Source organism: Pelophylax lessonae (assembly GCF_965119305.1).
Source record: "Pelophylax lessonae genome assembly, chromosome: 1".
NCBI lineage: Eukaryota > Metazoa > Chordata > Amphibia > Anura > Ranidae > Pelophylax > Pelophylax lessonae.
In genome coordinates, this window is record NC_138768.1 from 34,673,010 (window position 1) to 34,781,120 (window position 108,111).

Below are 108,111 nucleotides of genomic sequence, written 5' to 3' on the forward strand. Positions count from 1 at the left end.
GAAATTTTCCAGTGTACTTCAACAAATTTTGTCACTGCACAATTGTACAGTCAGTGGGACAATTCCAGATCCCACATTATATCTTCCAGATTCTCCAGTAGATGTCTGACCACAACACAGTGTTTCTGTCAAACATTCAAGTGGAACTACAGGTACAACTGTCCCAGTCTCTTTTAAATGTTGCTGTAGGCAAATCACCAGGCCCATTCTCAGGCCCAGTCCCATCCTTCCAAGAGACATGTTGGTTCAGACTTTTCCAAAACTTTGTTCTCTTAATCACTTGCCGACCGCTCACTCGAGCTCTACTGCGGCAAAGTGGCTCGTTCCCGTCCAGCGACGTAAACCTACGTCGCTGGACTCCTCCCCTTGTGGGCGGCGCGCGCGCGCCGCCGGAGGCTCGCTCCCACTGTATTCAGTCACAGCGGGAGTCGGGCCAGGGGAGGAGCGGCGGTGATCACCGCCGCTCTTCCCCGATCGTCGGGGAATCGAGTTTGGAGATCCGCCCGCTTGTGTAAACAAAGCGGGCGGATCTCCTAAGTGACAGACAGTGACAGATTGCAGGGTTCAGCATAGCTGAACCTGCGATCTGTCCCTGTGTCACTCAGTCACCTCCCCCCACACACGTTAGTAAGCACCAGGCATACATTAACCCCTCCCTCTCCAATATAATTAACCCCTTCCCTGCCAGTGTCATTTTTACAGTAACAGTGCATATTTATAGCACTGATTACTGTAGTAATGTCACTGGTACCCCCAAAAGTGTCAAAAATGTCAGTCAAGGGTCCGATCTGTCCGCCGCAATGTCACAGTCCCACAAAAAAAATCGCAGATCGCCGCCATTACTCGTTAAAAAAAAAACACCAAAAATGACAGAAATCTTTCCCTTAGTTAGTAAACGCATTAACTTTTTGCGCAAACCAATCAAAATACGCTTATTGTGATTTTTTTTTTACCAAACATAGGTAGCAGAAAACAAATTGGCCAAAAATTTAAAAAAATTTTGATTTTTATATTTTTTTGGGGGAATTTCATATAAAAAAAAATGTGAAAAATATTGTTATTTTTTCAAAATTTACGCTCTTTTTTTGTTTATAGCTCAAAAAGTAAAAATCGCACAGGTGATCAAATACCACCAAAAGAAATCTCTGTTTGTGGGAAAAAAAGGACCTAAATATCGTTAGGGTACGGCGTCGCACGACCGCGCAATTGTCAGTTAAAGTCGCACAGTGCCGAATCGCAAAAAGTGGCCTGGACGTAAGACAGCAAAATCCTCCGGTGGTAAAGTGGTTTAAGTTATCCCCACCTATAAAGCACCATTATTAAATTCTGAGCCAACATGTCTCTTGGAAGGATGGGACTGGGCCTGATGATTTGCCTTCGCTATTTTCTCCTTTTCCACTTTCTTAGATGGGGTTTGCGGACCCAGGCAGGCACCTAGGATTTTTCTTTGGCAACTGAGGATCTCATAGGGAAGCCTCTGGAGCGGGCTCACCCCCTTTGCCTTTACCTTTAATTGTACCACTAAGGCACTTCAAATTGCAAAGACCTTTTTTAATGCGAAAGTGTTCATACATTTGTGTGGACAGATTTTGAAAAACATATACAGTACAGTATATCATTGTTTGAAGCCGTTGGATTTTTAAACAATTGTAAATAGATCTCAATGCACTCAATAAAAACCAGATTTAACATAATAAGGTTATTTGAAAAGTTGCTTTCAAACTTTTTAAATCTGCAGCTTCCATCAAAAGTATACCTGGAGATCCCGATTGAAGAGTAATAATCAGGGACTTTCTGTTATGGGGTAACAACTCTCTCCCAATTTTTGAGATCCAATTTTTGGATCTCTTTGCATCCAGTCTAAACAGAAAGCTTCCGGATTTCTTCTCACTAGAAAGGGAGGCAGAAGCTTTAGGGATGGATGCGCTGACTTACCCATGGAAGTTCAGTCTGGCATAGAACTTCCCACCCTTCCCTCTGTTACCTCTGGTGGTCCAGAAGATTGTCCAGAAACAAGCAGAGGTAATCCTGATTGCTCCTTGTTGGCCCGGTAGGAGTTGGTTTCCCTCTATGAAAATACTTTCAACAGCTCCATCCTGGTCCCTGCCGGATCGAAGAGACCTTCCCCGACAGGGGCCAGTTTTCCATCCAAACCCTCAGATTTACAGTTTGACGGCCTGGAGGCTGGGTGGCGCCTTTTGCAACTAAAGTGGTGTTCAGAAAGAGTTATTAGTACAATTCTGGACAGTCATAAATTGGTGATTAGACCTGATCCTTTGTACTTAACCAAGGTCTCTTTCGGTTTTCACAGATCCCAGGAGGTAGTTCTTCCTAGTTTTTGATCCTCCCCCAGGAATTCGGAGGAGGAGAAGTTTAGCTTTTTGGATGTGAGAAGATGTCTTCTGCATTATTTACAGGTTTCTAATAGTTTTAGGAAATCATCTCAGCTGTTGGTTTCCTTTAGTGGCCCCAAAAAAGGGACCAAGACCCTCAGAGGCTCAATCTCCAGATGGATCAGAGAAGCTATTTGCGAGGCTTACAGGTCTTCAGGTCAGGCCCCCCCCCCCCCTCTTACCAGGGTTTGGGCTCATTCTACAAGATCTTTGGTCACATCATGGGCAGAAAGAGCAGGAGCACCGTGGTAATAAACATCCAAGGCTTCTGTCTGGTCCTCCTCTCATGTGTTTATTAAGCATTACATAGTCTAGATGCTCTCCAGCCAGGACCTCTCCCTTCGAAGGAAAGTTTTACAGGCTGTCATCCCTCCCTAAGGTATCGAATCTCTACTCCAAGTAGCTGTCCTGGAAGATGAAGGTGGAAAACCCCTATTAGACTTACTGGTAATGGTATTACCATGAATCTTCGAGGACAGCGTCTAGATTCCCACCCTATTCTTTTATGCACTGCTCTCCTTATTTACCTTGGTGATGGTGATTTGAGAGTGGTTCTGTTATTCCTCTGCCTGGTACGCAATGGTGGAGGTTTACTTGATCTTCATAAAAACTAAGGGTCAGAGGAAAGGGAGGGCCTTTTAAATTATGTCTGATCTGTGTTTCCTGTAGAGGGCGGAGCCAATCATCTCTCCAAGTAGCCTTTCCTGGCAGATTCATGGAAATACAGTTTCCAGTAAGTCTAACGGAGGTTTTCTGCACTGAACACAGAAGGAAGAGTGTTATCAACAACATTCCATAGAGGGGATATGCTGGGGTGCAAATCCCTGATTCGATTACAAGCTGTCCCCTCTTCATTTTCAGTAGCCTTTGGAGCTCAAGATCCAACTTCTCCTTGTTTGTCATTAGTAGGGTGGGAAGAGGACTACCACTCCCATACCTCATCTACACAGGGACTCATCCTTCTTCCATGCGGAACCTGGGCTCCTGCTGCTTTCCAGATGGGGCCCGGGCACAGTAGGGGAGTACTACTTGAACCCTCCCATTAGTGTCCCATAAACAGACCCTAGCTACAACAACAGAGAGTGCAAGTGTTTAATCACTTAAGCCCCGGAAAATTTTACCCCCTTCCTGACCAGAGGGTATTTTGCGATTCGGCACTGCGTGACTTTAACGGACAATTGCGCGGTCGTGTGACGCTGTACCTAAAGTAATTTGACGTCCTTTTTTCCCACAAACTTTCTTTTGGTGGTATTTGATCACCTGTGCGATTTTTTGATCATGCGCTATAAACAAAAAAAGAGCGAAATTTTGCAAAAATAACAATATTTTTCACATTTTTTTATATGAAATTCCCCCCAAAAAATGTAAAAATCAACATTTTTTTACATTTTCGGCCAATTTTTTTATGCTACATATGTTTGGTAAGAAAAAAAAATCGCAAAAAGCGTATTTTGATTGTTAGTAAACGCGATAACTTTTGCGCAAACCAAAGGGAAAGATTTTTGTCATTTTTGTTGGGGCGGACAGATCGGACCCTTGACTGACATTTTTGACACTTTTGGGGGTACCAGTGACATTACTACAGTAATCAGTGCTATACATATGCTATACTTTTTTTTTGAGAGGGAGGGGTTAAGTGTGTCCCCAAGGGCATGATTCTAACTGTGATTGGCTGTGGCTTGAGCTGTAGGAACAGTGATCAACAGTCCTACATAGTAGAACCGTATGATCACTGTTCTTACACAGGGGAGAATGACAGGCGGCTTGTTTACATCAGCCGCCTGCCTTTCTCCCGTTGTCACGGACGATCGTGAGTGCCCGGCGGACATCGGGTCCGCCAGGCACACGCGCGGGGGGGGGGGGGGGGGGTCCGTGACAGAGCGGGAGCGCGCCTCCAGCGGCGCGCGCACGCTCGCTCCCCAGAGCCTCACAGTCTAGTGACGTACCCATACGTCACTTTGCCTGTGAGGGGCTGACCGCCGCAGTATATGTACTTGCGGCGGTCGGCAAGTGGTTAAACACAAATTACTAATAGCATTTATTAGACAACTGTTTGGACAGTCAGTTCAATTTTTATTTGTTTAATTCAGGAAACTGGCCTGCTTACCTGGAACTAGTAGTTTAGGGAACATGGAAGGTGCCAACTATAAGGCTACATTCACACCTGAGCGTAGCGTTTTTCGCGCGTTTTTTACCGCGATTTTACCGCGTTTTTTGCGGCGTTTTTTACCGCGATTTTACCGCGATTTTTACCGCGATTTTTGTGCAGGCGTTTTTAGATTGAATAGAGATCAATGGAAAACGCCTGTAATCTGCCCAAAAAGAAGCTCATGTACTTTTTTGAGCGTTGGGCGTTTTGTATACAGCGTCAAAACGCTCAGATGTGAACAGGGGCCATTGAAATGAATAGGATTTGTCTTGTTGGGCGTTTTGAGAGCTGATCCTAGAGCAGAAATACGCCCCAAAAACGCCCCAAAATGCCTAGATGTGAACGGAGCCTCAGGCTTTCATGCTGATCCAGGTAATGAATGAATGCTTTGGAACCATCATGCTTAAAAGGAATGCTATGATCACATTGACTAAAAAATGCTCATTGTTAGAGCTATTGTTATTAAATACCTTCAATGTATTCATACTGAGATGAATATAGACTGTCTGAAAATGTGACTATCAGATCCACTAAAGAAACAAAATATGGTTCTGTGAATTATTTTCAAAAATTGTATTCAATGTAAGGCTCTCTGAAATCCACTACTGTATGATGGCTTTATTCTACAACTAGACCATAACTTAACAATAAACCATTTATCGATACAGATATCATTGTGGATATATCTATTATTATTATTTTGGAATAAGCTGCTTTGATTGCATTTTGCCCAAGACACATTGGAGTCTTAAAGCCCAGCTCAGGGTTGGACCCCCTCCATCCTGGTCCTTTGCCCCCAAGTGTTTCCATGATGCCCTGGGCTTACAGGAAGTGTCTGAATGGGGCTGGGTAATAGGCCAAAATGGAGGGGGTTCAAGCTGGAATTAGATGTACTGAGTTCTCCCTGCTGAAGTCTCCTAAATACACCTTAAATTGTCAAAAGTATTGGGACGCCTGCCTTTACACGCACATGAACGTTAATGGCATCCCAGTCTTAGTCCGTAGGGTTCAATATTGAATTGGCCCACCCTTTGCAGCTTCAGCTCTTCTAGGGAGGCTGTCCACAAGGTTTAAGAGTGTGTCTATGGGAATGTTTGACCATTCTTCCAGAAGGTGTCCAGGAAGTGTCTGAATGGGGCTGGGTAATAGGCCAAAATGGAGGGGGTCCAAGCTGGAATTAGATGTACTGAGTTCTCCCTGCTGAAGTCTCCTAAATACACCTTAAATTGTCAAAAGTATTGGGACGCCTGCCTTTACACGCACATGAACGTTATTGGCATCCTCGTCTTAGTCCGTAGGGTTTAATATTGAATTGGCCCACCCTTTGCAGCTATAACAGCTTCAACTCTTCTAGGAAGGCTGTCCACAAGGTTTAGGAGTGTGTCTATGGGAATGTTTGACCATTCTTCCAGAAGCACATTTGTAAGGTCAAGCACTGATGTGGACGAGAAGGCCTGGCTCTCAGTCTCTGCTCCAATTCATCCCAAAGATGTTCTGTAGGGTTGAGGTCAGGACTCTGTGCAGGCCAGTAAAATTCCTCCACCCCAAACTCGCTCATCCAAGTCTTTATGGACCTTGCTTTGTGCACTGGTGGGCAGTCATGTTGGAACAGGAAGGAGCAATCCCCAAACTGTTCCCACACAGTTGGGAACATGAAATTGTCCAAAATGTCTTGGTAATCTGACGGCTTAAGAATTAAGAATTCTCTTCACTGGAATTGGAACAAGGAGCCAAACCCAACCCCTAAAAAAACACCCCACACCATAATCCCCCTCCACCAAATGATTTGGACCAGTGCACAAAGCAAGACTTGATGCTAGACTTCGTACAGGAGACGAGTCTGTACAACTGTGCAAGGCTGAAGGGAAGCCTGGAGGTCAGATTTAAATATTAATGAGAGGGTCATATAATCTCTTCCCTCAACATATACATTTTTATAAACAGTTGGGAATTGTCAGCAGACACTCACATATACTGTGGGACTTGGATCAATTTGCAACTGATCCAAACAAAAAATTCACCTGATTAATGCACTCTAATCTGATGTCAGTATACATCGTCAGATGTTACAATAATTTATAATTAATATTTTAGTTTAAAGGAAATAAAAATAAAAAAAGACATGACGGTTGAAGTTTCCATGCAGATGATAATTCCAGATAAAGAGACAGTTGTCCCTGGCTGGAGATCAGATGTCAGCAGACACAAGAGGATCAGTACAGGAGGATATGTCAGCCTGCTGGTGGGATGCGCTGCTCCATATGCCGGCATGATGGGACTAATTCCCCGATAACAGATGGTGCTCTACCACAATGGTGACACAAAGCATAGCTCTATAGCCACACAGAAACCAGACACCCATCAGACCAAGTAGAGGGTTGGCAAATGTGAAAAAATACCAAACCTTAGTGATCTCTGCGCTGATGCAAACAACAAAACATATTTACAGTGATATAAAAAGTCTACACACCCCTGCTAAATTGTCAGGATTCTGTGATTAAAAAAAATAAGACAAAGGTAAATCATTTCAGATTTATTTTCAACTTTTATTGTGACCTAAAAAATGCACAGCTCAATTTAAAAACAAACATAAATCTTTTGGGGGGGAAAGGGAGGGGGGTAAGAATAAAAAACGAAAACCGTGGTTGCAAAAGTGTGCACACCCTCTTATAACTGGGGATGTAGCTGTGTTCAGAATTAAGCATAATATAAATTAAGTGTAGCACTGTCCCCGTAGGGCCTGCTGAATAATGACTTGACGGGCTCCCCTAATTACCTTGAGATATAGTTGGTTAATCCCTCCTTGCTCCTGATGGCTCATCACACAATTAAACAGTCTAGGTGTGTGGGGTTTTTTTATGTTTATTTGGAACTTGGATAGGAGAAGAGAATAGTCAACTTCTTTTGCTGGCCCCCCAGTGCTCTTAACCCCCCTCAATACTCTTAACCCCCCCACCTCAGTGCTCTTAATCCCCCCCAGTGCTCTTACCCCCCAGTGCACTAGACCCCCCCCCCCCCTGGTGCTCTTTAGCTCCCCACAGAGCTTTTCATCTCTCTCCCCCCCCCAGTGCACTCCACCCCCCTGGTTTTCCCTGAACACCCGCCCGGTGTTCCCTGCCCCCCCCCAGTGCTCTCCACCCCCTGTGCTTTCAAAACCCCCTCTTAATTCTCTCCAGTCCCCCCCCATGCCCTTTAGCTCCTCCAGTGCTCTCTGCTTCCCCTGTAGTCTCCAGCCCCCCTACTGCTCTTCTATTTTCTATCATGTCTGCAGTATCTGACCATCTCTTGTATCGTGCTCTCAGTCTCTGACCATCTCCTGTATCATGTCCTCAGTCTCTGACCATCTCTTGTATCATGTCCTCAGTCTCTGACCATCTCCTGTATCATGTCCTCAGTCTCTGACCATCTCCTGTATCATGTCCTCAGTCTCTGACCATCTCCTGTATCAAGTCTGTAGTCTCTGACCATCTCTTGTATCATGTTTGCAGTCTCTGACCATCTCCTGTATCATGTCTGTAGTCTCTGTCCATCTCCTGTATCATGTCTGTAGTCTCTGACCTTCTCCTGTATTATGTCTGTAGTCTCTGACCATCTCCTGTATCATGTCCGCAGTCTCTGACCATCTCTTGTATCATGTCCGCAGTCTCTGACCATCTCTTGTATCATGTCTGCAGTCTCTGACCATCTCTTGTATCATGTCTGCAGTCTCTGACCATCTCCAGTACCATGTCTGCAGTCTCTGACCATCTCCTGTACTATGTCTGCAGTCTCGGACCATCTTTTGTATCATGTCTGCAGTCTCTGACCATCTCCTGTATCATATCTGCAGTCTCTGACCATCTCTTGTATAATGTCCACAGTCTCTGACCATCTCCTTTAGCAAGTCTCCAATCTCTTACTCAAACTTAAACACATTGCTAATAATATTAGCTATCTGTTTATGCTGAAGGTAGGACTGTGCAGGGGAGACAGAGAGTGCAAAATGGGGAACTGTGATTAGAGAGACGGAGGGAAGACTGCAAGGGGCACTGTGATGGGGGGCTGTGAAATGTGTGCAATAAATATTCTTGAAAACATTCCAAATTTTTGTGGGTGTTTTTACATTTTAAAGTTAGGGGGGCCAGATAAAGGATCCGCCCGGGTACCAAATGCTCTAGGTACGCCACTGGCCCTCACCTATAACTGACCTTCATAGCGAAGAGCATGTGGAAGGGCAACACATGTGAGACAAAAATCAGAAAAAAATTCCAAGCTCAATTCACCAACCAGTTTGCTAAACAACCAAATTAAACCCATCTAACAGTATGCGTCAAAAACGGGGGCTTAGTTAGCACACATTTGCAAACGCATGTGTAAGCTTCAGGGCCACTTCATGGCACCCTGTATTACCTACAGTTCAAGCTCCTGTAAATGTATGAGTCTCCACAGTGGAAGCACATGCACTCTAATGGATAGATAGGGGGCAGGTGAGCCTGGAGATAGCCAAACCCTCCTTAAAGGCACTTGGGGGCACAGTGGATGCCCAGCTCATGGCACAATGGCAGCAAAGGCATCCAGTGTGTCCACTCACCAGTATACCATCAACAAACAAGATGGCTTCTGCCCCCACCTATAACTGGCATTCATAGCAACGAGCACATGGAAAGGCAATGCATGCGAGACAAAAATTTTAGAAAAAATTCTCAATTCACCAACCAGGTTGCTAACCAACTGAATTAATCTAACAGTATACGTCAAAAACACATTTGCAAAAACATGCGTAAGCTTCAGGGCCACTTCACGGCACCCTGTATTACCTGCAGTCCTAGCTTCTGTTAAGCTGGCCATACACCTGCCGAAAAATCGTTCGAAAATCTGTCATTTGGTCCAATCGTCCGTTTTTCCTCCAGTTAATGGGCACAAATAGAAAATAGTTTTCAACTTTTCAGAGCCGAAAAATCGAAGGAACAGTTTTGAAAATCTGCCAGCCGATCGATAAATGAATGATAAATTGAAAGGTTAATGTGTTTCTCGGCCGACCTGTTTGCACTAGGCATATGTGACAAACTGAATTCATTTATGTCCATCGGTCATTACATGATGGCACGATCGTCTGCTCTCAGGGCCGATGTTTCATTTTTCAAAAAGGAGTTTGCCCGCTATTTCGGCAGGTGTATGGCCAGCTTTACTTTATGAGAGTCTCCACAGTGGAAGCACAAGCACTCTAATGGATAGATAGGGGGCAGGTGAGCCTGGAGGTAGCCGAACCCTCCTTAAAGGCACTTGGGGACACAGTGGACACCCAGCTCATGGCACAATAGCAATCAAGGCATCCAGTGTGTCCACTCACCAGTATACATCAACAACAAGGATGGCCCCTGCCCCCACCTATAACTGGCCTTCATAGCAAAGAGCACATGGAAGGGCAACACATGCGAGACAAAAATCAGAAAATATTCCCAGTTCAATGGGCTACCTCCAGGCTCACCTGTCCCCTATCTATCTGTTAGAGTGCATGTGCTTCCACTGTGGAGACTCTCATAAATTTACAAGAGTTAGGACTGCAGGTAATACAGGGTGCTGTGAAGTGGCCCTGCAGCTTACATATACGTTTGCAAATGTGTGCTAACTAAACCCCTGTTTTTGACGAATACTGTTAGATGGGTTAATTCGGTTGGTTAGCAAATTGGTTGGTGAATTAAGCTGGCATTCTTTTTCTGATTTTGTCATACTTAGTTCTTGCTATTACCATGCCTTGACCACCAAAGAACAGCCCAGAACAAATTATCATACTCCTGATGATCACAGTGATACCACATACAGTATGTGTGTGTTATTTGTTGTTTGTCATGGCAGTAAGGCTTAGAGACAATAGTGTGGATTTTCTTTTTTTATTTTACCTAAAATAAACTGACACAAAATCTAAAAAAAAAAAAAAAAAAAAAAGTTACATTGTATCTTTTTCTCCATTCAAGAGGAGAAAAAAAACAAAACAAAACAGGGAGGCAGGCTGCATAGTGACTGATCCTTGTGATAACCAATTACAAGCGATCACAGCGATCAGGTGACCGGGAACCAGTCCTCCCAGTTCCTAAATGTCAGTACAAGAAAAGTATGATTAAAATGAACAGCCCATTAAAAGATACAATACCAGCTTTTGCTGCAACATTTACCTTTAATCCAGAGATTTCTGGACATGATCTAGCTCTTTCCTCCCAAGCCTGACTGTCCCATGCCCATCCCTTTCATTCATTTGATTTTAATTCTTTTAATCATGGAGGCAGGGTGCTCTGATGTTTCTAAGAAGTTATGTACAGCACCCTGCCAAGCCCTCCCACCCGCTATAATCTGCCTGCATTGCCTAAAGAAGCAAAGAGACCTAGTGATGACACCCTGGGTCGAAAATAACATATTAAATTAAAATGGAAAGGCTTTTATTCATAATTTTCATTAGCATGTAATGGGGGGGGGGGGGGTAAGAAGGAACCAGGAAAGAAAAAATAAACTTCAGCTTTATTGATCCAGCCACTGCATATAAAGGGAACAGTTATTGGAGGCTGGCTCATTGTTTGGGGTCCCCCTGCAGGAACCGATAGGCATCGTTCAGTGTGTCCTGCATATCCTGGTACCCGGAGTATTCACAGGCCTCTCGTAATGGCAGCCAGCGGAAGGCTTGATGCTCGTTGGAGAGTTTCACCTGAGCGCTTGGGTCTCTTAGCTCCGCTAGCCAGTAAATTACAGTTTTTGCTTTGTTTTTTACGTTGTAATTTAATTCCTTCCGAAACCCGTCTACCACGCTGAACTGGCTGGCGTGTAGGCCCGCTTCTTCTTCAGTTTCCCGCAGAGCCGTAGTCATGTCATCCTCACCAGGGTCCACATGACCTGAAAAATAATGACAACACGATCAACATTAACCACCAGCCTACAACACCTGTACACATGCTGGATTCAAGATACAGAGCTGGCCACAAGAATGACTTGCATATCTCTGCCTCCTGACCATAGATGTGAAATAAAGTCCCAGTTACACCTCTCCAGTGCAATGGCAATGCGTATTAATGCACATTATGTGCAATAGCGCATTGCAATGCCAATTATTTTTAATGGCAACCCAACACACCTCCATTTCAGCAGACCATAACTCACAGTACAGCAATAAAAATGTCAGTGTGCCTCTTTTTTTAATATATTCTGGTTTGTTGGCAGCCTATTAATATGAACTGACAGCCTTAACCCTCACGCTGCAAGAGCCGTTGTTGCATTTTGTGCACACGTTAAAACGCACCTTCTAGGCCAGAAGATTAGGTACAACTCCCCCAAACATTATAGAGGACATTATCAATCTTGTCACAAAGCAAATTAATGCTAAACAGGTGCAGCAAGATAGGTTTATTACAAAGTTACAGCCAGAGTTATAAATTGCTCTTGGAGAACTTCTCTAAAGTTGCATTTGGGGCTAAATGAAAACTGACCCTGACCACTTCTTAATTCTACATCTCCAAAACAAAAGAACATGCAAAATGCATTGAATAGTGCAGCTAAAGCAATTGATGAACAATAATACAAAAACAGAGAATTGCATTTACTAGAGGTTACTTGGTTGAACTAGATGGTTTTGTGTCTATTTTCAGCCAGACTGACCATGTAACTATGTAGAATAATAATAGTGATGTCAGCGCCCAAATATTCAAATATCAGCAGCATTCAATATGTCCCAATATGCAAACACTAGTGTGAAAAATATACAAAGTTGCAGTGCTGTATATACAAACAAGAATATAACTGTGAAAAATATACGAAGAGTGATAAAATATCTCAAATCACAATAAAAATGTCCATAATTGAATCCAGGTGAAAAAGAAGGAAATGCAAAGTTGCAACTTTGTACTTCCTCTCTTTCACCTGGATTCAATTATGGACATTTTATTGTGATTTGAGATATTTTATCACTCGTCGTATATTTTTCACAGTTATATTCTTGTTTGCATATACAGTGCTGCAACTTTTTATGTAACTATGTAAAGCTTGAGCTAATATGTATATGTAGGCGCACCTGACCATGCAATTATAATTGTATTTTAAATGTTTCTTTTCTTTTTTTTTTTCTTTAATCAACTCAACTTTGTTGCTAATAGATATGTGGGTGACAAACCTCCTATGTGAGAGCACAAAGATAGTGACAAAAAAAAAAAGAGTCTATTAGACCCCTAATATCAACCCTGCATGCCACTCAACCTAAAGTGAATCTTGTAATGGTGTTGTGCGCTGGGACCCAATTTTGTCATCACGGGCATCCATGTTGTCCAGTGACACAGGCAACCTTTTCATTTTAAGCTGTAGCAAGCAGATGTGTACTCAGAAGAGATTTTCCTTCCCCCCCCTCTCTCTCCCTCGAGCTAAATTAGCCCCCACCTTACCCTAATTAGTATGCAAGCTTCAAAGAACTCTTATCTTAACAGCAGACAGACCTCCTAGCCGATATGTCTCTTCAGGGCCAGAGCTATGTTGTAATCTGAGCAAAGCCATATGGCTAATGGGTTGTATAACCGAGCATTCAAGAGCTCTGTTATTTGGACACAGTTACCCACAAATTCATAACTTTACACACAAACAAGATATGTCTCTATAAAATATATATATGAATGCCAAATAAAATACAGATCGCATTAAGTTCAAACATGATCACGTTCACTCCTAGGGAAGGGCAAGCTAGATGCCTTACGGGTCAGAGGTTATTACGAGATAACCTGTGTTTTGTGTCCATGGATGTGAAATTCAATGCCGTACAATAAAATATCAGTTTCAAGAATGTAACCATTACATCTTTCAAGATATGAATTCTGTTATAAAATCTGTCTAAGCGGGAGGTTCTTTGCCAGGGTCTGAGCCTAGGGCCACCCAGGGCCACTGTGTTTATTGGTCAAGGATCTCTGGTGACACCCCCTGCAGTCTCAGAGAAAAGGAAATAAGCAGATGGTTTTTTCATTTCTTAATTTTAACATCAAGCAGTAACATCGCACAAGGGAAGAACCGATCACACATGTTCAGCCTCTGAACTCTGAAACACCCAGGACTTTTGAATGCAAGTATTTAATTTCCAATTCTTTCTCAGATTTTTCTAAATTGCTGAACTGTGTCTCTATTTCTGTGTAACCCATTTTTCTGTAAATATTTTTATTTGCACCAATTTTTAACCTTTTTTATAATTAAACCTTATTTTGAAAAGTGTTAATTTTGTCTCTAAGCTCTTAACGCAAACTACCCCAAAGAACCTGTCTCCTGAAGAGCGCTACTGTATAGAATAAACCCTCTGAACGTTCCTGTCTGAGGTGACAGTGTGTGTTACAGATGATTATTCTAAAGTCATAATTGGTATTTCTAAAATTACGAGCGTCCGCTGGGCTCAAACATAGCGGTGGTGGCAGAGAAAGGGTTAATCGTTTAATTAACCCCGTGACAATCGTTCTCAGTCTGCTGGCATCTAGATTGTGGTCCCGCAAGCTGGAAGAATCTTTGTGCCGGGCGCAGCTGAGAGTGGCATTGTTACACAAGTGACGGCAGGGTGTGAGATTGCCTGGTCCTTGGTCACGAGTTGGATGAGAAGGCCAGGGGTCTCATACCCGCCTCCGTCACAAATCTTACCCCTTAAAACTTGTTTGCCCCTTCAAAGACTGCCACCCTCTGCAACACAAATATCCTTTTTTTTGTCTCTTTACTTTGTAATTTTGTCTCTTTACTTTTTAATTATTTAGCTTTCTGAACTCCCCCCACCCCTCCCTGATCACCTAGACAAATGATGTCAGTACCCCCAGTGCATCCTGGGATATGTGACGTGAACCAGCGGGAGCCCTAAAGTCATTCCATTCACTAAAGGAGGTGAAGTGCAGCCTAACAATGTATAATTTCATCCTCCCTCCCTATTTTTTCCCCCTGCCTACCTGATGCCGGGTTGTCCTCAGTTCAGATACTCACCCACCCAGCAGATCCAGAGCTGTCCTGTTAAAATCTTCTTCTCTGCAGCCGCCACTTGGGTTCCACGTCACCAAGTTCCCCTGTGGCGCCTGAACCCAGTAGAGCTGGCAGCCTCCCGATGACCCAGGGTGGCGGCTGCAGAGAAGAGGATCTCAAAACAATGCTGGATCTGCTGGTGGGTAAGAATCTGAATTGAGGACAACCCAACATCAGGTAAGCAGGGGGGAAAAAAAATGTATTGAGGGGGGTGAAGTTCCTCTTTTAGCACATATCATGCTTAATTAGCTTTTTCCCCAGCCATAGCAGATGGGTAATGAAACTATTTAAAGCAAAAGTGAGGAAATGCTCAATGTTTTCGGGTTCACTCACCACAGGGATGATCAGTGAATGTACATGGTGGAGGTAGTCAGGTGGGGGGCCAGCAGTTTCAGGTGCATGTGGAAGTGACCAGGCGGCTTTATAGACGCTCAAATCACTTCCAACAGACAGAGGACATTTGGATTAACATTCTGACTTCCTTTACTACATTCTTATTTCTAGGATGTAACATTAATAGACATCTCCATGCCGGATCTCTGCAGAGAAACCACTGCTTCCACACAGAGAGCAAGGGTTTTTCTCTGCTGCCAAGGGAAAGGCTTTTCTACTCAGGCTGTGGCTGCTTTCTCAGGACAACAAACTGTAAAGACATTGTACACCTTGTTTAACCTCTTCCTGCCTGCGCTATAGCTAAAAGATGGCTACAGCGCGGGCTTCCAGTTCTAGGAGGGCATCTATGCATCAAGAACCCTGCCATCCGTGTGCCCCCTGGGCATGCTCTGTGATCGCTGTGTTCTTTGGACACAGCTGATCAAAGATCGTGGTAAAGGGCCAATCACAGTGGCCCTTTACTATGTGTTTACCTATGTCAAATCACATATAAACAAACTTGCCGGTTATCGGCTGTCCTTTCCTCCCACACTGTGTCATTGTTTACACTGATAATCAGGGTACTGATCATCAGAGCCAATCAGTGAAGCTTATCAGTGCAACTTATCATTGCCGCCTATCAAGGCCACCTCCTCAGTGCAGCCTCATCAGTGCCAATCAGTGCAGATTACCAGTGCAGTCTCATCAGTGCCCATCCGCGCACATCAGTGAAGAAAAAAAATTACTTATTTGCAAAATTTTTAGAAACTAAGAAAAACTTTTTTTTTACCCACATTTTTGGTATTTTTTTTATTTTGTTTGGCAAAAAAAAAACTGTGGTGATTAAATACAACCAAAAAAAGCTTGATTTGTGTGAAAAAAAAAAAACTGATAAAAATGTGATATGGGTACAGTGTTGCATGACCGCCCAATTGTCATTCAAGGTGCGACAGCGCTGAAAGCTGAAAATTGGCCTGGGGAGAGAGGGGGTAAAAATGCCCAGTATTGAAGTGGACCTGAAAGGTATATAGTTAACTTAAAAACCCAAATCAAAAAAAGGTGGGACACTGTACAAATTGTAAGTAAAAAAGGAATGGACTAATTTACAAATCTCATAAACTTATATTTTTTTATTCACAATATAATATAGATAACATATCAAATGTTGAAATTGAGACATTTTGAAATGTCATGTCAACTATTGGCTCATTTTGGATTTCATGAGAGCTACACATTCCAAAAAAGTTGGGACAGGTAGCACTAAGAGGGCGGAAAAGTTAAATGTACATATATGGAACAGCTGGAGGACCAATTTGCAACTTATTAGGTCAATTGGCAACATGATTGGGTATAAAAAGAGTCTCTCAGAGTGGCAGTGTCTCTCCGAAGTCAAGATGGACAATTCCCCCAATGCTGCGGCGAAAAATAGTGGAGCAATATCAGAAAGGAGTTTCTCAGAGAAAAATTTGAAAGAGTTTGGAGTTCTCATCATCTACAGTACATAATATCATCCAAAGATTCAGAGAATCTGGAACAATCTCTGTGCGTAAGGGTCAAGGCCGGAAAACCATATTGGATGCCCCTGATCTTCGGGCCCTTAGATGGCACTGCATCACATACAGGAATGTTACTGTAATGGAAATCACAACATGGGCTCAGGAATACTTCCAGAAAACATTGTCGGGGAACACAATCAACCGTGCCATTCACCGTTGCCGTCTAAAACTCGATAGGCCAAAAAAGAAGCCAAATCTAAACATGATCCAGAAGCGCAGGCGTTTTCTCTGGGCCAAGGCTTATTTACAATGGACTGTGGCAAAGTGGAAAACTGTTCTGTGGTCAGACAAATCAAAATTTGAAGTTCTTTGTGGAAAACTGGGACGCCATGTCATCCGGACTAAAGAGGACAAGGACAACCCAAGTCGTTATCAGCGCTCAGTTCAGAAGCCTGCATCTCTGATGGTATGGGGGTTGCATGAGTGGCATGGGCAGCTTACACATCTGGAAAGGCACCATCAATGCTGAAATGTATATCCAAGTTCTAGAACAACATATGCTCCCATCCAGACGTTGTCTCTTTCAGGGAAGACCTTGCATTTTCCAACATGACAATGCCAGACCACATACTGCATCAATTACAACATCATGGCTGCGTAGAAGAAGGATCCGGGTACTGAAATGGCCAGCCTGCAGTCCAGATCTTTCACCCATAGTAAAATTTGGCACATCATAAAGAGGAAGATGCAACAAAGAAGACCTAAGACAGTTGAGCAACTGGAAGCCTGTATTAGAGAAGAATGGGACAACATTCCTATTCCTAAACTTGAGAAACTTGTCTCCTCAGTCCCCAGACGTTTGCAGACTGTTATAAAAAGAAGAGGGGATGCCACACAGTGGTAAACATGGCCTTGTCCCAACTTTTTTGAGATGTGTTGATGCCATGAAATTTAAAATCAACTTATTTTTCCCTTAAAATGATACATTTTCTCAGTTTAAACATGTGATATGTCATCTATGTTGTATTCTGAATAAAATATTGAAATTTGAAACTTCCACATCATTGCATTCTGTTTTAATTCACAATTTGTACAGCGTCCCAACTTTTTTGCAATCTGGTTTGTAAATTGAATGTGTCTCTACACCCCCCAAAAATGTAAGTTGCAGTTTACCAATCCTTAGACATGCATTATCTTTTTTTCAGCCTTTCTACCTGGTGATCCTGCCAGTATTGAACTTCCTGTTCTAGAAATGACAACGCTCACTCACTGTATTGTATCTAGCGTTTTCACCTTAGACTGTCCTCCTGATTCCAACATCAACCTTTCCACTACACGGGGGATGTATTTTACTTCACAGATTAAGTGCTGGTTCACATTTGTGCGATGCGGGAACGCTGCGAATATACAGCATGTTCCCGCATCGCATCCGCACCCCTGGCAGTTCACACTGCCATATGCGATACACTGCGGGTGTCAATTAACCACTTTACCGCTAAGTACTATAATAGTACTGCGGCAAAGTGGCTCGTTCCCGTCTGACGACGTAGACCTACGTCGTCAGACTCCTCCCCTGTAGGCGGCGCTCGCGCGCCGCCGGAGCCTCGCTCCCGCTGTTTTCATTGACAGCGGGAGTCGGGCCAGGGGAGGAGCAGCGTCGATCGCCGCTGCTCTGCCCCGATCGTCGGGGATCTAGTGTGGAGATCCGCCCGCCTGTGTAAACACAAGCGGGCGGATCTCCTCAGTGACAGGGAGTGACAGATCGGAGTGTTCAGCATAGCTGGACATCCGATCTGTCCCTGTCTCACAAAGTCACCTCCCCCCCCACACGTCAGTAAGCACCAGGCATACATTAACCCCTCCCTCTCCAATAAAGTTAACTCCTTCCCTGCCAGTGTCATTTTTACAGTAACAGTGCATATGTATAGCACTGATTACTGCAGTAATGTCACTGGTACCCCCAAAAGTGTCAAAAATGTCAGTCAAGGGTCCGATCTGTCCGCCGCAATGTCGCAGTCCCGCAAAAAAAAATTGCAGATCGCCGCCATTACGCGTTAAAAAAAAACACCAAAAATGACAAAAATCTTTCCCTTTGTTAGTAAACGCAATAACTTTTGCGCAAACCAATCAAAATACGCTTATTGCGATTTTTTTTACCAAACATAGGTAGCAGAAAACAAATTGGCCAAAAATTTTAAAAAAAATTGTTTTTTACATCTTTTTTGGGGGCAATTTCATATAAAAAAATGTGAAAAATATTGTTATTTTCTCAAAATAAACGCTCTTTTTTTGTTTATAGCGCAAAAAGTAAAAATCGCACAGGTGATCAAATACCACCAAAAGAAAGCTCTGTTTGTGGGAAAAAAAGGACGTAAATTTCGTTTGGGTACGGCGTCGCACGACCGCGCAATTGTCAGTTAAAGTCGCACAGCACCGTATCGCAAAAAGTGGCCCAGACGTAAGACAGCAAAATGCTCTAGTGGTAAAGTGGTTAAAAGTTAATGACACCCCCAGATCAGATCGAATATCGCAGTGCGATCTGCAAGTTCGCACAGAATCGGATCGCACTAGTGTGAACCATCATGCGATCCGATTTTTCCGCGGACCAAAAAAAGGGTCCTGTGCGAGTTAGGTGCTATTGCGGTGTGAATTAAGCCATACAAACTGTATGGCTGAATTTGCACCGCACAGAGATTGCATCGAATTTTAGGAGCAGTGCGCTCCGAATTACATGCGATCTCTGTGATTGCACAAATGTGAACCGGCACTTAAGCAGTGAAAGCTGATAACATTGTTTGAAATTTCAGTTCACTCCACAGGAAGTTAGAAGGACGCTGAATTTCTGGTAGGATCTACAGGTATTTTCTGTAGTTTTCAGAAAAAGAACTTAGTCTGAAAAATTAAAACGAATGACGCCACCGCATCTAAGGACTGGCGAGATGCAATATAATACATTTTTGTTCTTGGGTTTAGATACACTTTACTGTATGGGATTAACTGTCTGCATGGAGTCCCACTTGCTGCAAAGAGTTCCACTTGAACGCTGTCACTGCGAGCGATTCTCCGCTATGCCAGGAAAGTCTGCCTAAAAATAAATGAACAGATATGTAATAGAGATATAACACAGCAGCTGTAGCAGCCCACAGAGGGTACCTTTAGGTGGAGTCCAGTGATGTATCCCATAAGAAGTCTGCATTAAGAGGAATTCAATGTCGCTCGCCGGTGGAACTCTCCGGAAGATGATTAATCCACACGCCCTCAGTGTCATCTTCCCCACGACACGCTGAAACAAAGAAGATTACAACCCAGGAGGGTGATATAAATACACAGGCCATTTTTTATTACTGGATAACATTACAGCATGTGAAAAACCTATCTATTACAGTAAGGCTTCATGCACATGGCTGCCAGGTGGTGTACAGAGTAAAGCAGGCGTACAGGTTAATGGTGGTTTACAGGTTAAAGGGGGGTGTACAGGGTGAAAGAAGCATACAGGGTGAAAGAAGCGTACAGGGTGAAAGAAGCGTACAGGGTGAAAGAAGCGTACAGGGTGAAAGAAGCGTACAGGGTGAAAGAAGCGTACAGGGTAAAAGAAGCATACAGGGTGAAAGAAGCATACAGGGTGAAAGAAGCGTACAGAGCAAAGGGGGCGCACAGCGTAAAGAAGGGTGTACAGCGTAAAGGAGGTATAAAGGGTAAAAGGAGGGTGTACAGGGTAATGATTCATGTACACTTGAACTCCTTTGACCGCGGTCCTGGAAAAATGCAAAGTGTGGCAAAATTGCAGCAAAATCGAACTGCGATTTTACGTGTTTTGCGGCCGGCAGTCAAAATGTTCCTATCCTGAAAGCGATTCTTCCGCGTTCAGGAGAGAGAGGTTAGGAGAGGTTGAACCTCCTCTAACCTCAGCAGCTCCTGTAAGATCATAAAATCCTATGTGTACATGGACCATAGACTTATATGGAGTTTAGGAGCTTCGACAAAAAAAAAAAAAAAAAAGGCCAAAAGCTCCTAAACTCAGGTTTAAGAGATGCTAGTGTACATTGAGCCTAAAGGGGATGTACAGAGTACCAGAGGTTGTACAGAGTACAGGAGGGCGCGCAGAGTACAGGAGGGTGCGCAGAGTACAGGAGGGCGCGCAGAGTACAGGAGGGCGCGCAGAGTACAGGAGGCTCTGCAGAGTACAGGAGGCTGCGCAGAGTACAGGAGGCTCTGCAGAGTACAGGAAGCTCTGCAGAGTACAGGAAGCTCTGCAGAGTACAGGAGGCTGCGCAGAGTACAGGAGGCTGCGCAGAGTACAGGAGGCTGCGCAGAGTACAGGAGGCTCTGCAGAGTACAGGAGGGTGCGCAGAGTACAGGAGGGTGCTCAGAGTACAGGAGGGTGCGCAGAGTACAGAAGGCTCTGCAAAGTACAGGAGGCTGCGCAGAGTACAGGAGGCTGCGCAGAGTACAGGAGGCTGCGCAGAGTACAGGAGGGTGCGCAGAGTACAGGAGGGTGTGCAGAGTACAGGAGGCTCTGCAGAGTACAGGAGGGTGCGCAGAGTACAGGAGGGTGCGCAGAGTACAGGAGGCTCTGCAGAGTACAGGAGGGTGCGCAGAGTACAGGAGGGTGCGCAGAGTACAGGAGGGTGTGCAGAGTACAGGAGGCTCTGCAGAGTACAGGAGGGTGCGCAGAGTACAGGAGGGTGCGCAGAGTACAGGAGGCTCTGCAGAGTACAGGAGGGTGCGCAGAGTACAGGAGGCTCTGCAGAGTAAAGGAGGCTCTGCAGAGTAAAGGAGGCTCTGCAGAGTACAGGAGGGTGTGCAGAGTACAGGAGGGTGTGCAGAGTACAGGAGGGTGTACAGAGTACAGGAGGGTGTGCAGAGTAAATAGCCAGCATAAGGGAGGCACAGGCGCAGCACACACACAGCCTCCCACTGCAATGGATGTGTCCCCAGGCTACTATGTGGGTGGGAATGTGTCAGGGTAATTCCTCATTTAGAAATGTACGCCCCCCCCCCCTCCCCCCCTCACACTCCATGCACACTGTACTGTACACAGTGTATATGAAGCCTAACCCATGTTATGTGAATGCGGAAATGTGAATGGCCCTCATAGATGTACAAAGTGTGGGAAAGAGTTTGTACCATGCCATGAACATTAACCCCTTCACCTCCCCCCACTATATGTGACCTATACATTAACCCCTTCATCTTTCCCATCCCCCACTGTATGTGACCTATACATTAACCCCTTCATCTCCACCCCCCCCCCCCCTCACTGTATGACTTGTGCGTTACCCCCCCCCCCCCCATGAATATGACCAGTACTTTAACCCCTTCATCTCTCCTTCCCACAAAGGGGTGATTTGGGGCCCTCCCTTTGTTCTGTTCGGAGATTTTTATTATAATAGGGAGTAAGTGGAACAGATTTTGGTCTTATTTCTTTGATATGGTAAAAAATAAAATAAAAAGTCCCCGGTGGTTTTCGAAATACCACCAAAAGGAAGCTTTATGCGTCTTACAATGATAGAACATTCATTGGGGGTCCAGTTTTGTATGACAGAGTAATTGTCACTCATATGACAGCAGTAAAGGAGGTCCTGGTAATGAGGGACATGTAATAAGCACTGGTGGTGGGAAGTATAAGAAGTTGGGTGTTCTAGGCTGGCACTGAGGTGATGACTGAGTCTTGCTGACAGATATATATTTAAAGGAACAGTCCAGGCCTTCCATGTGCTGTAATAAGGCTGATTGGAACATGTTGTCACTATGACTCCTGGTGAAGCTGGTCTCCTCTCTATCAGGCCCCGATGCTGTTCCCCTTTAGTTCAATGGAGGACACACGGCCAGTAATCAGCACACACTGATACAATGTAACAACCCTCTCCCACTTCCCATACATACCAGCTCCTCGCCTCAATGCGCATGCGCCCCTCAACCCGGAAAGACGTCGCCGCGTTTCTGCCACACGTGACTGAGAAAGTGGCTGAGCGGCGGCCATGTTGACTGAGGGCACATAACGGGGAAAGCGGCCAAATGAGGCGCCGTTACGCTCAGAAATTCCATTAAACACATTCGTGTTTGAGTGAAGTGTCGCTGTTGGTAGACATGGGGTGTCATTGTAATGTAAAAGATATAAAAAAATAATAAAATAATAAAATAATAAATTATCGCTCGGATAGTGAGAGTACGGAAGTCGGTGAAGGATAGGAGGCCCGCCCACGTCCGCTTGTGATTGGCTGGACTGGCAGGAGCGGCGTTGTCATGGTGACGGGGACAGCTGTGTGCTCGGTGACGGTTGGAGGCAGAGCGGGGAGAGCGGGGAGCCCGGCGCTTCTTCTCCTTCCCGGAGACCGAGAGTCGTCCGCTTCCCGCACAGGTCAGACATTCCACCACCCTTCCCCCACTCACTGCACCGGGGTGGGGGGGACTATAAGGCGGGAGTATGTTGGGCCTGTACGGGGGGGACACAGCACTGTGTGCTGGAGGGCATGGACATAGTATGGGGGTGCTGTGAGATGGAAGGTCGGGGTGCTGTCAGATGGTTGGACTACTTTGCAGAGCTGTAAGGTGTCTAGGATATGATGGACTGCTGTGCGGTGCCATAGGTAGGATTGGCCTCTTTGAGGTACTGTAGGCACATTGGGCAACTTTGGGTTGCCAGTGGAAGATTGGGCTGCTGTAGATAATGTGGGGTGCTTTGGGGGTGCTGTGTATATATATATATATATATATATATATATATAGTGTGGGATGCTTTGGGGTGCTGTATATAATGTGAGATACTTTGGAGTGCTGTACATAGTGTGGGATGCTTTGGGGTGCTGTATATTGTGTGTGATGCTTTGGGGCGCTGTATATTGTGTGATATGCTTTGGGGTGCTGTATATAATGTGATATGCTTTGGGGCGCTGTATATTGTGTGGGATGCTTTGGGGTGCTGTATATAATGTGATATGCTTTGGGGCGCTGTATATTGTGTGTGATGCTTTGGGGTGCTGTATATAGTGTGAGATGCTTTGGGGTGCTGTATATAGTGTGAGATGCTTTGGGGTGCTGTAGATAATGTGAGATGCTTTGGGGTGCTGTAGATAATGTGAGATGCTTTGGGGTGCTGTATATAATGTGTGATGCTTTGGGGTGCTGTAGATAATGTGAGATGCTTTGGAGTGCTGTATATAATGTGTGATGCTTTGGGGTGCTGTATATAATGTGTGATGCTTTGGGGTGCTGTAGATAATGTGAGATGCTTTGGGGTGCTGTAGATAATGTGAGATGCTTTGGAGTGCTGTAGATAGTGTGGGCTGATTTGGGGTGCTGTAGATAATGTGAGATGTTTTGGGGTGCTGTAGAGAATGTGAGATGTTTTGGGGTGCTGTAGATAATGTGAGATGTTTTGGGGTGCTGTAGAGAATGTGAGATGTTTTGGGGTGCTGTAGAGAATGTGAGATGTTTTGGGGTGCTGTAGAGAATGTGAGATGTTTTGGGGTGCTGTAGAGAATGTGAGATGCTTTGGGGTGCTGTAGAGAATGTGAGATGCTTTGGGGTGCTGTAGATAATGTGAGATGCTTTGGGGCGCTGTAGATAATGTGGGGTGTTTTTTGGCACTACACATAGTGTAGAGAGCTGTGACAAATTAGGGGTGCTATGGATATTGTGGGGTGCTTTGAGGTGTTGTGGATAGTGTGGGCTGCTTCGGGGTGCTGTGGATAGTGTGGGGTAATGTAGGCAGTTGTAGATATTTTGGGGTGCTGTGGATAGTGTGGGCTGCTTTAGGGTGCTGTAGATAGCATGGGCTGTTGTAGATAATGTGGGGTGCTGTGGATAGTTTGGGGTGCTGTAGATGTGGGCTGCTGTGTTTAGTCTGTAGGGCTGCAGATAATGTGGGGTGCTTTGGGTGCCTTGGAAATGGACTACTTTGCAGTGGCATAGGCGTGGTAATCCACTTTGGGGTGCCATAGGTAGGATTGGCCACTTTGAGGTACTGTATGTAGGCACATTGGGTAACTTTGGCTTGCCACTGGAAGATTGGGCTGCTTTAGGGGTGCGGTTGATATTATGGGGTGCTATAGGTAGGGTAAGTTACTTTGAGAAGGGAAAGTTAGGACGCCTTGGGGTACCGGCAAGGAGGGTGTGGGGGGGGGGGTAGTGTAGGCTATTTTGGGGTGGGTGAAGTACTTTGAGGTGTCAGGGGAAAGTGTGGACTGCTGTAGGGTGCTATGAGTAGGACTGGGTAGTTGGGAAAGGTTAGGTTGCTTTTTGTGCTGTGGGTAGTGATGAATGCTGTGAAATGTTGGGGGATGGGTAGGGTGGGTTGGAATGCTGGGGGTAGGGTGTACTACTCTGGTGCACCAGTGGAAGGGGGGAAGCTAAAGCTCATTGGAGGTAGGGTGGGCTGCTGAGTTGGCCCACTTTGGCTTATACATGTAGCACAGCAACAAAACGCATCGCAGTGTGAATGAGGCCTTGCAGATCAGCACCTACAGGTGGTGTTGCAGTAAGTGGGAGGGGTGGGGCTAGGCCCTGACTTTAACAACAAAAGTCAAGATTACCATATTCTTGCACCTGGTTCTCCGGGGGTATTGGGGCTCTCATGATGATGAAAGTTCAGGAATTGTAGAAGGAAAGGGTTACTGTAAGCTGTAACTTTATTCTGAATGTCGTGGAGGTGTAAGGGGGGGGGGGGTGGGGGGGTCTCAGCCATTTGCTGTTTGGGACAGCTGTCGGTATCAGCTGTGATATTCTGCGTTTAGCTGGTTATAATAGGAACACTAATATACGTGTCAGTGCTCCAATAAGGCAATGCACTGATCTGAGCTGTCCCTTGTATATGGGCGTGCTGTGTCCTTCACTTTATAATAAATATGACTGATTCATCCCCCAATGAATGTTATAAATCCGGTTATCAGTCAGGTCACCTTTCATGTTTATCTTCATGTCTGCAGAAAATCCAATAACCTGATTTAATTTGCTTTCCATGCAGCAGAAACACCTCTATATATACTGAGTGTGTCCGTCCCTGGGTGTTCCTTCCAACACAATAATGTTCAGTAAATTGGAATTACTCAGTATGTGGACCATCCCCACACACTGGCAGAGCTGGTTTTGTTCCAATACATAGAGTAAGAGTGTAACATCACGCTGATGGGGCGGCTTTAATTATACATTTTAATTATACTTTCCTAAGCAGCTTTTAAACCATAGGCAGCCAGAAGTTGTCATCTCTGCTATAAAGAGTGGGCATCAGAAGTTGTCACCTCTGATACCTAGAGTGAGCATCAGGAGTTGTCACCTCTGATACCTAGAGTGAGCATCAGGAGTTGTCACCTCTGATACCTAGAGTGGGCATCAGGAGTTGTCGCCTCTGATACCTAGAGTGGGCATCAGGAGTTGTCGCCTCTGATACCTAGAGTGGGCATCAGGAGTTGTCGCCTCTGATACCTAGAGTGGGCATCAGGAGTTGTCACCTCTGATACCTAGAGTGGGCATCGAGAGAAGTCGCCATCAATGCGTAGAGAGGGCACCAGGAGTTATTGGCACCAATGAATAGAGGTGGCATTAGGAGTTGTTACCTACGTTACGCACAGTGGGCATCAGGAGTTGTGGTCACTAATGCGTAGAGTGGGCAATAGTTGTTGTCACCACTAATACAAAGAGAGCATCAGGAGTTGTCACCGATGCGTAGAGCAGGTGTCTGGACTTGTCGCCACAAATTCATATAGCTTGAGATTATTTCATGCATAGATCACCAATGCGTAGATGCAGGAATTGTCTCCTCCTGATACATAGAGTGGGTATCTAGAGTTGTCATCACCAATAATTAGAGAGGGCACTAGGATTTATCACCTCTGATACATAGTGTGGGTATCAGGAGTTGTCATCTTTAATGCATATAGCAGGTGTCCGGAGTTGTGTTCACCAGTGCGTAGAGCAGGTGTCAGAACAAAGTTGTCTTCACTAATGCGTAAAGCAGGCATCAGAAGTTGTCTCCACCAATGCGTAAAGCAGGCATCAGAAGTTGTCTCCACCAATGCGTAAAGCAGGCATCAGAAGTTGTCTCCACCAATGCGTAAAGCAGGCATCAGAAGTTGTCTTCACCAATGCGTAGAGTAAGTGTTGGGAGTTGCCTTCACTATAGCGTAGAGCAGGCGTCGGGAGTTGCCTTCACCAATGCGTAGAGCAGGCGTCGGGAGTTGCCTTCACCAGTGCGTAGAGCAGGCGTCGGGAGTTGCCTTCACCAGTGCGTAGAGCAGGCGTCGGGAGTTGCCTTCACCAGTGCGTAGAGCAGGCGTCGGGAGTTGCCTTCACCAGTGCGTAGAGCAGGCGTCGGGAGTTGCCTTCACCAGTGCGTAGAGCAGGCGTCGGGAGTTGCCTTCACCAGTGCGTAGAGCAGGCGTCGGGAGTTGCCTTCACCAGTGCGTAGAGCAGGCGTCGGGAGTTGCCTTCACCAGTGCGTAGAGCAGGCGTCGGGAGTTGCCTTCACCAGTGCGTAGAGCAGGCGTCGGGAGTTGCCTTCACCAGTGCGTAGAGCAGGCGTCGGGAGTTGCCTTCACCAGTGCGTAGAGCAGGCGTCGGGAGTTGCCTTCACCAGTGCGTAGAGCAGGCGTCGGGAGTTGCCTTCACCAGTGCGTAGAGCAGGCGTCGGGAGTTGACTTCACCAGTGCGTAGAGCAGGCGTCGGGAGTTGACTTCACCAGTGCGTTGAGCAGGCGTCGGGAGTTGACTTCACCAGTGCGTAGAGCAGGCGTCGGCAGTTGCCTTCACCAATGCGTAGAGCAGGCGTCGGCAGTTGCCTTCACCAATGCGTAGAGCAGGCGTCGGCAGTTGCCTTCACCAGTGCGTAGAGCAGGCGTCGGGAGTTGCCTTCACCAGTGTGTAGAGCAGGCGTCGGCAGTTGCCTTCACCAGTGTGTAGAGCAGGCGTCGGCAGTTGCCTTCACCAGTGCGTAGAGCAGGCGTCAGGGGTTGCTGCCACTGATGCATAGAGTGGGCATTGGTTTTTGTCATCTTCACCAGGAGTTGTCGACTCCCATGCTTACAGCAAGCTGCAGGAGCCCTCAATGTGTATGATGATCAACTTAATGCAAGGAGAAAACAATTGTTTACTTTGTGCCTGTTCACACTAAACACTACATTGTGGTCTGCATACTGCAGCTTGTCTCAACATGCTGGGGTGCAGAGCATTGAATGTAATGTAACTTTGTGATATTTCAGTTAAGTTGGGGCTTTTAAGGGAAGCTCTGATGAAAAAAATCATAAGCTGTCATTGCTGACTTTGGTGATTCTTCTGAAAATGTTGGTTGTGGCCATCTCTGGATTGAACACAAACATGCAGCAAGTCAGAACTCCTGCCCTGCATGCTTGATCAAGGTCAGCAGCTTGGATAGTATGGAAGCTACTCGATCAGTACGACAGCCAGGAGGGGATGGAAATGGCAGGCTACAGGTTTCTGTAGGGCAAATTGCCCTACCGGTGGAGGATCCGGGTTCTGTAGGACGAGGAAGGTCAGCAGCCTTGGCCCCGTCCAGAACCAAGAGCAACTCCTGCAGTGTGAGCCACAGTTCTGTCATTATTATTGCTCCCATTTCTCAACTATGGTCTCTGTGGCTGTAATTTTAGATTACAAAATAGACTTCACACGGCTTGTAGTGTTTGTAGGAGAGACTTCCGTTTTCTTTTTTTTTATGTTGTATAAGTCTGCTGTAGACATATGCCGGTTTTCGGTAATTCGATATATCGCGGTATTGCATAGCCACGGTATTGTTATTGTGGCATTTTTAAAATACCGAGTTTCTCTGCTCCTGGGTCTGACTTGTGAATTGATACATTTCAGTGAGCTGGATGACTCATTCACTCACACAGCTAATGCCTATCAGCATTAAGTCTCCCAGTAACTATAAACAAAAATGATTACATTGTATCTTTTCCTTCCCTCTGCCAGGGAGAAAGGAAGTTTAACCTCTTAAAGACTGGACCTTTTTCTGACACTTGTGGCTTGCAAGTTAAAATCAGTTTTTCTTTGCTAGAAAAGTACTTAGAACCCCCAAACATTTTATATATTTTTTTAGCAGAGACCCTACAGAAAAAAATGGCGATTGTTGTAATATTTTATGTCACACTGTATTTGCGCAGCAGTTTTTCAAACGCAATTAATAGACTTTAATGAATAAAAAAAAAAACGTAACAGTAAAGTTATCCCAATTTTTTTTTTTTGTTACACAGAGAATCGTGATTTTCCAAGCTAAAAAAATCGTGATTCTCATTTTGGCCATAATCGTGCAGCTCTAATTCACACACACACACACACACACACACACACACACACACACACACACACACACACACACACACACACACACACACACACACACACACACACACACACACACACACACACACACACACACACACACACACACACACACACACACACACACACACACACACACACACACACACACACACACACACACACACACACACACACACACCATTATTATATAGCCATCAAGCAGTGTCTGGCCTACCTGCTGACTGGTCCTGGCGCTCTGATCCGATGGCCTGGTCTTTAAAGGGGCAAATCCTTGCGATCCAGAAGTGGTTAAACCTGCAGGAGGACCGGTGTTTTTATCTATTAATGACTTTACTATTGCTTTAGGCCTGGTTCACATGTATGCGGGTTGGGGGCCCACATTTGCACAGGCATAGCAGCCCATTGATGTGAATGGGCTTGAGCTGCTATGCCTGCGTTTTCAGCTGAAAAAAGGTGCATGCAGAATTTAAAAAAATGCAGTGGCCATGAAATCCATCCTGCTTTTGCACCATGCGACTTACCTGCCATTGCTGCACACGCAAACTGTTTTTAAATGCCGTGCCCACGTATACAAAAAATGCAGAAAGCTTGTCAGAGCAGGAACTGCAGGTTAGTCGCATGGTGCAAAAGCAGGATGGATTTCAAGGCCACTGAATTTTAAAAAAATGCTGCATGCACCTTTTTTCTGCGGAAAATGAGGGCATAGCAGCCCGTTCAAATCAATGGGCTGCTATGCCTGTGCAAATGTGGGCCGCCAACCCGCATACATGTGAACCACCAACCCGCATACATGCGAACCACCAACCCGCATACATGTGAACCAGGCCTAAAGCAATAGTAAAGTCATTTATAAACAACACCTCCTTCAGGTTTAACCACTTCTTGACCACAAGGATTTGCCCTCTTAATGACCAGGCCATCGGATCGGAGCCGAGCGCCAGGACCAGTTATCACCAGTTAGGCCAGACACTGCTTGATGACCTATTTTAGGCCTGGTTCACAGAGTCTGTACTGACTGACTATATAATAATGTGCATAAGTGAACCAAAGCCCCTAAATTCAGCAATGAAATTGAAGTGGAGGTGGAAATTTAATAATTTAAATTTAATAATAGAATACCGTGATAATACCGTATACCGTGGCAAAACCTTAATCAATTAATCGCAGCATGAAAATCTGATACCGTCACAAGCCTAGTCTGCTGTCATTGGCAGGATGCATGTCACAATGCCAGATCTGTACTACCCGATGGCCATTGTCTGTGACATAAATAACTGACATGGCCTTTGCCTTTTTTTTTTTTAAGAAAATAAATACTGTCAGTGATGTGTAACTCAGCTATGACAATTCCAGGTTATCATCACAGCTGGTTATAGGGGGTTCTACATTACTAGAAGAAAATGGCACCTCACCCTGGATTATAATATATTACAGAATATATACTGTTGTTGTTGTTATTATTTTATCCTCTTACCCGCCTGAAGATTTTAACATCTTCATGACCAGGCCAATTATTTTGCTATTCAGCACTGTGCTACTTTAACCACTTTACCCCCGGAGGATTTTGCTGTCTTACGTCTGGGCCACTTTTTGCGATTCGGCACTGTGCGACTTTAACGGACAATTGTGCTCCCCACAAACAGAGCTTTCTTTTGGTGGTTTTTGATCACCTGTGCGATTTTTACTTTTTGCGCTATAAACAAAAAAAGAGCGACAATTTTGAAAAAATAACAATATTTTTCACATTTTTTTTATATGAAATTCCCTCCCAAAAAATGTAAAAATACATTTTTTTAATCATTTTTGGCCAATTTGTTTTCTGCTACATATTTTTGGTAAAAAAAATTGCAATAAGCGTATTTTGATTGGTTTGCGCAAAAGTTATTGCGTTTACTAACTAAGGGAAAGAGTAATGGCGGCGATCTGCGTTTTTTTTTTTTTTTTTGCGGGACTGCGACATTGCGGCAAACAGATTGGACCCTTGACTGACATTTTTTACACTTTTGGGGGTACCAGTAACATTACTGCAGTAATCAGTGCTATACATATGCACTGTTACTGTAAAAATGACACTGGCAGGGAAGGGGTTAATTTTATTGGAGAGGGAGGGGTTAATGTGTGCCTGGTGCTTACTGACATGTGTGTGGGGGGAGGTGACTGAGTGACACAAGGACAAATCGCATGTTCAGCTATGCTGAACCCTGCAATCTGACCCTGCCTGTCACTTAGGAGATCCGCCCGCTTTGTTTACACAAGCGGGCGGATCTCCAGACTCGATTCCCCGACGATCAGGGAAGAGCAGCGGTGATCACCGCCGCTCCTCCCCTGGCCCGACTCCCGCTGTGACTGAATACAGCGGGAGCGAGCCTCCGGCGGCGCGCGCGCGCCGCCGAGAAAGGGGAGTGTCTGGCGACGTAGGTCTACAGAGGATAGCGCACACATACAAAAGGAGTAACTTTCATATATTACAAGGCTACTGAGACCTGATCAAAATTAGAAAAATGAGGATTTGGTCATAAAGACAAGTGTTTGTTACCTGCAGTCAAGCATGATGGTGGGAGTGTCATGGTCTGGGGCTGCATGAGTGCTGCCGGCACTGGGGAGCTACAGATCATTGAGGGAACCATGAATGCCAACATGTACTGTGACATACTGAAGCAGAGCATGATCCCCTCTCTATGGAAACTGGACAGCAGGGCAGTATTCCAACATGATAACGACCCCAAACACCTCCAAGACAACCACTGCCTTGCTAAAGAAGCTGAGGGTAAAGGTGATGGACTGGCCAAGCATGTCTCCAGACCTAAACCCTATTGAGCATCTGTGGGGCATCCTCAAACAGAAGGTGGAGGAGCACAAGGTCTCTAACATCCACCAGCTCCGTGATGTCTTCATGGAGGAGTGGAAGAGGACTCCAGTGGCAACCTGTGAAGCTCTGGTGAACTCCATGCCCAAGAGGGTTAAAGAGGTTGTAAACTCGTTTTTTTTTTTTTTTTTTGTTTTTTTTTCACCCTGCAAGAGAAAGACATAATGAGCTAGTATGCATCGCATACTAGCTCATTATGCAATACTTACCTTAGAACGAGCCCCCGCCGTGCCGCTCACTCACCTCTATGACGGGCGACATGTCCAGTCGCCTGTTTTCCGGGATCGCGGCATCCGGCCATCTGATTGGCCGGAGCCGCGGTGACGTCACTCTCGCGCACGCGCACGAGAGCCGACAGTCACGGCACGGGACTCTGAAGGAACGGCACGAGCGGCCGATCCTTCAGAGCGCATGCGCCAGTGACGTCACTGGCTGCATGTAAGGTAAATATCTCCTAAACGGTACATGTTTAGGAGATATTTACAGTACCTATAGGTAAGCCTTATTATAGGCTTACCTATAGGTACAAGTTGTAGAGGAGGGTTTACTTCCTCTTTAAGGCAGTGCTGGAAAATAATGGCGGCCACACAAAATATTTACACTTTGGGCCCAATTTGGACATTGTCACTTAGGGGTGTACTCACTTTTGTTGCCAGCGGGTTAGACATTTATGGCTGTGTGTTGAGTTATTTTGAGGGGACATCAAATTTACACTGTTATATAGACATATGCCGGTTTTCGGTAATTCGATATATCGCGGTATTGCATAGCCACGGTATTGTTATTGTGGCATTTTTAAAATACCGAGTTTATCTGCTCCTGACTTGTGAATTGATACATTTCAGTGAGCTGGATGACTCATTCACTCACACAGCTAAGCCTTTCAGCATTAAGTCTCCTAACTATAAACAAAAATGATTACATTGTATCTTTTCCTTCCCTCTGCCAGGGAGAAAGGAAGTTTAACCTCTTAAAGACTGGATCTTTTTCTGACACTTGTTGCTACTTGCTTGCAAGTTAAAATCAGTTTTTTTTTGCTAGAAAAGTACTTAGAACCCCCAAAATTTTATATATTTTTTTAGCAGAGACCCTACAGAAAAAAATGGCGATTGTTGTAATATTTTATGTCACACTGTATTTGCGCAGCAGTCTTTCAAACGCAATTAATAGACTTTAATGAATAAAAAAAAAAAAAAAACGTAACAGTAAAGTTATCCCAATTTTTTTTTTTGTTACACAGAGAATCGTGAGAGAATCGTGATCTTTATTCCAAGCTAAAAAATCGTGATTCTCATTTTGGCCAGAATCGTGCAGCTCTAATATATATATATATATATATATATATATATATATATATATATATATATATATATATATATATATATATATATATATACACACACATGCATAGCAGCCCACATTACATTATTATATAGCCATCAAGCAGTGTCTGGCCTACCTGGTGATGACTGGTCCTGGCGCTCTGATCCGATGGCCTGGTCTTTAAAGGGGCAAATCCTTGCGATCCAGAAGTGGTTAAACCTGCAGGAGGACCGGTGTTTTTATCTATTAATGACTTTACTATTGCTTTAGGCCTGGTTCACATGTATGCGGGTTGGCGGTTCGCATGCAAGTTGGCGGCCCACATTTGCACAGGCATAGCAGCCCATTGATGTGAATGGGCTTGAGCTGCGTTTTCAGCTGAAAAAAGGTGCATGCAGGATTTAAAAGAAATGCAGTGGCCATGAAATCCATCCTTTTGCACCATGCGACTTACCTACAGTTGCTGCACATGCAAACTGTTTTTAAATGCCGTGCCCACGTATACAAAAAATGCAGAAAGCTTGCCAGAGCAGGAACTGCAGGTTAGTTGAATGGTGCAAAAGCAGGATGGATTTCAAGGCCACTGAATTTAAAAAAAATGCTGCATGCACCTTTTTTCTGCGGAAAATGAGGGCATAGCAGCCCGTTCAAATCAATGGGCTGCTATGCCTGTGCAAATGTGGGCCGCCAACCCGCATACATGTGAACCACCAACCCGCATACATGCGAACCACCAACCCGCATACATGTGAACCACCAACCCGCATACATGTGAACCAGGCCTAAAGCAATAGTAAAGTCATTTATAAACAACACCTCCTTCAGGTTTAACCACTTCTTGACCACAAGGATTTGCCCTCTTAATGACCAGGCCATCGGATCGGAGCCGAGCGCCAGGACCAGTTATCACCAGTTAGGCCAGACACTGCTTGATGACCTATTTTAGGCCTGGTTCACAGAGTCTGTACTGACTGACTATATAATAATGTGCATAAGTGAACCAAAGCCCCTAAATTCAGCAATGAAATTGAAGTGAGGTGGAAATTTAATAATTTAAATGTAATAATAGAATACCGTGATAATACCGTATACCGTGGCAAAACCTTAATCAATTAATCGCAGCATGAAAATCTGATACCGTCACAAGCCTACTGTTATACAAGCTGTACACTCACTACTTTACATTGTAGCAAAGTGTAATTTCTTCAGTGTTGTCACATGAAAAGATAGAATAAAATATTTACAAAAATGTGAGGGGTGTACTCACTTCTATGAGATACTGTACAAGTTTTTTTTTGTGGGTTGGAATATCCATATTATATTAATGTTCCCCTCCTTTTTTGTTTTTGTGACACAACAGGAACTGTGGGCAAATCTCCTTAAATCTGACCTTCCGCCTTCCTTTTAGTCTTGCACAGTTTTAACCAAACATATGTAGCATAAAACAAATTGGCCTAAAATTTTAGAAAATTTTGATTTTTTACATTATTTTGTTTTGGGAATTTCATATAAAAAAAATTAGAAAAATGTTATTTTTGCAAAATTGACGTCCTGTTTTTGTTTATAGCGCATGATCAAAAAATCGCACAGGTGATCAAATACCACCAAAAGAAAGCTCTGTTTGTAGGAAATAAAGGACGTCAAATTTGTTTAGGTACAGCGTCGCACGACCGCGCAATTGTCCGTTAAAGTCGCACAGTGCCGAATTGCAAAATAGGCCCTGGTCAGGAAGGGGGTAAAATCTTCCGGGGCTTAAGTGGTTAATGACCAGGCCATTTTTTGCGATTCGGCACAGCGTTATTTTAACTGAAAATTGCGCGGTCGTGCAACGCTGTACCCAAATAAAATTGATGTCCTTTTTTCCCACAAATAGAGCTTTCTTTTGATCATCTACGATTTATTTACATGTTTTTATTTTATTTTTTTTCATTATAAACAAAAAAAAAAAAAGAGCAACAATTCTGGGGAAAAAAAAAACTATCGTTCACATTCTGTTATATAAAATTCCCCAAAATCAAAAAAATTAAAAAAACGAATTTTTGTTTTCATCATTTTAGGCCAATTTGTTTTCTGCTACATATTTTTGGTAAAATAAAATCCCAATAAGCGTATTTTGATTGGTTTGCGCAACAGTTATCGCATCTACAAACTAGGGGAACGATTTATGTCATTTTTATTTATTTATTTTTTGCTCTTAATGGCGGTGAACTGCGACATTGTGACGGACAGATCGGACCTCTAACTGACATTTTTGACACTTTTGGGGGTACCAGTGACATTACTACAGTAATCAGTGCTAAAAATATGCATTGTTACTGTAATAATGACACTGGCAGGGAAGGGGTTAACACCAGGGGGGATCAAAGGGTTGAATGTGAGCCTAGGGCAGTGATGGCAAATCTTGGCATTCCAGATGTTTTTTCCCATGATGCTCAACTACACTGCAAAGTGCATGAGCATCATGGGAAATGTAGTTCCAAAACATCTGGAGTGCCAAGGTTCGCCATCACTGGCCTAGGGGGTGCTTTCTAACTGAGGGGGATGGGCTTGTGAAATCAATACAGAGACCTGTGATCCTAAATAGGAGGAACACAGAAGTTCTGTGTTGATAGCTGTGAGAACAACGGTCTGCTGTGTTTACAACAGCAGACTGCCGTTCTCCCTTCATGGGGAGTGATCGCGGGTGCCTGGCAGCAATCGTAGCCATCGGGCCTGTGGATCGGCTTTCCCATTGGTGAGTGGGTGCATGCGCCCCCAGGATCGCTCCCGTGAACAGCCGTACAGGCACAGCAATTTGCAGGGACCTGCCGCCGTATATAGGCGCCGGCTGGTCGACAAGTGGTTAAAGGAATCTATATACAGCACTCTGCCGGCCCCTCCCACCAGCCATGATCTGCTGGCATTGCACAGAGAGGCACAGAGGCCTATTGGCTTTAAAGTGCTTAAAGCCTAATTTTTTTACAGTCATTACTGGTACAGGTATCCTTATTGGGAGCTTTCCCCTCCTCTCCGGACAGCCGTCAATGGTGGGATTTCCATTTGTCTCCCGTGCAGGCAGTGCTGGGAGAAGGTCATTCAGCTCCCAGGGCAAAGATTCCAAACTGCGCCCCTCCTGTTCATGATGTGCAAGCTTAGGGTACCCTACACCCTCAGCCGTCACTTGCTTGTCGAAATCTTTGCTCTTGTCAACCTTGCAACAGAAGGAAGGTGCCCCCAGTAAACCACTGCGCCCAGGGCAGCCGTTCCTCCCGCCCAACCCTTGTCCCGATCCTGGGTGCAGGAGTCAGGGGAGGGAAAGTATGGACACAGGTAGCAGGAGTCAGGAAGGGAGGGAATGTAAGGACACAGGTAGCAGGAGTCAGGAAGGGAGGGAATGTAAGGACACAGGTAGCAGGAGTCAGGAAGGGAGGGAAAGAAAGGACACGGGCAGCAGGAGTCAGGGAGGGAGGGAAAGTATGGACACGGGTAGCAGGAGTCAGGAAAGGAGGGAAAGTATGGACACGGGCAGCAGGAGTCAGGGAGGGAGGGAAAGTATGGACACGGGTAGTAGGAGTCAGGGAGGGAGGGAAAGTATGGACACGGGTAGTAGGAGTCAGGGAGGGAGGGAAAGTATGGACACGGGTAGCAGGAGTCAGGAAGGGAGGGAAAGTAAGGACACGGGCAGCAGGAGTCAGGAAGGGAGGGAAAGTATGGACATGGGTAGTAGGAGTCAGGGAGGGAAAGTATGGACACGGGTAGTAGGAGTCAGGGAGGGAGGGGAAGTATGGACACAGGTATCAGGAGTCAGGGGAGGGAAAGTATGGACACGGGTAGTAGGAGTCAGGGAGGGAGGGGAAGTATGGACACGGGTAGCAGGAGTCAGGGAGGGAGGGAAAGTATGGACACGGGTAGCAGGAGTCAGGGAGGGAGGGAAAGTATGGACACGGGTAGTAGGAGTCAGGGAGGGAGGGAAAGTATGGACACAGGTATCAGGAGTCAGGGAGGGAAAGTATGGACACGGGTAGCAGGAGTCAGGGAGGGAGGGAAAGTATGGACACGGGCAGCTGGAGTCAGGGAGGGAAAGTATGGACACGGGTAGCAGGAGTCAGGGGAGGGAAAGTATGGACACGGGTAGTAGGAGTCAGAGAGGGAGGGGAAGTATGGACACGGGTAGCAGGAGTCAGGGGAGGGAAAGTATGGACACGGGTAGTAGGAGTCAGGGAGGGAGGGGAAGTATGGACACAGGTATCAGGAGTCAGGGGAGGGAAAGTATGGACACCGGTAGCAGAAACCTATCTGAAAATAGGTTGTGGCCGGGTGTTCACTTTACAGTTCCCTAATAACATAATGTCCAGCAGGCAGAGATGAACGGAGATGTCTGTGTGCGGGGAGTGTTGCTGGGAGTGACAGCTGTTGTGCCGGGTGATCAGTAACACAAGCAGCTCTGTGGTTTGGTTTTAGTGTATAAACCCCCCCCCCCCCCCCAAAATCACCCCTCCTCTGCTCCATCCATCATTCTCCCCCCCCCCCCCCCCACCATCCCTCGTCTGCTCCATCCATCATCCAGGGACAGCTGAGTGTCCACTCCCTCCACACAGTCCTTTCATCTTCTGATGAATCCCAATATAAAGCTGTCCTAGGTAATAATGACCCTCCATCCACCCATCATAAATGAGGATGCAGCTTGAAGGATGACGTGGATGGGTGAGTGGATTTGTTTTTAAAACCCAGATACTCCTTATTAGGAGGACATCTAGAAATGCCCAAATACATGGCAGCTGTGTCCTCACCAGATGGGTTATATTTGTGCTTAGCCAGCCCCTGGGTTTATCAATCCCTGCCAGAGAGCGCAGCCAGATTGGTGACCGGACTTTTTTCTTTATAGCAAATAGAACTGAACTTTGGCTTTATCCCAGTTGTACAGGCTCCTCTCCTGGGCTGAGATTACTTCTTTTCACTGCACACTGTGAGCTTCTCACAATGTGCATTAGAAGCTGAAGCAAGGCTGATAGATTCCGCCTCATTTCTTGGCTGGAGGACGTCCAGCATCTTCTAGCTCTTTCTTCCCCAGCCTGACTGTTCCTGGCCCACCACTTTCTTTCATTGTAATAGGGACTCTGATCAGGACTCTTGTGCAAGGGGGACTCTGATGGGGACTCTCGTGCAAGGGGGACTCTGATGGGGACTCTCGTGTATGGGGGATGTGATGGGGACTCTGATGGAGACTTTCATGAAGGGGATGTGATGGGGACTCTCATGTAGGGGGGATGTGATGGGGACTCTCATGTAGGGGGGATGTGATGGGGACTCTCATGTAGGGGGGATGTGATGGGGACTCTCATGTAGGGGGGATGTGATGGGGACTCTCATGTAGGGGGGATGTAATGGGGACTCTCATGTAGGGGGGATGTGATGGGGACTCGGGGGGGGGGGGGGGATGTGATGGGGACTCGGGGGGGGGGGGGGATGTAATGAGGACTCTCATGTAGGGGGGATGTGATGGGGACTCTTGTGTAGGAGAGATGTGATGGGGACTCTCATGTAGGGGAGATGTGATGGGGACTCTCATGTAGGGGAGATGTGATGGGGACTCTCATGTAGGGGAGATGTGATGGGGACTCTCATGTAGGGGGGGGATGTGATGGGGACTCGGGGGGGGGGGGAGGGGATGTGATGGGGACTCTCATGTAGGGGAGATGTGATGGGGACTCTCATGTAGGGGGATGTGATGGGGACTCTCATGTAGGTGGAATGTGATGGGGACTCTCATGTAGGGGGGGGATGTGATGGGGACTCTCATGTAGGGGGGGGGTGTGATGGGGACTCTCATGTAGGGGGGGGGTGTGATGGGGACTCTCATGTAGGGGGGATGTGATGGGGACTCTCATGTAGGGGGGATGTGATGGGGACTCTCGTGTAGGGGGGGATGTGATGGGGACTCTCATGTAGGGGGAGATGCGATGGGGACTCTCATGTAGGGGGGATGCGATGGGGACTCTCATGTAGGGGGGATGTGATGGGGACTCTCATGTAGGGGGGGATGTGATGGGGACTCTCATGTAGGGGGGATGTGATGGGGGACTCTCATGTAGGGGGGATGTGATGGGGACTCTCATGTAGGGGGGATGTGATGGGGACTCTCATGTAAGAGGGACTCTTATGTGGATTTTTTCATCCCACAAATATTCGTAGAGCTCTCTGGTCCTCATACCGAGAAATGTGGGGACTCTGCTCTATATGGACATCCACCTATCAAGGCATTCTGGTATTTGTATAACTCCTCCCTGGAGCCAGCCCATTGCTGTCATCAGGACTGAGGGCTCTTAGGTCCTGTTCACACCTGAGCAATTTTCAGCTCGTAAAACGCTCATCTCTGAAGTCTCAAAAAGCCCAACAAGCAAAATCCCATTCATTTCAATGGCCCCTGTTGACATACTGTATGTCAGTGATGGGGACTGATGCTTTGTTTTAGGTCAGTGATGGGGACTGATGCTTTGTATTAGGTGTCAGTGATGGGGACTGTTGCTTTGTTTTATGTCAGTGATGGGGACTGATGCTTTATGTCAGTGATGGGGACTGATGATTTGTTTTATGTCAGTGATGGGGACTGATGCTTTGTATTAGGTGTCAGTGATGGGGACTGATGCTTTGTATTGGGTGTCAGTGATGGGGACTGATGATTTGTATTGGGTGTCAGTGATGGGGACTGATGATTTGTATTGGGTGTCAGTGATGGGGACTGATGATTTGTATTGGGTGTCAGTGATGGGGACTGATTTGTATTGGGTGTCAGTGATGGGGACTGATGATTTGTATTGGGTGTCAGTGATGGGGACTGATGATTTGTATTGGGTGTCAGTGATGGGGACTGATGATTTGTATTGGGTGTCAGTGATGGGGACTGATGATTTGTATTGGGTGTCAGTGATGGGGACTGATGCTTTGTTTTAGGTGTCAGTGATGGGGACTGATCATCTAATGTTGGGTAATTTTCTTGTCTTTTACTTTCAGGAGAGAAGTTGGAGTTTCTGGCCATGGCCTCCTGCCTATTGGAGTGCCTGTGTGAGGCTGAGCTGCAGCGATATTACCCTCATTTTGTTGCCGTTGGACTGCAGAAGGTGGAGGAACTGGCCACCGTGACCATGAAGGACTACTCCAGGCTGGGGGTTCACAACATGGAGGACCGCAAGCGCCTCTTCCAGCTGATCAAGATCATCCAAAGTGTGTCAGGCGAGGACAGAGAGGAGAAGACCCCCCTCCAGCCTGGCTGTGTCTACCTCCAGCCCCAGACTAATAGATGGGCCACCAGGAGGCAGCTGCAGTTTGATGATGTCTATGACCAGGGCAGCGGTGCCTTTTCATCATCAGGGATATCATATCCTCAGCCTAAGAAGTGCTCAGCGGAACCAACTGTGAGAGCGCCACCTACTGAGCAGTCTCCTGGTCAGAAGATCCCCACAATGCAGGCTGAAGAAGAATCCAGCTCCGCTGCTAGTGTGCCTTCCTGTAAAGCAATGCGCGGCTTGGCACCAAGATCCAAAGACATTGAGGGCCCGGTGATCCACAGAGTAATGCATGTATCGGGATATAATTATGGGGTGCCACAGACATGTGCGCGGTAAGAAATTTAACACCGTTTTACAGGGTCAGTATTGGTCAAAGCATAAAAAGAAATGTAATACTCAGGGCTCAAAATTTGCTGCTAGCCAGGCCTTAAAGCAGAAGTAAACTACTTGGTGTTTTTTTTTTTTTAGTACCCTAAAAGGTAATGTCATAATGTGCTAGTATGGTTAAACTTACCTGAAAACGAAGTCTTCCAGCGCCACGCTGTCACCGCTGCAGGCGCTCCCATCTTCACCCCGCTTTCCTTCTGGATTCGCAGACTCCGGGTGTGTGACTGACCGGAGCCGCAATGACGTCACTTCCGCACATGCCACCGTTTACAGCACCGGACTCTGAAGGAACGGCTCAGGTGGCTATTTCTTCAAAGCGCATGCGCGGGTGACGTCATCGGCTGCATATACATACGTGCACCGTTTTAGCAGATATTTTTGGCAGATTACAGGCGTTTTTGTTAGATGTCAATGCCTGCCTCCAAACACCTGCAAAAAATGCCTCTCTCTCGATCTCTCTCTCTCTCTCTCTCTCTCTCTCTATCTATCTATCTATCTAAAACTGTAATTTTTTGTGAAGAATCAATAACAAGTGGGACACAATCATGAAGTGGAACGAAACTTATTGGATATTTCAAACTTTGTTAACAAATAAAAAACTGAAAAATTGGGCGTGCAAAATTATTCAACCCCTTTACTTTCAGTGCAGCAAACTCTCTCCAGAAGTTCAGTGAGGATCTCTGAATGATCCAATGTTGACCTAAATGACTAATGATGATAAATAGAATCCACCTGTGTGTAATCAAGTCTCCGTATAAATGCACCTGCACTGTGATAGTCTCAGAGGTCCGTTTAAAGCGCAGAGAGCATCATGAAGAACAAGGAACACACCAGGCAGGTCCGAGATACTGTTGTGGAGAAGTTTAAAGCCGGATTTGGATACAAAAAGATTTCCCAAGCTTTAAACATCCCAAGCAGCATTGTGCAAGCGATAATATTGAAATGGAAGGAGTATCAGACCACTGCAATTCTACGAAGACCTGGCCGTCCCTCTAAACTTTCAGCTCATACAAGGAGAAGACTGATCAGAGATGCAGCCAAGAGGCCCATGATCACTCTGGATGAACTGCAGAGATCTACAGCTGAGGTGGGAGACTCTGTCCATAGGACAACAATCAGTCGTATACTGCACAAATCTGGCCTTTATGGAAGAGTGGCAAGAAGAAAGCCATTTCTTAAAGCTATCCATAAAAAGTGTCGTTTTAAAGTTTGCCACAAGCCATCTGGTGGACACACCAAACATGTGGAAGAAGGTGCTCTGGTCAGATGAAACCAAAATCGAACTTTTTGGCAACAATGCAAAACGTTATGTTTGGCGTAAAAGCAACACAGCTCATCACCCTGAACACACCATCCCCACTGTCAAACATGGTGGTGGCAGCATCATGGTTTGGGCCTGCTTTTCTTCAGCAGCGACAGGGAAGATGGTTAAAATTGATGGGAAGATGGATGGAGCCAAATACAGGACCATTCTGTTAGAAAACCTGATGGAGTCTGCAAAAGACCTGAGACTGGGACAGAGATTTGTCTTCCAACAAGACAATGATCCAAAACATAAAGCAAAATCTACAATGGAAAGGTTCACAAATAAACATATCCAGGTGTTAGAATGGCCAAGTCAAAGTCCAGACTTAAATCCAATCGAGAATCTGTGGAAAGAACTGAAAACTGCTGTTCACAAACGCTCTCCATCCAACCTCACTGAGCTCGAGTTGTTTTGCAAGGAGGAATGGGCAAAAATTTCAGTCTCTCGATGTGCAAAACTGATAGAGACATACCCCAAGCGACTTACAGCTGTAATCGCAGCAAAAGGTGGCGCTACAAAGTATTAACTTAAAGGGGCTGAATAATTTTGCATGCCCAACAGTTTTTTACAGTTTTTTATTTAAGTTTGAAATATCCAATAAATTTCATTCCACTTCATGATTGTGTCCCACTTGGTGTTGATTCTTTACAAAAAATTACAGTTTTATATCTTTGTTTGAAGCCTGAAATGTGGCAAAATGTTTTAAAGTTCAAGGGGGGCGAATACTTTCACAAGGCACTGTGTGTGTGTGTGTGTGTGTGTGTGTATGTATATGTGTGTATATATATATATATATATATACTGTATATATTTATAATGAATATGTGTGATTATATTATATAGATATATATAATATTTCTCTTAAGTATATGCAGGGTACATCATGTTTAATGTTTGTCCTGTGACCTGGATAGGCTGAACTCCGCGGAGAAGGAAGGCCCCTGGACAGACACCGATAAAATCCGAGTCTGTGTCCGTAAACGTCCGCTGGGTTTAAGAGAAGAGAGACGCGGGGAGGCGAGCGTGGTGACTGTGGAGGGTCGTGAAACCGTTGTTATTTATGAGAAGAAAGAAGCCGTGAATCTGAAAGAATACGTTCTGCAGGTAAAATGCGACCGACTACGGCTCTGCAGTGCTTATTTGGCTTGTAAGTGCTCATGTTGGCCACATGCTTCCTAATTAAGTCCGCTATGCCTCTGCCTTTCATTCCTCTATGCAATACTGCTACATCCATGCTTTTTTTCTGAAAGTGGTTCTAAAGGCACAGAGCAGTTTCTTACTTCTTCTTCTTCTGGGGTCCTCTGCCGACGCTGTGTGCACCTTCTCTTTTGCGTGTGCCCCCTTAGCAAGCCGTATGTTATGGAGTCATATATGCAAGCTCGCTTCTGAGCTTGGCTTTGTGTGTCCATAGACACACAGCATGGCTCTGCCACGCCCCGCGTACCCCCCTCATAGGATTTGACTGACAGCAGCAGGGGCCAATGGCGAGTCTGCCATGTGAGCAGAGGAACAGAGACCAGCTGGGAGTGCATTAAGGTAAAAAATGGTTTGACTTCACTTTCTCAATCAAAATTGATTATTTTTAATCCTTATTCTGCTAGCATTGATAGGAAAGTATATCATATTTACTCGTTGGTCATTGGAAGTTCAACAATGCACCTCATGGCAAAGAACTCTTAGGATCTGAAAAAAAAGAATTGTTGCTCTACATAAAGATGACCTAGGCTATAGGAAGATTGCCAAGACCCTGAAACTGAGCTGCAGCACAGTGGTCAAGACCATACAGCAGTTCAATAGGACAGGTTCCACTCAGAACAGGCCTCACCATGGTCGACCAAAGAAGTTGAGTGCAAGTGCTCAGCGTCCTATACAGAGGTTGTCTTTGGGAAATAGAGGTATGAGTGCTGCCAGCATTGCTGCAGAGGTTGAAGTGGGGGGGGGGGGGGGTTCAGCCTGTCAGTGCTCAGACCATACGCCGCACACTGCATCAAATTGGTTTGCATGGCTGTCGTCCCAGAAGGAAGCCTCTTCTAAAGATGATGCACAAGAAAGCCCGCAAACAGTTTGCTTAAGGCAAGCAGACTAAGGACATGGATTACTGGAACCATGTCCTGTGGTCTGATGAATCCAAGATAAACTTATTTGGTTCAGATGGTGTCAAGCATGTGTGGGGGCAACCAGGTGAGGAGTACAAAGACAAGTGTGTCTTCCCTACAGTCAAGCATGGTGGTGAAAGTGTCATGGTGTGGGCCTGCCGGCACTGGGGAGCTACAGTTCATTGAGGGAACCATGAATGCCAACATGTACTGTGATATACTGAAGAGGTAGTTTTAATTTGTTCATATAGTAGAAAAACACAGCTTGGTATCATGCCAATACAGTATAACAACACATATACACATTAAAAACAGTAGGACATAGGATGAGGTCCTGGTACACCATATCCCTAATTCCCATCTGGGATGGAATATTCCCCCTATGTGTATAAGGGGTAAATGCAATGTACCAAGACACCGTCACTGGTCACAAGCTAAATCTGTTGTGTTTCTCTACTATATGTACAAATTAAAATGTTGATACTGTTTATCTTTAATGGGTCTGGTCTCATGTTTATGCCAGTAAAGTCCGCCTTTGGCAGAACAGGGGTTCTGCATTTTTTGTTGTTCTGAATTTTTATGCTTTAATGCAGGGAAATTAAGGTAAAAAACCTTCAGCCTTTATAACCACTTTAAGACACAATATTTAGGCGATTTGATTAACCTACAATATTTGTGACTGATTCGCTTTAAGCTGATCGCATACACAGGTGTATCTAAAAATCAGTTTCATAAGACTAAATTGCCTTTAAATGCAGAGCTTCCCTTTAACCGAAGAGGATCCAGAGTGAATTTATGTAACTGGGATTTTAATTTGCAGCTTTCTTTGTGTTTTATTTTAATTTGCATTACATTATTTATTTTTTTTACGTTTCAGCATGTATTTTATTTTGATGAAGTTTTTAGCGAGAAGTTGACCAATCAGGATGTATACATGAAGACAGCTCAGCCGCTTATTCAGCATGTTTTCAACGGGTAGGGGACAATTCTGCATGCTATCTATGTTGTCTTCCATTTATGCTGCACAAAAAAATAAAAATAAAAGGCTAACATGCATTTCTGGAACCAAAAAATACAGTGTATGCATGTTTTGTGTATGTACAGTATGTGTGTTTATACATTACTGTGGGTATAGATAAGAATTACCCCCTTTTAAGATAATCACTTTTTGTTACTTTTCAGCCTGAAATGAAGATAAATACAGTTCTTGTTTTATCCAGCTGTATTTACTCAGTGTAACTAATAACATCCAAGTAAAAGATATAGCACCAGCATGTTAGGAAAAAACAAAAACAAAGAAAAAACAAAATTACTGAGTTGGAAAAAGGATCACCCCCCCCCTCCTAAAAAAAAATGGCTTGTAAACTCAATCAGGTGTAGCTAATCGCATTCTCAATGGCACACAAAGCCTTTTGACTTTCAACTGTGATCATTTTGATTAGCTCAGCATGAAAAGAGCTTTCCTGGAGCATTTCAGTCCCTGGTAGGGCTTTATTCATTCCTAGAAGCACAGAGAAGTCTATTAAGCAGTGAAAGGTATTTGGCACCACACAGACCCTCCCTGGATCAGAACGTCGCTCCAAACTGGATGAAAGAGCCAGATGGAAACTGGTCAGAGAGACTACCAAGAGGTCTACAGCAACTCTTACAGGAATTAACGACAAAGAGTGGTCGTTGTGTACATGTGACCACAATACCTCCAAATTCTTCACAAATGTGGCTTGTATGAGAAGGTTGCAAGACAAAAGCCACTCCTCAAGAAAGGCCACATACAGTCACCACTGAGTTGTGCCAAAATGCACCTTTGAAGATTCTGAAGCCACATGGAAAAAAGGTGTTCTGGTCAGATGGGGCTAAAATTGAATGATTTGGCCTCAACACCAAACTATATAGCTGGTGGAAATCCAATACAGCTCTCCATCCAAATATCACCATTCCAACAGTAAAGCATGGAGGTGGTAATATCCTGTTATGGGAGTTGGTAATATCCTGGTATGGGAGGTGGTAATATTATGTTATAGGTTGTTTCTCTGCAGCAGGGACTGGAGCACTTGTCAGGATAGAAGGAAAAATGGATGGGGCAAAATACCGTCATATTCTTGTGGAAAATCTGCTGCCCTCTGCCAGAAAGTTGTCAGTGGGAAGAAGGTTTACCTTCCAACATGACAATGACCCAACACACACAGCAATAATGAGCACACAGTGGTTAAAGGAGAAGGTCATTGTCCTTGCATAGCCTAGTCAGAGCCCAGACTTCAACCCCATTGAAAATCTGTGGAATGGCTTGAAGACTGCAATCCACAAACCGTCACCATCAAATTTAACTGAATTTTAGCAGTTCTCCAACGTAGAGTGAGCAAATATTGCAAAGTCTAGATGTGCAAAGTCAGTAGAGACAAATCCCAACAGACTAAAAGCTGGAACTACAGCAAAAGTTGGTTCAGGAAAATACTGACATACACTGAGTAAATACAGCTGGATAAAACAAAAACTGTGTCTGTCTTCATTTCAGGCCGCAAAGTAACAAAATGTGATTCTTTTTTTTATACCCAAGTTATATGGACTCTGTTCTTCGCTATGCAATGAAGGCAAGGCTGGTAGGAGGGACTGGCAGGGTGCTGTCTCTCTCAAGAGCCCTTGGACCTGATGCAAGCAGTGGGCTCGTTTGTGGGAGGAGTTATACAAATATTAAAATACCTTGATAGGTGGGTGTAAGTCTGGAGGAGTGGGCGTTCCTGGGCAGGCTGTATCTGCATGAAGAACACCCTAGGTAATGCCCCCATGTGATGCTAAACCTCCATGGTTGAAAGAACTGAAATCCAATGAATGAAAGGGTTTATTTTTCAGGCTTTCTCCTCTTTATTTCCAACTAGTAATTCTGCAAATTAACAATGACTGCAAATTACTTCTGTCCCTTTTGTGGTTTGATTACTACAGCTGGAGAGTGCAAAATCAGGCTTACTTCTGAATAGAAACCAATCCGCTTCTAACCTCAGCTTGTTCAATTAGGCTTTAGCAATAAGACCTGGAAGCTGATTGTTTTCTATACAGAAGTGAGCCTGATTTTGCACTTTCCAGCTTTGATAAACAAGCCCCTTTGTGGCTACACTCATTTCTCAACTCCATCTATAGAAGGTAGGGATCGACCGATTATCGGCAAGGCTGATATGCACTTTCTCCGATATATCGGAATCTGCCCCTGAGATTACTGATATTGCCGATATTTCGGAAAGTGCTGTAACGGAGTGGTGCCTTCAGCTAGAGGCATCACCCTGGTACCGGCGTCCATAGCCGACGGTCGTCTGTCTTGTAATGACAACCGATGCGGCTGAGAAGCCTCTCGGCTGTCATTACAAGGAGCGGGAGGGGACGTCCCCTCCGCCCCCCCCCCCCCGCCACCTTCCGTGGCTCGCCCGGGTCTCCCATCCTACCTGGAGACCCGGGCAACCAGCCTGCACGGCCACCGATTAGAAGACCTGATCAAAGCCACATTCGGTTCTGATCGGGTCTCCATGCCAACCCTCTCCAACCACCAATACAATATTCTAGGGTCAGAAGAGGTCAGAAGAAACTATGACAATGCCGACACCTCCTGGATTAATGTACCACCTCCTCACCTCCCCCACCAATGCCACTGCCCGCCCCATCCTCTGCTAGTATGGGGATATGCAGGACAGGTAGGGTTCTGTGTGTGCTGCCAGGAGAGCAGCGCTGTCACTCTCGCGTTTACAAGTGACAGCAGTGAGCGGCAAGCACAGGGTCAGAGGTGGCGGAGCCTGCAGGGCCTGGGCACCCTTCATGTGTATGGGCTATACCCCCCTGATGCCAGTCCTGCACGCAGGGTTGGACTTCAAACATGTCTATGTCTGTTCATTTTCATTACATGGTGAATTGATGGGATTGACAGGTATTTTCTAATGCTGGTTCTACATCAGGGGTGTCAAATGTAATTTCATTGTGGGCACATCAGCATACTGGCTACCCTCAAAAGGGTAGGTTGTATCTGTAAGACTAGACGTCCAGAGCCCCCCCACCCTCCCTTACATCAGATGTCAAGAGTCTCCCAACCTCCCTTACAGCACAGTACACCTCCCTTACTTTGTGCTGCTGGCAGAAAGTGCAGGGTCTGGAGGAGGGCTGGAGTCAGCTTTTGGGAGTGTGCTGAATGCTGAGACCAGGGAAGACGGAGATGAGGGGGCGCTGTGGCTGCACAGAGTGGTGCAGGTTCTGTAGGAGGAGTTATGTCCTCTCTGCTGACACGAGGGTGGGGGGGAGCCTCCCTCCGCAGCTGCACGAAGAAGCGCAGGATCTGGCAGAGGTGTTCTGTCCTCTCTGCTGCCAACTGCTGAGACAAGGTGAGGGTGGAGACGAGGGGGGTGCAGGAGAGGTGAGAGGGCCAGACGGGCCTTGTGTTTGACGCATGTGCTGTACATCTAAGGATGCAAAAGTTGCAATATATTTAGATTTGTTGTGGGGGTTTAGATACTTTAAATCTAAGGGCTGTTTCTGTATTTTAGTGGCAATGCAACGTGCTTTGCCTACGGGCAGACCGGCGCAGGGAAAACCTACACCATGATTGGCACCCAGAAGAACCCCGGACTGTACGCTTTGGCCGCCAGAGACATCTTTAAGTTGCTGGAATCGGCTCAGCCATCTAAAGACCTTTCCGTGTGGATCAGCTTTTATGAAATCTACTGTGGACAGCTTTATGACTTGTTAAATGGAAGGAAAAGGTAAAGGGTGCATGTGTGTTGCCAACTTACAGAACAGGTGATAAGTCCTTTATCTGCTACGCAGAGGCATGTGATCTGTGATACAATTTTTTTTTTTTTTTAAATTTTGATTTTGTAAAACCTTCTTGTTCTGGCCCAGGGATCACAGCAATGACTCCCCAACCCCAGTCTACAAGACTCCTCACTATACCTTCTTTGCACACAGGCTTATATGCATTTACAATATCGGTTTTCAGCTCCAGTGATGCCAGATCCCACATAGTCATCCACAGGTTTCTGTGCTGTGAAAGTCTACATGATTTTGTCTATTTAACCCCGGCGTCCGTTTATCCAGGTCTTCATGCCTGGGGGTGGGAAGGACCAGATGACCACAGTGATTGACTGCCTTAGTGGTCACATCGGGCCCAGCCTTGAGTCTTGGGAGGGGGTGGATATGGCCTTTTGGCTTAGTTCGCCCTCTCTCATGGGGCCTCCTTAGTACTCGGTGGGGGCTGTTTCGGCAGTCCCCCTGAAGAACGGGGTCGGTCTGGTTTCGGCCAGACAGACCATGAGTACCTTATATCCCTGTCAGGAGTCTTGCGCCCCGGGGGATCGAGGTTTCGGGTCCTACCTCTTCGGAGGGAAGACCATACGTTGTCGCACACCCTGTGCTTTTTTGTGTTCTCACTTTGTGTGTGTGCACTTTTTTATGCACCGGGTGGAGTCTTTTGAGTGTGTTGCACACGCTACGGGAAAAAAAAGTGGTCACATGATCTGGAGCTGGTCCCGCCCATTATTAGTAAAGACCCATAACGGTCTTTTGACAGCTTGGTCACTGTGCTGGGAGCGCATAGAAAGAGAAAGCTCAACTGCCGCCATATGTGCGGTGTATAACCGTTAAAGCCCACACTCTCACTGCCCAACGTTTACATGTGGGCAGTGAGAGATTAAAATAGTTGTAAACATTTAGACCCCTTTCACACGGGCTGAAAAACCGATGATCGGATGCTCGATGTACCTCTATGGAGCAGTGGATGTCAACGGTGACATGTCCACTGACACCCGCTGCTATCCGATCCTGTCCGTGAAATCCAGATAGATGGAAACCTTATTCGGATTGTATAGGATCGGATGTTAACGGACAGGCGGTCCGTTTTCATCCGATCTCCCATAGAGGAGAGCGGGGATCTTACAGGTCTGTCTCTGCAAAGTAAACGGAGACGGATCTGTCATCCGCCTGCTCAGCGGGGATCGGCGGATCTATCCCTGCTGAGCAAAACTGAGTCCACTGGGCGTAAAGCCAATGTGAAAGGACCCTTATATATAGCCAGTGAAGTGACTGGCCTCAGGTGATATGCAGAGATTAATCACTTCAGCCCCGGAAGGCCATTTTTTGTGAAATGGTACTGCATTCCTTTAACTGACAATTGCACGGTCATGCGACACTGTACCCAAAAAAAAAAAAATTGCTGTCCTTTTTTTTTTCCCCCACAAATAGTTTTCTTTTGGTGGTATTTGATCACCTCTGTGGTTTTTATTTTTTGCGCTATAAACAAAAAAAGACCCACAATTTTGGGGGGAAAAAAATATTTTTTACTTTTTTTCTATGGAACACAGCCAATAAAAAAATGTTAAAGATCCTATTTCTTCATCAATATGTATTCTGCTACATGTTTTTGGCAAAAAAAATCCCAATTAGCGTATATTGATTGTTTTGTGCAAAAGGTATAGCGTCTACAAACTATAGGATACCTTTATAGAATTTTTTTTTTTTTTCTTTTACTAGTAATGGTGGCGATCAGCAGTTTTTAGTGGGACTGCGACATTGCAGCCATTTAAAATCCAGAATTTATAAAGCTTGTCTGAGCTTTCAGAAATCAGGGGGGTGGGGAGCTGAAGGTTACTCTGCAGAGCTCAGTGAGAGCTGATTGGAGGGAGAGGACACACCCTCTGCACACAGTAACAGAGCTGAGGGTGTGAATCACAGGCAGTGTGCTGGAGCTCTCTCACCATTTTTCTCTTGGCCTCAGGAAAACTTGTCCAGAAGTTATTCATCCTGATAGCAGAGGAATGAGGCAGCAGATGGAAATGACACTTGTGCTCTGGATAGTACACACTATAGAGTAGTGATAGCGAACCTTGGCACCCCAGATGTTTTGGAACTACATTTCCCATGATGCTCAACTACACTGCAGAGTGCATGAGCGTCATGGGAAATGTAGTTCCAAAACAACTGTGGTGCCAAGGTTCACCATTACTGGAGAGATGTGCTTTGTTCATATTTCATTTCTGAGGTTTACAACCACTTTAACGGAGTCCTTTTTTAATGCTAACATTGCAAGCATCAGTTCTAGAAAAATGTGGCTTGTTCTTTTCTGCCTACAGCCAGAGACCGGGGCACAAGGTCAAATAGATACAATATAATAACCACCTTACAGCTCAGTTGAAGGATGCTGTCATGGCAGCCTGGACAATGGCAAACCCAGTTACCATGTGATGCACAAGCCTTACAAAGTAAACAAAATGTCTTTACCTTACCTGACAGGAACAAATCCTCCTTCACTTATATCTCACCCCCCCCCCCCCCCCCCGCCGAAACGCTGAGGGGCTATTTTAGCAGCAGAGGCAATGCTGTCTGTCGAGAAAGCAGTGGGTGGGATTAGGTGTGGCCAGGTATTGATTGACAGGCTACAACATTGCGAATTGGCAGTGACAATGCTGATAGCCACACCCCTGCAATGTCTTTACCCCCCACTGTTTTATAAACAGGCACAACCTACATGGGATTGACATCTCTGCTCTGAATTTAGAAGCAATGATTGACCCCCCCCCCCCCCCCCCGCCTCCATTACAGGAAGCCGTATTAGGTGAACTTTACTAGCAGGACCAACAGGTATTTGTGGGACTTTACAGAGAAAACTGTAAGTGTAAAAGCACTTATAATAAAACTGCTGCGGCAGATTTTTTTTTTTTTTTAAAAATGTATGATCGCCTATAATTTTACGTTAGGCATGTTTGAGATAGTAGGGGGTTTTATTGTAAAATTTGTGTGTTGCTGTTATCTAACATAAGGATCTCTACTCTTTTGTTGAAATCTTCATGTGATTGAAGTGATCTTCCACTCTAAACAGGAAAGCCTGGGCCTGTGTGCTGATAAACGTAAGAGGAGGTTCAGATGAGCCATAGCATCAAAGAGGAAGTAAAGCTTCCTCTGTAACTTGTACCTATAGGTAAGTCTATGACAAGGCTTATCTATAGGTACTGTAAATATCTCCTAAACTTGCACCATTTAGGAAATATTTACTTTGCATGCAGCCAGTGACATCACTGGCGCATGTGCTCTGAAGGAACGGCTCGTGCATGCGCGGAACTGACGTCATCATGGCTCCGGCCAATCAGATGCCTGGAGGACACAAACCCAAAAGGAAGACAGGTAAACATGTCGGCCGTGTCAGCGGTGAGCGGGCGCCACTGCGGGGGCTTCGTTCTAAGGTAGGTATTTCATAATGAGCTAGTATGCGATGCATACTACAGGGTTCGTACGGTTCTTGAAAACCTGGAAACGTTTTGGAATTTGTAGATGACACTTTCCAGGCATGGAAAGGTCATGGAAACTTAGGATTCCACTAAGGTTTTGGAAAAGTCATGGAAATATATACTGGGGAGCGCCGGGGAGCGGATGCTTAATTTGTTTAATTTATTATTTTATTCGGTAATGTTTTATTGACAGTGCCACATACTATTTACTTTGCCTTCCGGGTCCGCGGTATGCCGTGCGCTGTCACTGGCCAGCAGCAGCCGAGGAGATGATCGTGAACCAATCACTGGCAGCGGGGAGGGCCGGCCGCGGTTTGCCTGGAGACACTGTGACTGGCCAGCAGCAGCAATAACAGCCGGGAGATAACAAACCAATCACAGGCAGCGGAAGCGTCACTGGAGGGCGGGCCGGCCGCATGAACGTGATGACGCGGAAGGGGGCGGTAACCGTTTTGGTTACCGCACCCCCGCGTCATCACGTTAATTCGGCCGGCCCGCCCTCCAGTAACGCTTCAGCTGCCTGTGATTGGTTTGTTATCTCCCGGCTGTTATTGCTGCTGCTGGCCAGTCACAGTGTCTACAGGCAAACCGCGGCCGGCCCTCCCCGCTGCCAGTGATTGGTTCACGATCATCTCCTCGGCTGCTGGCCAGTGACTGACAGTAGGGCAAACTGCGGACCCGGAAGGACACCTACCTGTCATGTCCGCAGCCTCTGACCACCTCCTGTATCATGTCCGCAGCCTCTGACCACCTCCTGTATCATGTCCGCTAAATGTACAGTGTGTCGTAAAACGTTTGACATTTCGAACATGGGAGAGGCAGCGCTGTCTAGCCACGCTAAAGGTGCAAAGCACCAGTCTGCAGCTGCGTGCTTGACAGCTTCCAATCCGATCTCTGGCTTTTTCACCCGTGCGCCTGAAGTGACACCGGCTACCAGCTGCGGCAGCGGTGCTTCCATCTCATCCACTGTAAAACAAGGGACCATTTTGAGTCATGCTGTATCCAGAAACAAAACCCTAACTGCAGAGGTACTGTACACTACAAAGCTTGTCATTTATTTTAGTAAAAATATGCTGGGTGTGACATAGATTTTCTTATTTAACATGTATACATAGACATTTCATGAAACACTAGGTCATGAATGTTTACGTGAAGTCATGGAAAAGTCATGGAAAAGTCATGGAATTTTATTGGTGAAAATGTGTATGAACCCTGATACTAGCTCATTATGCCTTTTTGTCTTTCAGGTTTTTATTTTTTTAACCACTTGCTGAACAGGCCTTTTCTGGAACTTTTTGTTTACAAGTTTATCTTAGTATTTTTTGCTAGAAAGTTACTTAGAACCCCCAAACGTTATATATAATTAGCAGAGACCCCAGAGAATAAAATGGCAATCACTGCAATATTTTAGGTCGCACTGTATTTGCTACACTTTAATGAATTAAAAAACAAAGCACAATAGTTACCCCAATTTTTTTGTATAATGTGAAAGATGATGTTACGCCGAGTAAATAGATACCTAACATGTCACACTTTAAAATTGCGCACGCTCATGGAATGGCGACAAACTACGGAACTTAAAAATCTCCATAGGTGACACTTTAATAGTTCTTACAGGTTACCTGTTTAGAGTTAGAGAAGGTCTAGTGCTAGAATTATTGATCTCACTGTAACGATCGTGGTGATACCTCACATGTGTGGTTAGAACACTGTTTACATATGTGAGTGCGACTTACATATGCGTTCGCTTCTGTGCACGATCTCGGAGGAATGGGGAGCGTACATTTTTATTTTTTTCTTATTTATTTTACTTTTTCTTGTTTCTTTTTACCCTGTTCCTTTATTTATTCGTTTTGAAAATTTTTTTCCTGTTAAAAGAAATGTAAACATCCCTTGTAATAGAAATAAGCATGACAGGTCCTCTTTTTTTAGAGGCACGAAAGAAGAAAATGGTCGCACACCACCACAGAATCCAATGAAGAAAGGTTCTTTAGCCACATAAGTGGTACAAGGTACAGCAGGGTAGGACAGTAGACGCGTTTCACGCGACTAGTGAACAAGCACATAGCAGTCGTGTGAAACGCGTCTACTGTCCTACCCTGCTGTACCTTGTACCACTTATGTGACTAAAGAACCTTTCTTCATTGGATTCTGTGGTGGTGTGCGACCATTTTCTTTCATGCTTCTCCTGGTAGCGAGCTGAGGTTCAGCACCCACCTTGAATCGTGGACTTTGACTAGCCTTTGAGCGGTGTTATCTCTCTTCATTACTCTTTGAGAGATCTGGGTTCAAAAAGACCCCAAATCTCTTCCTTACCTTATATAAGCAAAAGCAAAAAAAATGTTAACATTTTGACTTTAAAAAAAAAAAAAAAAAATTGTTTCCGAGAACCGGAAGTGACCTTGGAGACCACTCTGGTCCTCCAAGGGCATAGAGCTGAGTGGGGGCCATCTGGTCCTTACTTGACTTTCTGCCCAGAAACCGGTGTTCTAAAATTTTCTCGGACCCGTGAAAAAATCGGACCTCGTCACTTCCGGTGATAGGAGTCTCAAGTGCGCATGCGCATAAGACATTATCTTGGTTTGGTAAACTTATAACACATAGCGGGCAGCTGAATGAGAGGAGGCGGGGCTGAGGTGGGACGGAAGACACCGCCGCGTCATCTGCAGAGCTGAATAGAGGAGGCGGGACGGAGTTGCGGCCGTGTAATATATGCAGGACTTTAGCGACTCCTTGTTTTATTATCTTTAGTAATTATCGTATTATTCATCCTTCGGATTTCATTACATTTACTATTTATATAATACAAAATAAGAAATACTAAATGTAAAGATAACAAAACATAAGGAGTCGCTAAAGTCCTGCATATATTACACGGCCGCACCTCCGTCCCGCCTCCTCCACCAGCTCTGCATATGTGCCTCCGTCCCTAATGTCTCGATGACGCGGCGGTGTCCTCCGTCGTCCGTCGCACCTCAGCCCCGCCTCCTCTCAATCAGCTGTCTGCTCTCTGTTATAATTTTGCCAAACCTCGAAAAATGTCTTCTGCGCATGCGCACGGACGACTCCCACCCGCTGTTTTGTGATGCTCTATCACCGGAAGTGACGAGGTCCGATTTTTTTTTTTCACGGGTCCGACAAAATTTTACAACACCGGCTGCACTGGATCGCTTCCAGGTTTACCGACGGCTCTGGTAAGCTCGGAAAAAAACAGGAAGCGCGGGGAGGGGCTACTCTCCCGCTGTCCGTAAAAGTGAATCCGCCCGTGGGACCACTTTTTATCTTGTAGAGAATCGCCCACAGTAAAAAAACAACAGGGTTACGGCGGCTAGCTGCTGCCATAACACCGGTATTTAGTAAAACTATAGGCAAAACTTTTATTTTTCATTTTGAATAGAGTAAGGAAGGGTTATCCTTGAAAGGTTTATATTTGCTATCTGTGTCCCATTGAGGAGATTTTCCTTCTCTTCCTGTCCCATAGACAAACCAAAAATCCCTGCTAATTACGGGAATCTCTTGGGGACTGCCAGGTCATAAGAACTAGTGTCCCCATTGGAAGATTTCCCCACTATTACTTTTCTGGGGACAACCCAAAATTTGAGATTTTACTTTTATTTTGAAAAATAATGATAAGCAGGACAAATGGAGAGGGTGAATCTCCCTAATGGGGGCACAGACGGCAATAAAACCTGACAGGGGTTCTGATCCCTCTCCCCCTTATCCAGTACTAAAAAAAAAAATATTTTTGCCTTTAGTTATGCTTTAGGCTCGGTTCACACTATTGCGATGCGGGAAGGCTGCGAATTCGCAGCCTGTTCCCGCATCGCACACGCACCCCCGGCAGTTCACACTGCCATATGCGATCCGCTGGGGGTGTCAATGTAATCTTAACGACACCCCCAGTTTGATCGCATATCGCAGTGCGATCGTGCAGTTCGCACAGGATCGGATCGCACAAGTGTGAACCGCTGTGCGATCCGATCCTGATGCGGCAGCAAAAATGCCTCCTGTGCGTCTTTGCTGCGGGTGCGATGCGAATTTAGCCATACAAACTGTATGGCTAAACTCGCACCGCACAGCTGATCGCATGTCATGTCGGAGCAGTGCGCTCCGACATGACATGCGAACCCGGCACACGCAGAAGTGTGAACCGGCTCTCAATGTCAAAGCAATGGCGTACATTTACTGTGGGCGGTCGGCAAGTGTGTCTACCTGACCGGTTTTGAGTGCCGGTTCACACGGATGCAGTCCGGAATTCACAGCGAGTTATGTGCGGTTTCTGAACCGCATCAAAATCGCACCCTGTTCATGTGAACTGCTGCAGGTGTGTATGTTAACGACATTTTAAGAATCTGATCACATGACTGTGAACACTTACGCGATGTAAATGGATCCTGCACGATTTTGGTGCAGTTTCATTACAATTTGAGCCATACAGAATGAATGACTCAAATCGCACTGCTGCAGATTCACATGTGATTTGAACAGGAATGTGGTGCAATTCCTGTTCAAATCGCATGTGGTTCCCGCACTGCATCAGTGTGAACTTGATCAGCCCTCTTTTTTTTTTTTTTCACACCTGATTAGGGCTAGACATCTGATTTCTGAGGCTGGATTCATGGGTGTATGCGAACAGGCATCGCTCCTTTCCACCGCTGGTCCCATGTATTTTTCACATTCAGCTGTTACCTGTGGTTAGGGACAGAGGATCGGCCCTGGACACAGATTGCGTCAGGACTGATCACCTACCCGTAATCACTGGGTGCGCAAATACATGCGAACATCGTTGGAAAGCTGTGGCCATTGTTGCTTTGTGCAGAATTTCCGGCTGCAGCTGTTGGTATACACACAGGTTTACCTTAACCACTTGCCGACCGTATACTGTATATATACGTCGGCAGAGTGGCTCTCCCAGGCAAAACCACGTATCGGTACGTCATTTGCCTGGGGGGAGCTAGGGGGCGCGCTCCCACCCCTGATCATCAGTGGGGAAGCTGGCGCGTGTGTCAGGTGGCTCCGATTTGCCACCCGACACCCGCGATCGCTCCCCGCTGACAGAGAAGGACAGGCGGCTGATGAAAACTCAACTCACCATCCTTCTCCCTGCAATGATCAGAGCCCATGTGATCCTGCTATGTAGGATTGCATGTCTCTGTAATCATTTCACAAACCCAACCCCCCCACAGTTAGAATCACTCCTCTAGGCATACATTTAGCCCTTGATCACCAACAGTGTTAACCCCTTCCCTGCCAGTGTCATTATTACAGTAACAGTGCATATTTTTAGCACTGATTACTGTAGTAATGTCACTGGTACCCCCCAAAAGTGTCAAATGTCAGGGATCCGATCTGTCCGCCGCAATGTCGCAGTCCCGCAAAAAATTGCAGATCGCCGCCATTACTAGTAAGAAAAAAAAAAAAACAATAAAAATGACAAATCTTTCCCGTAGTTAGTAGGCGCAATAACTTTTGCGCAAACCAATCAAAATACGCTTATTGGGATTTTTTTTTTTTACCAAAAATATGTAACTGAATACAAATTAGACTAAAATGATGAAAAAAAAATTTAGATTTTCTTATTTTATTTTTTTTTTATTGGGAATGCTTTTTTAGCAGAAAGTAAAAAATATTGTTTTTTTTTTCCAGAATTGTTGCTCCTTATTTTTGGTTAAAAAAAAAATGTAGCAGAAAACAAATTGGCAGAAAATGTTAAAAACATTTAGATTTTTTACATTTTTTTTTTTTTGGGAATGTCCTATAGCAGAATGTGTGAAAAATATTATTTTTTTTTTTTTTTCAAAATTGTCACTCTTTTATTGTTTATAGCGCAAAAAATAAAACTCACACATGTGATCAAATACCACCAAAAAAAAGCTCTATTTATGGGAAAAAAAGGACGTCAATTTCTATTTGGGTACAGCGTCGCACGACCGTGCAAATGTCTGTTATATTAACGCAGTGCCGAATCGCAAAATAGGGCCTGGCCATTAAGGGGGAAAATGTGTCGGTCCAGAACTGGTTAATAAATAGAAAATTGTTAACCCAAAAGAAATTGCGCAAAATGGTGATATCTGACAAAAATAAATAAATAAATCAATGTGATAAATTAAATAAATTAAATAAATATGTGAGGAATTTCTTCCATAGTGCAAGCAGCAATAAAAACGTGTAAAATGCATAAAATGTGGAATGAAGTGGGTTAAATTGCGCTCATAAGAAAGTGCTTATGTGCATAAATACAATATAAATATACATACAAATAAATGAATAATCCTTAAGTGAAAAGTCCTTTAGATGAATAATAAATAATTAAATATAATTGAATATAAAAAGTCCTTAAAGCGGAGTTTCAGCCATTTACTCACCTGTCCAACGGTCCAGCGATGCGGCCGCCGGAAGCCTCGATCCTCTCCCTCGGCGCCGGCATCACTGCTGTGGGCACCCGGCTGTTACAGTTTGCGGCTTCACAGCCGGGTACCCACTGCGCATGCGCGAGTCGCGCTGCGCGCCGTGATTGGCTGGCAATCTTCTGGGACCTCTGACGTGTCCCAGAAGATTGCAGGGAGGGAGGGGGAGAGGAGATCTTCCGCTCAGGGCGCCGCGGCGCTCCGAGCGGAAGTGGGAGCGGGTACCTGTCAAAACTAGGTACCCGCTCCCCCCCCCAAAAAATGACATGCCAAATGTAGCATGTCAGGGGGTCAGGACTCCCTAAAGCGGAAGTTCCACTTTTGGGTGGAACTCCGCTTTAAAGTGCCCAGTGCAACACGGATCTCTCAGCAAAAACTGAATACACTCTATCTTCAAGTGAGGGACCTCCACCATAAAACTCTCTCCACCCAGTGCTCGGGGTAAATACTCCTTACCAGAACTGGTGGACCCCTTGATTATAGGGGGTCTCAAACAGCATAGATGGTCCACAAATGCCTCCAAGCTATCCTTAGGGTCTCTTTAAATAAGGCTCAGCTCGCATAGGGAACTCCAGGGTATTTTAGAGAAAAGATAAGGAAACTCCAATAGTGTAATAAGTTCTAATACTTGGGGTTTATCAATAGAATTGCACTTACTCAAACACAGGATTCATAATGCCTTCATAAAAAATATGCAGCATAGGTTCGGTGTACGAGACGCTCCTCTGCTCCTGCGTATCACCAACCCGGAACTCAACGGTCTCACGTTCCCTAAAACTGGTTAATGCCTTTTTCTCCAGCAGCCCCTTGCCTTCGCCTGCCCTCACCCTGTCCAACCTCTGGGAGGGAAGAGAGCTCTGTGCAGGTTTGGAGTCGCTGAGGTCAGAGCTTACACATGATTGAAGACTTTTTCCTCCATGTGGCTGGGCCAATCACAAAGTACCATTGCTGTCATTAGGAGTGCATGACATGATCTTTCATACCTAGAAGTACTGAGTGTTCTTCACTCCTACTCCCGCTGCTAGCTATAGAACTTCTCCCTTGCATTGCAACACTACCAAACACAAAGGGAGGGCAAATGCAGACATTTTATACTTTTCCCTCTTTGGAAAGTTGCATATACTCTTTATTCAGTATATCACTAGTTTACAGCTATATTATAATGTAATTATATACTCTTACTTGTTTTATAACATTTCGCATGTTCTCTGAGTCGTGGCATTCTTTCATTTTTTTTAGTACTGCATTATTTATTTTGATTTTTTTTATTGACCACACACAATACAATCTAACTGTACAATGTTATATCACACTCTTCATATCTACCAAACATTTTGTAGCATGAAGGCCTACCCAACGGGTCACGCAGACCACCATGCTAAATATATAGATCTAAAAGCCTAAATACCAGTGGCGGCTGGAGCTCGGTAATTCGGGGGAGGGGCCAAACCATTGCAAACACCCCCCCCCCCGACGGTCAGCAACACATTACCGCCACCCCCCCCCCCGGTTAGTCGGAACGGCAACACATTCCCTCCCCCACCAACAGCCCACCCCCTTACCTCCTCCTGTCCGAGCCAGGGAGTGCTGGATGGCTGAGCCGCTGTGCTTCGCCTCCAGCCTTGTGTCTTCTGCCTCTCCCTTCCAGATCGTGTCTCCTTTTGGCCAATCGGGAAAGGGGTCTCACAACCCTCTTCCTGAATGGCTTGGAGGAGAGTCAGTAAGACAATAGCGAATATTTATTCGCTATTGCCATACAACTGGGTGGGCTCAGGGCGCAGTGCTCTGTGCCCCAAGCCCACCCTTTTTTGAAGCCTATTAGAGCCTCTGGCTCCAATCACGTGCTTAAAAAAAAAAAGAATAAATCCCCTATTGGAATCCATGCGTCCGATGCCCTGCATGTAGATTAGGGGGCCAGATGCATGGATGGGGGGGGGGGGGCGGCGCCCCTGCGCCCTCAATGGAGGGGCCACCACTGCTAAAAACTGTAAAACCTTGGATTGAGAGTAACTTGGTTTGAGAGCGCTTTGAAGGACAAGCTACATTTTTTGATAAACTTAGTTTATCAAGTCAAACGATGTCTTGATATGCAAGTAGCATCACGTCACAACTGAGTATAAAAGAGAAGAGAGGCGCCTCTAAGTGTAGCAATATGGTTACATTTAATGAAGTTTCAACATTTAGCAACTCACATGGTGGATTAAAACGGGTAGTTTCCTGTCGCCTCCTCCTTTGCTCGCCTCCAGGACTTCTCCCGAGCTGCTCCCATCCTCTGGAACTCCCAATCCCAATTTGTCCCACTATCTCCTACTCTGTTTTTAGACAATCCCTGAAAACCCTTCTCTTCAGAGAAGCCTATTCTGCCCCTACCTAACAACTGTACTTTTATTTTCTCCATCACCCCCCACGGTTATTACCTTTTTGTTTCACTTGACCCTCCCCTCCTAGATTGTAAGCTCTAACGAGCAGGGCCCTCTGATTCCTCCTGCATTGTAACTGTACTGTCTGCTCTCATGTTGTAAAGCACTGCACAAACTGTTGGCGCTATATAATAAGAAATTGTAAAGTCAGATTGTAAAGTGTATGGCCATCTTGCACAGGAATGACTGGCAGGTCAGAGTAATTAACGTAATTTTGATTTTCCATCCAACAGGCTCTATGCCCGGGAAGACGGGAAACATGTCGTTCAGGTTGTAGGACTTCGAGAAGTTCAGGTGCATAGTGTGGATTTCCTGTTGGAGGTAAGTACTGTTCCTCCTCTTAGTCTAGGTTCACAACTAATGCGGTTGCAGTTGATGCGATTTTTCAGGCACGTTTTGCGTTTTCAAACCCAGGTTTTTGAGGTGTTTCAGTCGTTGTTCAGGACGTGGCAGCCGGCAACACTTGGGTTTTTGGTGCAACTCCATTGAAGTCTATTACACGCAAAATGCAATATGCTGCAGGAAAAAAAAAAGTCCCTGACCCTTTCTAAAAAACGCAGCACTGCAAAACGCACAGATATGAACTGCATCCATCGAAAACCATGTTAATTGGACTGTAGTGCGTTTCTCCAAAGTGTAAAACACACTTCAAAACGCATAGGTGTGAACGTAGGGTTATGAGCCTTCCTAAAAATCACTAAGAGATTCCATATTTATAGATCTGCTTCAGTATTTCAGTATTTTCATCCTGTTAATTGGAGACCGATAAAAGCTGGATTAAACGAAGTATGGCCGGTTCAGCAAGGACAAGACGAATTTCAATTCATCTATGAACTACCCCCCTGGTTTACTGGAGGAGCATAAGAGTCTGTTTACACTTTGCCTTTCTTGGGCATTGAGCTAAGCCCATCAATTGGTTTCCCAAAACAGGGCACACCCTGAGTGATAACGGTCACCGTTGCTTGGGCTCTCAACTGAACTTTCAAGCCATCGAATGGCTGGTGTTATAACTGATCACGTGATAGCAACTGCAGATCAAACAGAGGGTAAGATGGCAGCTTCCTTGGCTAAAATAAAAGAAGGGGGTGATCTATGCACTGCCACTCAGGTATCAGAAACGGAGGGGATCGGAGGAAAAAAGAAAAAAATATTGATATGTTATAAATTGTATAAAATCGCTGGTAGGTATATTAGATACATAAATTGGAAAAAGTCCTAGACCATCAGCAGCCAATTCTAGTATTATCACCAGATACTACCAGAATAGAGTGTAAGAGATGAATCGGCGCTAATAGGATGAAAATCTCTTGAAGGACCTTCTAAAATGCTAACCGTGCATAACAACCTAAAATCCTGGGTAAAAACGCATGGATAAATATAGACAATAAAGGATATGACTTGCGTGATGTCTGATAGACGGGGGATAGTATATAACCCAATATACCAAAAATGACTGGAGCAATGAAATGAACCAACCAAATTATCGCATCATGCGATAAAAATCGCAATAACATATGTCAATATCCAATCCAAACCAAAATGTACCAAAAATGACTGGAGCAATGAATAAACCCACCAAATTATCGCATCATGCAATAAAAATCACAATAAAATAAATCATCCAAAAACGTGTCAATATCCAATCACATTGGCTAGATCAGAAGATCAAGAAAAACTCATAAATATAAATGATATATATATATGTGATGAATAAGTGTATCTCAAATAGATTCAATAATGATTCAAGTGCATATACCAAATAAATATTGTGAATAAATTCATATATGCAAAATTAAAAATTCTAAATAAAATGGCTTGGAATAAAGTTCAATATAGTTCATATATAAATTATTGTGCAAGTAAGTGCTTTGAATCCGTGAAGGTGATACTAATCCTATAGCTTCACAATAAAATAAATAGATACAATCCTTGTGCAAACAATATAATAAAGTGACTGTTGGTGATCAGGCAAAGTCCATGTGCAAAATAGAGTAAAGTGACTGTTGGTGATTTCTCTTTAAAAAATTTTGTGAAATTCCAGTGATGTGATCCGGAGTGAGCAAAAAGAGACGAGTGCAATGGCCGCTCACCTCACATTGCACCATTACAGGCGCTTCAGCTGATATTAACCCTGGGATGGGGGTGCTGGATTTTCCCTGCTCTCTTATGGGCTTGTAATTTTGCTGGCATCCACTGCTACAAGTTTAGGTGTCTCTGGCATCCACTGCTTTACCGATATCCACCGCTCAATATGAATACTCCAATGCCCCCAGTTTGCTCAAAAGAATATATTGACATCCATAGTGAAGTATGTATTCAAAAGTATGTTTATTAAAATAACAATGAAACACTCACATGTATAACAGTAAACACAGGCAGCTGCACAGTTGCGGTAAACATCCACGAGGTACTTCCGGCTACGGCCGTGAACTGGAAATGACGTCACTCGGTGCCTCCCGACGCGTTGCGTCACAAACCACGTGACTTTTTCAAGGGTCTTTGCCTTTCTTGTGCATTGAGCTAAACCCATCAATTGGTTTCCCAAAACAGGGCACACCCTGAGTGATAACTGTCACCGTTGCTCTCACCTGAACTTTCAAGCCATCAAATGGCTGGTGTTATAACTGATCACGTTATAGCAACTGCAGATCAAACAGAGGGTAATATGGCAGCTTCCTTGGCTGTAAGGCCCCTTTCTCACGATCGGATCGATCAGGTCTGCCTGTCTGTTTTTCAGGAGGATCTGATCGGGCCACCCATTCTCCTTTATGGAGAAGCTGATGTCAGCGGAGATGTGTCCACTGACACCCGTCCGTCATCCAATCCGACAAGATCTGCTTAAAACAGACGGATGGTGATACGTCGCCATCGATCCAGCAAGTCGGATCAGATGGGATCAAATGTCCGTTTTCATCCAATCTCCCCATAGAGGAGAGTAGGACTCCGACAGGTCACTCTCTGCACAGTGAGCAGAGACGGACCGGTCATCCTCCTGCTCAGCGGTGGATCAACGGAGCGATCCCCACTGAGCTAGCGGAGTTCGCCGAGCAGATCCACCCCGTCTGAAAGGGGCCTATAGGACCCAAAGGGTTTAGTTCTGCTTTGATGCAGGTTTTATTGATTTATACACTATAAGAAAAACCTAAAAGCATAATGCCACGCAAGGAGATTGGTCAAAAACCAAAATAAAGGTTACAGGTCACAATTGCATAGAAGCCTACAGGCAAAATTTGTGCAGTACAGTAAAAAGTGTAACAAAGAATAGTCATATTCCACATGCTACAGTGACACATTGGCTCCCAGTAGTAGTTAAAATAGTTCCAGTGCTAGTTAGTAGAGCCTCCAGCCAGTTAGGTGGGGGGGGGGGGAGTAATGATCAGAAATGTTGGGACCAAAATAAAGAGGTGGTCCTAGAGACAAGAGAAGTACAGGGGGAAAAAGAAAGGAAAAACAGGGGTGGGGGGAGAAGCTTTGAAAGAAAAGAGGGAAAGCGGTGGATAGGAAGAAGGAGCATAAGAAAGATAGGTAAGGCACAAGAATGGGACTGGATAAAGAAAAGGGAAGACAATAGGCAACCAGTTGTTAAATCTGTGGCCTTTACTAATGCTTCCCAAATGTTATTACATTTCTGGGGGCAATAGAAGTAAGCTTATACAGTGGCAATACTTTAGTTACCAGGGAGTGCCACTGATGTACAGTCAGAGGATCCGAAACCTTCCATCTAAGGAGGATAGATTTCCTAGTATAATACAATACATACAAAAAGGGACAATCGTTTTTGGTGAATGATTTCAACAGTATCGCAGATCCCTAGCAAAATAGCAAGAGTGGATCCATAGGCACCACCAGCCCGCTATTTGTACTAAAATCAGCTACTAAGTCTCTCCAAAATATCTGCAGAAGAGGTCAAGACCAAACCATGTGTATGAACTTACTGTGCCTATTTCATTACCACATTGTGTGCAGGTAGAGTCAACGGTGTTCTAAATGGTACCTAATCTCTAGGGAGAATATACCCTGTGTAAAAATGTAAATTGTATCCAGCGATCTCTAGTCAAAACCATAAGAGGAGGATGAATAAAAGTGAAAAAGACCCTATGCGCACACCTGCAATATCTCTATAAAAACCATATGTGAAAATAACAATTAATAAAAAAAACTGTAGGGTTGATTTTCTAAAACTGAAGAGTGCAAAATCTGGTGCAGATGTGCATGGTAGCCGATCAGCTAACTTCAGCTTGCTCAATTAAATTTTGACTATAAAACCTGGAAGATGATTGTATTCTATGCAGAGCTGCACCAGATTTTGCACTCGACTGTTTTAGTAAATCAACCTCTGTGTGTTGCTGCTAATTGACTGCAAAGGATTTGCAACCAAGTATTAAAAAGTGAAAGTTTGATTTATGATTGTTAATCTGTCCCATTACTTTTGGTCCCTTAAAAAGTGTGAGGCACATATACAAACTGTTGTAATTCCTACACCGTTCACATGATTTGGATGTAAATACTCTCAAATTAAAGCTGAAAGTCTGCAGTTAAAGTTGTTTCATTTCAAATCCATTGTGGTGGTGTATAGAGCCAAAAAGATTAGAATTGTGTCGATGTCCCAATATTTATGGACCTGACTGTAGATGTATTGTATTACAATTCAGCTTTAGATGTGTAGCACTTGGTCACCCTAAAACTAGCCAAGGACTTCCTCAGAACTAATGCTGCTGGTTTATATTTCATGTTAATAAATGGTGGCATTCTTTTCTGTTTAGATGATCGCAAAGGGCAGCAGGGAACGCAGTACAGGCTCCACCGGTGTGAATTCTGACTCCTCCCGCTCACATGCCATCATACAGATCCAAATCAAAGATGGCAGGAACCGAAAACTTGGGAGGTGAGACTATAACCTCTCTTATAAAAAATGGTTTGAGATCTCTGTCTTAGTGGATCTTTAGGCCCCTTTCACACATGCTGTCCGTTTGTCCGTTTTTCATCCATCCGTTGACGGATGAAAAACGGACATCAGTGTATCTCTATGTAAAAACGGACGACAACGGATGATCATCAGTTAACATCCGTTTTCATCCGCTTCCGTCAATGTCTGTTTTTTTGAACGGATGAATGCCCTATTTTTCATCCGTCAAAAAAAACGGATCGGACGAAAAACGGATGACAACGGATGAAAAATGGATGTCAACTGATGAAAACGGACGACAACGGATGAAAAACGGATAACAACTGAGGAAAAACTGACGAAAAACGGATGACAACTGACGAAAAATGGATGAAAAATGGATGAAAAACGGATGGAAAACTGATACATTTGACGTGACTGAACTGATGAACTGAACGGATGGTATGTGTGAAAGGGGCCTTAGATGTTCAAATATTGTGTGTAAACCTGGGTACACATGAAACAAAATTTATGTTTGAATGTTTTTATTAAAAGATTAGCAGATTTGAAGAGATACAATTATATTCATACGAAATTAGTGAAAACAGATTTACATGAACATTGATAATACAGTGGTAAATTCACTGCTATGGAGATAGCGTAAATGAGGTTGACTAAGCAGTGCAATTGGTGCAAAAGGAAGAAATCTGTATACATCAAATGCATGGCGCTATTTATGACAAACGTCTCAAAGTAACAAAGACATAGTCCGGTAAGGAGTAAAGAAAAAGAAGTAAGAAAAGAGAGAGAGGAAAACGGAAACAATGGGGACAAGTTCTCTTATGGCTCGTTTCCACTGAGCTTTCTGGTACGGTACGCTATTTATGCCGTTTCCATTATGAATGGTACCCTAATTCCGAACCGTACCGTACCACTTTTTTGGTACCCTTTCGTTGGGGTACCAAGCACATTAGTACCGTACCAACAGGGTGGAACTACACTCTGCAGAACTTTGATTGGTTGACAGAGACTTCTCTATCACAGCTTTCCTTCTACACCACGCCTATCATGAAAGGGTACTATTGGCAGTGGAAACGCAATGTGTACCGTACCGAACCGTACTGAACCGAACCGTACCGTACCACTCAGTGGAAACGAGGCATTAGAGTATAATGTTGAGGTAATGTTAGGATAAACGATTGATTCTGTTTCCCAGTCTCTTTGATGAGGCATAGTGTATCCATACGTGCCAAAGTTTGGTAAACTTATTCCATTGATCAAGTTCTCTCGCTTGCATCTCCTCCATGAGCAGGGTGTCGTTAATTTCCTTTACCCAAGAAGACAGGGTTGGGAAAGTTGTCTGGCAACGGAGAGGAAAAATCTTAGTAGGTTAGATTTTTGAGATTGAACCGTGCCTGGCAGGATGGATAACAGAGCTATAGAGGGAGAAGAGGTTCATCATAGATCTCTGTGTAGATTTGAAAAATCTGAGACCAAAAAGGGCGGATACAGTCGCACCACCAGATGTGCAAATATGTTCCTCTCCACTTATGACCGTGCCTGCATGTGTCTTTGGAATTCTGGAAGATCCAGTTAATTGTAACCGGGTCCCAGTACCATCTGGATAATATTTTGTAATTCTTCTCTTGAGCATAGTCTGAGATAGAAGATTTATGAGTGAATAAAAATGCAGTATACCAATCCCTATCCGGGACCTCGAATCCCAACTCCTTGGACCACAATTTAGTGAACGTAGGGAGTGTACTGTGAGTATGAACGAACATTGATTTGTAAATCCCTGATAACGTGTGGCGGAGTATCTCTGGGAGGGGACACAAGTTCGAATTGTAATGGGGGTCTGCGAGTTTGGTTCTAAGCGAATCAAGTTTTACAATAAGTAGACAATTTCAATTTTGGCAGCAAGTTTATCGTAAAAGAGGTGGCACTGGGGTGGGCTACAAAGGATCCAAGAGATGCGTGTACAAAAGATCGTGTTGTGGGCCAGGAGGATCGATCATAGGACCCAAACGTCAGCACCTCCCTACATTTCGGAAGAGCTGGGTGGTCAAACAATGGGGTAATGGAGATGGGTAGATGTCTTTCTTGCGATACCAAGCTTGGAGGGCCGAGACTGTCAGGGGGAGAGTGTGGCTAAAGATTACAATTTATTATTTTTTTTTTTTAACAAAGTTGTCACTAAAAGATAAATTTCTTACACATGACATGGGTATATGTGGAATGACACCCCAAAATACATTCTGCCGCTTCTCCTCAGTATGGGGATACCCCATGTGTGAGACTTTTTGGGAGCCTAGCTGTGTACGGGACCCCGAAAATGAATCTCCATCTTTAGGTTTTCTAATGGCGTAAATTGTTGATTTCACTCCTGACTACCCATCACAGTTTCGGAGGCCCTGAAATTTCAACATAGCACAACACCCCCCCAAATGACCCCATTTTGCAAAGTAGACACCCCAAGCTATTTGCTGAGAGGCATGGTGAGTCCATGGAATATTTTATATTTTGCCACAAGTTCCGGGAAATATATTATTATTATTTTTTTTTTTGTTTTTTTACACAAAGTTGTCACTAAATGATATATTGCTCACACATGCCATGGGTATATGTGAAATGACACCCCAAAATACATTCTGCTGCTTCTCCTGAGTACAGGGATACCACATGTGTGAGACTTTTTTGCAGTCTAGCCGAGTACAGGTCCTCGAAAGCCAACCCCCACTTTCAGGCTTTCCAAGGGCGTAAATTGTTGATTTCACTCCTGACTACCTATCACAGTTTCGGAGGCCATGAAATGCCAAGACAGCACAACCCCCCCTCCAAATGACCCCTTTTCGGAAAGTAGACACCCTAAGCTATTTGCAGAGAGGCATGTTGGGTGTTTTGCAGATCTCACTTTTTGTCACAAAGTTTTGGAAATTGAAAAAAGAGGAAAACAAATGCATTTTCCTGTTTTTTCTTCATTTTCCAAAAAAAATGAGAGATGCAAAATACTCACCATGCCTCTCAGCAAATAGATTAGAGTGTCTACTTTGCAAAATGGGGTCATTTTGGGGGGTTTTGTGCCATCTTGGCGTTTCATGGCCTTCAAAAGTGTGATAGGTAGTAAGGAGTGAGATCAACAATTTACGCCCTTAGAAAGCCTGAAGGTGGGGAGTGGTTTTCCGGGTCCTGTACGCGGCTAGACTGCAAAAAAGTCTCCCACATGGGGTATCCTTGTACTCAGGAGAAGCAGCAGAATGTATTTTGGGGTGTCATTTCACATATACCCATGGCATGTGTGAGCATTATATCATTTACTGACAACTTTGTGTAAAAAAAAAAAAAAAAAAAAAAAATAATAATTTTCCTGAAACTTGTGGCAAAATATAAAATATTCCATGGACTCATCATGCCTCTCATCTAATAGCTTGGAGTGTCTACTTTGCAAAATGGGGTCATTTGGGGGGGTTTTGTGCCATTTTGGCATTTCATGGCCTTCAAAAGTGTGATAGGTAGTAAGAGTGAGATCAACAATTTACGCCCTTAGAAAGCCAGAAGGTGCGCATTGGTTTTCCGGGTCCTGTATGCGGCTAGACTGACAAAAAGTCTCACACATGGGGTATCCCTGTACTCCGGAGAAGCAGCAGAATGTATTTTGGGGTGTCATTTCACATATACCCATGGCATGCGTGAGCAATATATTATTTAGTGACAACTTTGTGTAAAAAAACAAAAAAAAAAAAACAAATTGTCATTTTCCTGAAACTTAGGGCAAAATATAAAATACTCCATGGACTCAATATGCCTCTCAGCAAATAGCTTTGGGTGTCTACTTTCCAAAAAGGGGTAATTTGGGGGGTGTTTGAACAGTCCTGGCATTTTATGCTCAATTTTAGCAACACATCACCCACTCTTCTAACCACTTGAAAACCAAGTCTTTTCTGTGAGTTTTTGTTTACATGAAAAAATATTTTTTTTTCACAAGAAAATTACTTTGAACCCCCAAACATTATATATTTTTTTAAAGCAGAGGCCCTACAGAACAAAATGGTGGATGTTGCAATTTTTTTTGTTACACGGTATTTGCGCACACATTTTCCAAACGCAATTTTTGCGTAAAAAAACACTTTTTTTATTTTTAATGCAGAAATACACTATATAATTCCAAATTGTTTGGTAAAATTTAAAAGCTGATCTTATGCCGAGTTCATAGACACCTAACATGACATGCTTTAAAAATTGCGCACGCCCGTGCCGCGGCAACAAACTACGTACGGTTTTAAAAGCCTTTAAAAGTCTTTACAGGTTACCACTTTGGACTTACAGAGGAGGTCTACCACAACAATTACTGCCCTCGACCTGGCGTTCACGGCGATACCTCACATGCATGCTGAAATTGCGGTTTACATATGACACTAGACCAACGCTTGTGCGCGCATTTGCGCGCAAGCACGGGGGGACAGGGGGGCTTGATTTTTTTTTTTGTTTTTTTTTTTTTTTTAATTTGCTTTCTTATGTTATTTTGACACCTTTTCTTTCATTTTTTTTTCTTTAATCATTTTTATTGTTATCACGGTGAATTTAAATTTCCTCTATGATAGCAATCTGTAGTGACAGGTACTCTTTTTAAAAAAAATTGGGGTCTTTTATACTCTAGATCTTTCCTCTGACCTTAACGCATCTGACCATACCAAAATTGGTGTGATAAAATACTTTCCCAATTTCCCAATGGCGCTGTTTATTTCTGGCGAAACAGAAGTCATGAAATGCTCGTAGCCTCCGGCATCTTAGGCCATAGAAATGATTGGAGCCATTCTCATCTCCAATCAGCTCTATGGTTAGATAATTGAACCACCGGCTGCACTCTCGGGTTAACCGGTGGGACAGGAGAGCCCGAGAAAAACCGTGGAAGGCAGCGGAAGGCGGCAGGAGGGGGGGGGGGGGGAGTCCCCTCCCACTGCATGTAAAAGCAGTCTAGCGGCCAATTATCCGCTAGGATTGCTTTTACATGTAAGCCGACCGCTTGCTGTAAAAAACGATACCAAGATGATGCCTAAATCTGCAGGCATCATCCTGGTATAACCACTCAAAGTCCAGCAACGTACCAGTACATTGCTGGTCTTTGTTTGGCATATAGGTTTTTTTTTTTTCATGCAGCCTGTGGGCTGAACGAAAAAAAAGAGAACCTATCAGAAATCAGCACAGGAATAATGCGTAGTATTACTCATCATTAACCGCCCAAACAACCACCCACTGAATTTAATGATGGGTATACACGACACTATCCACGTATACCAAAATAGGATTTTAACTGCAGTGCTGAAATCAGAAAATCACCACAGCTGCTATCAGCAAAGGTATCCATATATGCTGAGCGCAAACGCTGTTTGTGTCAGAATATATAAAATCAATGCGTGGTAGCCGACGAGTACCTGCAAGAGAAACAGGTCACAAAAGAATGAAAAAACAAACAAAGTACATTAAAAAAAAGTACATTAGGAAGAGTAGGACATATAAAATGACTGACACAACAAAAGTTTTTGGATTCTCATCATTAACCGCCCAAACAACCACCCACTGAATTTAATGATGGGTATACACGGCACTATCCACGTATACCAAAATAGGATTTTAACTGCAGTGCTGAAATCAGAAAATCACCACAGCTGCTATCAGCAAAGGTATCCATGTATGCTGAGCGCAAACACTGTTTGTGTCAGAATATATGAAATCAATGCGTGGTAGCCGACGAGTACCTGCAAGAGAAACAGGTCACAAAAGAATGAAAAACAAACAAAGTACATTAAAAGTACATAGGAAGTGTAGAAGAACATAAAAAATGACTGAGACGACAACTATTTTTGGCTTTTATGTATTTTTTTTTTTTCTTCAAACGTCGAGTTCCAGGTTCCAGGTTCGGGTCTCTCAAAATGACGATAGCCATCGAACATCTTTTGAGACCCTGTGTAAATGTGCCCTAAACTGTGCCGTGCTGTACCCTATGCTAATAATCCACTAGTGTGTGGTAGCGACGGAAACAGTCACCGTGGCAAAGACCAGGTCGGTCAGGACAGTCGGGACAATAATTCCGGGTGTCACGCCTAAATCCGCGCTTGCTGCAGACACGGCATCTTTTTTGGGGGTATCGTTTGGTAGCGGTACTCGGGAGGTATTGCGGAAAATGCCTCTCATGCAGCCGGCTCACTGCATCTGGTTGGGGAAGTTGGGCAGGAGCACCAGCTGAATACAGAAGGGCTCTGATTATCTCTTCTTGGAATTGAAAGAAGGATAATGTTCCAGCAGACGCTTTGTATAAGACAAAAGCGTTGTAAACAGCCAATTGAAATAGGTATACAGACACTTTTTTGTACCAGCGTCTGGCCTTACGGGCAATTAAGTACGGTCCCATCATCTGGTCGTTGAAGTCCACCCCTCCCATTTTACGGTTATAGTCGTGGACACAGAGGGGTTTCTCAACAACAACACCGGTGACCGTAGTAATTTGGACTGCCGTGTCTGGGTGAATGGAGGACAGCACGTAAACGTTTCGTTTGTCCCTCCACTTCACTGCAAGAAATTCCTCGCACCTCAAGCAGGCTCTCTCCCCCGAGCTCAGTGGGGCATTCACTAGCCGTTGGGGGAAGCCCCGGCGATTAGATCGCACGGTGCCACAAGCGCCAATTTGCAATTGATAGAGGTGTCTAAAAAGTGGCACGCTTGAATAGAAATTGTCCACGTACAAGTGGTACCCCTTTCCGAATAAGGGTGACACCAAGTCCCAAACTATCTTGCCGCTGCTCCCTATGTAGCCTGGGCAGTCGGGGGGCTCCACAGTGCTATCTTTTCCCTCATAGACACGGAAATTAACTGTATAGCCTGTGGCCCTGTCACAAAGCTTATACAACTTGACCCCGTATCTGGCACGCTTGCTGGGGAGGTACTGTTTGATAGCAAGGCGACCAGTAAACTTAATCAGGGACTCGTCAACGCAGACATCTTGTTGGGGGGTAAACAAGGCTGCGAACCGCTGATTGAAGTGGTCTATGAGGGGCCGAATTTTGTGGAGCCGATCATATTCAGGGTCTCCCCGAGGACGACAGAGTTCATTGTCGTTGAAATGCATGAACCGAAATATTTGTTGGTATCGAGCCCTGGACATAACAGCAGAGAACACGTACATTTGATGAATTGGGTCAGTGGACCAATATAACCGCAATTCATTCTTTCTTGTAATGCCCGTGTTGAAGGAAAGGCCCAGATAGGTTTTAAACTCCTGAATCGTAATAGGATTCCAGGCGAATGGTCTGGCAAGGGGTGAATTTGGGTTGGCGGCGATGAATTGTTGAGCGTACAAATTTGATTGGTCCACAATAGATCTGAAAAGATCTTCAGTGAAAAACAGCTCAAAAAAGTTTATGGGATTAAAACCAGCTGTTTCCACTTGGATTCCGGGTTGGGCGGTGAATGGGGGAAGTACTGGCGCTGTGGAATCTGTGGGCTGCCAATTAGGATATGCCAGCGCTTCAGGGAGGACACTATGGGCTCTACGGGCCTGTCTTCGGATACGCGGTGGCTGCGGGCCACTACTCGTGCTAGCCACCGCACCAGCTTCAACTGCACTCAGGTGACTCGCCACGTCACCAGGTGATACTGCAGTGCTGGTTGAAGGTCCAGGGTGTACTAGGCCGCTCGTGCTTGCCAGTTCACGAGAAGTGTGAGCGGCACTAGTACTGGCACTCTGCTGCATACCAGAAACCTCCAGTTCTTGCAAGTCAACAACTCCAGAATGGGGTCGGGTACGCCTGACCCTAGCAGGGACCCCTCTGTCTGAGCTATCTGTCAGGGAGCCGCTGCCGTCATCTGGTTCGTATATTGACCCTGATTCTGCCGGTGAGGCTTCCCCATCGCTCTCACTTGACATGGTCATTATACTGTATATAGCATCATCACTGAACGAACGTTTTGTCATTTTGGTAGCTAAATTTACTCGTACAGTGATGCGACTACTAGGTAATAAAAGCACCTGGTTGTCGAGGACTATTTGGTCGCTACAAAGAAAAACTGCTAGTGCTAACAGAGATCAGGCCTGACTCTGCTAACGCAGCGGTTTTGTGTGATGTGTTTTTTGGAAGTGTCAGTAATCTATTGATTACTACACTTGCCTGGGTAAGGTGGGCTGGGCAGGGGGGCTAAACGCAGGTGCTAGCAGGAATCAGTGCTGATTGTGCAAACACTGCGTTTGGGGAACACTAAATTATGAGGACGCTAGTATAGTTCTGATCAGATCAGATATTGATCTGTTCAAACACTATACTAGTAACGGTGGTGTGTGTGTGTTAGTGTACTTGACTCTAACTGACGCTAAGTAACGGTGGTGTAGTGGGACCCTGACGCTAACTAGCTAGCCTAAGTTGTGTCACCCGTGACGCTAATACAGTGATCGGTAATCACTGTATATAGTGAACACTGTGACAGGGAAGTGAAGGGGTTAAACTGGGGGAGATCAAGGGGTTAAACCTTTATAGAGGATAGATGGCGGGTGGCCTAAACCTATTCGGGCCTAGCGCAAGCGCAAATTAGGGTCACCAGTGACACTAAATACAGTGATCAGTAGTTATCTGATATACTGTATATATTAGTGCACTGTTTTATATGGAGTGAAGGGGTTAACTGGGGAAGATCAAGCGGTTAAAAGTTTATTAGGGAATAGGTGGCGGGTGCCCTAACCCTATATGGGCTTAGCGCAAGCGCAAATTAGGGTCACTAGTGACACTAAATACAGTGATCAGTATTTACCTATATACTGTATTTAGTGCACAGAGTAATAGGTAGTGAAGGGGTTAACTGGGGCTGATCAAGGGGTAAAAACTTTATTAGGGGATAGGTGGCGGGTACCCTAACCCTATTTGGGCCTAACGCAGGCGCAAACTACGCTCACAAGTGACACTTATACAGTGATCAGTAAAATATCTGTATACCACTGTATATAGTGTTCACTGTGAGGGGTTTTGGGGGTGATCAGGGGTTAAATGTACCTATGTGAGGTGTGTCAGTGTAGTGTAGGTGGAACTCACGTTTTTACTGTGTCTCTGTCTCTCTCCTGGAAACGAAAGGACTCCAGGAAGGACAGTGACATCACTTCCCCTGTCTGTGTTTACATTACACAGACAGGGGACAGATTGCCATTGGTGGGGACCGATCTACAGACACTGACCAAAAATCATTGGTCAGTATCTGATGATTGATCGGTTCCCTACCGAATGACATCGGGATCGGGACCCGCGGCGCGCGGGAGCGCGCTCTGGAGCCGTGATCGCGCATCACGTTAATACTACGTGGCTGAGCGGTATCGTGCCGCTCTGCCGCAGTAGTATTACCGCGCGCGGTCCTAAAGTGGTTAAAGTCGTAAGTTAGAGTCGTAACCCCATAGCAGGGCACGTAAGTCAATAGAAGACTTATCTTGTTCAATCAGAATGGAGGCTTTGTGCAATGGGCGAGGGAACCATTCCAAAAGGCAAGACACAATCGCGGATGTATGGTAGACTTCGAAGTCTGGTAGGCCCACTCCGCCCTTAGACTTGGGGTAACAGAGAAGTTTATGGTTTAGTTTAGATTGGCCACCTCACCAAATAAACCGGATCGCAAGGGAATGAAGAGTACGGAAGAAAGTAGAAGGGAGTGCGATCAGTAAAGCCTGAAATAAATTCAACAATTTGGGGAGTATATCCATATTCAATATATTGATATGACTGAACCAGGAGACTTGGATGTCCTGTCATGTTTCGATCAGTCGTCTAATCTTCGTGAGGAGTGGGCTATAGTTAAGACCCTATACAGGATATAGGGTTATAAAAGTGAGTACACCCCTCACATTTTTGTAAATATTTTTTTATATCTTTTCATGTTCTTGTATAACAGTGTAAATTTGCTGTCCCCTAAAAATAGCTCAGCCCACAGCCATTAATGTCTAAACCGCTGGCAACAAAAGTGACTACACCCCTAGGTGAAACTGTCCAAACTGGGCCTTAAGTGTCAATATTGTGTGGCCACTATTATTTTCCAGCACTACCCTAACCCTCTTGGGCAAGGAGTTCACCAGAGCTTCACAGGTTGCCACTGGAGTCCTCTTCCACTCCTCCATGACGACGTCACGGAGCTGGTGGATGTTAGAGACCTTGCGCTCCTCCACCTTCCGTTTGAGGATGCCCCACAGATGCTCAATAGGGTTCAGGTCTGGAGACTTGCTTGGCCCGTCCATCATCTTTACCCTCAGCTTCTTTAGCAAGGCAGTGGTCGTCTTGGAGGTGTGGTTGGGGGTCGTTATCATGTTGGAATCCTGCTCTGCTGGCCTGTCCCTGAAGAGAGGGGATAATGCTCTGCTTCCGTCACAGTACATGTTGGCATTCATCGTTCCCTCAATGAACTCTAGCTTCCCAGTGCCGGCAACACTCATGCAGCCCCAGACCATGACACTCCCACCACTATGCTTGACTGTAGTTAATACACACTTGTCTTTGTACTCCTCATCTGGTTGCCGCCACACACCCTTGACCACATCTGAACCAAATACGTTTTTATTCTGGGTTCCAGTAATCCATGTCCTTTAGTCTGCTTGTCTTCAGCAAAATGTTTGCAGGCTTTCTTGTGCATCATTTTTAGAAGAGGCTTCCTTCTGGGACAACAGCCATGCAGACCAATTTGATGCAGTGTGCGGCGTATGGTCTGAGCACTGACAATCTGACCGCCCAGGACTTCAACCTCTGCAGCAATGCCCTCTTACGTCTATTACCTAAAGACAACATCTGGATATGACCCTGAGCACATGCACTCCACTTCTTTGGTAGACCATGGCGAGGCCTGTTCTGAGTGGAACCTGTCCTATTTAACCACTGTATGGTCTTGGCCACCGTGATGCAGCTCAGTTTTAGGGTCTTGGCAATCTTCTTATAGCCTAGGCCATCTTTATGTAGAGCAGCAATTATTTTTTTCAGATCCTCAGTGTTCTTTGCCATGAGGTGCCATGTTAAACTTCCAGTGACCAGTATGAGAGAGTGAGAGCGATAACATCAAATTTAACACACCTGTTCCCCATTCACACCTGAGTCCTTGTAACAGTAACGAGTCACGTGACACCGGGGAGGGAAAATGGCTAATTGGGCCCAATTTGGACATTTTCACTTAGGGGTGTACTCACTTTTGTTGCCAGCGGTTTAGACATTAATGGCTGTGTGTCGAGTTATTTTGAGGGGACAGCAAATTTAAATTTTTATACAAGCTGTACACTCACTACTAAAGTGTCATTTCTTCAGTGTTGTCACATAAAAAGATATAATAAAATATTTACAAAAATGTGAGGGGTGTACTCACTTTTATGAGATACTGTAGGTCCGATATATGTGCGGGAATGGCTGTACCTAAATAATTCATTGCTGTGGGTTGTCAATGGAATTGGAACTTGAAGGGTGGAAAGAATTTTAGGTGATACGGAGATGTTTAAGGCCTCTGTTTTAGCTAGATTAAGCTTAAAGTTGCTTAATGAGCCAAATTTGTGGATTTCGGCTAATATAGATGGGGTACTGATATGTGGCTGTGTGACATTTAAGAGAAGGTCGTCTGCATATAGGGATAATTTTACAGTGAGCTGATGGGGTAGGTATACCATTTTATGGAGGGATTAGATCTAAAGGCCTGAGGAAGATGTTCTACTATGACAATGGCAAATAGGAGGGGGTGATAAAGGGTAGCCCTGATGGGTACTGCTCGCGATGGGAAACTGCTCGGAACAAGTCCCATTGACCATTTACTGTGGCAGAGGGGGTGGAATATAGGGACATCATTCGGGAAAGCATCTTGGGACCTAAAATTTGAGTCAGTGCTTGGTGGAGAAATGCCCAGTTGACCCTGTCAAAGGCCGCCTCCGTGTCGCAAGAGAGCAGGCAAGTGGGAATGTGGTTACGTTGGTCAAATTAGATGAGATGAAGCATTTTGGTAGTATTGTCCCGGGCCTCACGCCCTGGGACAAACCCCACTTGATCTCTATGGATAATTGAGGGAAGCAGAGGGGACAGACGATTGGCTAGTATCTTGGCAAATAATTTTAGGTCACTGTTCAATAACGAGATTAGCCTATAGTTACTGCATATAGAGGGATCCTTTCCAGGTTTAGGGATAACTGCTATCTGGGCTTGTAAAAGGAGAGAAGAAGGGAGGTTGGATTTGTTGATGGAGTCAAAAGCCTTGGAAAGAATCAAAGCCAGAAGGGGAGAGAAGGTTTTGTAAAAGCGTAGAGAGAACCCTTCCGGGCCAGGACTCTTAGCGCTCTTAAGACCTTTAATAACCTGTAGAAATTCTGCCTCTGATATAGGGCAGTCTAGTTCCTCAGTATCGGGTTCAGGAATGGGGGGGTAGGGCTGTTTTCATAATATATGTGTGCATATCTGAAGCGTTCGAGGAAGGAGAGGTAGTCGGGGAGAGTAAGTTATACGGAGAGGAGTAGTATCTACAGAATTCCTCTGCTACTTCCGTGTTACCATATCTTTTGACATTTGAAGGGGACAGGATAAAGGGGATCGCTGAGCGAAGTTGTCTATGGTGTAATGGATCAAAATTTAAATGGTTCAGCAGGGACCGGCCAAATTTCAATTTGTTGGTAGCCCTCCCTGTTAGTTAGATTGTCCTCTGTCGAACAGGACTGTTGAAAAACCTTGTTCGATTGGCAGATTTCCGCCGACCAGTGTATTCTGACAGTGTTCCTGCAGTGGAAATTACCACCCCCATCACAACCCTGAAAAGAGTAAGTGAATTTTCCTTACTTACGGAGGGGTGTGTTACGGAGGCCAAACTGGTCACTCTGTCCTCAGTGCATGTTCAGCCCCTGGGCTGCACAGCATCATTGATTGTCATGGTACAGGAGGCTGGTATAGACTTAGTGCTGCCATGTTCCTGCAGGGAAAATGGGCACCCCTAGCACAACCCTGAGAAAAGTGTAAGTGAATTTTCCTAAAAAAAATCCTTTGTGTAAAGTACTATTGTACATAGAACAGGGTAGCGGGTTGCCTTTTTATGTCAAATCATTCTATTGTAACATCTTCTCTTCTTTACCTTTTAGAATGTCCTTTATTGACCTGGCTGGAAGTGAGCGAGCAGCTGATGCCAGGGAATCGGACAAACAAACCAAAATGGAAGGAGCAGAAATAAACCAAAGTCTTCTTGCTGTAAGTGCATGCAACGTCATCTCCAGGCCTGTAACATAAACATGGATGGATGGGGAGGTCCATTATTATCCTGAACACGCATTGGAGTTTTGACCCATTCACTTAGTGCCAGGGGTCCATAGTTCTTAGCCTTACTTGCACACCAGATCCTAGGTTTCAATTCCCCAGACTGCTAGTTATACAAGTCCAGGTGGACAGCATATTTTATATTCTGTAGGTAAACCTGTCTGTTTTCACCAATAATAAAGTGTTTGTATTTTCTCATTAGCTGAAAGAATGTATCCGGGCCTTGGACCAGGAGCAGGCCCATACCCCATTCAGACAGAGCAAACTGACCCAGGTGAGATTTGTGAAGAATAAAATATATTCCAGCTTTCCCAAGCAAGACCACTTAGGCAGCAGTCACCTAAAATGTTATAGTTTGACCATAGTTCTACCTTTTATAAGAGGTTTTAACCCCAAACTGAATGATATTAAGTTTCCTAAGGCATACTATCTATTCTAAACAAATGACATTTTTTCTTATTTCATAAAATACTTTTTCCCAACTTGGTTCTGATGATCTCCTTTACCATATTTCAGCCATTTCCTGTATATTTGCACTTGCTCCACATCAATTATTTGCTCTGATCCTGCTTCCAAAAAATCGAGGTACAGTACCTGCGTAATGTTATGCCAATGTTCATACAGCCACTTAGTCTTCTCTAGCATTGCATGTGACCAAGTGACACTCAGGAGCACAATTGGGAGACAGTTGTCATCTTATAACAGGAAGTGCCTGAAAAAGGACCTCCATGGGGGGATCACTGAGTAATATTTTTAATGAAATCTACAGGTTTAAAAAGATTGACGAAAACTTTTGAATTTACAATACCATGCTAAAAATTATGTAACGATTTTAGCATGAAGACAAATTTTCTGTATTTATGGAACATTTATCACATCCCTATTCTTTTCCACCTAGGTACTAAAAGATTCTTTTATCGGCAACTCAAAGACCTGTATGATTGCTAATGTATCGCCAAGTCACATAGCAACTGAGCACACACTAAACACCTTACGATATGCGGACAGGTAAGTGGTCACATACAGAAGCCTTTTATCAGCGGCAGCCCATTCTGGAAACCAATTTTTCCTAACTAATTGAGCTTGGAGAACTCTATATTATAGTTTTGAGCTTCAGATCACTTGTGTCCTTTAGCGGGATTGGAGTAGGGTTAGGTTGGATGGCGCCGCATACACAAGCGGCGGCTGGGTGCTCTGTACTGCAATGTGGGAGGGGGGATCAATCCCTTCATGACGCATCATTCAGCCTTTTTATATACATGTTTATGGGTCCACAGTAGGGCTCGACCGATTATCGGCAAAGCCAATATATCGGGGGCTGATGCGCACTTTCCCCGATATATCGGAATCGGCCCCTGAGGTTACCGAGATGCCTGCAGCTAGAGGCATGGACCCGGTACCGGCGTCCATAGCCGGCGGTCGGCTGTCTTGTAATGATAACCGATGCGGGTGAGAAGCCGCTCGGCTGTCATTACAAGGCTCGGGAGGGGACGTCCAACCCCCAAACCCCCCCCCCTGCCGCCTTCCGCGGCTCGCCTGGGTCTCCCGTCCCACCGGGAGACCTGGGTAACCAGCCTGCATGGCCGCCAAAGACCCGATCAAAGCCGCATTCGGCTCTGATGGGATCTCCATGTAAAAACCCGGAAGTGATGTCATTACATCACTTCCGGGTACTCTGCGCCAAATTCAAAAAATTACAGCATTCAAAACAGTCAAACTTGGCGTTTTTGAATGCTTTTAAGTGCAGAGGAGGGGTTTGGGGTCTTTTAGACCCCTCAGATCCCTCCACAAGAGTACCTGTCAAAAAATATAATTTTTTTTTAATGCACGAAAATATCGTCCGATACCGATATGCGATGACCAAAATATCGTTATCGACAATAAAAAAATGATATTGGTCGATCACTAGTCCACAGTAGCCAGATTCACATTTTCATACTTCATTCATAGTCTCCAGGACAGATTTCAGTTTGATTGCAGTGAAGCACCACGTTTCTTATTTCACTTCAACTTGATAAAAGTCAGTAGCCTTAAAGTGACACTAAACAATATCCTTATTTTCAAAAAATAGTCCATACACTTCCAGAGACTCAAACTAACTTTGAAGGTGCCGCTCATGGCTCCACCGGGTCTTCTTGTGTGTATCAGCCGCTTGTATTGCAGCCAAGGACAGAGCTCGTTTAAGCTCTAGACATCTACTAGTGCCTTATTAAAGTTATCCTACCCCTTGACATTTTCCACATTTTGTCATGTTAAAATCCCAATAAAAAACATTACGTTTTTGGTTGTATGTGATAGAGCAACACAAAGTGGCACATAATCATGAAGTGGAAGGAAAATGATAAATGGATTTCAAATTTTTTTTACAAATATGTGAAAAGTGTATTCAGCCCCCCTGAGGCAATACTTTTGTAGAACTGCCTTTCCCTGCAATTACAGCTGCAAGTCTTTTTGGGGATGTCTCTACCAGCTTTGCACATCTAGAGAGGGACATTTTTGCCCATTCTTTGCAAAATAGCTCCAGCTCTGTCAGATTGGATGGAGAGCGTCTGTGAACAGCAATTTTCAAGTCTTGCCACAGATTCTCAATTGGATTTAGGACTGGGCCATTCTAACACATGAATATGCTTTGATGTAAACCATTCCATTGTAGCCCTGGCTGTATGTTTAGAGTCATTGTCCTGCTGGAAGGTGAACCTCCGCCCCAGTCTCAAGTCTTTTGCAGACTCTAACAGGTTTTCTTTTAAGATTGCCCTGTATTTGTCCCCATCCATCTTCCCATTAACTCTGACCAGCTTCCCTGTCCCTGCTGAAGAAAAGCATCCCAACAGCATGATGCTGTCACCACCATGTTTCACGGTGGGGGATGGTGTGTTCAGGGTGATGTGCAGTGTTAGTTTTCCGCTACACATACCTTTTTTGCTTTTAGGCCAAAAAGTTTAATTTTGGTCTCATCTGACCGGAGCACCGACTTCTACATGTTTGCTGTGTCCCCAACATGGCTTTCTCGCAAACAGGCAAATGGGACTTCTTATGGCTTTCTTTCAACAATGGCTTTCTTCTTGACACTCTAAAGGCCAGATTTTTAAAGTGCAGGACTAATAGTTGTCCTGTGGACAGATTCTCCTACCTGAGCTGTGGATCTCTGCAGCTCCTCCAGAGTAACCATGGGCCTCTTGGCTGCTTCTTTGATTAATGCTCTCCTTGCCCGGCCTGTCAATTTGAGTGGACGGCCATGTCTTGGTAGGTTGTGCCATACTCTTTCCATTTTTTGGATGATGGATTGAACAGTGCTCCGTAAGATGTTCAAAGCTTGGGATATTTTTTATAACCTAACCCTTCTTTAAACTTTTCCACAACTTTATCCCTGACCTGTCTGGTGTGTTCCTTGGCCTTCAGGATGCTGGTTGTTCACTAAGGTTCTCTAACAAACCTATGAGGGCTTTACAGGGCTTTACAGAACAGCTGTATTTTATACTGAGATTAAATAACACACAGGTGGACTCTATTTACTAATTGGATGACTTCTGAAGACAATTGGTTCCAACAGATTTTAGTTTGGGGTATCAGAGAAAAGGGGGCTGAAATTTGAATACAAATGCACGCCACACTTTTCAGATATTTATTTGTAAAAAATGTTGAAAACCATTTATCATTTTCCTTCCACTTCACAATTATGTGCCACTTTGTGTCTTTAAAATCCCAATAAAATACATTTACGTTTTTGGTTGTAAAATGTCAAGGGGTTTGAATACTTTTTCAAGGCACTGTAATGGAAAAGGGAAAAGTCCTGTAAGTCCTAGGGGCATGGCGTAGTTGGAGCCCGGGCTGAGGCTTACACTTTCTTACGTAGTTTAGCAGAGATGTATGACTTCCAAGACTTTTCTCTTTTCCATTACATACACTTCCAGTACTTTAAGACCTCCTGCCCTGCTCCTTTTTGATATTTGGCATCTTTGTACCCGCTCCTGCTTTCGCTCGGGCCGCCTAGTTCTCCTGGGAAGTTCTCCTAGGCACACACCCTTTGAGTCAGTCCAGGAGGGAGCTGTAGCAGCCAGCAGTAAAGGTTGAGTGTGACAAACCACTGCACAAAATACTGGCTGGAATCAGCTGATTTAGCTGCTATACTACAAAACTCAACAGCAAGACTTGGCGTACTTTGCCTTTTGTAGCACATAAGCATCTGTGTGTCAACCGGCTTTGGTGTGCTCCATGAGTGCACCTAAAGCAGGTCAAAAATAGGTCAACTTCAGAAACATCAAAAGGCTTCAGAAAATATTATTTATTATTATTCAGGATTTCTATAGCGCCAGCAGTTTACGCAGCGCTTTACAATGTTAGAGTAAGACAATACAGTTACAATACAATAAAATACAAGAGGATTAAGAGGGCTCTGCTCAGAAAAGCTTACAATCTAGTAGGGTGGGGCAGGTGGTTCAAGAGGTTGTAACAGTAGGGAATGAGCTGATGGAAGATTAGTTGGTGGTGTGATAGGCTTCCCTGAAGAGATGAGTTTTCAGGGATCGCCTGAAAGCAGCTAGAGTAGGAGATAGCCGTACAGGTTGAGGTAGAGCGTTCCATAGGATGGGAGAGGCCCTGGAGAAATCTTGGAGACAAGCATGAGAGGAGGAGACAAGGGAGCTTGAGAGGAGCGGAGAGGACGGTTTGGGTGATATTTGGAGACAAGATTGGTGATGTAGCTCGGGGCAGAGTTGTGAATGGCTTTGTATGTTATGGTTAGTATTTTGAATTTAATTCGCTGGGCAATCGGGAGCCAGTGTAGGGATTGGCAGAGAGGGGAGGCAGACACTGAGTGGTTGGTAAGGTGGATAAGCCTGGCAGCAGCATTCATGATGGACTGAAGAGGGGATAGCCTATGAAGTGGTAGGCCTATGAGAAGGGAGTTGCAGTAGTCGAGGCGAGAAACTGGTTTCAGTTGTTAAAAAGGGGTGAATTTTTGAGATGTTGCGGAGGTGAAGTCTACAAGTTTTTGACAATGATTGGATTTGGGGCTGAAAGAATAACTCCAGTTGGCCTCTCAAAGCCCAACCTGGCGTTGGGCTTTAGAATCCAAATACCTCAAATGGTCCTACCAATCCAAGTGTCTTAGGCAAAAATTTCCTTTTTTTACCCAGGATCCTCCATGATTAAAACTTAAAATAATTACTGGCCTTCTGTTTCATTTTCAGGGTGAAAGAGTTAAGAAGAGGAATGAAGAACACCCCAGCTTGCACTAATCGAAGCAGCAGCTCTTCTTGTTTGTCTCCAAAACGGGTTCAAAATTCATCCTCTGCACTTGGGGAAAAGATCTCCCCAAAAAAAGTAAAACTGGGTGCACAATACTCATCTACCTCAGTCACCGTAAAGGCTAAATCCTGTCCATCTGTCTTCCATCCCACCAACGTCCCCCTGTCCTCCACCCCAAAAACCATAATCAAGTCAAATAATGCAAAGGGTTCCTCCAACCAAGTTTGGCTTGCCCACACCACTCCAGTGAAAGGTGTCCTTAGACTGGGACATAACGGTTCAAAGAAATGTGATAACCAAGACAAGGCTACTGCACAGGGGAATCAAGATGCTAAATCAGATGTGGAAACAGAATTCAAAGTTCACTTCAACCACCATCGACACCTAGTGCAACGTGTTCAGCCTGTACAACCAGTGCAGAAGCAAATTGTCCCAAGGACTGCAATGCATTTTGGGGAACAAAACCCAAGACCAGTAAATTCAGGGGATAAAGTCTATCAGAAGACTAGCAGTGAGCTGAGTAATGTTCCAGAGCAAAAAGAGAGAGAGGAACACTTAAGACATTATCACCAGCAGTTCCAAAACCCACCTATTTTCCAACAAAAGCTACATTATCGACCACTAGAAAAGATATTGGACCTCTATAAGCCCCAAGAAGTTATTGTTGGCCACATCAACACTTCACATCATGAGGGACTACCTCTGGAAGACCCTGATGATAGTGACTTTAGCGAAGACTCCTTTTCCTATGCATCAGGCCAAAAGAATAGGAAGAAAGGAGAACTGGTCCGTGAAAGGCTTTCGTTCTTCCTTCACCAGAGTTCTTCGGGAGCAGAAGATAGAAAGTCAGCAGGAAGAGGTCAGGGTTTAAGCTTTAATGATTCTGAGTCTCCGGAACAAAAGCAGGGCAAAAGTTGTGACTGTACGGGCAGTTGTGGGTTTTCGGAGCAGAAAAAACAACATGGCAAACAAACTTTATGGGGTTCTGAAGAGGACCCCACCAGTGCATGCGACTTGTCAAATATCAGCGACGCACCAGAAAAACCTTATTCTTCTCAGGAGGAACTCCCAAACCAGCCGAAGAAGAAAAGTGAACTCTCATCCAAGAGTAGTCCTTCTACTTCTAGTGATTTTGTTACAGAACAAGAATCGGTAAACAGATCTTCCCCTCTGATTGGTTGTCGAGCAGGAGGGGCCATGTTGAGCAGAGACTTTTATGGAGAAGCTGTGAACAATTCTTCAGACTCCTCTTCTGCAGTGATGGCTCCTTTGACGGTGTCGCTGCTTCAGGACAACTGGTCTATGGAGTCTGCCCAAGACCTTCAACCTCACAGCTCCCCTAAATTAATGGGTGCTTCAAAGAACGGAAGTTTTGAAAAATCATCTACTCTAGAGTCCCAAATTGATGAGCAATCTATAGAAAAGAATCTCTCGGCCCTTGTAAAGAAAATGCTTCATTATAATGAAAGTTTACAATTACAAAACTCTCAGCGTGATAAAGAGTGGTGCCTGGAAGCCAAAGATGAATGCAAGGCACCTAGCTCGACTAACTCGCCATCCTTTATGGCACATCAAGGATCCTATGAAGGAAAGTCCTCAAAATCGGAAAATATGGGACATTCACCAAAGAAATTTGATTTCAGCATCAGTGACTCATCAGTGGACTTTGCAATTTCCAGATCAAATGATCAGATTAGTCGATATGATGCAGATGCTGAGGAAACGGCAGCAAACTTTCAAAGATACTGGGCTTCCCCTGTGTTATTTAGCAGGAAAAATCCTGGCAAAGGAAATGACCAGAAAGAGATTTTATGTCAGTCGTCCTCCGATCCCTTTACTACTTCCAACATGCAATCTGGTTGCAACCAACCTGCTTCAGTGAGCAACAATCGACAGGTTAATGTTGAAGATACTGGTCTGAGCAGCTTGGAAGACTCATTCAGGTTCCCCTTTAAGGACAATGAGCTGGAACATATTAAAAATAAACTCCTGAAATGCATATTGGCCCATCAGGGTAATAAGGAAGACGAGATAAGCCTCAGGAATGAGAGGAATTCCAAAAACAAAACCACCTCCAGTGGTCAGTTATTTTCCCAAGTGACCAGTCAAAGCACAAGAGAGTTTGAAAAAGTGCAGTAAGTGGACGGCAGAACAAAAGTTTTCTTATCTTGTTTATTTGTTGATTGAGGTGTTCTGATCTCCTGATATCCTTTAAGGGCAAAATAAAATTTGTTGAAGATCATTACATGTATTTTAACCTATTATTTATTGGGCACATAAACCCCCTTCCTGACCAGGCCAATTTTCAGCTTTTAGCACTGTCGCAATTTGAGTGACTATTGCTCAGTCATGCAACATTGTACTCATGAAATTTCAGACATTTTTTTAGGATCGATAGAGCTTTCTTTTGGTGGTATTTAATCACTAATAGGGTGTTTGTGGTTTTTTTTTTTTTTTTTTTTGCTAAACAAACAAGAAAAAGACAGAAAATTTTGAAAAAAAAACCCAACAACTTTTATTTGCAAAGTTTTATAACCAAAACCAAAATAAGTAATGAGGCTGCACTGATGAGGCTTCACTGGTGAGGAGGCACTTATGAAGCTGCACTGATAATCAGGGTACTTATGATCAGTGCCCTGATTATCTGTGTACATGCCCCCTGTCAGGATTGCCAGTTACCAGCTCTCCTCTCCTCACGCTGTGACAGCGCGTGTGGAAAGGAGAGCCAATAATGTTTAAATTGTGATCAGCTGTGATTGGACACAGCTGATCACGTAATAAAGGGCCACTGTGATGGGCCTTTACCCCAATCTGTGATTAGCAGTGGCCAAAGGATACTGCGATCTCAAAGCACGCCGGATGTGTGCCCCTGGGCATGGTTTCCGGGAGGACATCCCTTGATGTCCTCCTGGAAAGTGAGAGCCGCGCTTTAGCTGTCTTTCGGATATGGTGCACTTTTGGTTCCCAAAAGTGGAACTTCCGCTTTAAATACTCCTAACCCCCTGACATGCCACATGTTGTTGTTTTTTTTCGAGAGGGGGGGAGCGGGTACCTAGATTTGACAGGTACCCGTTCCCACTTCCGCTCAGGCCACCTAGGCCGCTTGAGCAGAAGTTCTCCTCTCCCCCCTCCCTCCCTGCAATCTTTTGGGACACGTCACAGGTCCCAGAATATTGCCGGGCCATTCATAACTCGCAGCGTGACTCGCGCATGCGCAGTGTGCACCCGGCTGTGAAGCTGCAAGCTGTCACAGCTGGGGTACCCACACTAGAGATGCCGGCGCCGAAGAGAGGGAGACGATAGAGGCTTCGGGTGGCCGCATCGTGAGTGTGTGTTTATTAAAAGTCAGCAGCTACACTTTTTGTAGCTGCTGACTTTTAATAAACACAAAAATGAGTGGAACTCTGCTTTAAGTACTGCTAGTATAAGTACCTGTAATTCCTCTTTCAAGAGGTGAACATGTGTTAAATGCAGAATGCACACAGAGATGACCTCATCAGTCTACTGCTGCTCCTTTTATTGTTTAGTCACTAGGTGGGGGTGTGGTTAAAACTAATTTTGTGCAGTAGAAGTCAAGGACCTAACTGTGCTGCCTGGCAGGCATATCTAGATCATTAGACCTAACTACACATCAAGGGATTTGTAATCATGTGCAAACAGTACACATACTGTACATGTAACTGTATTTTTTTTTGCTTGCCTGGAGTGGAACTTATGACCTGTTAGCTTCTTATGTAACTTCCAGTTTAGAAAGAGGTCAGTCATATCCCAGTGTGCAAAAATCAAATTGTCTGTCTGAGCCCTGCCTGGGGTCAGGCTTGGGAGACCAGTGGCTGTAGCAGTAGAGAAGTTCACAGGTAGTAAGTTGTAAATGTACAAGCAGATCCCCCTAGCACGGCTCTAAGCATTAACTGGTATTCATCAGAGCGCCTGATGCTGGAGATGGGTTTTGCTGCATGTTAGTACCAGGTCGAGGTCCACAGGACTGGCCCACCAGGAGGTGAGTAACCCGGGGTCTGATAGTAGATATTATAGGTAGAGATCAAGCAGAAGAGTAGTGGGTAAACAAGCCAAAGGTCAGTAACATGTAGTAGCTGGATGGAATTAAACCGAAGCGTTGATGAACAAACCAAGGTTTGATGGGGGAAGTTAATTCGAGGAGCAGGGGGTTCACGAGAAACAAGATATAAGATAGGATGGTCCAAGGAATCTAAAAGGGAGCTGTCCAGCATCTCTGGTGGCACAGCGGGAAGAGCCACAGCCAGACACCACAGAGGTTGCAGGTTTGGATCCAGCTCCTGACACAAATGTTGTAAAGAAATTGTAGCTTCAGCTTGAAGCAGCTTTATGGTATAGGTGTGAATTCCATTGCTGTCCCCTTGTGTCATCGCTCAGTGAGTCACTGCCCTGGAAGAGTTCTGCAGGAAGAAAACTCATAATTCTCTGCAAGTTACGCGATACAGCCAAAAGTATTTGAAACCCTGACCATCACACCTGTATGAGCTTGCTGGAAATCCTATTCCAAAACAATGGGCATTAATATGAAGTTGGCTCTATTTTCTTCTGGGAAGGCTTTCTACAAAATTTTGGAGAGTGTCTGTAGAAATATGTATTCATTCAGGAACATTTGTGAGGTCAGGTACTGATGTTAGTTGAGAAGTCCTGGCTCACAATTGATGATCCAATTCATCCCAAAGGTGTTCAGTAGGGTTGAGGTCAGGCCTCTCAGCAGGCCATATGAACTCCTCCACACCAAATTCATCAAACTTTTTATGGAGCTGGCTTTGTTCACAGAAGCACAGTCAGGTTGGAACAGAAAAAATGCCTTCCCCAAACTGTTGCCACAAATTTGGAGGAGCACAATTGTCCAAAATGTCTTTGTATGCAGTAGTATTAAGAGTACCTTTTACTGGAAACCCATGAACGCCATCATTTGGAGAGGAGTTACGTATTTTTGGTCATTAAGGCAGGTGTGTGATGGTCGGGTGTCCACCAACTTATGCCCACATAGGTAGATGTAATAGGTGTCAACCAGCTTTTGGGCTTATAGATAGGTGCGATAGTCAGGTGTCCCCCAATTTGTGGTCATATAGGTAGTAGGGATAAGCTCAGGTGTGTTCGGACATGGGTCTGAACCCGTTTGCACTATCCTGCCAGGAAGCTGCCAAAGCTGACAGCCGATCATAGGTGGTGGAGGCATTCCCTGTCCTGCAGCCGCACGTTTACAAGGAGTGTGTATAAGTGCAGCTGCAGGTCAGGGAATGCTTCTGCTACCTATAATTGGCTGTCAACTTTGACAGCTTCCTGGTGGGATATATCAGGCTGGTTCTGACTCATGTCCAAACACGCCTGAGCTAATCCCTGATGGGTAGGTGTGATGGTAAGGAGTGATGGCAACTTTTGGTCATATAGTGTAACTGAGCCACTTCGTATATTTATGTAGATTACCTGTACAGCAGCAGATTTCTAGTAGTTGTCATGAAATGGACATGTTGCTTCGCCTGTGTGCCATCAGAGCTCTAAATAATTCTCCTGCGCTTAGGTGCTGTGCGCTTAGGGGGGAAAAAAGACTATGTTGATAGCGTGTAGGTTCTTGCTGCCCTCTCAGGAACATGGGCATCCACATTAACTAGAATACAACAAAAACAAGAGAAGGGCGCACCGACCTAGTGCAATATCATAAAAACATTTATTGAAGGGTAAAAAGAGTATCGTACATCATACTCAAAAACACAAGAAGTAAATGCGCATATAAAATCCTAATAGGTGACCTCCAGGACTTACCACCTGTACAATTGTAAGTGTATTTCTTTATCTTCCAATAAATTGCCCATACGGTATTAGGCTATGGTGTCCCTTTGGTTTATCCCTCTCCACAATCCCATGAGTGGGGACTCCTAGGCATTCCCGTGTGGACCAGTTTGGAAGATATTCATCACCACAAGTACAAATGACCTACTACACATACATATAGCGCATATATGTGTAGTAGGTCATTTTGTTCTTGTGGCTCTGATGAAGAGAGAGTTCTCCCTTGAAAAGTGTCGGCCTTAACAGTACGAACGCCATCCAGTCCTTCTGCAGTGCTGGAAGAATCCATGTCCTGGAGTTCACCTGACTGTATTAGGATTTATATGCGCATTTACTACTTGCGTTTGCGAGTATGATATTTGAAACTCTTTTTTTTTTTTTTTTTTATCCCTCAATAAATGTTTTTATGATATTGCTCTAGGTCGGAGCGCCCTTCTCTTGTTTTTGTTGCCGTAAGAGCTATGCCTGGAAATCCATTTCTTTCATCTGTAATGGAACCTGCTTTTTCTTTTAGGCAACTACTACTTCAAGCACACTGCAAGCATATAAAAGACGTATCAGCCCTGTGCTGCCAGGAAGAGGCGCTGCTGAGCTGTGTTTCTACCTCTGTAAGTACATTGCGGATGGTTTGTATTTAGGGGGAACCTGTCACATAAACATCCTGCAGACATCATTATGAGACAACAAATGCAGGCAGTGGACTCCTATTGTTGATTAGCAAATATTACAGCTGTGCCAAAGTCAGAATACCCACCTGAATGTTTAAACCAGCTTTGGATCTGGCCCAAGTGCCTTCAGACAATAGTGAAAATCCACCAATACGATAAAACCAGCTACTCGGTATCATCCATTACAGTGATTCTTTATTGGCTACCTAATGGGATACAACAAATAACTTTCCAACACATTTTGGCCAAAACTCTGCTGGGTGCTTTGCTTTTCTAGGAGTATGGCTTCATCCAAAATGCGTTAGCATGTTATTTGTTGTATTGAAAGGGTTAAAGGAGGATAGGTTCACCTTCGGGGACATGTTGCATGTTCCAATCGTAAGCTTTGTTGGTTAAAACAAAAAAAAAATAAAAATCTGGCTCCTAGACTCAAAGCAAATATGTCAAGCCCTGGTCTATTATATCAGTCTGGTGTTCAGCTTATAAGAGGGGGAGCAGTATAATACAATATCAGTGGAATGGCCACATAGACATATATATATCTGGCAGAGATTACAAAAAAAAAAGTAATTTGCTTATTTTTCTCAATTTGTTTTTTTTTTTTGGTATAGATTTTGTATTTGTGACAAATAGCCTGATGATGCCCAGGTCAGAAACCATAGCTGGCTGGTCTTTTTTCTGCCTCTAGCAGATCCCATTCCCTTAAGCAAGCAGGTCTACCAGTACTCGGTTGCCCCCAGTTCTTATGGTGACTGCAGATGCTTGTTTTGTTTTTTCCCATGCATTTGAATAGCTATAATTTCCCTTCCAATCAATTTAGATTCCATTTTAAATCAGATTTAGTCAGACTGTGTCAGTTGGCCAGGGCAGAATATTATTAATTGTTTTGCCTCATTCAGTAGTATTGAGATACTTTGTTCGTTATTGCAATTGTATTTTTCTTGATCAGATTATGAGATTACATGGTGGAAACAGAGATGGGATGGATGATTTATGATTGTATCTTAACTATTGTTCAACATCTTTTTTCCGGTGTGTGACATATTGATTAGATGAGTTGTTGCCTTTAGATCGATCACTCCTGTCAGGAGAGATTGATAATGAAATTGATCATTTATCAAAGCATGTATAGCCACCATTGGAACACAGTGCTATAGTTACTGACCACAGGAGACAAGGAAAAGGGTACCTGTAATTTGAATGTTGGTCAGGAATAAAAGACAGTGGCTTGTAGCAGAATCTTGCGACTGTCCAAGGTCAGGACAGGCAGTGGGCAAGCATAATTCAGTAGAGCATTTTGAGGTCAGCACAGGCAGCAGGCAAGCATAATTACAGTGGACCATTTAGGGGTCAGGACAGGCAGCGGACAAGCGTAATTCAATAAACAGTTTGACGATTAGTTCATGCGGCAATCGAAAAGAGTAGTCCTGATACAAAGCTGGGGTCAGCAATGAGGAATCCATATGTCAGGTACTGTCACACAGCAGGCAGAAAATAAAAATGAGGGAGCGAAGCACCTTGTGATGGCTTATGATGTTTAAATCTGGTGCCAGAAAAGTGCAGCTAATCGAAGGGAGCCACCAGGATCATGTGGCTGATGGCCAATCCAGCATAGGTGGAGAGTTAGGTAGATGACCTTAGCCTTCCAGACAAACCCAGCATGGGACTGTTACTGCCGGCGGCAAAGAGAGGAGTGTGACACTTGCTTTCCTAACAGTATTTTCTATAATTGTACAGACTTCATTGATGTCACAGACAGTTCTTGAAGTCTAATGTAATACAATATGTTTCTTTTACAGGATTTTCCGGACTATGTAAAAAAGTTGGATGATATTCTTCTGCAGAAATCGAAACACATTGAGAACCTCCGAGCCCAATTGCAGCTGTTCCTGGACATTTCTCCTACAGATCTGTCATCTTTGTCCTCTGCCCTGGACCTCGGCCAGCGGGATGACGCAGAGCGCCTGTGCTGCTCATAACATTAAATATTTTACCATCCCTCTAGGCCTTACAAGAACTTTGGCTTCTTCACGGTTCGGGCTTTGGGGAGACAAACCTTTTAATTTCCCTTTTTGAATACATTACTACAAAAGGCTGTCCTGGCCCGAACTTATTAGAAGAAATGGTCAAAGCCTGGCCTACAGGAGTATTTGAAGACTGAAGTCCTACTGTAGGAAACCGTTGGAGGGGTTGGAGACTGAAGTCATACTGTAGGGGACAGTTGGAGACTGAAGTCATACTGTAGGGGACAGTTGGAGACTGAAGTCATACTGTAGGGGACAGTTGGAGACTGAAGTCATACTTTAGGGGACAGTTGGAGACTGAAGTCATACTGTAAGGGACAGTTGGAGACTGAAGTCATACTGTAAGGGACAGTTGGAGACTGAATTTATACTGTAGGGGACAGTTGGAGGGGTTGGAGACTGAAGTCATACTGTAGGGGACAGTTGGAGGGGTTGGAGAATGAAGTCATACTGTAGGGGACAGTTGGAGACTGAAGTCATACTGTAGGGGACAGTTGGAGACTGAAGTCATACTGTAGGGGACAGCTGGAGACTGAAGTCATACTGTAGGGGACAGCTGGAGACTGAAGTCATACTGTAGGGGACAGCTGGAGACTGAAGTCATACTGTAGGGGACAGTTGGAGGGGTTGGAGACTGAAGTAATACTGTAGGGGTCAGTTGGAGACTGAAGTCATACTGTAAGGGACAGCTGGAAACTGAAGTCATACTGTAGGGGACAGTTGGAGGGGTTGGAGAATGAAGTCATACTGTAGGGGACAGTTGGAGGGGTTGGAGAATGAAGTCATACTGTAGGAGACAGTTGGAGGGGTTCGAGAATTAAGTCATACTGTAGGGGACAGTTGGAGGGGTTGCAGACTGAAGTCATACCGTAGGAGACAGCTGGTGACTGGGAACATGTTACATGAAACCGCTAAATTACTGGTATTAAATTAGGTCCTTTACACATCAATGCTTCCGCCACTGACTGCCGGGGCCTGGGAGCCACACTTCAAACACCAAAGGGCTACATGTGGCCCTTGGGCTGCAGGTTAGACAATGGGGGCTTTATGATGTCAATAATACTGTGGGGGTTTTCCTAATACTGAACATAGGGTGCGGTGTGTTTTGGAGTTGTCACCCTGTTAGTTGGTCTCACACAGTCAGGACATGGTGGTCGGGTGGGATGTTCTGATTGATCAGTCAGTACCTTTTTCATGCTCCTATGTCCTTGCAGCAGAGCAGGTTTTCCAGCTGTCTTCTGTACAGCACATTAGTACACATCTTCAGGGTCACAAAACTTTGCTGTAAGGACAAAATACTGCTGGAGTAGTTGAAAAGCTTTCCTAGTAAATGTGCTTTATATTTAAAGCTGGACTGAAGGCTGAATAGACAGATGGTTGCTGTAGGCTCTTGAGAGGAGTACTGAGGCAGGGGGTTGTGATGTTTTCAGTAAGCTATGTACAGCACCCTGCTCGCCTCTCCCACCAGCAATGATCTGCCTGTGTTGTGTAGAGAAGCACAGAGACCCAATGATGACACCCCTGCGTCTAAAAAAATAATATATGTAATAAAAACAAAGGTTTTATTTTAATATTTATTAGCATGGTGATGGGTGGGGAGAAAACCAGGAAGGCAAATTTTATAATCTGAATAAACTTCAGCTTTAAGGGTTTAGGTGCAATGGTGTTTCTTTCCTGTGTTTGAAAGCCACGTCAAATGCAGCAGCTTCCCATTACCTCCAGTGAAGTAGTAAAGGAGACTGTTCAGAGGCTGTGTTTAACCCAGTGTTCTCAACTCCGGTCCTCAGGGCCCACTAACAGGCCAGGTTTGCAAGAAAAGTGAAATACATCACAGGTGATATAATTTGCTGCTCAGTGATTGCAGTACTCTAGTCTGCATCTCCCCAAGGTAATACCTAAAATCTGGACTATTCGTGTGCCCTGGGGACCGGAGTTGAGAAACACTGGTTTAACCTGCTTTGCTTGTAATCCAAACACCTCAATAGAGAAAAAGCAATGCAAAGCAGGTCAGATGTAACCAATTTGAATGCATGTGTTCAAGCATTGCTGCTTTTCACATAAACACCTTTCCACACCAACCAAAAGAGTCTCATTACTACTAATAATCTGTCACTGGGCAGTCATCTGTGACATGAGAATGTGGGGAGGTTTGTGGGAAGAGCCAACACTGGAGGACTAGGCCAGTATACAGGGGTGGTTGTGTCCTATATCAGCCTATAGGGAGAGCTAACACTGGAGGACTGGACAGGTATACAGGGGTGGTTGTGTCCTGTATCAGCCTATAGGGAGAGCTAACACTGGAGGACTGGGCAGGTACACAGTGTTGGCAGTCTCCTGTATCAGCCTATAGGGAGAGCTAACAAAGGAGAACTGGGCATGTACACAGTGGTTGGCAGTGTCCTGTATAAAAGCCTATAGGCCTGTTTTAATGGACTTCAGCTTGTATAGGAAGAGCAGTTTGAACAACAAGCATTTACAAAGTATTTGCAGAACTTTCAGCAAGCTTTCTTGAAACTTTTAAAGCGGCCTTCAGTTGCACTTTGTAAATGTTGAACACAGATCCTAATAGGAGTGCTGATTGCCACTTGAAACAAGCTGCTAGCAGGTTTCAGCACTACTTGAATCTTGCTGAAGCATGCTAGCAGCTTGTTTAAAGTTACAATCAGCACTTCCATTAAGATCTATGTATAACATTTCCAAACAGGAGCTGAAGGGTGCTTTAAAGGCCTAAATAATGATGAAGCTTGCTGTTCACCCTGCTCCTATACAAGCTGATGCCCATGTGAAGTAGGCTATAAGGACAGCTAACACTGGATGGGTACACAGTAGTGGCAGTGTCCTTTCTTAGGACCCCAGCAAATGAAGGAAACGCCAGCCTCTCTATTATTTACTCACCTGGGCTTCTAGTTGGTAAGGAGACATCCATCCTTCATTTCCTCCTACTTTCCCTGTGCCAGCAGATTCTCTCCTCACCAATGCTTGTAGAAGAATTTCTGGATGAGTGACAGGAAGCATTTTCTATCTGCTCTTGTTAACCACTTGCCGACCGCTCCATGCAGATTTACGTAGATCTACATGATTATGTGCATGCGCGCTCCTGCTGTGATCAGACACAGCGGGAGTCAGCCTGCGGGAGGAGCGGGCTCGATCGCTGCTGGCCTCCTGCGATCTTCACCTAGAATAACAGGAGAGCCGCCTGCCTATGTAAACAAAGCAGTTGGCCCTTCTGTCAGAGAGCCAGGGAAAGATTGTGTGATTCAGCTAAGCTGCATCACTGATCTCTCTCTGCCTCTTTTAAATCCATCCCCCCACACAGTAAGCACAATAGGGCACAATAGGTTAACCCCTCCCCTGCCAGTGTCATTTATACAGTAACAGTGCATATTATTTAGCACTGATTACTGTATTAATGTCACTGGTTCCTAAAAAGTGTCAAAAATGTCAGTTGGGGGTCCGATCTGTCCGCCGCAATCCTGATAAAAATCGCTGATCGCCGCAATTACTAAAAAAAATAGTCCATAAATCTATCCCGTAGTAGCTTTTTGGGATGCAGAATACAAATTGGCTTAAACTGATAAAAAAATTCGATTTTTAAATTTTTTTTATTGGGAATGTTTTAGAGCAGAAAGTATAAAATATTGTTTTTTTTTCAAAATTGATGCTCTTTATTTGTTTATAGCGCAAAAGCGAGAAATCGCAGAGGTGATCAAATACCACCAAAAGAAAGCTCTATTTGTGGGCGAAAAAGTAAAACAATTGTATTTGGGTACACCGTCACACGACCGTGCAATTGTCATTTAAAGCAACGCAGTGCCGAATCGCAAAAAATGGCCTGGTCCTTAAGGGGGGGGAAACCTTCTGGAGCTGAAGTGGTTAAAGTGGAACTAAAGTCACCTCTTTAATGGTCCAAAGTAAGTGGGAAAAACCTTGCCTGTGCCAGCATCTTCTCCACCATCTACCTTCAGTTCTGCTTTAAAGCTGGCCTTGTACCTGTAGATTTTTAAATGTTTGTTGGATTCTCTAAGGCAGGGGTCTTCAAATTATGGCCCTCCAGTTGTTCAGGAACTACAATTCCCACCATGCCTAGTCATGTCTGTGAATGTCAAAGTTTTACAATGCATCATGGGATGTGTAGTTCGGCAACAGCTTGAGGGCCGTAGTTTGAGGATCCCTGCGTCTAAGAGTTAAAGGGGACTCTTCAACAATCACTTTTGATTGAGCAGAAAAATTGAAGGATGAATTTTTACGGTAACTAATTAATTTCCTTTAGTTAAACTCACTCCTTCCTGAGAAAAGATTGTAAATGGAGTCATGCACATGCTTTTGTCAAAGTTACTTCGGATTGTCAATCGAAAATCGAGACACTGACATGGTACATGAAGTAAACGTTTGTCTGAAATTAGTAGAGCTCATAAAGCACCATTAAATGCTCCAACAATTCTGATCTTTTCATTTTTAAATAAAAATCTACAGGTGTAGGGCCGGATTAGACATCCTCTGTAGTTCTCCAGGCTCTAGTGGTGACCGAATCCTCCCAATACTGTAAGTGAGTGTTACTAGTAGTGGATGGTCTATCCTCAAACTGCGGCCCTCCAGCTGTGGAAGAACTACACATCCCATGAGGCATTGTAAAACTGACATTCACAGACATGGCTAGGCATGATGGGAATTGTAGTTCCTGAACAACAGGAGGGCCGTAGTTTGAAGACCCCCTGGTCTAAGTTTTCACACCCAGTAACGCCCACCCACACTGATTGACATCTATATTACATTACCTCTCGCTCTAGCCCCGTTTTATCTTTTGGGGTGTCAAGGGGGGCTAGTGGCAGCACTTGTTACGCTCCAAAGGAGGAAGGGTGTAATGCTTAAAGTGGAGTTCCACCCATTTTTGGAACTTTAGATCTATGTAATCCCCTTTAAAATGGCTTTTACCAATGGAAACTTTTTTTTTTGCTAGTAAATACCTTAATTTCGGCTTTATTCCTCCTCTCCTCACTTCCTGGTCCGATCGGCGATGACGTCATTCGGCGATCCGCAGTGTCTGCTGGGATGTATTCTATTCCAGAAATCTCGCAGTAGCTGTATCTGTACTGAGCCGTGCCTGCCCCGCCTCCGCCCCGCCTCCTCTCATTGAGTTGCATTGTATGAATGTATTAAGGCCGTTCTCTGCCCCGCCTCCGCCCCGCCTCCTCTCATTGAGTTGCATTGTATGAATGTATTAAGGCTGTTCTCTGCCCCGCCTCCTCTCATTGAGTTGTATTGCAATACAACTCAATGAGAGGAGGCGGGGCGGAGGCGGGGCAGAGAACGGCCTTAATACATTCATACAATGCAACTCAATGAGAGGAGGCGGGGCGGAGGCGGGGCAGGCACGGCTCAGTACAGATACAGCTACTGCGAGATTTCTGGAATAGAATACATCCCAGCAGACACTGCGGATCGCCGAATGACGTCATCGCCGATCGGACCAGGAAGTGAGGAGAGGAGGAATGAAGCCGAAATTAAGGTATTTACTAGCAAAAAAAAAAAAAAAAAAGTTTCCATTGGTAAAAGCCATTTTAAAGGGGATTACATAGATCTATGTATTCCAACCTATTAAAAATGGGTGGAACTCCGCTTTAATGCAACTAGCAGTGAATTGTGAAACTTGTAGTCCTTTTACCAGGATGCTTTATGATGATGTCATCAAGTTGCTACAGGTCAACAGAAGGAAGAAAGCAAACTGGGCATTCACATGGCTGAACTTGAAGAATTGAAAGTGTTTAAACCACTTAAGGACCGGAAGGATTTGCCCCCCTTAATGACCAGGCCATTCTTTGCGATTCGGCACTGCGTTACTTTAACTGACAATTGCGCGGTTGTGCGACGCTGTACCCAAATAAAATTTATGTTCTTTTTGTCCAACAAATAGAGCTTTCTTTTGGTGGAATTTGATCAAATGTGCGTTTTTTTATTTTTTCCGCCATAAACAAAAAGAGCGACAATTCTAAAAAAAAAAAAAAATATATATATATATACTTTTTACTATAAAACATTCCCAATAAAAAAAAAAAAAATAAATAAAAATCCAAATTTTGGGATAGCGGTAATTTTTTTTTTTTCTTTAGCGGGACTGCGGCGGATGGATCGGACACTTAACTGACACTTTTGGGGGGACCAATGACACTAATACAGTAATCCGTGCTAAAAATATACACTGTTACTGTACTAATGACACTGGTAGGGAAGGGTTTAACACCAGGGGCAATCAAAGGGTTAAGTGTGTGCCTAGGGCAGTGATGGTGACCCTTGGCACCCCAGATGTTTTGGAACTACATTTCCCAAAATGCTCGTCTACACTGCAGAGTGCGTGAGCACCATGGGAAATGTAGTTCCAAAACATCTGGGGTGCCAAGGGTCACCATCACTGGCCTAGGATGTGCTTTCTAACTGTGTGGGGGATGTAATCACTGGATGAACACAGAGACCTTTGTTCCTAAATAGGAGGAACACAGGAGCCCTGCGTTCATCGCTGATAGAACAGCCATGGGAGCGAACTTGAGTGCTCGGCGGACATCCAAGTCTGCTGGACCCGCTGATTGGCTGCCCCTCTAGCCAGCTGGTGCGTGTGTGTGCGCCCGGCGGCGCACGTGCGCCCCCACTATCTGCTACACAAAGCGACTTACAGGTACTTTGTGTCGCGTAACACAGAGGCGACCTGCCGCAGTTTAACTACGGCGGCTGGTTGGCAAGTGGTTAAAAAAACGATTTTAACGTTAGTATTTATTGCACAATGACCTGAAGGTGGGGTGGGGTGGGGGGGGAGGGGTAGCGGGCTTGTTTTCATTTCTGTTTGATGCTTTGCTTTAAATATGTGCTCATTATCATGTGTTACCTACAGGGGGCAGTGTTCAAGGGGCAGAAAGCGTAAAGACAATCACTTTAATCACATCATTTTACAGAGGTTGTGGTATATTTTATACTTTCTACTTTATAAAACAATGGGAATTTATTTTTAAATTTCAGTTGGGATGGTGAGTAGTAAAAGCTTGCGTCCATTGATGCACAATGTTCTAAAGGAAGCATTGCATTATGAGCAGCTCTGTGCCTAAACCAATAGTACCTTTACCTTACAGAAGCGGGCAGGGGGGGGGGGGGGGATGTCAGTTCTTGAATTCAGGTGCACGCAAATGATTTTTTATCCGTTCTGCCTACTCTTCATTTTGGATTTTTCCTCTTGCAATACAAATGCCTGCTGCTAAGTTTTATTGGCTTCTCTCCATGTGTGCATTCGGTGTGGGCATTAGAGTGTAAGCTTCTGTGGTTCACGGTTTGATATGAATGGTTCAGTGTTGTACATAAAGTGTTGTAAAATACAGCAGCACTATAAAAAATAAAATAAAGGTGTGTGTAAATATATGCATTTACCTTGTGATGACTTTCTTTTCAGAGTGGTTTATTCACAGATATAAGGTGTGCAGTGGCAAAGGATATCAACGGTACATCACAGGGTATGTCCAGGCTGTATCCACAAACTTCCCTCTCCTGTCTTAAAGCGGAGTTCCACCCAAAAGTGGAACTTCCGCTTATCTGTCTCCACCCCCCCCCCCCCTCCGGTGCCACATTTGGCACCTTTCAGGGGGGTAGGGGTGAGCGGGTACCTGTTTTTGACAGGTACCCTGTCCCCACTTTAGTCAGACCTCACAGCGGTGAGGTACGTCAGAGGTTCGGCCCCCTCCTCCCTCTGCTTCCAGGCCAATTACCAAGCGCAGCGCGCTTCGCGCATGCGCAGTAGGGACCCGGCCGTGAAGCCGCAAGGCTTCACAGCCAGGTTCCCTTATCGGCAATAGGGGCGACAGCATCTGACAGCCGATGGAAACATGGGCTGCGGTGCCAACATCGCTGGACTCCAGGACAGGTAAGTGTTCTAATATTAAAAGTCAACAGCTACGGTATGTGTAGCTACTGACTTTTAATTTTTGGAGGGGGGGGGGGGGGCGCCAAACTCCACCTTAACATTATTTTTTTCCCTTTTTATCTTGTTCTTTTATTCACCCCCATCACATTTTCTTCAGGCTTGTAAAAGTCTTGCAGGTGCTGGGATAACAGTTCCGTTTTGACGCAGGCAGGCCCACCAAAACTACATTCCCCAACAACCCCCCCAGATCCCGTTCCCTACACAGTGTGAGGGCAGGCTCTTGGGAGTCAAGAAGACAGCAGCATTGGTTTACTAGGAAAGAAATGAATGCATGCTTATGGGAAGGGGCATAGAATAGGAATGCTGTAGTCCAGCAGGGCAGAGCGCTGGGCAGGACATACAATAATGCTTGGGATATCAGTGCAGCAGAGGCAGTGAGGGAGATTTACTAAAACTGGAGCACACAGAATCTGGTACAGCTGTGCATAGTAACCAATCTGCTTCCAGGTTTTAGCTGAGTTCACACTGCTGTGATATCAGACATCGTATGTGATTTGCACCGCATAGCTGTGCAGATCACGTACGATGTCTGTGCATGGCGAGTTCAGCCATACAGTTGTATGGCTGAAATCGCATGAAAATAGTGCAGGAACCCCCCCCCCCCCCCACACACTGGAATCATATGTGAACACCCATGCGATCCAATTCCTGTCCGAATTCACAGTTCACACTGTGATCTGCGAACCGATCTGGGGGTGTCATTAACTTGATATTGACACCTGCAGCGGTTTGCAGAGGACAGTGTGAACTGCCTGCGGGGGAGATGCGACACCAAAACCAGTACTAGAATCGCGTTGGCTCCCACATTGCATTAGTGGGAACCAGGGCTTATTGTCATAGCTTAAATGAACAAACTGAAGCTAGAAGCTGATTGGTTACTATGCACCACTTTTAGTAAATTGTCCCCACCCCGTGTGTGATTAGTTTAAATGGAGGAGGTTCAAGCGCACAGGATTTCTAGCTGATTAATGGGGTATCTTTTGCAGTATTAAAGAAAAAGAATAAGCTATTGTGCTAACCCAACCGTCATTTAACAGGGCATATAAGAGGGCCAGGAGAGTGGTAGGGAGCACCAGGTAAAGTGGATGCAACTCCTCTCAGATTAGGTCTTGAGATCCTAATGCACATATAAGAAACAAACACAAGAGGGCGCCTCCATTTAGGTGTAGTGATTTATTGAAAAAGTATAAAAGACAATAAAAAACTTTTTTTTCTCTATCATTCATTGACAGATGCAGCTACATATCTTCTTAGACCATTGGGTCATGCTGCCCCCTACAGGAGTAGGACACTAGGCAGGAAAAAGCTTTACCACGCCTATGGGGCTGTCCCTGCAGGCATAACCCCACACACTCTGCTACAGCCCTCAGTTTGTTTCTGCCTAGTTTAGGAGTAGGACCTAGTTCCCTGCTGGGACTTCGGTCTTAGCTATGTAAAAAGGGAAATGTTTGTTATATGTAATTTTTATTTACTAGTTAGAGTTCTTGGAAAACTACAAGCAGCAGCCGGCTGGGTTTTGGACTGGATAATCTAGATCCCTAAGGTCCCCTAGCCTGGGGCGTGAGCAGGTTATAGTCCAGCACTAGGCCTGGCCACGACAGAGCCCCTGAGGAATGGGGATGAGCCTGCGAGAGTGGACCTTCTCACTGGGACATGACGACCTGGAATACCCTGAGTTGCAGTGTAACCCCTGGCTGGCAGCACCCCCATCCCGGGTGGAAGGTGGTCTGTTCAAGTGGAGCCCACCTGGTACAATTGTCTGATGAGTAATGTTGTCCCCCCAATCCTCTGGTGGTCTCAGGGTGGACGTTGGCCCCCCTCCTGGAAATGGATGGACCATTGGGAGATCCCTCGGTTCCCCTGGCCTCTCGGACATACCAGGCCCCCTCCCAGTTGTTCCCCCCTTTCACTAGTAGGCTCCTACCTTGGGGGGGGGGGTGCAGTAATATTATGGCCACTGTGGCGTTCCTGCAGGGGGGGGGGGAAGACTGTCCTGGTGGTGTCTTTTATTAGGGACCTTCCAATGCCACTTGTCTGGGACCACCCCTCGGGGGTCCAGGAGACCGCATGCCACACTGTGGGGGGCCACCGCTTTGCTGTAGATTCGTGCTTATTATTTTCCATTGAAAAGCATGGGCTGCCATTTTCTGTTCATTCCCCATAGGAATGCATGGGGCGGCCATTTTCTTGTAGTCCACGATCGCTGGATGGGCAGAAGGCATGACACAATAGATCTAGCAATGACCCAGGCATTTTTTCTATTTCCTGTATAAGATCGTTTTTACTTTCTGTTTCACAGAACGTTCCAGTAAGCTTCCTGAGCGGTTGGGTAATGTTTTTGGGGATCCCTGTAGGTTTTCCTTACTCACTTGCGGTTTTGCATCCTTTTTAAAGTGACATTGCATTATTTTAATTCAGTGACAAAATTTCACCTAAAGACCCCCCCTCAGTGCGGCTGTGGGACCCTCCCCGGGTCGCAGTGTCTGTCTGCTTTTACAGCAGTCTTGAAAAGCCTGGTGTCAAAGGTAGATTTTGTGTTCAAAAGTATTGATAGACGCAAACGTCCGCTGCCTTCAACTCCATCTGTGGTAGCCTCAGATTCTGAGGCAGATATGGCTGCCGAGGACGCTGCTCATCCTGATGGATCGGTGTCCTCACTTTCTGATGGTGAAGAAGACCTGTCCTAGTCAGCCTCTGCGTTGGAATGCGCATTGGTGGAAGCACTCATAGTTTCTGTGCGAGAAACTTTAAAAATGGCAGATAAGTCTACAGCGCCAGGTACGCAGGTGTTTTTTGGCTCACGCAAAGCCCAGAAATCAGGCAAGGTGTTTCATTGTCCGGAGTTTTTTTGACAATATTGTTAATGAACAATGGCGGCACATAAAACACACGCTAGTAGTGCCCAAGCACTTTAAATGCCGTTATCCCTTTGGTAGGGCAGTTTCCACTCAATGAACCGTACCACCAAAGGTGGATCACCCAGTTTCCAGGTTGAAGTCTACTGTGGTTCCGGTGGATGATTTCCTGGCCTTTACAGACCCTGTGGATAGACGGGTGAAGTCTCTGTCCCGCCCTCTACATGTGTTGTTGGGGGGGGGGTTTCAAACTAAAAGCAATCTTTGTGAACCTTCTGGCGACACACTGAATGGGTGAAGTTACTTAATGGGAACTTGGAATCTGGACAGCTTACTGTGCCCAGAAAAGAGGGCAAGGTGCGTCCAATCATGGATCTTAAGGCTCTGAACCGCTTTGTGTGGGTACAGAAGTTTAGAATGGAATCCATTCGGACAGTAGTGGTGTCCTTACACCAGGGAGACTTTTTGGCCTCCATAGATATCAAGGAGGCATATCTACACTGGACACCAGCAGTTTCTTCGCTTGGCTGTAGAAGAGGAGCATTATCAATAAGTGGCGTTATCCCTCGGGTAACTCTCATTTGGCCCTGTTTGAGTGATCCGATGATCACTGTCAGGACTCTGGAAAAGTTTGCGTGGAAAATCAGTTTAAAAAAAATCTGCCCTGATACCTTCATTGAGACTGGATTATCTGGCCCTGACTCTGGATTCCGCTTTGGCGAAGCTCTTTCTTCCCCTGGACAAGCTGCAGAAGTTGAAGGGGGCAATTCGGTTGCTGTTGGCAAACAATCTGTCCTTGCATGCGGGGCCTTGGGTCTGATGGCATCAACCTTCGACGCAGTTACATTTGCTCCGTTCCACACGAGACCTTTGCAAAGGGAGATTCTTGTCAAATGGAACAAGGATCTGAAGTCCTTGGACAATTTGATTTGGTTGAGCCACAACACAAATTCTGCTCTGTTGTGGTGGCTTTAGTCACCAGCACTATGCCAGTCTTTCCTGCCATGGTTTTGGATGGTGGTGACCAAGGACGCCAGTCTGTCAGGTTGGGCGGGGTGCTCGGAAAGCTCTGTGCCCAGGGAACCTGGACAGTAGAAGAGTCAAAACTACTGATCAATATTTTGGAGCTTAGAGCAATAAAGCTTTGTCTAAACCACTGGATGACTCATCTGCGAGATTGAATCCGAACCCGACAATGCCATGGCTGTGGCTTACAGCTATCATCAGAGGGGCACCAAGAGTGTTTTGGCAGCCAGGGAGGGGGCCGAGATTCTGGCTTGGGCGGAAAAGTTGGTTCCAGCCCTCTCTGCTGTACAAATCCCAGGTGTGGAGGACTGGCAAGCGGATTACCCGAGTCGTCAGGTGTTGGATCAAGGGAAATGATCCCTACACCCGGAGGAGTTTTATGTCCAGTGGGGGGACACCTGAGGTTGATCTATTTGCTTCTTGTCTCAACAAGGAGGTTCTGAGGTTCGTAGCCAGGTCTCGGGATCCTCTGGCCGACGCCACAGACGTACTGGTGGCTCATTTTGTGGGGGGTGGTGTAGTATTGGCTGATTTATGCCTTTCCTCCACTGAAACTCCTGCCGAGGCTTCAATGCAGGATAGAGGTGGAAGGGATTCTGGTGGCCCCAGACTGGCCCCGTCAGTCTTGATACGCAGACCTTGTGTTCATGTATGATGCGGCTCCCCTTATGGTCAGGGTGTCTGCAGTGCTGGCTTGTGAATGCCAAAGGGAACCTGCGTCCTCCATCCCCAAGGTCTCACGCACAGATACAATCAGTGCTTCCACCAGCGCATTTTCGTGTGTGGTTGCAGATGTGGAGGTATCTTCCTCATTATCTGAGGATTCCGGGCGCAGACCCAGCAGGGCGACCCACATCTGTGGTGGCCGAATCAAATTCGGGATCTGATGAGGCAGGGAAAGGTGGGGGATGTTTTTTTTTTTTTTTTGCAAGCCAGTCACCCAAAAACCACCTCCACCCGGGACACAAAGGAATCCAGGACCGTCGTCAGTGCATTAATGAATGGTTGGTATCCGGAGGGCCCAGCGGCGCACCCCCCGCCATCGCCAGCACAGCACCCTGCCCCCACCCCAAGAGGTTCACCAGGCCACCCCACAGCCCCAGCGCCTGTGAAGGGGTGGGCGACAAGATGGCCCACAGGGACCACCATGAGGGGGGGTGCCTAATGGGAACTCTGGGGTCCAACCATCTCAAGGAGGGCCCACATCCACTCCATAACCCTCCAGGAGGAGAGGGGGGACAGTTCCTTACCATATCACGAACCAGGTGGGCACCGCTCCAGACAGAACCTCCTCTCTATTGAAATGGGGGGGCTGTCGGCCAGGAGGAACACTATGACTTGGGCTGAGACCCGGTTGTATGCGACTTTGCGAGGCATTTAACTCGCAGCCCAGCCCCCGTCCTGTGGGGCTATGTTGTGGCCGACCTAGTGCAGAGCTGAGGTCTGGGCCCGCTCCCTGGCCAGACTGGGGTGAGTACTGGATCTAGATTATCCAGCCCATTGCCCAGTCTGGCAGTTGATTGTCTCACAGGAAGAAAAAAAAAAAAAAAACTCTAAAAAGTAAATTGCCAGGACCAGAGATCCCAGCAAGGAACTAGGTCCTTACTCATGACTAGGCAGAGGAAAAAAAAAAAAAAAAAAAAAAAAAAAAAAAAAAAAGAGTCCCTATAGCAGAGAGAGAGTATACCCACTGGGACTGCCCATAGGCGTAGCCAGATTCTTCTTCTGCCTAGCGTCCTACTCCCATAGGGGGCAGTATAACCCAATGGTTATGACGATCAGGAGCTGTGTCCGTCAATGAACGAAAGAGAAACAGGGATTTTTGGTTCACACATATTGCAAAACATATTTAAGCTGGTCAACTATGTCAAAGTAATCCCTCTTATGGCCAGTCCTACTCTGTTCTGCCAATGCTACGGTGGACATTGTGCAAACATGGGGCAAAGAGACACAAATTTCCTGTTTTTCATTCCAAAGTTTGCTTTGGGTGAAAGGGTGTAGCAGTGTGCAGAGAGTTCATCCAGAATTTCTAGTGTTAACATGTGGTCACACTCTTTAGCACCTGATAGATAATATACATGTGCAAGTTATTTGAATTTGAGCACAGGTATTTCTGGTTTCTTTAGCCCATTACAGATACCGATCCAGTGCTATCCACCCAAGAACCTCTTCTTTTCCGGCAGCGCTTGGTCTTGTACCACCATGTTTGACTATGACATCACTGATAGGCTAAATATATAAAAATAATACTGCGCTTACAAACAAAAATCATAAAGCTGCTAGCACTAAAATCGACAAAAAGTTGTGTACATATAAACTATATAAAAGTGCTATGATTGATAGGCTGGTGGCTGTTCTGGGTTTAGCCTGCGTGCCTCCCGATGATGCGCTGATAGACCTGTCTCCTCCTTTCCTCAGTGTAAGGCATAGGAAGCACAGTGCATATCATTTTCCTAGGGCAGTGATGGCAAACCATGGCACCCCAGAGATGTTTTGGAACTACATTTTCCATAATGTACAACTACACTGCACAGTGAATGAGCATCATGGGAAATGTAGTTCCAAAACATTGGGAGTGCCAAGCTTCGCCATCACTGGCCGAGGCGAATGACATGCACGGTGAACTTTTTTTTTTTTTTTTTGGGGGGGGGGGGGGGTGAGGGGAGGAGGAGGGGAATTCAGTTTGAAAATTTTCTTTAAAGAAATTAGGGGGAAAAAAAAAGCCTTGCTATACAGGTGAAGGGGCATAAATCCAATTGATCCTCCTTACATCCTTGTGTAAAGCTCTGCATTGAACCTATGTTCTGCATCGGTTTGCTCATTTAGGAAGATGAAGGTAGATCTCAGAACTCGGCTTCCACCATTCCTAGAAGTGGGGAGTGTAAAGTTTTGTGTCCCAAGACATGAGTAGAGAGAGCCATATGGCATGGATTACTCACAGCCAGAGTCAGTATTTTACAGTTTTATTAGTACCTCTGAAGGGAGAAAGAAAATATTTAGCAAATTACTTGTTTCAAGACTCAGATTTACATTTTCTTTTTATTAAACAATATACAACATAATACACTTTGTACTATCAAAACTGACTGGAAATGCTAGATGTCGTTCTGGAAAGGATGCCAAGAAGTGTGGACAAAGTGCTTTAATAAAGGCGATTTTGGAGGGCTGATTGGTAATTTCTGATGTGATAGTATAATTTACCACTAAACTCAACATTTATAAATAAAAGTAGTGTTTCCCCCCCCCATCACCATCATCATCCCCACTCCCTCACTACATTCAGATATTCTCTCTTGCCCACCTACTAGGGGTGGGGTACAAACCTGCTGCAGTGGCTTTGGCCTCCTGC

The 108,111-nt window shown here is 44.9% G+C and overlaps 2 protein-coding genes across 2 annotated transcripts; one reads left to right on the plus strand and one right to left on the minus strand.

The window, feature by feature from the left end:
• Window positions 1-11,017: 11,017 nt before the first annotated feature.
• On the minus strand, window positions 11,018-22,360 carry NUDT2 (nudix hydrolase 2). Its single transcript, XM_082260505.1, has 3 exons — window positions 22,284-22,360; window positions 19,551-19,680; window positions 11,018-11,403 (listed from the first exon to the last, which is right to left on the minus strand). Exons 2-3 carry the CDS (start codon window positions 19,663-19,665, stop codon window positions 11,084-11,086), a joined length of 435 nt encoding a protein of 144 aa, XP_082116631.1. The 5' UTR covers window positions 19,666-19,680; window positions 22,284-22,360; the 3' UTR covers window positions 11,018-11,083.
• Window positions 22,361-39,884: 17,524 nt separating this feature from the next.
• Window positions 39,885-93,031, plus strand: KIF24 (kinesin family member 24). Its single transcript, XM_082256344.1, has 12 exons — window positions 39,885-40,476; window positions 42,752-42,941; window positions 44,811-44,908; window positions 48,451-48,666; window positions 61,243-61,330; window positions 65,773-65,894; window positions 79,003-79,108; window positions 79,377-79,448; window positions 80,073-80,182; window positions 84,364-86,556; window positions 90,747-90,840; window positions 92,700-93,031. The coding sequence occupies exons 1-12, from the start codon at window positions 39,893-39,895 to the stop codon at window positions 92,877-92,879; spliced, it is 4,053 nt and encodes a 1,350-aa protein (XP_082112470.1). The 5' UTR covers window positions 39,885-39,892; the 3' UTR covers window positions 92,880-93,031.
• The last annotated feature ends 15,080 nt before the right edge of the window (window positions 93,032-108,111 follow it).

Excerpts from the sequence above, each read along its gene's own strand:
- NUDT2 (XM_082260505.1), bottom strand. The coding sequence starts at position 19,665 with ATGACACTGAGGGCGTGTGGATTAATCATCTTCCGGAGAGTTCCACCG. Across the intron at positions 11,404-19,550 it reads TCACTGGACTCCACCTAAAG|GTCATGTGGACCCTGGTGAG; the intron begins GTACCCTCTGTG and ends ATTATTTTTCAG.
- KIF24 (XM_082256344.1), top strand. The coding sequence starts at position 39,893 with ATGGCCTCCTGCCTATTGGAGTGCCTGTGTGAGGCTGAGCTGCAGCGA. Across the intron at positions 61,331-65,772 it reads GTGTGGATTTCCTGTTGGAG|ATGATCGCAAAGGGCAGCAG; the intron begins GTAAGTACTGTT and ends TTTTCTGTTTAG. Across the intron at positions 65,895-79,002 it reads AGGAACCGAAAACTTGGGAG|AATGTCCTTTATTGACCTGG; the intron begins GTGAGACTATAA and ends TTTACCTTTTAG.